General features: G+C 48.1%; 1 protein-coding gene across 2 annotated transcripts; it reads right to left on the bottom strand.

The window, feature by feature from the left end:
* Positions 1-6,313: 6,313 nt before the first annotated feature.
* PHF6 (PHD finger protein 6) lies at positions 6,314-105,488 on the bottom strand. 2 transcript variants are annotated; one of them, XM_063937472.1, is made up of 10 exons: positions 105,347-105,488; positions 89,764-89,941; positions 76,485-76,586; positions 51,561-51,694; positions 44,170-44,213; positions 40,717-40,886; positions 40,456-40,599; positions 40,229-40,333; positions 21,403-21,536; positions 6,314-9,895 (listed from the first exon to the last, which is right to left on the bottom strand). In XM_063937472.1, the coding sequence occupies exons 1-10, from the start codon at positions 105,463-105,465 to the stop codon at positions 9,766-9,768; spliced, it is 1,260 nt and encodes a 419-aa protein (XP_063793542.1). In that variant the 5' UTR covers positions 105,466-105,488; the 3' UTR covers positions 6,314-9,765. The 2 variants fall into 2 exon arrangements, with proteins under 2 accessions (XP_063793542.1, XP_063793543.1); XM_063937473.1 differs by lacking the exon at positions 105,347-105,488 and adding an exon at positions 104,068-104,176.
* Between the last annotated feature and the right edge of the window lie 38,691 nt (positions 105,489-144,179).

Genomic DNA, 144,179 nt, shown 5'->3' on the forward strand with positions numbered 1-144,179 from the left:
TTCTTATAATTTTTATCACCTTTGGAATGAGTGGAAGTGGAGGGCACACACAGTCCGACCGAAACACCCACGGTGTCACTAGGGCATCCACCGCTATTGTTTGAGGGTCCCTCGACCTGGAACAATATCTCTGAAGTTTCTTGTTGAGGCGGGACACCATCATGTCTATTTGAGGAATTCCCAAACGACTTGTCACTTCTGCAAAAACCTCTTGATGAAGACCCCACTCTCGTGGATGGAGATCGTGTCTGCTGAGGAAGTCTGCTTCCCCGTTGTCCACTCCTGGAATGAAGACTGCTGACATCGCGCTTGCATGTCTTTCCGCCCAGCGAAGAACATTCGTGGCCTCGGCCATCGCTGTTCTGCTCTTTGTTCCGCCCTGGCGGTTTATGTACGCCACTGCTGTTCTGTTGTCTGACTGAATCAAGACTGGCAGACCGCGAAGATGTTCCGCTTGCAGAATGCCGTTGTAAATGGCCCTTAACTCCAGAATGTTTATGTGCAGACAAGCTTCCTGGCTTGACCATTTTCCCTTAAAGTTTCTCCCTTGTGCGACTGCTCCCCAGCCTCGGAGACTTGCATCTGTGGTCACCAGGATCCAATCCTGAATCCCGAACCTACGTCCCTCCAGAAGGTGAGAACTGTGCAGCCACTACAGAAGGGAGATCCTGGTCCTGGAAGATAGGATTATTTTCCGGTGCATGTCCAGGTGAGACCCGGACCACTTGTCCAACAGGTCCCATTGAAAGACCCTGGCATGGAACCTGCCATACGGAATGGCCTCGTAGGCCGCCACCATCTTCCCCAGCAGCCGAGTGCATTGAAGAACTGACACCTTTGCTGGTTTCAGAATCTGTTTTACCATGTTCTGTATTTCCAGAGCCTTTTCCACTGGAAGAAAAACTCTCTTTAATTCTGTATCCAGAATCATACCCAGGAACGACAGGCGTGTCGTCGGAACCAACTGTGATTTTGGCAATTTAGGAACCAACCATGTTGTTGCAGAATAGTCAGTGAGAGTGCAACATTCTTCAGCAATTGCTCCTTGGATCTTGCCTTTATGAGATCGTCCAAGTACGGGATAATTGTGATTCCCTGCTTGCACAGGAGAACCATCATTTCCGCCATAACCTTGGTGAAAATCCGTGGTGCCGTGGACAGATCAAACGGCAACGTCTGAAATTGGTAATGACAATCCTGAGCCGCAAACCTCAGGTATGCCTGATGTGGAGGATATATGGGAACGTGTAAGTAAGCAACTGTTATGTCGACAGACACCATAAAATCCCCCTCCTCCAGACTAGAGATCACTGCTCGGAGAGATTCCATTTTGAATTTGAACTTTTTCAGAAAGGGATTTTAGGTTCAGAATCGGTCTGACTGAGCCATCCGGCTTTGGGACCACGAACAGACTCGAATAAAAACCCTCCCCCCGTTGAGACGGGGGTACCGTGACAATGACTTGATTTTGACACAGCTTTAGCATTGCTGCGCATACCATTTCCCTTTCTAGATGAGAAGCTGGCAAGGCCGATTTGAAAAATCGGTGAGGGGGCACGTCCCGAAACTCTAATTTGTACCCTTGGGTTACTATTTCTAATATCCAAGGATCAAGGTCCAAGCACATCCAGACCCGACTGAAGAGTTTGAGACGTGCCCCCACCGGTGCGGACTCCCGCAGAGGAGCCCCAGCGTCATGCAGTGGATTTGGTAGAAGCCGGAGAGGACTTCTGCTCTTGGGAACTTGCCACAGCCTGTGACCTCTTTCCCCGTCCTCTACCTCTCGCAGCAAGGAAGGAGGACCCTCGTCCTTTTTTGAATTTATTGGGCCGAAAGGACTGCATCTGATAGTGGGGCGTTTTCTTTTGTTGTGCAGGAACATAAGGTAAAAATTACGACTTACCCGCGGTAGCCGTAGATACCAGGTCAGTGAGGCCGTCACCAAACAAGAAACTACCGTTAAACGGTAGAGACTCCATAGCCTTCTTCGAGTCAGCATCAGCATTCCATTGATGAATCCACAATGCCCTTCTAGCCGAGACAGCCATGGCATTGGCCCTTGATCCCAAAAGGCCAATATCCCTTGCAGCTTCTTTTAAATACCCAGAGTCAAAAGCACGCTATCCCTGTCTAGGGTATCTATCTCAGATGACAAGTTATCTGCCCATTTTTCAATAGCGCTACTCACCCATGCCGAAGCAACGGCAGGCCTGAGTAGCGAACCTGTAGTGACATAAATGGATTTTAGTGTATTTTCCTGCTTACGATTCGCAGGATCCTTTAAGGCTGCCGTGTCCGGAGACGGAAGCGCCACCGTCTTGGACAGACGCGATAGCGCTTTGTCCACCAAGGGGGTTGATTCCCACTTTTCCCTGTCCCCAGAGGGTAACGGATATGCCACTGGAATTCTTTTGGGAACCTGTACCTTCCTGTAAGGATTTTCCCAAGCCTGTTCAAAAAGAGCATTCAGTTCATGAGAGGGAGGAAACGTTACCTCAGGTTTCTTTCCTTTAAACATACAGACCCTAGTATCAGGAACAGTAGGGTCCTCCGTGATATGTAATACGTCTTTTACATATTCTTTTTTTCGCCACAATCATGTACTGAATACTCTTGGCCAGTTTAAGTTTTAATCTGGCATCACTATAGTCGACACTGGAAACAGAGTCCGTGTCGGTATCCGTCTCTGCTATCTGGGTAAATGCACGTTTCTGTGACCACGAAGGGGTCTGAGCTTGTGACAATGCATCTTCCATGGATTTCCTCCATGTCTGGTTCTTAGACTCTGATTTGTCTAATCTCTTAGTCAACCGAGCCACATTTGCATTCAAAACACTCAACATATTTACCCACTCAGCAGTCGGCGGTGCCGACACGGTCACTCCCACAGTCTTTTCTGTCCCCACTCCGGCCTCCTCCTAGGAAGAGCACTCAGCCTCAGACATGTCGACACACACGTACCGACACCTACAAGCACACTGGGCTATAGGGGACAGACCCACAGCAAAGCCTGTTAGAAAGACACAGAAGGAGTTTGCCAGCTCACAACCCAGTACTGAGACTTTACATACAATGCCTCAGACCTGGTAGCGCTTTTATAATAAAGAGAATAGCACCAAATCTACTGTGCCCCCCCCCCCCCCTTTTTGCACCATTACTTGTACAGCAGTGTGGAGGTCAGGGTCAGCGTCTTTGCAGCTTCTGTGGAAATGGCGCTGGTTAGAGCTGTGAGGGCTAAACCACGGCCCCTCACCGGCGCGCTTCAATCCCGCTCAAATCCATATATTTATACTGGCAGGGATCTATATTTAGTGCCTAGGCACTTTTAATATATGTATTTGCCAGTTTTAAGACTTCAGTATTCATGCTGCCCAGGGCGCCCCCCCCTGCGCCCTGCAAGTGCCGCTGTGTGTGTGTGTGTGGGAGCATGGCGGTACCTCAACAGTGAAGTCTTCGTTTCTTCTTTTACTTACCCGGCTTCTTTCTTCTGGCTCTGCAAGGGGGGTGACGGCGCGGCTCCGGGAACGAGCAGCTAGGCGGACCAAGTGATCGGAGCCTCTGGAGCTAATGGTGTCCAGTAGCCTAAGAAGCAGAGCCTTTGAACTCACAGAAGTAGGTCTGCTTCTTTCCCCTCAGTCCCACGATGCAGGGAACCTGTTGCCAGCAGTGCTCCCTGAACATATATAACCTAACAAAGTCTCTTTCAGAGAAACTCAGTAGAGCTCCCTTGTGTGTGACCTATTCTCCCTGGGCACAGAATTTAACTGGAGTCTGGAGGAGGGGCATAGCGGGAGGAGCCAGTTCACACCCCTTTTTAAAGTCTTAAAGTGCCCATGTCTCCTGCGGATCCCGTCTATACCCCATGGTTCTTGAAGCATCCCCAGCATCCTCTAGGACGTATGAGAAAATCATCTACAGATTTTTTAAGGGTCTGCCTTTCCTGTCTGGCTGAAGCCAACTCTGTATTTATATTAGTAATCATTCCTTTGAATGATTCTAACCACTCAGGTTCCTGAACACTACTACCTTGTGAGGGTAGCGAACACTGGGTATATAGGAGAGAGCCCCCCGGTGAAGGGGAAAACTTAGTGTTACATGAGGGGGACACAGCCTTTTCCCCCCATTCTGTTTTTTCAGATATACAGAGTTCAGTAAAATAACACAGTGCAATGACAAACACAGAAAGAGAAATAACACAATAACCACAGACAGCCTGCATGGAGTGGCACAGAGAGGATTGGGACCAGCACACAATAACTCAGGCAAAGCAGTGCTCTGCTGGGTATAATTCAGAGCCTTAGTAAAGCAGCTTGTGTTATAATAATCTATATCTTTCCCCCCATAAAGCCCCCTGGTACCAATATAATTGGTAATTCAGCTGGGTTTGTGGAGGAGCAGCACTTGCATGCAGCAGCAGAAAATGGCACCTTTCAGCCTCCGGTCACGCTCTCTGTGAAGCCCCGCCCCCTCAATGGTGCACGGTCCTTATTAGATTATACTGGCTATATAACAATGAATACAGTGTACTATGGAGTTTAATAACCCCATTTACCTCAGTGACAGTGTGGGCATCTGCAGCGGGCACCGTAGTCAGGTGAACGCCACGCCCTTATGCCACCATGTTCACCAGGGACCCACTAACCGGGACCCCATTGTTAGTAGTCACCGCACCGTGTCTTCGGCATCTGTTAAGGGTGGCAGCATGCTGACAGCATGTGCGCACACCCAGGGGGCATGTGAAACAGTGCCTCAGGAGCTTAATATCCTGTCAGCAGGGATACGAACCATTAACCCTACAGGAGGTTGGTTCGGTCCCCCCTAAGTCCCACGACGTAGGCAGACTTGTTGTCAACCAGTGCTGCCTGAAAATAATAAACTAAATAAAAGTTTTGACAAAAACTCTGCAGCTCCAGAGGAATGCACCCAGCTCTTTGGGCACATTTTTCGAACCTGAATCTGGTGGAAGGGATGAGCCAGTACACAATAATGATTTCTTAGAGTGCCAGGCTCCAATGGACCTATCTATACCCCATGGTACTGTCATCCCAGTATCCCCTAGGAATTTAGAGAAAACTGATTTTTTTCCTTTATAGAAATTTTCTACTCCATCTCCAATTCTGCAATCTCTACACTCATTTCCCAATTGTGTCCCCTCCTATTCCTTATGGATTGAAAATTCATGTGACCAGGACCCTCACAGTTTTGTCTTCTCTATATAATCACGGTAAAAGTCAAGTTCATATTAAAAAGATTAAAATCATCTAGTCTGTAGTTCTATTTATTGCCAATTTGTGTTATTATTTTATTAATAAGTTTCTTGTATAGCGCAGCAAATTCCGCTGCACTTTATCCCTTCATAAAACACATGCAGCAACTTACAAATAAAATACAATAATGTTACATTATATTTGATATGTTGACAAAGTAATCAAATCTTTCATAAACAGAGAGAAATTGAGTAGAACCTATGCTGGTTACACACTGGCCAGTATATCGACTGTTCAATTGAATGACCAATACATCATGGGCATATCTGCGGATGTGTACCAACAATATATTTGTGAACAAAGTCATTCAGGAATATCACATCCACCCTGCAGCACAGCTGACATATCTGCATATACAGTATATTGGCATATTGTGCAGTCATACTTGCTGTGGGGGCCGATGTCACAGCCAGGCAGACAAATTCAAGTGTCGTCCGGCTGCATGACAGGGACTGACATATCAAGCGACTGATCAGTAAGTGTGTGCACTTACCTTGCTCGGCCACACTGTTAATACGACAGTGGGTCCACCAACTTATCTGTCATGTGTGTACCTAGGCTTAAATTCATGGAGTAGCTATAGCTAGCCATTGACATATTTTAATTTATAAAGCACTGAAATTACACTGCACTGTACATGGAGGGGTTCTTAAGACAAAATTGTGTGACAATGAGGGAGCTTGATCCAAGCTTGGAGATAAAGGGTCTCATTTATCAATGAGTGATGACACTTGTTGTGAATGTTGCGTATTATAAGTGGTGCTCCAGCCAATCATCTTCCACCATGTGTTCAGCTCCTAAATGTCACGTGTTTTAAAAAGGACAGTTAGAAGCTGTTTGGCAGGAACACCATTCATCACTCAAGTTTTATCACTCTTCATTGTTATCACTTGTTGATCAATGGCCTTCAAAGTTCCAACCAATCAGCTACTAAGTTGTTAAAGGCCGTTTATGAATACACGACAGTTGGGAACTGATTGGTTGGGACTTGGCTGGAGCTGGGGAGGCATTAAACTAATTATATTTTCTTCCCAATAAAACACACAATTCAGGTTAAAGATGGTGTAACCATTTTAATAATAAAAACAAAATAAGAAAAACCTAAACCACCATATAGCAGGAATGTGTAAACCTATAACTAAACCTATAACATTGCACTGGGTAGCTGTGTACAACACCACATCAGGCATTCCTGGGTTCCCATCCCTGCTGCACGGCAGTTAGAGAGAAAAGAAAAAAAAAAAAAGAAGTGACAACGTAAAATCTGCCATGAATGAGAATGTCACCATTATATCTATATTTAGCCATAAAACAAGTCTGTTACAGTATCCCAACATTTCTGTATAACAGTAAATGTGCCAGAACAGAGTAATAAAGCTTACATACTTAGTTATGAAACGATGGCAGACTTGAAATAAAATGCATGTAAATGTTACATACCTACTATAAATAAGTTCTTCATGCCTAACTAGTAAAACTACACTTACGGACAGTTACAGCAAAATACAGCGGTACATATTACTAAACATTACCAGGTCACTATCCAGAAGATGCTCGTCAAGAATATACAAATACAATTATTTACATGGTAAGGCACTTTTCAAACATTACTGAACAAATAAAAGTGTACAATATATTATATTACAAGGTTGTCCAAATCATAATCCTTTCACAGTTTTAGGATGTCAGCAATGAAGATGCAATTAAATAGCTCCTAAAGATAATCACTATACAAACATGCATTTGTCCTGAAATCCTGATTCGTGGCTGGCTGCGAAGAAAATGACTGAAAAGACCATTACACAGTTAACGCTTATAACAAAAGCAATTATCGCCGTCAGTCATTATTAGTGGGAACATACTGTAAAAATAAAGTGAAGCTAACTGCCCGAGATCACCTGGAAGCTCTGTGTGGGCAGTCGTTACAGTGCAAGGCATCTGTGCCGTCTCAAAGCTCACTCGCTTGTATTACTACACCTAGGGGACCGTGTGCTTAGATGGTGCAATATCCAAGCCAAGACAGCAACTTATGGCTCCTTACTCTACAACAAGGCCGATTGTTTTCCAATCTGGTGGAAAGCATGTACATAGCTCAGCGGGGTATGTTTTTCCATTAGTTTAAAGAATGTTCATATATTAATTGCTAGACATTTTAACAATATATGTAGTGTTGCTAAGGGTTTGTGATATTTTTTTAGAAAGCAAGTGTGGGGGCTGAAATCTAATCAGCAGAAACCCACTGAAAAAATCCAGGAAGCAATTTATTATGTAATGGTAAACGGAAAAAAAGCTGAAGTCAGTGCAGCTAGGATGACCGTCATTATGTAATCTCTATGGTAAAACAAAATGTATATATTTTATAAGCTTCAATACTTACCATAAAAAGAAGGATGCACTGAAAACAATACATGCTGCATTTCTGGCACACGTTGCCCCTTACCGTTAATTTCCATTAGTACGGTACAGCTGGATTATTATTTTTCATTTTTTTAACCTAGTATATTGGTACCTACAGGACATTCAATATATGTAGGTATGGCATGAACAGAATCAGAGCTATGAAAAACACTCTACAGACACTTTCTAATAGCGGAAAGAACCATGGAGACCCCAAAAATAAATAAAATGTTTTGTTTTATTATATATATATATATATATATATATATATATATATATATTTATTTTTTATGTGTTTTAAACTTGAGTTTTGTATTTTGTTAACTGATAAAAGGTACAAATACAGACTTTACTTTTACCACCGTAAGGTTCTGATGTATATTAAAAACCAGCCTCTCTACAGTACCCAATTAAATATCAGACATTACATAGTACCCCTAGATATATTAAATAATTAAAGCGCTGGCTCACAGCAATAATTGTTAATTATGGAGCTTTGACTGTGTGTATTGAACAGTGTCTTGGCCAACACAGGTACTTTCTTTTATTTTTTAATGGGCAAAATGTACGGTTACCTTGGAGTCACAAGAGGTTGAGATTACTTTTTATAACATGTAAGAAGTACTGGCATGTTTCATAATCAAAGGTCATGCTGATAAATCCCCTTCTATATAGAAACAATTGAAGTGTCCAAGTAGTTTCTCCCTCAAAATGAATATTCACTAATTTTCTTACAGATTTTTCAAAATTAAAAACACATTATAGACTGCCATTGTGTTCTTAAGAAAAATACATTATATGGAACATAGGGAGCCAGTTATTTATAAAGTGTACCCATAACCTCCTTATAGTGGTGGCAGCAAACAATATTGGGTATATAACCCATTAATCCATACGAACCAGTCACTTATATCTAATGAATGGGCAAATTATGCTTCGGGATACTGTTTTAGACCATGAAATCGCTCCACAAGGTGGTGATCACCAGTAAAAAGATAGAGAAATAAATAGTGTGTGGAGGGGTGCCAAGAGGAACGCTGCAAAATATCCTACACATTCAGCATCCCCCCCCTCCCCCCCCCCAAAAAAAAAAAAAAACATTAAAAATAAAAAACAAATGCACTTACATTTATATTAACAAGACTAGTTTTTGTTTAGCAATAATAAACATTAATTAATAGAAAATGCATTAGGACACGTAAGCGCTTTGAAAACAATAACAGATTCCTCAGGTAATCCTTGGTGCTATAAGTAATAGACCCTATACTTCCCTATTGCATGTTCATATTTTTTTTTTTTTTAAATCCGTAATTTTATTTTTTGTTTTTTTATGTATACACATACGCACGCATGGTAAAATAGGGTATGCACAGATTTAAAAAAAAAAAAAACACAACGGGAGAGAAAAAAACCCTAAAACAATGAGGATGTACTAATTGGCCAATAGATCCAATGTTTCCCTTCAATAGGTTTAAAGACGTGAACTGAAATTGGAGATCTGATTAGTGCTAACTGGCCGGTCCGAGGACCATGCAGACATGTAGTTTACACTCCACATTCTCTCTGCCTAAACAATTAAATTCAGACAATGTACATATGTTATGTAGTATAGACAAGCACATCATTCCTTTATCAGATAATAAAATATTACCATGCTCAATGGCTGTGCCTCAGTGTAAGGTATACATTTCAGGTTGACATAATGGGAGACAGGAAAAAAGAATAGAAGAAGAAGAAGAAAAAAATAAAAATAAAGCCTGCCTGCTTATAAAATAAGCATAAACTTTCATTTATTCCATGGCCACAAAATGCCTTGCAGTGTTTTTGGACACTTTGGCAAGTTTACTACAACTTCTTTTCATTAATTCTTTCAAAAACGTATATTTTAAAAGAAACCATCAAAATGTTAAATATATATTTATATTTTATGAGGTGGATGTGAGGAAGGAAGTCAAGGGAGAGAGGGGGGGACCTAACATCCTTTTCACAAGTGTCAATAAAATGCAACTTGGAACTTGAAAAATGTCCAGCATTCCCCAACCGCAAACGGATGGTCTGTCCCTGGGTCCAGGCATCTCATGCTTATCAAGATGTTCGAGTCTCAGTTTCCATTGACCTGCTGTGGAGTGTTATTGTCAAGTCCACCTGTTGCGTTCCCTTTGCTCCTGCTCTCACGTTCTTCATCTTCTTCATCTCTTTCATCATTACCACTATGATTTTTACAATAGAGTCTGAGGAAAACACAGGATTATAGACACAGATTATAATCACAGATAGAGATTATAGATTTAAAAAGAAACTGATGGTAGAATGAATTGCTTTTGTATGGTTAAGGTTCTTGACAAGTGTCAGTCAGGGTGCTGGAATTATTTTTAAACCCTCCACAACAGAGGTTTTATCAGATCACTTTTGTGCTTCATAACCAGAAGAGGCCAGTAGTGAACACATTTAGAGAAGGTCTGTGACATGGAATACAGAGTCCCTGCTGTGTCTCACCGACCCCATTTCCCATGAATGTTATCATCAGGAACTCCTATCAGCACAGAGGAAGGGCATTCAGGAGATGTAATTCCCACCATTCAGGTGATGGGAGTGTGGCGACTACAAAAAGAAAACATTTTTGTTTTCAGAACTAAACTAAATTCAATAAACTGTAAAGAGATTCGTAAAACAGAAGGAAGAAATCCTCTTTTACATTTAGCTGTGCACAGTCATTTACAAAGGGCACATGGTGGACCATTCCAGTGACCACAGAAGCTACACATACTCTTCAGCAAACTTTAAGAGTGTCTAGATGTTTCTAGATAGAGAAGCATACAACCTGTCCACTGCACATGTCCAACCTCTCATCACCTTTCTCATTTTATAAAGCCTTTCAGAGTCTCTTAAAACACTGTGCTATTTAGCCTAATTTATTGCTTCCACTAATGAGGACAGTGAGCAGATGAGGCTTGGGCTTCACAATGTAACATGAAAGGCATAATGTATCCCATTAAAATTCTGGGAACATAAAAGGTGCAAAATTCTAGTCCATACGCACTGTAAAGACTCTTCCTTAACCATTTATCTCATTTCAGTAATCATCAGTGACCGCAAAAACGCGCTATGGCGCATATTTTACCCAGAAACGGCTGCCCGGGACTCACATTTAGAAGATGAGCGGGTCCCACAGGACGCACTCATCTGAATATGTGTTTGCATGAGAAAGCCAGTCAGCGGAACGCAGGTGGTGACTGGCTGTTTCCTCAGCCAATCACCTCCTGTAATCTCCCGCCAGTCCGCCGGCTTTGAATCCTGCTCCCCTCTGCCCGCTGACCTGGGCTCCACTGCCAGCATATGAATCTATGCTGCAGCACTGACAGACTGGCCCCGCTCCTCCAGCTCCACCTCCTCCCCGCTGCACGCTCCGCTGCCAGCCCAGCACCAAGAGACTGTCCACGCATACCAGGCACCGCACCCTCCACTGCGACTGAGTAACGCTCCGGATCTGCCCCTACTCCTACCCCCCCCCCCCCCCCCGGGACCCGTTCAACGCCCCACCAAGACCCAACATTCGCCGTCCAGTTCCCTGAGAGGGAGGTGTAAACAGGAGCCGCCCGGGCTGCGCAGTTCCCGCTGTAGGTGAGCAGTGAGCCGCGCTGTGGCGCCCCGCTTCACCCAGAGTAGCCGCTGCAGATGATGGATGTCGGGGGGCTGCAAGCTCCGCATCGTACTCTGTGTGTGCGCAATGTGAGGCCGCCCAGACTGTCAGTGTCAGGGTCTGACCTCGGGAGCCGGGCAAACAGGCAGATAGAATGATGACCGGTACGGCTCACGTTCGCTGGGCGCGTTTGTACGGAGGGCAGGGGGTGAGCTTATTCCTGGCTGTAGTGCACTAGTGCAGTCATGTTGCAGTAATTGCGCCCATACAGCGCCTGTGTAGCCGCAGGGAGATCCTGAGTACATGGGAGCAGGTGCGTGCTAGCAGATGGCGCACAAGCTGGTGTTTTTCCTGGGGAGCTTCCACATCCTGCAGCACTTACACTTGAGTGCCTGTATGTACTATGGGGGGGGGGGGGGCTACTGCGCGCAGTTGGGGTTGGAGCAGGACTGCCACAGTGTCTGGGAAATACATGTTCTACTGATGCCCTATTACTGGCAACCTCGGCCGGTTGCTTATGCAGGCTGCTCAGTACTGGCCTGTTGGCAGCCCAAGGAGGAAGGTAGCTGTAATAGATTTGATGCATCTGTATAGTAGTTGCCGTCAGATTTTCTTTTTTTACTTTGCTATGGTTTGTGTGTGCCCGGGCTGCAGTAGGCTGCGTGTGGTCGTTGGTGAATGGTCTTGTTGAAGGTGTCACGTGACACTGGGGGGGGGGGGGGGGGGGGGGGGGGGGGGGGACTGGAGGTCATAAGTGGTTGGTGCAATGTGCCTCAGTGCTCTACCTGGCGCATTGTGTATAACGTGCTCTACCTGGCGCATTGTGTATAATAGCGCGCTCTACCTGGCGCATTGTGTATAATAGCGCGCTCTACCTGGCGCATTGTGTATAATAGCGTGCTCTACCTGGCGCAATGTGTATAATAACGTGCTCTACCTGGCGCATTGTGTATAACGTGCTCTACCTGGCGCAAGGTGTATGATAATGTGCTCTACCTGGCGCAATGTGTATGATAACGTGCTCTACCTGGCGCAATGTGAATAACGTGCTCTACCTGGCGCAATGTGCATAGGAGGTTCTACCCGGTGCAATGTGTATAAGCGGCACTACTGTGTGGTGTAATGTGAATTGACACTATTATGTGGTCACGCCCCTTCCCTATGAAGCCATGGTCCTAAAATTTTGCGCACTACCTATGCTTTGCGATCTAGGAGGTGGAACACCAATTCACTTTCTGCCTAAGGGCACAAAAATGTCTAGTTACACCTCTGGTGCAGGGTGTCCTGCATGCTACACAGCCCAGCAGCATTGTCACCCCATCCCCCCACCTTGCAACACTTTTGTAGTGTCCAAACAAGATTAAGATTAATAAGAACCTTCATTCCGATGGGACCCAGAAAAAACTGGTGGGACCCCAATTTTTAAAAGTGAAGGGTTCCTGGGACCCACTTTTTTTGGCTCAGCGCGATCACTGAATCATGAACAACCAAGTTGAGTCTACCATACTCTACAAGGAACATTCAGACTACCTAAGTGCTCTTCTACCCCTCTGATCTTCAAAAAAACCCTACCATCTCGCAACTCAAGTACTTTGGATCAGGGTTGGGGTTTACTTCCGCATGATGGACTGCATAGATACACTTTTGGCAGCTGCAAGGAAGACACTTCCCTCCCCTTTACTCCCCTTCTTCATACACACACTGCTGCATTCTTATACTCTATTGGTCAAAGCCGTGCTGTAGGTCAGTATCAGTCCGCTGTCTCAACACCAGCGATGGAGGAGATTCTCCCTCCCTGTGGCGAGCAAAGTGAGCCACTGTGCCTGCAGCACGGCGAGCGTAGCAAGCCCACAAGGGGTCTTGATGCGTTCACCCTGCTACTGGCATGCCACTGTTAGTATAGTGACAGCCGGCATCCCATACACCAGAACACCATAATGATCCCGCAAGAAGAAGGAGTACGCGATGCAGCCAACGATAGGGCCGACGTGCTGGAACATGAAAAAGACAATTGTGCAGCACAGTCCTGCTGGTGGTTCTCCACCCAAAAGGCATATGCACTGTGCGCCAGGCACCGCCCGCACAGCCGTAGTTAAGGCAATGCAAAACAAGTTCCCTTGAGTAGATTTAACTTTAGGGAAAAGAAAGTCACACAGTGCTAGGTCTGGTGAGTATGGATGGTGTTCTAGCCCTGCAATCTGCTTCTCAGCCAAAAACAGCTTCACAGAGAGCTGTGTGGACTGGTGCATTGTCCTGATGGAGGATGAAACCAGTGTTCCACACCTCTGGCCTGTTTCTTAGGATTCTTTCCTGCAAACATTTTTGTAGTAATGTTGATTCACTGTTGCGCCTTCTGATACCCAGTCTGCCAAAATAACACCCTCAGAAAATGGCTCTGAATTTGGATTTGCTTTTACATGCTTTCTTCATTCTTGGTGATGGTGTTATCAGCGCATTGGACTCGCGTTTGTCTCAAGACTGTACTGAAAGATAAACATTTCTTTACAGATAATAAAACTAACAAAATTGAGAATCTGCTTCAATTTGTTCCAAAATGTCCGTACAAATTCACTTTTCTTTCTGCTCAACAGTGAGAAGCCTTGGAACCATCTTAGCACAAATCTTTGTTATGTTAAGATCTTCATGCAAAAATAAGAATTTACTCACCGGTAATTCGATTTCTCGTAGTCCGTAGTGGATGCTGGGTACTCCGTAAGGACCATGGGGAATAGACGGGCTCCGCAGGAGACTGGGCACTCTAAAAGAAAGATTAGGTACTATCTGGTGTGCACTGGCTCCTCCAGACCTCAGTTAGGGAAACTGTGCCCGGAAGAGCTGACACTACAAGGAAAGGATTTGGAATGCCGGGTAAGACTCATACCAGCCACACCAATCACACCGTACAACTTGTGATAACTATACCCAGTTAACAGTATGAACAACAAAGAGCCTCATTAACAGATGGCTCATAACAAAACCCTTTAGTTAAGCAATAACTATATACACGTATTGCAGAGAGTCCGCACTTGGGACGGGCTCCCAGCATCCACTACGGACTACGAGAAATAGAATTACCAGTGAGTAAATTCTTATTTTCTCTGACGTCCTAGTGGATGCTGGGTACTCCGTAAGGACCATGGTGATTATACCAAAGCTCCCAAACGGGCGGGAGAGTGCGGATGACTCTGCAGCACCACATGAGCAAACTCAAGGTCCTCCTCAGCCAGGGTATCAAACTTGTATAATTTTGCAAACGTGTTTGACCCCGACCAGGTAGCAGCTCGGCAAGGTTGTAATGCCGAGACCCCTTGGGCAGGCGCCCAAGAAGAGCCCCCTTCCTCGTGGAATGGGCTTTTACTGATTTAGGATGCGGTAGTCCAGCCGCAGAATGTGCAAGTTGAATCGCGCCACAGATCCAGCGAGCAATAGTCTGCTTAGAAGCAGGAGCAACCAGCTTGTTGGGTGCATGCAGGATAATAGCAAGTCAGCATTTTTGACTCTAGCCGTCCTGGAAACATAAATTTTCAGGGCCCGGAGTACATCCAGCAACTTGGAGGCCTCCAAGTCCGGAGTAGCCGCAGGCACCACAATAGGTTGGTTCAAATGAAACGCTGATACCACCTTAGGGAGAAATTGGGGACGAATCCTCAATTCTGCCCTGTCCCTATGGAAGATCAGATAAGGGCTTTCACATGACAAAGCCGCCAATTCGGACACACGCCTAGCCGAAGATTATATATATATATATATATATATATATTCCACGTGAGATACTTCACTCCACGTTCTGCAGTGGCTCAAAACAATGTGATTTTAGGAAAACCAACACTACGTTGAGATCCCAAGGTGCCACTGGAGGCACAAAAGGGGGCTGAATATGCAGCACTCCCTTAACAACGTCTGAACTTCAGGCAGCGTCTTTCCTAGCCTTTAACAGCGTAGGAATCACTTCATCTTGAACGCCCTTTTCCGTTAGGATCCGGCGTTCAACCGCCAAACCTTCAAACGCAGCCGCGGTAAGTCTTGGAACAGACAGGGCCCCTGCAGTAACAGGTCCGTCTGAGACACAGAGGCCATGGGTCCTCAGAGATCATTTCTTGTAGTTCTGGGTACCAAGTTCTTCTTGGCCCATCCGGAACTACGAGTATAGTTCTTACTCCTCTCTTACTTACTATCCTCAGTACCTTGGGTATGAGAGGAAGAGGAGGGAACACAAACCTACCGGTACACCCACGGTGTCACTTGTGCGTCCACAGCTATCGCCTGAGGGTCTCTTGACCTGGCGCAATACTTTTGTAGCTTTTTGTTGAGGCGGGACGCCATCATGTCCACCTGTGGCCGTTCCCAACGGTTCACAATCTGCGTGAAGACTTCTGGATGAAGTCCCCACTCTCCCGGGTGGAGGTCGTGCCTGCTGAGGAAGTCTGCTTCCTAGTTTTCCACACCCGGAATTAACACTGCTGACAGTGTTAGCACGTGATACTCCGCCCATCGGAGAATCCTTGTGGCTTCTGCCAACGCCATCCTGCTTCTTGTGCCGCCTTGTCGGTTTACATGGGCGACAGCCGTGGTGTTGTCTGACTGAATCAGCACCGGCTGGTTTTGAAGCAGCAGGGGTTCTGCTTGCCTTAGGGCATTGTAACTGGCCCTTAGGTCCAGAATATTTATGTGTAGGGAAGTCTCCTGACTCTACCATTGTCCTTGGAAATTTCTTCCCTGAGTGACTGCTCCCCAACCTCGGAGGCTTGCATCCGCGGTCACCAGGACCCAGTCCTAAATGCCGAATCTGCAGCCCTCGAGAAGATGAGCACTCTGCAAACACCACAGCAAAGACACCCTGACCCCGGGGACAAGGTGATCAGCTGATGCATCTGAAGATGCGATCCTCACTTGTCTAACAGGTCCCACTGAAAGTTCCTTGCCTGGAACCTGCCGAAGGGAATTGCTTCGTAAGAAGCTACCATCTTTCCCAGGACTCGCGTGCAATGATGCACCGACACCTGTTTTGGTTTTAGGAGGTCTGACCAGAGATGACAACTCCTTGGCCTTCTCCTCCGGGAGAAACACCTTCTTCTGTTCTGTGTCCAGAAACATGCCCAATATCAGCAGACGCGTCGTAGGAACCAGCTGCGACTTTGGGATATTCTGAATCCAGCCGTGCTGTTGTAGCACTTTCTGAGATAGTGTTACTCCGATCAACGACTGCTCCTTGGACCTCGCCTTTATAAGGAGATCGTCCAAGTACGGGATAATTATAACTCCCTTCTTTCGAAGGAGTATCATCATTTTGGCCATTACCTTGGAACACACCCTCGGTGCCGTGGACAGACCAAACGGCAACGTCTGGAATTGGTAATGGCAGTTCTGTACCACAACCTTGAGGTACTCCTGGTGAGGTGGGTAAATGGGGACATGTAGGTAAGCATCCATGATGTCCAGTGATACCATGTAATCCCCCTCTTCCAGGCTTGCAATAACCGCCCTGAGCGATTCCATTTTGAACTCGAACTTCCTTATATAAGTGTTCAAGGATTTCAAATTTAGAATGGGTCTCACCGAACCGTCTGGTTTCGGTACCATAAACATTGTGGAATAGTAACCCCGTCCCTGTTGAAGGAGGGGAACTTTTATCATCACCTGCTGGAGGTACAGCTTGTGAATTGCCGCCAGTACTACCTCCCTGTCCTGTGGAGTAGTTGGCAAGGCTGATTTGAGGTAACGGCGAGGAGGAGACGCCTCGAATTCCAGCTTGTATCCCTGCGATACCACTTGTAGAACCCAGAGATCCACCTGTGAGCGAACCCACTGGTCGCTGAAGTTCCGGAGACGCGCCCCCACCGCACCTGGCTCCGTCTGTGGAGCCCCAGCGTCATGCGGTGGACTCGGTAGAAGCAGGGGAGGATTTTTGTTCCTGGGAACTGGCCGTCTGATGCAGCTTTTTCCCTCTCCCCCTGCCTCTGGGCAGAAAGGAAGCACCTTTGATCCGCTTGCCTTTCTGAGGCCAAAAGGACTGTACCTGATAGTACGGTGCTTTCGTAGGTTGTGAGGGAGCCTGAGGTAAAAATGTCGATTTCCCAGCTGTTGCTGTGGATACGAGGTCCGAGAGACCATCCCCAAACAATTCCTCACCCTTATAAGGCAAAACCTCCATGTGCCTTTTAGAATCAGCATCACCTGTCCACTGCCGGGTCCATAATACCCTCCTGGCAGAAATGGACATTGCATTAATTCTAGATGCCAGCCGGCAAATATCCCTCTATGCATCCCTCATATATAAGACGTCTTTAATATGCTCTATGGTTAGCAAAATAGTATCCCTGTCGAGGGTATCAATATTATCTGACAGGGTATCAGACCACGCTGCAGCAGCACTACACATCCATGCTGAAGCAATTGCAGTTCTTAGTATAGTACCTGAGTGTGTATATACAGGCTTCAGGATAGCCTCCTGCTTTCTATCAGCAGGCTCCTTCAAGGCGGCCGTATCCTGAGACGGCAGTGCCACCTTTTTTGACAAGCGTGTGAGCGCCTTATCCACCCTAGGAGATATCTCCCAACGTGACCTATCCTCTGGCGGGAAAGGGTACGCCATCAGTAATTTTTTTAGAAATTACCAGTTTCTTATCGGGGGAACCCCACGCTTCTTCACACACTTCATTCAACTCATCTGATGGGGGAAAAAACACTGGCTGCTTTTTCTCCCCAAACATAATACCCTTTTTAGTGGTACCTGGGTTAATGTCAGAAATGTGTAACACATTTTTCATTGCCGTAATCATGCAACGGATGCCCCTTGTGGATTGTGTATATGTCTCATCCTCGTCGACACTGGAGTCAGACTCCGTGTCGACATCTGTATCTGCCATCTGAGGTAGCGGGCGTTTGTGAGCCCCTGATGGTCTTTGAGACGCCCTGGGCAGGCACGGGCTGAGAAGCCGGCTGTCCCACGGCTGTTACGTCATCCGGCCTTTTATGTAAGGAGTTGACACTGTCGGTTAATACCTTCCACATATCCATCCACTCTGGTGTCGACCCCGCAGGGGGTGACATCACATTTATCGGCACCTGCTCCGCCTCCACATAAGCCTCCTCATCAAACATGTCGACACAGCCGTACCGACACACCACACACACAGGGAATGCTCTGACTGAGGACAGGACCCCATAAAGTCCTTTGGGGAGACAGAGAGAGTATGCCAGCACACACCACAGCGCTATATAATTAGGGATTTACACTATTACAGAAAGTGATTTTTCCCTATAGCTGCTTTACATGTATAATTTGCGCCTAAATTTAGTGCCCCCCCTCTCTTTTTAACCCTTTGAGCCTGGAAACTGCAGGGGAGAGCCTGGGGAGCCGTCTTCCAGCGGAACTGTGAAGAGAAAATGGCGCCAGTGTGCTGAGGGAGATAGCCCCGCCCCCTTCACGGCGGACTTCTCCCGCTCTTATATTAATATTATGGCAGGGGATTTTTACACATATATAGTTTATTAGACTATATTAATGTGTTTTTTGCCATTTTTAAGGTAATCTAATTGCAGCCCAGGGCGCCCCCCCCCCCAGCGCCCTGCACCCATCAGTGACCGGAGTATGTGGTGTGCATGGGGAGCAATGGCGCACAGCTGCAGTGCTGTGCGCTACCTTAATGAAGACCGGAGTCTTCAGCCGCCGATTTTCTCCTCGGAATCTTACGTCTTCTGGCTCTGCAAGGGGGACGGCGGCGCGGCTCCGGGACCGGACGACCGAGGCTGGGCCTGTGTTCGATCCCTCTGGAGCTAATGGTGTCCAGTAGCCTAGAAGCCCAAGCTAGCTGCAAGCAGGTAGGTTTGCTTCTCTCCCCTAAGTCCCTCGTAGCAGTGAGTCTGTTGCCAGCAGATCTCACTGAAAATAAAAAACCTAATAAATACTTTCTTTACTAGGAGCTCAGGAGAGCCCCTAGTGTGCAACCAGCTCGAGCCGGGCACAGATTCTAACTGAGGTCTGGAGGAGGGGCATAGAGGGAGGAGCCAGTGCACACCAGATAGTACCTAATCTTTCTTTTAGAGTGCCCAGTCTCCTGCGGAGCCCATCTATTCCCCTGCGGAGCCCATCTATTCCCCATGGTCCTTACGGAGTACCCAGCATCCACTAGGACGTCAGAGAAACTTGTCTAACAGTTTCTTTATCATATCTGCTATCATTCAGTCGATGATAAATTCAAACAAGGTTCACAATTTTCCCCCCCATTTTCATTTGCAAAGGCCTTCGAAGACATTCATTATCTTCAACATCCTCACGACCTTCACCAAGTCTTTTGAGCCACTCAAACCCAAATGCACATGACAAACATTATGCATCATAAGCCTCAGTTAACATACAGAAAGATTCAGTGGGTATTTTGCTCAATTTAACTAAGGATTTTAAGTGAACACATTGCTCTACTTTTGAACTAAGCATTTTTATGACACACAAGGTAATAACTTCTTCAAACGAAGTGTGACAGCAAGCTGTGCGGGAAAGGGGAAACTGGTCATACCATTTTGGGATAGTCCAAGGTCAGTGTTTGCAAATACGCGCTATAGCACGTATTTTACCCGGATCTGAGGGCGGGGACTCACTTAAAAAAAAATGTGAGGGTCCCCAGGGGACGCGCTCCGCTGCAGCCAACTCCTTGTAAACAGACGGCGCTTCCTGCCTGTACAGAGCGGAGGTGGAGCCTTACCACTGGCAGTCTGGCGGTGCCCCCTCCGCCTCCTGGTCACGTGCAGCGGCTTCACACGGGGGCCAGGCAGAGAGAGAAGACGGCTCTGCGGCTGCAGTACACTGCTGCGGGCGGGAGATGACTCGCCAAGACCGTGAACTGCAGCTCCCTCCCAACCAGATATCTGCCTCCCTCTCGGCTGCCTCCAGTGTACTCTCCCGCGATCTGTGTGAAGGAGAGCAGCAGTGACCGGCCAGGAACTTCACCTCCAGCCTCTGCCGTGCTCTGCCGCCATACTGGTGCCGTGGAGAAAAGCGGGCTGCACCATTGCCATCAGGTGCCCCGGCTGCTAGGGGCGCCCAGTTAGCGGGCCTGTGACAGGGGAGCCAGTTCCCGAGGTGGCCGCCTTGGGTACACCCCTCCCTCAAACTTCTTCTCACTTCTTTTACCTGACTGAAGCAGCGGTGACAGCACAGGGCCTGGTGCGGAAGGTACGTTCCCATATAGCAGGCAGCAGAGGGGGAGTGAGGTGCATGCATGATGGCTGCACGGAGTCCTATCTTTCATGTCCATGGGTATGTAACCGAGTTGATCACCTGGAGTAATCTGTGCTCTCTACAGTAGCTTTGTAGTACGTGTGCCCCATGTACAGATGCTTTAGTATATATAGCATTAAGGTATATGGTCTTCTTTACTGTGCTGCGACATACTCTACCTGGCGCAATGCGTATAACGCCGTGCTCTACCTGGCGCAATGCGTATAACGCCATGCTCTACCTGGCGCAATGCGTATAACGCCGTGCTCTACCTGGCGCAGTGTGTATAGGAGGTTCTACCTAGTGCAATGTGTATAAGCAGCACTACAGTGTGGTGTAATGTGAATTGGCACTATTATGTGGCCACGCCCCTTCCCCATGAAGCCATGCCCCTAAATTTTTGCGGTGCGCCCAGTCTGTAGTTTCGAATCTGGAAGGTGGAGGTCCAATTCACTTTCTGCCAAAGGGCACCAAAATATCTAGTTACAGCTCTGGGTCAGAGTGTCCTGCATGCTACACAACCCAGCAGCACTGTCACCCCATACCCCCACCTTGCAACACTTTTGTAGTGTCCAAATAAGATTAATATTAATAAAACCTTAATTCCGATGGGACCCAGAAAAGGACCAGTAAGACCCCAATTTTCAGAAGTGAGGGGTCCCTGGGACCCACTTTTTTTGGGGCTCAGCATGATCAGCAAGGTCAATGTTCCCCCACTCCCTTTTAGCACATGCAGGATGTTTTTTTTTTTTTTGTTTTTTTTTTAACAAGTACAGTCTCGCACATTGATGCCATACGCTTACATTTTTGGAAACTATATTAAATGATTTCTTGTAAAATCTGTACACAATTTACTTTGAAATTAAATATTCGGCTCTTACTTGTAAATCCCCCGTGACATATTCTCAATATATTTAGCTTTGTCCTCTACGCCACAGTGATAATGATATGTTTTCACACAGGCCTTAATTTCACATCCGATTGTTGCACCAAGTAGACCACATAACGTACACTTCTGCAGAGAAAAGATATCACCAGTCATCAGTTTTCACACAACATTATTAACAAGTATATGATTTCATCCAGTCACACAGCTACATCCGTTTGGAGAGCAGTCACACATTACAGAGAAAACAAATGCTAAATTTTACAGAAAATGTGTAAGGGGGGGTAGAATCATTTCCGGGAGTTAAGAAGGTGATTCGGCAAAATAGCGTGCATAAAGGGATGTGTTTTTCTTCATTACAGTTATTGCAGAAGTAGTAGCTGTGGACAGATCACTCCTACTGCGCTATACTTATTTGGGAAACAACCACTGCTGCCTGCTCCTCATAAGGATCCCCTCCCCCAAATACAATGGGCAAACTTACAATATATAGGAATCTTGGCACAGACTGAAAAAGAAAGTCTGCATGCCAACCGGCAGACTGGTAAATGTTCGGGATCCCGACGTCGGCATAGTGACCGCATTCCATTTTATTAACATATACTAAAACATCCTACAGAGGGCTCTGCCAAAGTGAAAACGCACCAGATGCAGGCGTTACAAGAGGAACTATCAGTATTCTATGCTGGCTGGTATTTGGGAATTCCTAGAGTCCCAAGCACCATCCATTTCCCCATTAATAGGGACGCATAGACACAATTGTTAGGGCCAGACCAGTGTTTGCCGAGAACAGATGCCGGGGCTCGGTGGCGAAACCCCACTCTATGGGAATAGTCCCTGCTAGCCGACATGCCGACTCTCGGGAATCTCAGTGGGCAGGGTGAAGGGAAGAAGGAAGGGGGAGGGTGTTGTGACCACCAGGCTCCTGACCGCCGGTCACATAACTACATCCCGAAAGGTGAGAAGTGGGTTTTAAATGGGTTAATTAAGTTTGCAACAGAAAGCCTGTTGACAAATATACCTATGTAACATGTATTATAAGAACTGTAATGGATCACATTGGAAAGGTTGGAATCAAAATGGAGTTATTCTGTTTTTAACAAAAAGGGTGCATGGTGCATACTGGTGACAAATCTGTTTGGTATTATATTGATTACAATAGTATCAAGTTAATATAGAGCTGGTTACATAAGAAATCCACATGTCCTGCACCTTCTGCATTATGTAGTAAGAAAGACTGAAGCAAAGGTCACCCATCAACAATTATTAGCGGACAGAAGTCACAAGAAGATAGACCTGGTATAGTATTTATGTATCAGCCATCTCCTAATTCCTAGTGCTTGGTTTACACTGCCACTTAAAGCAGATATCCCAAAGGGTTCCGGTATGAAAGATAGTGTCTAGTTAGACAGTCAATAGATAGACACCATATGTTAGACAGACATTAGGTCGACAGGGTCAAAAGGTCGACACCATGTTTTTTGTTTTTTTCATTTTTGTGGTTTGTGTGTGGATAGTTTTGTCATCTGGAACCCCCAATTGTAGAAAGACAAACCCTCGCGGGTCTAACCAACTCTAAGCCGACATGGATAGAGAAAGTATGAAATGGTCCAAAAACATGTTACATTTAAAAAAAAAAAAAGATTTTAAACCTACCAGTAAATCTTTTTCTCGTAGTCCGTAGAGGATGCTGGGGACTCCGTAAGGACCATGGGGATAGACGGGCTCCGCAGGAGACATGGGCACTTTAAGAAAGACTTTGGATCTGGGTGTGCACTGGCTCCTCCCTCTATGCCCCTCCTCCAGACCTCAGTTAGAGAAACTGTGCCCAGAGGAGACGGACAGTACGAGGAAAGGATTTTAGTTAATCTAAGGGCAAGATTCATACCAGCCACACCAATCACACCGTATAACCTGTGATATACAATCTAGTTAACAGTATGAACAACAATATATCATCCATCGGTCCATAACCGACGAAACTATAAACATAACCCTTATGAAAGCAATAACTATATACACCATCCTCTACGGACTACGAGAAAAAGATTTACCGGTAGGTTTAAAATCTTATTTTCTCTAACGTCCTAGAGGATGCTGGGACTCCGTAAGGACCATGGGGATTATACCAAAGCTCCCAAACGGGCGGGAGAGTGCGGATGACTCTGCAGCACCGATTGAGCAAACAGGAGGTCCTCCTCAGCCAAGGTATCAAACTTATAGAACTTTGCAAAGGTGTTTGACCCCGACCAAGTAGCTGCTCGGCACAGCTGTACTGCCAAGAACCCCTCGGGCAGCCGCCCAAGACGAGCCCACCTTCCTAGTGGAATGGGCCTTAACCGATTTTGGTAACGGCAATCCTGCCGTAGAATGCGCCTGCTGAATCGTGTTACAGATCCAGCGAGCAATAGTCTGCTTTGTTGGCTGCATATAGGACAAACAGTGCTTCTGTTTTTCTGATCCTAGCCGTTCTGGCCACGAAAATCTTCAAAGCCCTGACCACATCAAGGGACTCGGAATCCTCCAAGTCCCATGTAGCCACAGGCACGACAATAGGTTGGTTCATATGAAAGGATGAGACCACCTTAGGTAGGAATTGAGGACGGGTCCACAATTCCGCTCTATCCATATGGAAAACCAGATAGGGGCTTTTATGTGATAAAGCCGCCAATTCCGAAACTCGCCTAGCCGAAGCCAAGGCTAAACAACATGACCACCTTCCAAGTGAGATATTTCAACTCCACTGTTTGAAGTGGTTCAAACCAATGTGACTTAAGAAAACTTAACACCACGTTAAGGTCCCAAGGCGCCACCGGAGGCACAAAAGGAGGCTGAATATGCAGTACTCCCTTCACAAAAGTCTGTACTTCAGGCAGAGGCGCCAATTCCTTTTGAAAGAAAATGGATAAGGCCGAAAACTGAACTTTAATGGAGCCTAACTTTAGGCCCAAATTCACTCCAGTCTGTAGGAAGTGAAGAAAACGGCCTAGATGGAATTCTTCCGTAGGAGCATTCCTGGCCTCGCACCAAGAAACATATTTTCACCATATCCGGTGATAATGTTTAGATGTCACGCCCTTCCTAGCCTGTATTAGTGTAGGAATGACCTCATCCGGAATACCTTTTTCCGCTAGGATCCTGCGTTCAACCACCATGCCGTCAAACGCAGCCACGGTAAGTCTTGGAACAGACAGGGACCCTGTTGCAACAGGTCCTGTCTTAGAGGAAGAGGCCACGGATCTTCTGTGAGCATTTCCTGCAGATCCGGATACCAGGTCCTTCGTGGCCAATCCGGAACAATGAGTATTGTTCTCACTCCTTTTTTTCTTATTATTCTCAACACCTTGGGTATGAGAGGAAGAGGAGGAAATGCATAGACCGACTGGAACACCCACGGTGTCACTAGGGCGTCCACAGCTACCGCCTGAGGATCTCTTGACCTGGCGCAATACCTTTGTAGCTTTTTGTTGAGACGGGACGCCATCATGTCTATTTGGGGCAATCCCCACCGACTTGCAATCAGTGCGAAGACTTCCTGATGAAGTCCCCACTCTCCTGGATGCAGGTCGTGTCGGCGGAGGAAGTCTGCTTCCCAGTTGTCCACTCCCGGAATGAACACTGCTGATAGTGCACTTACATGATTCTCCGCCCAGCGAAGAATTCTGGTGGCTTCCGCCATCGCCACTCTGCTCCTTGTGCCGCCTTGGCGGTTTACATGAGCTACTGCGGTGACGTTGTCCGACTAAATCAGCACCGGTCGGTCGCGAAGTAAGGTCGCCGGTTGACGTAGGGCGTTGAATATGGCCCTCAGTTCCAGGATGTTGATGTGAAGACAAGTCTCTTGACTTAACCAAAGTCCTTGGAAATTTCTTCCTTGTGTGACTGCTCCCCAACCGCGGAGGCTCGCGTCCGTGGTCACCAGGATCCAATCCTGAATGCCGAACCTGCGGCCCTCTAGAAGGCGAGCACTCTGCATCCACCACAGGAGAGAAACCCTGGCCCTGGGGGACAGGGTGATCCACTGATGCATGTGCAGATGTGACCCGGACCATTTGTCCAATAGGTCCCACTGGAAAGTCCTTGCATGGAACCTGCCGAAGGGGATGGCTTTGTATGTCGCCACCATTTTTCCCAGGACTTGAGTGCAATGATGCACTGACACTTGTTTCGGCTTCAACAGGTTCTTGACTACAGTCATGAGTTCCTGCGCTTTTTCTTCCGGAAGAAAAACCCCTTTTCTGGTCTGTGTCCAGAATCATGCACAAGAAGGACAAGCGAGTCGTAGGATCCAGCTGCGACTTTGGAATATTGAGAATCCAGCCGTGTCGCTGTAATACCTTCAGTGAAAGGGATACACTGTTCAGCAACTTCTCCCGTGATCTCGCTTTTATGAGGAGGAGATCGTCCAAGTACGTGATAATTGTGACACCCTGCTTTCGCAGGAGCACCATCATTTCCGCCATTACCTTGGTGAAAATCCTCGGGGCCGTGGAAAGCCCAAATGGCAACGTCTGAAATTGGTAATGACAATCCTGTATCGCAAATCTCAGGTACGCCTGATGAGGAGGATATATGGGAACATACAGGTATGCATCCTTTATGTCCAGCGATACCATAAAATCCCCCCCCCCTTCCAGGCTGGCGATGACCGCTCTGAGCGATTCCATCTTGAACTTGAACCGTTTTAAGTAAAGGTTCAGGGATTTTAAATTCAAAATGGGTCTGACCGAACAGTCCGGTTTCGGGACCACAAACAGGGTTGAGTAGTACCCCTTCCCTCTCTGAAGCAGGGGAACCTCGGCCACCACTTGTTGAAGACACAATTTTTGAATCGCCTGTAACACTATCTCCCTTTTCAGTGGAGAAGTTGGCAGCGCCAATTTGAAAAACCAGCGAGGAGGCACCTCTTCGAATTCCAGCCTGTATCCCTGGGAAACAATTTCCATTGCCCAGGGATCCACCTGTGATTGAACCCAGATGTGGCTGAAAAGTCGAAGACGTGCCCCCACTGGAGCGGACCCCCAGCGTCATGCGGTGGATTTTGCAGAGGCCGGGGAGGACTTCTGTTCCTGGGAACTAGCTGTGTTGTGCAGCTTTTTTCCTCTGCCCTTACCCCTGGCAAGAAAGGACGATCCGCGTACTCTTTTGCTTTTATTTGAACGAAAGGACTGCATTTGATAATGAGGCGCTTTCTTAGATTGTGAGGGAACATAAAGGCAAAAAATTCGATTTACCTGCCGTAGCTGTGGAGACGAGGTCCGAGAGGCCCTCTCCAAGCAATTCCTCACCCTTGTACGGCAAAAACTCCATATGCCTCTGAGTCGGCATCCCCCGTCCACTGTCGGGGTCCATAAGACTCGCCTAGCAGAAATGGACATAGCGTTTATTCTGGAACCCAGTAAACTAATGTCTCTTTGAGCATCCCTCATATATAAGACAGCATCTTCTATATGCCCTAGGGTCATTAAAATGGTATACTTATCAAGGGTCTCAATATCCGCTGATAAAGAATCTGTCCATGCTTCTACAGCACTACAAACCCAGGCCGACGCAATTGCCGGCCTGAGCAACGTACCAGAATGAGTGTAAATGGACTTCAAGGTAACCTCCTGCTTGCGGTCAGCAGGATCCTTGAGGGTAGCCGTATCTTGGGACGGGAGCGCTATCTTTTTTGATTAGCGTGTCAAAGCTTTGTCTACCCTAGGGGAGGATTCCCACCGTATTCTGTCCTGTGACGGGAAAGGATACACTGTTAGAATCCTTTTAGGAATCTGCAGTTTTTTGTCTGAAGTTTCCCACGCTTTTTTGCATAATTCGTTCAGCTCATGTGAGGGAAAGGCGACCTCAGGTTTCTTTCCCTTATACATGTGTACCCTCGTGTCAGGGACAGGGGGTTCCTCAGTAATATGCAAAACATCTTTAATTGCGATAATCATATATCAAATACATTTAGCCACCCTTGGCTGCAATTTTGCATCATCGTAGTCGACACTGGAGTCTGAATCCGTGTCGGTATCTGTGTCAACTTATTTGGGATAGTGGGCACTTCTGAGACCCCGAAAGTCCCGGCGACATAGGGACAGACATGGGTTGACTCCCTGACTGTACCCTAGCTTCAGCTTTGTCTAATCTTGTGTGCAATAAATTAACATTAGCACTTAAAACATTCCACATATCCATCCAGTCAGGTGTCGGCGCTGCTGACGGAGACTTAATATTCATACACTCCCCCTCCTCCTTAGGTGAGCCTTCAACCTCAGACATGTCGACACACGCGTACCGACACACCACACACAGGGAAGCTTTTTTCTGAAGACAGGTTCCCCACCAGGCCCTTTGGAGAGACAGAGAGAGAGTATGCCCCAGGAAAAAAAAAAAACACAGTATGTTTACCCAGTAGCGCTCATGTATAATGTATATGCGCCAATTATGTGCCCCCCCTCTACTTTAAAACCCTCTTTCACCGTGTGTCAAGCAGGGGAGAGTCCGGGGAGCTTCCTCTCAGCGGTGCTGTGGAGAAAAAATGGCGCTGGTGAGTGCTGAGGGAGAAGCCCCGCCCCCTCGGCGGCGGGCTTCTGTCCCGCTCAAATTTACTAACAACATGGCGGGGGCTCTTTTTATACATGTACAGTGCCCAGCTGTACATGTATATATGTGTATTTGCCACCTGAGGTGTTTATTGCTGCCCAGGGCGCCCCCCCCCCCCCTGCGCCCTGCACCCTGCACCCGTACAGTGACCAAAGTGTGTGAGGTGAATTGGAGCAATGGCGCACCACTTCACTGCTGTGCGTTACCTCTTATGAAGATCAGGTCTTCTGCCGCCTCTGAAATCTTTTCCTTACTCACCCGGCTTCTTTCTTCCGGCTCTGCGAGGAGGACGGCGGCGCGGCTCTGGGACGGACGGCGAGGGTGAGACCTGCGTACCGATCCCTCTGGAGCTAATGGTGTCCAGTAGCCTAAGAAACAGAGCCCTGAAACTCAGAGAAGTGGGTCTGTTTCTCTCTCCTCAGTCCCTTGATGCAGGGAGTCTGTTGCCAGCAGGCTCCCTGAAAATAAAAAACCTAACTAAAATACTTTCTTTTACAGGAAACTCAGGAGAGCTCCCTGAAAGCACCCAGTCTCCACTGGGCACAGTATCAAACCGAGGTCTGGAGGAGGGGCATAGAGGGAGGAGCTAGTGCACACCCAGATCCAAAGTCTTTCTTAAAGTGCCCATGTCTCCTGCGGAGCCAGTCTATCCCCATGGTCCTTACGGAGTCCCCAGCATCCTCTAGGACGTTAGAGAAAATAGGATTTTGGTACTTACCAGGTAAATCCTTTTCTTTGAATCCATAGGGGGCACTGGAGTACTCTTGGGGATATGGACGGTTTCCGTAGGAACAAGGCACTGAATATTAAAATTTAGAACTCTCCTCCCCTCCATATCCCAGAGTACCTCAGTGTTTTTTACGGAGCCGAACAGGAGCGATAGAGGTTGACAATGGAGAATTACATATGACAGAACGGACAACAATAAAGTTGACACATAACGTGACTGACAACTAAACAGTTGGCACAATAACCGATAGAACTTGAAACTTGAACCAGTCGGTGAGAATGTGTTACCATACGATTCCCTGAACTTACCGCAAACTAGGTAAAACTGCTCTGGGTGGGCGTCCAGTGCCCCCTATGGATTCAAAGAAAAGGATTTACCTGGTAAGTACCAAAATCCTATTTTCTTTTTCATCCACTAGGGGTCACTGGAGTACTCTTGGGACGTACCAAAGCTTCCCCCGTGGGCGGGAGAGCAGTTTGGCACCTGTAACACTAGGCGGCCAAAGCTAGATGCTGATGCCGCAAACTTATCAAACTTGTAAAAGCGCACAAACGTGTGCACTGATGACCAGGTAGCCGCACGGCAAAGCAGCGTCGTAGAAGCCCCACGACCAGCTGCCCATGAAGTTCCCACAGAACGTGTGGAATGAGCTGTTACTGATGTAGACGGCTGTAACCTAGCATGAAGGTAAGCCTGACGTATGGTCAGTTTAATCCATCTGGATAAGGTCTGCTTAGAAGCTGGCCAACCCATTTTGGCAGCATCATACAGAACAAACAACGTATCCGTCTTACGAACTGTAGACGTTCGGGACACAAACGCGTAATGCGCGTACCACATCCAAGGTTCCAGAATTTCCTGTCAACACAGGAACTACTATTGGTTGATTGATGTGAAAGGATGACACTACCTTTGGTAGGAAAGCGGGATTCGTCCGAAGTTCCGCTCTGTCATCATGAAACACCAAATACGGTGGCTTGCATGACAAGGCACCCAAATCGGAAACACGCCTTGCCGAAGCCAAGGCTAGTAGGAAAATTGTTTTCCAAGTGAGAAACTTAATATCCACTTGGTGTAAGGGTTCAAAATATGAAGACTGTAAGAAAATCTAAAACCAGATTCAAGTCCCATGGCGCTGTAGGTGGAATGAATGGAGGCTATACTCTGAGGACACCTTGCAGAAAAGTGTGTACAGACGGCAATAGAGCCAATCGTCTTTGAAAGTAAAATTGACAAAGCAGATACCTGCACCTTTAGTGTAGATAAACGCAGTCCTCCATCTAATCCAGTCTGTAGAAATAACAAAAGACGGGATAACTTGAAAGATGTCGGAAACTTCCGATCCTCACACCAACCTATATAGGCACGCCAAATTCTGTAATAATGAGCTGCCGTAACTGGCTTCCTAGCACATAACATGGTTGGTATAACCGATTCTGGAATGCCCTCTCTCCTTAAGAGGGCGGTCTCAACAGCCACCCCGTCAAACACAGCCGCGCTAAATCGGGGTAAAGGAACGGACCCTGTTGTAACAGGTCCGGACGAAGTGGGAGCGGCCAAGGCTCGTCTGCAAGTAGTCCTCGGAGATCCGAGAACCAAGCTCTCCGAGGCCAATGAGGCGCCACTAGTATGACTGTGACGGACTCTTTTGATCCGTTTTAGCAACAGAGGGAGCAGCGGAAACAGGTACACGAGGCTGTACGGCCACGCGACGGTGAGAGCATCCACCGCCACTGCCTTTAGATCTCGCATTCTGGACACATACTGGGGCGTTTGGTGATTGTGGCGAGATGCCATCAGGTCCACTTGAGGGTAACCCCACCTCTGGGCCAACATGTGAAACACTTCTGGATGTAATGCCCATTCTCCTGGATGAAAATCCCGATGGCTGAGATAATCCGCCTCCCAGTTGTCCACTCCCGGAATGAACACTGCCGACATCACTTGGTGACGCTCGGCCCAATTGAGGATTCGAGCTACTTCTCGCATTGCCATGCGGCTTCTCGTTCCTCCTTGTTTGTTGATGTATGCGACCGCCGTCGCATTGTCCGACTGCACCTGGACAGGCTGAGACCGAAGAATGTGCACTGCTTGTTGTAGCGCATTGTAAATTGCCCGGAGTTCCAGGACATTTATAGACAGCAATCTTTCGTGAGCCGCCCAGAGACCCTGGAGCGGACAATTTTGAACTACAGCTCCCCAACCTCTGAGACTCGCGTCCGTCGTTAGAATTATCCAATTCCAGGCGCCGAACCGTTTCCCTGCGGTCAGATTGTGTACATTGAGCCACCAGAGTAGAGATACCCTGGCCCGTGGCGACAACCTCACTCTGTGGTGAATCTGCAGATGCGAGCCCGACCACTGTGCGAGCACATCCAGTTGAAAAGGACGTGAGTGAAGTCTCCCGAACTGAAGCGCTTCGAAAGCCGCCACCAATGTGCCCAAGAGGCGAATACACAAATGTATCGAGACTGTGCGTGGCTTGAGCACCAATCGAACCAGATGACGAATGATCTGTACTTTCTGTTCTGGTAGGTAAATTCTTTGATTTACCGTATCGAGAATCATACCTAGGAATTGCAGTCGTTGAGACGGAATCAGATGTGATTTCTTAAAGTTGACAATCCAACCGTGCTGAAATAGGACATCGTACGTTAGCAACGCATGTTGGAGGAGCATCTGTTGAGACTGAGCTTTGATGAGCAGATCGTCCAAGTACGGAACTATTATCACTCCCAGTGATCTGACATGAGCTATCACAGACATCACTTTGGTGAATACCAGAGGCGCTGACGAGAGGCCAAACGGTAGAGCCTGAAACCGGTAATGGTTCTGCCGGATTGCAAACAGCAAGAACCTCTGATGAGGTGGCCAAATCGGAATGTGTAAATACGCATCTTTGAGATCCAGCGCAATCATGAATTCCTGTGGCTCTAAACCTGCAATTACCGACCGCAGAGATTCCATCTTGAATCTGTAGTAAGTGACGTACCGATTGAGGCCCTTTAAGTTCAATATTGGCCTGACCGAGCCAAAAATTGCGGATCCACCCATCTGTGGACGTCTGGAACCACGCCAAATGGAACGTCTGAAGGCGTGCTCCCACAACTGGAGATCCAAGATGGGCTGGGAGTCCGTCATGCCACTGGCTTGTCGGTGACCTTAGCGTCTTGACGACTGGCGTTGGTTTGTTGGAAACCACGCCCTCGACCTCCGGCCGTGGCTGGTCCCCTACCACGGCCTCGAAAGGGCTGAGGCCGAAAGGATTTTAACGCCGGGCCCGAGTATTTCCGCCTAGGCGCCGTTGAAGGCAATGGTAAGAAAATAAGAATTTACTTACCGATAATTCTATTTCTCGGAGTCCGTAGTGGATGCTGGGGTTCCTGAAAGGACCATGGGGAATAGCGGCTCCGCAGGAGACAGGGCACAAAAGTAAAGCTTTCCGATCAGGTGGTGTGCACTGGCTCCTCCCCCTATGACCCTCCTCCAAGCCAGTTAGGTACTGTGCCCGGACGAGCGTACACAATAAGGGAGGAATTTTGAATCCCGGGTAAGACTCATACCAGCCACACCAATCACACCGTACAACTTGTGATCTAAACCCAGTTAACAGTATGATAACAGCGGAGCCTCTGAAAAGATGGCTCACAACAATAATAACCCGATTTTTGTAACTATGTACAAGTATTGCAGATAATCCGCACTTGGGATGGGCGCACAGCATCCACTACGGACTCCGAGAAATAGAATTATCGGTAAGTAAATTCTTATTTTCTCTATCGTCCTAGTGGATGCTGGGGTTCCTGAAAGGACCATGGGGATTATACCAAAGCTCCCAAACGGGCGGGAGAGTGCGGATGACTCTGCAGCGCCGAATGAGAGAACTCCAGGTCCTCCTTAGCCAGGGTATCAAATTTGTAGAATTTAGCAAACGTGTTTGCCCCTGACCAAGTAGCTGCTCGGCAAAGTTGTAAAGCCGAGACCCCTCGGGCAGCCGCCCAAGATGAGCCCACCTTCCTTGTGGAATGGGCATTTACATATTTTGGCTGTGGCAGGCCTGCCACAGAATGTGCAAGCTGAATTGTATTACACATCCAACTAGCAATAGTCTGCTTAGAAGCAAGAGCACCCAGTTTGTTGGGTGCATACAGGATAACAGCAAGTCAGTTTTCCTGACTCCAGCCGTCCTGGAACATATTTTCAGGGCCCTGACAACATCTAGCAACTTGGAGTCCTCCAAGTCCCTAGTAGGTGCAAGGCACCACAATAAGCTGGTTCAGGTGAAACACTGACACCACCTTTAGGGAGAGAACTGGGGACGAGTCCGCAGCTCTGCCCTGTCCGAATGGACAAACAGATATGGGCTTTTTTGAGAAAAAACCACCAATTTGACACTCGCCTGGTCCAGGCCAGGGCCAAGAGCATGGTCACTTTTCATGTGAGATGCTTCAAATCCACAGATTTGACTGGTTTTAAACCAATGTGATTTGAGGAATCCCAGAACTACGTTGAGATCCCACAGTGCCACTGGAGGCACAAAAGGGGGTTGTATATGCAATACTCCCTTGACAAACTTCTGGACTTCAGGACCTGAAGCCAATTCTTTCTGGAAGAAAATCGACAGGGCCGAAATTTGAACCTTAATGGACCCCAATTTGAGGCCCATAGACACTCCTGTTTGCAGGAAATGCAGGAAACGACCGAGTTGAAATTTCTTTGTGGGGCCTTCCTGGCCTCACACCACGCAACATATTTTCGCCACATGTGGTGATAATGTTGTGCGGTCACCTCCTTTCTGGCTTTGACCAGGGTAGGAATGACCTCTTCCGGAATGCCTTTTTCCCTTAGGATCCGGCTTTCCACCGCCATGCCGACAAACGCAGCTGCGGTAAGTCTTGGAACAGACATGGTACTTGCTGAAGCAAGTCCCTTCTTAGCGGCAGAGGCCATAAGACCTCTGTAAGCATCTCTTGAAGTTCCGGGTACCAAGTCCTTCTTGGCCAATCCGGAGCCATGAGTATAGTTCTTACTCCTCTACGTCTTATAATTCTCAGCACCTTAGGTATGAGAAGCAGAGGAGGGAACACATACACCGACTGGTACACCCACGGTGTTACCAGAACGTCCACAGCTATTGCCTGAGGGTCTCTTGACCTGGCGCAATACCTGTCCCGTTTTTTGTTCAGACGGGACGCCATCATGTCCACCTTTGGTATTTCCCAACGGTTTACAATCATGTGGAAAAAAACTTCCCGATGAAGTTTCCACTCTCCCGGGTGGAGGTCGTGCCTGCTGAGGAAGTCTGCTTCCCAGTTTCCATTCCCGGGATGAAACACTGCTGACAGTGCTATCACATGATTTTCCGCCCAGCGAAAAGTCCTTGCAGTTTTTGCCATTGCCCTCCTGCTTCTTGTGTCGCCCTGTCTGTTTACGTGGGCGACTGCCGTGATGTTTTTCCCACTGGATCAATACCGGCTGACCTTGAAGCAGAGGTCTTGCTAAGCTTAGAGCATTATAAATTTACCCTTAGCTCCAGTATATTTATGTGGAGAAAAGTCTCCAGACTTGATCACACTCCCTGGAAATTTTTTCCTTGTGTGACTGCTCCCCAGCCTCTCGGGCTGGGCTCCGTGGTCACCAGCATCCAATCCTGAATGCCGAATCTGCGGCCCTCTAGAAGATGAGCACTCTATAACCACCACAGGAGAGACACCCTTGTCCTTGGATATAGGGTTATCCGCTGATGCATCTGAAGATGCGATCCGGACCATTTGTCCAGCAGATCCCACTGAAAAGTTCTTGCGTGAAATCTGCCGAATGGAATTGCTTCGTAGGAAGCCACCATTTTTACCAGGACCCTTGTGCAATGATGCACTGTTTTTAGGAGGTTCCTGACTAGCTCGGATAACTCCCTGGCTTTCTCTTCCGGGAGAAACACCTTTTTCTGGACTGTGTCCAGAATCATCCCTAGGCACAGCAGACGTGTCGTCGGGATCAGCTGCGATTTTGGAATATTTAGAATCCACCCGTGCTGTTGTAGCAGTATCCGAGATAGTGCTACTCCGACCTCCAACTGTTCCCTGGACTATGCCCTTATCAGGAGATCGTCCAAGTAAGGGATAATTAAGACGCCTTTTCTTCGAAGAAGAATCATCATTTCGGCCATTACCTTGGTAAAGACCCGGGGTGCCGTGGACAATCCAAACGGCAGCGTCTGAAACTGATAGTGACAGTTCTGCACCACGAACCTGAGGTACCCTTAGTGAGAAGGGCAAATTTGGGACATAGAGGTAAGCATCCCTGATGTCCCGGGACACTATATAGTCCCCTTCTTCCTGGTTCGTTATCACTGCTCTGAGTGACTCCATCTTGATTTGAACCTTTGTAAGTGTTCAAAAATTTTTTTAGAATAAGTCTCACCTAGCCTTCTGGCTTCAGTACCACAATATAGTGTGGAATAATACCCCTTTTCTTGTAGTAGGAGGGGTAATTTAATTATCACCTGCTGGGAATACAGCTTGTGAATTTTTTTCCATACTGCCTCCTTGTCGGAGGGAGACCTTGGTAAAGCAGACTTCAGGAGCCTGCGAAGGGGAAACGTCTCGACATTCCAATCTGTACCCCTGGGATACTACTTGTAGGATCCAGGGGTCCTGTACGGTCTCAGCGCCATGCTGAGAACTTGTCAGAAGCGGTGGAACGCCTCTGTTCCTGGGAATGGGCTGCCTGCTGCAGTCTTCTTCCCTTTCCTCTATCCCTGGGTAGATATGATCTTATAGGGACGAAAGGACTGAGGCTGAAAAGACGGTGTCTTTTTCTGCAGAGATGTGACTTAGGGTAAAAACGGCGGATTTTCCAGCAGTTGCCGTGGCCACCAGGTCCGATGGACCGACCCCAAATAACTCCTCTTCCTTTATACGGCAATACACCTTTGTGCCGTTTGGAATCTGCATCACCTGACCACTGTCGTGTCCATAACATCTTCTGGCAGATATGGACATCGCATTTACTCTTGATGCCAGAGTGCAAATATCCCTCTGTGCATCTCGCATATATAGAAATGCATCCTTTAAATGCTCTATAGTCAATAAAATACTGTCCCTGTCAAGGGTATCAATATTTTTAGTCAGGGAATCCGACCAAGCCACCCCAGCTCTGCACATCCAGGCTGAGGCGATCGCTGGTCGCAGTATAACACCAGTATGTGTGTATATACTTTTTATGATATTTTCCAGCCTCCTGTCAGCTGGTCCTTGAGGACGGCCCTATCTATAGACGGTACCGCCACTTGTTTTGATAAGCGTGTGAGCGCCTTATCCACCCTAAGGGGTGTTTCCCAACGCGCCCTAACTTCTGGCGGGAAAGGGTATACCGCCCATAATTTTGTATCGGGGGGAACCCACGCATCATCACACACTTTATTTAATTTATCTGATTCAGGAAAAACTACGGTAGTTTTTTCACATCCCACATAATACCCTCTTTTGTGGTACTTGTAGTATCAGAAATATGAAACACCTCCTTCATTGCCTTTAACGTGTGGCCCTAATAAGGAATACGTTTGTTTATTCACCGTCGACACTGGATTCAGTGTCCCTGTCTGTGTCTGTGTCGACCGACTAAAGTAAACGGGCGTTTTAAAACCCCTGACGGTGTTTTTGAGACGTCTGGACCGGTACTAATTGTTTGTCGGCCGTCTCATGTCGTCAACCGACCTTGCAGCGTGTTGACATTATCACGTAATTCCCTAAATAAGCCATCCATTCCGGTGTCGACTCCCTAGAGAGTGACATCACCATTACAGGCAATTGCTCCGCCTCCTCACCAACATCGTCCTCATACATGTCGACACACACGTACCGACACACAGCACACACACAGGGAATGCTCTGATAGAGGACAGGACCCACTAGCCCTTTGGAGAGACAGAGGGAGAGTTTACCAGCACACACCAAAAACGCTATAATTATATAGGGACAACCTTATATAAGTGTTTTCCCTTATAGCATCTTTTTTATATATTTCTAACGCCAAATTAGTGCCCCCCCTCTCTGTTTTAACCCTGTTTCTGTAGTGCAGTGCAGGGGAGAGCCTGGGAGCCTTCCCTCCAGCCTTTCTGTGAGGGAAAATGGCGCTGTGTGCTGAGGAGATAGGCCCCGCCCCTTTTTCGGCGGCCTCGTCTCCCGCTCTTAACGGATTCTGGCAGGGGTTAAATATCTCCATATAGCCTCCGGAGGCTATATGTGAGGTATTTTTAGCCAAAATAGGTATTCATTTGCCTCCCAGGGCGCCCCCCTCCCAGCGCCCTGCACCCTCAGTGACTGCCGTGTGAAGTGTGCTGAGAGGAAAATGGCGCACAGCTGCAGTGCTGTGCGCTACCTTTAGAAGACTGAGGAGTCTTCTGCCGCCGATTCTGGACCTCTTCTTACTTCAGCATCTGCAAGGGGGCCGGCGGCAAGGCTCCGGTGACCATCCAGGCTGTACCTGTGATCGTCCCTCTGGAGCTGATGTCCAGTAGCCAAGAAGCCAATCCATCCTGCACGCAGGTGAGTTCACTTCTTCTCCCCTAAGTCCCTCGTTGCAGTGATCCTGTTGCCAGCAGGACTCACTGTAAAATAAAAAACCTAAGCTAAACTTTTCTAAGCAGCTCTTTAGGAGAGCCACCTAGATTGCACCCTTCTCGGCCGGGCACAAAAATCTAACTGGCTTGGAGGAGGGTCATAGGGGGAGGAGCCAGTGCACACCACCTGATCGGAAAGCTTTACTTTTGTGCCCTGTCTCCTGCGGAGCCGCTATTCCCCATGGTCCTTTCAGGAACCCCAGCATCCACTAGGACGATAGAGAAAACAGACTTACCACCCGTGGCCTCAGCAATCCATTTGTCCAATTCAGGACCAAACAACTTCTTGCCACCGTAAGGTAACGCCTCTATACCTCTTTTGACCTCCGCTTGCCAAGAGCGCAGCCAGAGTGCTCGTCGTGCTGCACTAGCGACGATGAAAGGCGAGAAGTGAGCTGACAGACGTCAGTAGAAGCTGTACATAGATAATCAGCAGCTTCCCAGATTTGATCAGCGAGAAGTATAAGGTGATAGTCATGTAGGGCAGACTGGAGTTATGTTATCCATACCATGAGCGCCTTAGTTACCCAAATGCCAACCAACCCAGGTCTAAGCAACACTCCTGCTGCTCTATACATGGATTTTAGCATAGCTTCAATTTTACGGTCTGAAGGGTCTTTAAGCGTAGTAGCCGTTTGTACTGGTATGGTTAATTTCTTTGTAAGTTTAGACACAGACGAATCCACCAATGGCGGATTCTCCCATGTAGCCGTCACAGACTCCGGAAACGGGTAACTAGACTTAAATCTGCGAGGTATAGAAAACAGTTTATCCGGATTCTTTTGTGTTTCCAGTAACATCTTATTAAGAGATTCCGAAACCGGAACACACATCGGAGTCCTCTGTCGTTTAGCAAAGACAACTTCATCATTTGTCAGAGGCTCCTCAGATTCTGTAAACCTCAGAGACTGACGCACCGCTCTGATGAGATTATCAATGCCTGGGCTGTCAAAATCTTCACTATCAGACTGCTGGTCTACTTCGCCCTCCTCACCGTCATCTTGCGCAGTGAGGTCTGGCATAGAATCATCAGACTGTAACATAGCAGAAACTGGTAAATCATAAGACAAAGTAAATTTATCCCTACTACCCAAAATGGACTTAGACTGTTGGCAAGGCTGAGACCCCTCCGGTAGTCCTAGCGGTCTCACCCTAGACTCAGATCTTGCCGCTTCCCGCTCCTGTCGAACGGCGGCCAATTCTGATTGCAATCCAGCCATGACATCTGCTAGCATAGCCCATGAAGGGTCCGGGGATGAAACCGGCTTAGACAGCGGAGCAGAGATTGTATTCGTAGCTGAATCCACAAAACATACTGCGCATGTGGTAGAACCATCCGGTAACACACTCACAGATATGGCAGTGCTTTTTTGGTTTTGCCAGTGCCTTACTCATTATGCAGACAGACAATACAACATACAAAGACAGACAACCTGCACGACTCAGTAAATAGTACTAAGATAGATAGATAGATAGATAGATAGATAGATAGATAGATAGAGATAGATATCTATCTATCTATCTATCTATCTGGCAAAGTGTAGTGCACGTGGCCAGTACTATATGAAACTGATCCCAAATTCCCACCTACACCCCTGCGCCCCCGGTGGAGTAGAGATGTAGTACAGGAACGTTCTGGAATCACAAACTGGAATACAGGAAGCAAGATTAAAATGGCCACCATGCCTCACAGTGCAGGGTATATGTAACAAGTGCAGCCAACCCTGTAATATAGGCTTAACAGCCTATTTCATCAATGTCACCCCCCTTATGCAGCCCTCCGCTAATGTCATCCCCCCCCCCCCCCCCTTCTGCTCCCTCCCCCGTGGCCCGTGCACCACTGTCTGAGCGGGAATTACCGGGGCGCGGGTATCTCACTCCCAGCGCAATCAGGGTGCAGGGAGCCAGGGAGCGCTGTAATGGAGCGCGGTCCTACAGCAAAGGCCGGCGGGTGAGCGCGGCGACCGGCAGGTGTGAGCGGCGACCGGCAGGTGTGAGCGGCGGCCGGCAGGTGTGAGCGGTGGAGGCGGCGCTGCTCGGAGCGGTTGCCGGGGCGACCTGTCAGGAGAGGCGGGTGCGGGTGCAGTGAGAGCAGCGTCAGTGACCAGTGTCCCCCCACAGCGGGGCAGCAGCGTGCGCTGACCGCCCCGTACCCCAAGCATACCTGACTCCAGAGGCGAAGGCTGTGACGGGGCTTCTATCTGTAAGCTCCGTCCAGCTGTAGCAGCAGTCAGGGAATGAGCTGCGTGTGGCTGTGAGGGTGCTCTTTGTGAGGACCGACACGCCATGTGCTGCTCCATGCAGCGGCACTATCCCGGACCCAAGTTTTTACAGAAACTGGGAAGGGATGTGCCGTGAGCAAAAAATGTAAAAGTAGAAAAAAAAAATTAAAAATAAAAATATTCAAAGTAGCGTGATTAAGCTCCACACAAGCCCTGTTGCTACGAGAAGCACAGAAAAAAACACTGAGGTACTCTGGGATATGGAGGGGAGGAGAGTTCTAAATTTTAATATTCAGTGCCTTGTTCCTACGGAAACCATCCATATCCCCAAGAGTACTCCAGTGACCCCTAGTGGATGAAAAAGAAAAAACATTTGTCTATCTTTAGGTCGACCTTTTGACCCTGTCGACCTAATGTCTGTCTAACATATGGTGTCTATCTATTGACTGTCTAACTAGACACTGTATCTATCAAACGGATACCATCCCAAAGTCTAACTTTTATTCCATGACTTAACACATGAAAGTATTTAGCACTTTTTTTTGCCATTAATTTGCATGTATTGAAATTGGCAGTAGATAAGACCATGGCTTGAATTTGTAAGCCAAACATGAATATGGCAGATCCGTCAGAGAGTATTACGCGATATACAGATATTTACCATTCGCTTGCCTCGCTTCATTTCTTGTATCACAGTTTTAATATCAAAATCTCCAACTTCAGCCCTTGATGTTGTTGTGAGCTGGACTGTACCCGAGGAGAAAAGCTAGAGAAAGAAACTAGTTATTAGTGAGCTGCAGTGATATCTTCCTATACTGTACAGTTATTGAGGCATATATCTCCCCTAATTTTGACCACGGCACTAGAGTCTCAAAGATAAACACGCACCATGCATTTGTAATGAGCAGCAGCCTTTTTTGCATTAAATACATGGAGCTTGCCTCGTGTCTCATTCTCTTCATCACCCGCATGACAGAACCCACACTTCGGTCTAGTGTCACTTGGACTGCTTCTGTGAGGTGACCTGTCTCTCTGGGGGGTGGGGGGAAAAAAAAAAAAAGTAAAGATGTTCCGTATAGACAGCCTATTTATTGCCAAAACTCTTTGAATCCAGATAATATTTTATTATATCACAGCTTTCCGACTTACGCTGGAGCTGCTTTCTGTCTCTTCTGTACAGTGTGAAGATGGGAGTCTGCTCTCCTCAGACTTCCCTCTGGAATTTGTGGTTCTTGAATTTCCACGCGATCCTCTACCTCGGCCACGTTTACGGGGCGATGGACTCAAGTCTCTGTGACCAAATCCTCCTCCTAACTCATCTAAATGGACACATGAGATTTTGTTGCAATAGAATGCAAACAACGGTGCACAATTAACTTTGCAACACAAAGTCAGGAGATGCAAACACATCAGAACAAGTATCGTGTGTTACGGAGAGGATCGTTGAGTCATTTTCAGTTTTTACCTTGTAGAGCCCAGGGTTATATTAGACTGGGCATGATTAAACAATTGTATTATTCGCATTGTCTGATGTATCAATGTATTGAAAAAATTTAAATGTCTATGTCAAATGGTATAAAGTTAATTGATCAGCTGGAATGTGTTCATACACACCTGGGGGTAAATTTACTAAGGTGGGAGATTTTTTAGAACTGGTGATGTTGCCCATGGCAACCAATCAGATTCTACTTACCATTTATCTAGCTGCTTCTAGCAGATAGATATAATCTTATTGGTTGCTATGGGCAACATCACCAGTTCTAAAAATCTCCCACCTTAGTAAATTTACCCTCAGAAGTCCAGAGACAAAATGCTAAAAGCTCAGTGGTTCTCAAACAGTTGGCCGTGGACCCTGGGGTGCCTTGGGACACTTGCAGGGGTGCCTTGGATTGGTGGTCCAGGACCAATTCAAATTATTTATAGTCCATGTAATAGGCAAAACCAGTGCTTGTGGCTGCCAATCATAAAATAGGTGGACAAACAGAAGCAAATCTTGTCCCTTACCAAATAATTGAACCCAAGGATGACATATAAAACAATTAAATATTGAATTTTACATTTCTTACTAAATAAGAAACTTCTGGCCTAGGGGTGCCGTTAGGGTGGCCAATGCCAGGCCATTTTTTCAATCCCGGGAATCAGGATTGAAAAATGATCAATCCCGGGATTGATTCCTTTGCAGTGTCCACCGCCGCTGCCCTGCCCAGTTCCACAAAACTCACCATCATCTAACTGGGTGGGCCCACCTGCTGCTGAGTTGCGGCCGGGCCGGTGCTGGCGCTGAGGACCGAGCGGCGTGTAGCTGCCTGCGCGTGACCTCTGACTCCACGTCACACTGCGCACAGCAGAGGTGAGGGGGAGCTGAGCGTGGGGAGCCGGGCAGCGTCAGCCTCTTGAGGACACTCAACGCTGCCCGGCATTGAAAAAACAAAAAGGGGTTTCCTAATCCCGAAATCCCCGGGATTAGAAACCTGAATCCAGGACCATTTTTGGACATAATCCCGAGATCCCACCGATCCTGGGATTCGCCACCCTAGGTGCCGTGAAAAAAATTCCGATACACTAGAGCGCCGTGATTCAAAAAGTTTGGGAACCACTGTAATAGCCTAAGAATCCTGAGTGATTAAAAGGTTGGAGTTTGTATGTAACACAGCAGAGGTCAAACCAACAAACCCCTCAGACACTATGGCCAGAAGAGTGTGACCGGTTCTTCCCGAGACAAGTTGTAAACACTAGTCCAGGTTGATTACAAGACCAGGTCCAGGGCTTTAAAGCAAGCCATAAAGATGAAAGTATCAGTCCTGCTAGAATGGCTGAGAAACCCCAAAGTGTAAATGGAGACTCAATCCACACTGGTTTTGGGAGGGTTAAAAGGAATCCAAAAGAGGTGGGGGCTGGGGTGGAAAATATGCAGCATGAAGGTTTAAATATGGGAAACTATCTCTGCAAATAATTGTCGTTAGGGGTCCAGTGAGAGACTGGGTCCTATAATGATAACAGGTTATGAAGAGAGGGCCTTTCTCTACAGCGCTCTTTACTGCAGGTGACTTGAACGTTGTTTTCTCCCCATTTTATTTCAATGAAACGGTTAATACTTGTGTGACTATTTACACTATTATATTCTTGTAACCGTTCTTTCTGTAACTATAAGCTTTGAAGTTTTTACTTGAATTAAAAATCTTAATTTTAGTTCTGGAATCTGTGTTTTTAAACCCAAACCTCAAAAGGTTCATGTTTTCTAATTTTTACGTATTTATTGTGTGTGCGGGTGATAGCAGGAGCTCACCCTGGGCTTGACTCAAAAGATACTTCTGCTGGTGACAATTACCACATTGATTTACTACACAAGCTGAGGTAATCAGTAACGTGTCACAGGCAGCAGTTCTCAGATTGGCTTATCTGTAGAATCACCACACCGGAATCGCGATAGACCTCTTTAGCAAGATTACCTACTAATACAACATAGCAGCCCAGGGTAAACTCACCTTCTGCAAATTGTATATGTTAATACCGCGCTTGTAAGTGAAAAAGCTGCTCCAATAAAATTTATGTGAAAAAGGAAGTATGGGAGCGCTAGTGTTAAATGTGTACAAAAAGCACCAGTCCCTTTAGAAGTCTGACCCGGAAGCATTGATCACATGACTTCTGGGAGTCATAAGCCACGATAGAGCTGATTACTGTGATAAAACTTTGCCGTTCCATGGTGGTGATCAATAATTCAGGATAAAATCAGACTGAGAAACTGTTAAATAATTAAAATGCCCTTTCAGGACAACTCGTAACTTCTTGTTTCATGGATTGTTATCCAAGGTGTGGTTTAAGCAGCAGACATTCCCTCTGAAGCATAAATCCACAATTCTGCTTGTCAGCACAGACTTCATCACCTTGATGAAGTCTGAATGACGAAACGCGTTGGACAACCTGGCAGTGACCTCATACCAAGTTAAGCAAAATCTTTATCTTTTAACTAGTATTATATTGTATTGTGTATATTGTTTTTATCCCAATTTTTTTTTTTAAGTTTTTTCTGCTCAAATTTATCTTAATTCAATTTTTCTGTTTTAAAATTGTACTTACCGGTAATACATTTTTTATATAGTTCAACCCTTTCTGATTATTCTCTTAGCACAAATAATATATTAGATATTTTTACTGCATCTCTCTTAGACACCACTGGTCGCTATACCCCCCCCCCCCCCCCCCACCTCCAGTGTGTTATTAAGTTTGCTACAGGGAACTACCATCCCTGTTTTCTGGGGGGACAGCCGACGCCCTGCATAAGCTTCTAGGGAGTGTCATTTAATTTCAGGTATATTCATACCTTCAATTATTATATTCACTATTGTTGTACACAAGTGGCGCAATATTATATATATATATATACATACATACATACATACATACATACATACATATATATATATATATATATATATATATATTTAAGCTTACGACCCCCAACACACCACCTCCCAATTAAACCCATAGAATGCATAAAGCAACTTACAAACTACCAACTGTCCGTGAAGTTTACAAACTCTCCCTTTAAAATATTCTAAAAACTTGAAATTTAACAAAAAAAGGTTCTGGTTGAATAATTACCTTCTGAGTTCTGCATCTGTTCCTTGTGTTTTCTACAATATATCCTGAAACAGCAGAAAAAAAAGTGTACTTAATGTCAAACCATGACAAATCTGTAAATATATGTAATAAAGCCTGTAAACTATTTAAACTGTTAACGTATTACAGGTGTATATCTCTGCAAAACAATAGTACTGGTACAGCAGGCCTGGTCAAAGTTAAAAAAAAATTTAATTAAGTTAGCAATTATGTGATGAAAGTGTGATGGATACATTTGATTGTCTTGGCCTTGTCCAACACATACCAACAGTGCCCAGCACATGCCAAAGGCAACCAACATATACACAATGTGGGGAATGTAATAATAAGATTTTACTCACCGGTAAATCTATTTCTCGTAGTCCGTAGTGGATGCTGGGGACTTCGTAAGGACCATGGGGAATAGACAGGCTCCGCAGGAGACTGGGCACTCTAAAGAATTAGTACTACTGGTGTGCACTGGCTCCTCCCTCTATGCCCCTCCTCCAGACCTCAGTTAGAGAAACTGTGCCCGGAAGAGCTGACAGTACAAAGAAAGGATTTTGGGAATCCAGGGTAAGACTCATACCAGCCACACCAATCACACCGTATAACTTGTGATAACTTACCCAGTTAACAGTATGAACAATAACAGAGCATCAGACAACCTGATGCAAACATAACATAACCCTTAGTTAAGCAATAACTATATACAAGTATTGCAGAAGAAGTCCGCACTTGGGACGGGCGCCCAGCATCCACTACGGACTACGAGAAATAGATTTACCGGTGAGTAAAATCTTATTTTCTCTAACGTCCTAGTGGATGCTGGGGACTCCGTAAGGACCATGGGGATTATACCAAAGCTCCCAAACGGGCGGGAGAGTGCGGATGACTCTGCAGCACCGAATGGGCAAACACAAGGTCCTCCTCAGCCAGGGTATCAAACTTATAGAACTTTGCAAAGCTGTTTGAACCCGACCAAGTAGCTGCTCGGCAAAGTTGTAGAGCCGAGACCCCTCGGGCAGCTGCCCAAGAAGAGCCCACTTTCCTTGTGGAATGGGCTTTCACTGATTTTGGATGCGGCAAACCAGCCGCAGAATGAGCCTGCTGAATCGTGTTACAGATCCAGCGAGCAATAGTCTGCTTTGAAGCAGGAGCACCCAGCTTGTTGGATGCATACAGGATAAACAGCGAGTCAGTTTTCCTGACTCCAGCCGTCCTGGCTACATAAATCTTCAAAGCCCTGACTACATCAAGCAACTTGGAGTCCTCCAAGTCACGAGTAGCCGCAGGCACCACAATAGGTTGGTTCAAATGAAAAGATGACACCACCTTCGGCAGAAATTGCGGACGAGTCCGTAATTCTGCCCTGTCCATATGGAAAACCAGATAGGGGCTTTTACATGACAAAGCCGCCAATTCTGATACACGCCTAGCCGAAGCTAAGGCCAACAGCATGACCACTTTCCACGTGAGATACTTTAGCTCCACGGTCTTAAGTGGCTCAAACCAGTGAGATTTCAGGAAACTCAACACCACGTTAAGATCCCAAGGTGCCACAAAAGGGGGCTGAATATGCAGCACTCCCTTTGCAAACGTCTGAACTTCAGGAAGCGAAGCCAGTTCCTTTTGAAAAAAAATGGATAGGGCCGAAATCTGGACCTTTATGGACCCTAATTTTAAGCCCATAGTCACTCCTGATTGTAGGAAGTGCAGGAACCAGCCCAGCTGGAATTCCTCTGTAGGGGCCTTCCTGGCCTCACACCAAGCAACATATTTTCGCCATATACGGTGATAATGTTTTGCCGTCACGTCCTTCCTAGCCTTTATCAGCGTAGGAATAACTTCATCCGGAATGCCTTTCTCCGCTAGGATCCGGCGTTCAACCGTTATGCCGTCAAACGCAGCCGCGGTAAGTCTTGGAACAGACAGGGCCCCTGTTGCAACAGATCCTGTCTAAGAGGCAGAGGCCATGGGTCCTCTGTGAGCATTTCTTGCCGTTCCGGGTACCAAGTCCTTCTTGGCCAATCCGGAACAATGAGTATTGTTCTCACTCCTCTTTTTCTTACGATTCTCAGCACCTTGGGTATGAGAGGAAGAGGAGGAAACACATAGACCGACTGGAACACCCACGGTGTTACTAGTGCCTCCACAGCTATCGCCTGAGGGTCTCTTGACCTGGCGCAATACCTTTGTAGCTTTTTGTTGAGGCGGGATGCCATCATTTCCACCTGTGGCAGTTCCCATCGATTTGTAATCTGTGTGAAGACTTCTTGATGAAGTCCCCACTCTCCCCGGTGGAGGTTGTGCCTGCTGAGGAAGTCTGCTTCCCAGTTGTCCACTCCCAGAATGAACACTGCTGACAGTGCTTGCACGCGATTCTCCGGCCAACGAAGAATCCTGGTGGCTTCCGCCATCGCTACCCTGCTTCTTGTGCCGCCCTAGCGGTTTACATGAGCCACTGTGGTGATGTTGTCTGACTGAATCAGCACCGGTTGGTTGCGAAGCAGAGGCTCCGCTTGACTCAGGGCGTTGTATATGGCCCTTAGTTCCAGGATATTGATGTGCAGACAAGCCTCCTGACTTGACCACAGCCCTTGGAAGTTTCTTCCCTGAGTGACTGCCCCCCATCCTCGGAGGCTTGCATCCGTGGTCACCAGGACCCAGTCCTGCATGCCGAACCTGCGGCCCTCGAGAAGGTGAGCACTCCGCAGCCACCACAGAAGAGACACCCTGGCCCTGAGGGATAGGGTGATCAGCCGATGCATCCGAAGATGCGATCCGGACCACTTGTCCAACAGATCCCACTGAAAGGTCCTCGCATGGAACCTGCCGAAGGGAATGGCTTTGTATGACGCCACCATCTTTCCCAGTACTCGCGTGCAGTGATGCACCGGACACCTGTTTTGGTTTTAAGAGTTCTCTGACCAGAGTCACGAGCTCCTGAGCCTTCTCCGCCGGGAGAAACACCTTTTTCTGGTCCGTGTCCAGAATCATGCCCAGAAAGGGCAGACGAGTCGTAGGGATCAGCTGCGACTTTGGAATATTCAAAATCCAGCCGTGCTGTTGCAACACTTCCTGAGAGTGTGCTACGCTGATCAGCAACTGCTCTCTGGACCTCGCCTTTATGAGGAGATCGTCCAAGTATGGGATAACTGTGACACCCTGCTTTTGGAGGAGCACCATCATTTACGCCATTACCTTGGTAAATATTCTCGGTGCCGTGGAGAGACCAAACGGCAACGTCTGGAATTGGTAATGACAGTCCTGTACCACAAAACTGAGGTACTCCTGATGAGGTGGATAAATGGGGACATGCAGGTAAGCATCCTTTATGTCCAGAGACACCATAAAATCCCCCTCTTCCAGGCTTGCAATGACCGCCCTGAGCGATTCCATCTTGAACTTGAACCTTTTCAGGTAAATGTTCAGGGATTTTAAATTCAATATGGGTCTGACCGAACCGTCCGGTTTCGGAATCACAAACATTGTGGAATAGTAACCCCTTCCCTGTTGAGGGAGGGGAACCTGTACCACCACCTGCTGGAGATATAATTTGTGAATTGCCGCTAACACTACTTCCCTTTCTATGGGGGAAGCAAGCAGGGCTGATTTTAGGTAACGGTGAGGGGACATCACTTCGAATTCCAGCTTGTATCCCTGAGACGCAATCTGTATAGCCCAGGGATCCACCTGTGAGCGAACCCACTGGTAGCTGAATTTTCGGAGACGCGCCCCCACCGCTCCCGGCTCCACCTGTGGAGCCCCAGCGTCATGCGGTGGCTTTAATGGAAGCCGGGGAGGACTTCTGTTCCTGGGAACTAGCTGTATGGTGCAGCTTCTTTCCTCTACCCCTGCCTCTGGCAAGAAAGGACGCACCTCTGACTTTCTTGCCTTTTTGTGATCGAAAGGACTGCATTTGGTAATACGGTGCTTTCTTAGGCTGTGAGGGAATATATGGCAAAAATTTTGACTTCCCAGCTGTAGCTGTGGAAACTAGGTCCGAGAGACCGTCCCGAAACAATTCCTCACCCTTGTAGGGTAAAACCTCCATGTGCTTTTTAGAGTCGGCATCGCCTGTCCATAGCCGAGTCCACAGGACCCTTCTGGCAGAAATCGACATTGCATTTATTCTAGAGCCCAGTAGGCAAATGTCCCTCTGGGCATCCCTCATATATAGGACAGCGTCTTTTATATGCCCCAGGGTCAGTAAAATAGTATCCTTGTCCGAGGTATCCAGTTTCTCAGACAGTGTATCTGTCCATGCTGCTACAGCACTACACATCCAGGCCGACGCAATTGCCGGCCGCAGTATGGTACCTGAATGTGTATAAACAGACTTCAGGATACCTTCCTGCTTCCTATCCGCAGGATCCTTTAGGGAGGCCGTATCCTGTGACGGCAGGGCCACCCTTCTTAGATAAGCGTGTCAGAGCTTTGTCTACCCTAGGGGAGGATTCCCAGCGCATCCTGTCCGTTGGCGGGAAGGGGTACGCCATAAGTAACCTTTTGGAAATCAGTACTTTCCTATCTGGAAAATCCCAAGCTTTTTCACATAACTCATTTAACTCATGTGAAGGGGGAAAAGTCACCTCTTGCTTTTTCTCCCCAAACATATAAACCCTCTTGTCAGGGACAGGGTTTACCTCTGATATGTGCAATACATCCTTCATAGCTACAATCATGTAGCGGATGGCTTTAGCCATTTTAGGCGGCAATTTTGCATCATCGCCATCGACACTGGAGTCAGAATCCGTGTCGATATCTGTGTCAACAATATGGGATAGTGGGCGCTTCTGAGACCCCGACGGCCTCTGCGCTGTAGGATCAGGCATGGGCTGAGACCCCGACTGTCCCAAGGCTTCAGCTTTATCCAACCTTTTACGCAAGGAGTTTACATTATCATTTAACACCTTCCACATATCCATCCAATCAGGTGTCGGCGCCGTCGGCGGGGACACCTCATTCATCTGCACCTGCTCTGCCTCCACATAGCCCTCCTCGTCAAACATGTCGACACAAACGTATCGACACCACACACACAGGGAATGCTCTATGAGGACAGGACCCCCACAAGGCCTTTTGGAGAGACAGAGAGAGAGTATGCCAGCACACACCCAGCGCTATATGACCCAGGAATCACACAGTAACTTAGTGTTTACCCAGTAGCTGCTGTATATATGATTATTACGCTAAATTTGTGCCCCCCCTCTCTTTTTACCCTCTTTCTACCGTGAGTCTGCAGGGGAGAGCCTGGGGAGCTTCCTCTCAGCGGAGCTGTGGAGAGAAAATGGCGCTGGTGAGTGCTGAGGAAGAAGCTCCGCCCCCTCAGCGGCGGGCTTCTGTCCCGCGATTTGGTGTAAAAAATGGCGGGGGCTCATGCATATATACAGTGCCCAGCTGTATATATGCTGCTTTTGCCAGGAGGTACTCAATTGCTGCCCAGGGCACCCCCCCCCTGCGCACTGCACCCTACAGTGACCGGAGTGTGTGGGTTAGTGTGGGCGCAATGGCGCACAGCTGCAGTGCTGTGCGCTACCTCATGTGAAGACAGGAGTCTTTTGCCGCCGATTTTGACGTCTTCTTGCTTCATCCGCCGGCTTCTGTCTTCTGGCTCCGGGAACGGACGACCAAGGTTAAGTTCCTGTGTTCGAACCCTCTGGAGCTAATGGTGTCCAGTAGCCTAAGAAGCTCAACCTAGCTGCAGTTAGTAGGTTTGCGTCTCTCCCCTCAGTCCCACGTAGCAGAGAGTATGTTGCCAGCAGAAGCTCTCTGAAAATAAAAAAAACCTAACTAAAATAAATACTTTAATAGCAAGCTCAGGAGAGCTCACTAAAATGCACCCAGCTCCTTCCGGGCACAGATTCTAACTGAGGTCTGGAGGAGGGGCATAGAGGGAGGAGCCAGTGCACACCAGTAGTACTAATTCTTTCTTAGAGTGCCCAGTCTCCTGCGGAGCCAGTCTATTCCCCATGGTCCTTATGGAGTCCCCAGCATCCACTAGGACGTTAGAGAAAAGGTGTGAGAATAAGGAAGTGATATTTTGTGAGAGGGGGATACACATGATACCCAGACAGACGGGATGCCGGCTGTCATTATACAGACAGCGGCATCCCGTCTGCCAGAATAGAGATCTCTCGTGGGCTCGCCACAGGTTCTATTCCCACTTGGTTGGTGGCGTGGACCCATCAACCGAGTGGTAATACCCGGCGTGTGTCTGTATCCTGGCTTTGGTCTCCTGAACACCGGGATCCCGAAATCCAGTATATTTACTGCATCCTGTGAGGTGTCTCCTGTTTATTTGAAGTGGCAATCTACATGCCAAAATCAACCTCGTCCTGCCACGAAAACGATTGCCACTTTAAAAAAAAAAAAAAAACAAACAGAAGTCACGTCCCGATTCTCACACTAATAAATAAATATATATATATATATATATATATATATATATATATATATATATATATATATATATACACACACACACACACACACACACACACACACACACACACACACACACATATACACACACCTCTCTCATATATGTCAAATCTCTCATCTTTTGGGTAAAGCGCATCTAGGCAAAACCACAAGCAATTAAAACCTACACAGGTCTTTCCTATACTAGGTGGCACGTGACTCGATTTGATAAGGACGTCACACCTAAAATGAGACCGATTACATATAGGAACTGTACGGTTTGGTTAAACTTCTATCTTTAGACATACTAAATACAGTACATCTCTCCATCTTGATATATGATGTAGACACATTAATGTGATCGGAACAGGTGCAAGCGCAGGCATGGAAATGCATTAAGTTCATAGGATTTGAGAATTTGCTTCCTCTCTATCATGCCAACAAATTTGATACCAGCAGTTGCAAATCCCCATTAGGGAAAATAGACCCTTCCAATGACGCCACAAAGATATAGTTTGTGACATCTTATTAACTTTAGAGCATTAGGACACTATCACGTGTGTCTAACATGCTGAATGTGTCATCTGACACATACTAGGTACAATCAGTTTAAGATATCACTTAAGATTGCATTACATTTGAGATGTAGATCTGTTTGATATTTACTCAGTTCAAGATTATGCTTCGTTCTTAGCGCTTGATGCTAATTCATATATAAATTTATGTATGCGTGTTGAATCCGTTATGATGCTTTTTAAGTTATTTAGGAGATTATGTAAAGGTTACACTAACAGATATCATACAATGTCTGCTTTATATTGATGTGCGCAGCCTATAATCTTTGAAACGTTGCATACAGAGTTGGCACTTTATAATGACATTTGAGCAATGGTGTGATACAAGTTTCTGTGAGACACAACAGTACTTCTGAACAATGGAAATTGTTACATCAGAAATTATTTTCTTACAGGTATATTCCTTGCGATGGGTTTTCCTGTGTCTGGGCTTTATCGTGCAGAGCGCAGTGATAATGATAGGTCCTGTGGCAGGTCTTCACATCACAGCCAATTGTAGCTCCAGGACAGTGGCAGAGTGTGCACATCTACACAGAACACAAACACGGTCATGGTACTACTTCCAAATGCTAGGCAAAGTACAATAGATTCCCCATCAAAACGTGTCAAACACAACTGACAATAAGGCATTTACTGAATGCTAAAAATCAGATACCCAGCATTAGTACGATTGAGTGAAACAAACACTCCGTTGCAGGAAGTGATGTATGGCCTCAAATGGAAAGATTTACACAATTTAAATGTATAATGTCATAACAAAAACCTATCACAAATCAAAGCTTTGAGCACAGCTGGAAATACACAGTCTAGTCACACTATTATGACCACCAGCTAATAGAGTAACCGCTGTGAGCAGTACCGACAGCAGCTAGACGGCTGAACGGTCAGTTTAGACACACGTCTGGTAGCTGCAGGTTCATTTTGAGGGAGAGCTGCTCCACTGTAGTGTCGGTCGGCCTCCCACACCTTCGCAGCAGACATTCACCACACATCAATAGCACGTGGTGCTCCAGTTTCCACGTCTGTTATTTGCAATGGTGTCATTTGTCCCGATACAATTTACCACAGCACCACGTGAACAGTTCACGAACTGCACTGTCAGAAATACTGCCACCCTTTGCATTCCAGACACTACTTGTGCTAGCCAGTCATCCACAGCCTTAAGGACCCAAGCGCCAGTGAGAATTGGACGTAGAGAAATACCCGATAAAGTTAACATAGATTTAAGTATTGCGTCTATCTTCCTATCTGTAGGATCTTTCAAAGTCACAGACTGTACAGAGGGAATAACCGTAGCTTTCGCTAAGTGTGTAATAGGAGCGTCTACCTTTGGGGCCTCACTAAAAGCTAAAGAGAAAAACTGTGTCTGCACTCCACAGGCACAAAACTAAACCTGAGTTGCTGGCTAGTCAGGATGGAGATGGGAGGGGTTAGAGGGGGGAGGAGTCAGTTTTAATAGGTTCTGTGCCAAACTCCACTACTACACACCTCTAACCCACAAGTAAGGGTGCAGCGTCCCCCAGATGGATGAAAGAGAAATAGCCCCTTTTACCCCTGACAGAAATGAGTTGTGTGTGCAGATGGTTTATCGCACACCATATATACCCACCAAGCCAGTAAACGACACATGGCACACTTCATGGGCTAAGCGCTGCCAACGTCAAATGTAGGAGGAGTTCATAGTAATGTGACTCTACAGTGTATATAAAAGAGGTACATTTTTAATGTAACAAGTAAGCCTGAAATGCTGCTAAAATAAGATTTAACTTACCGGTAAAACTATTTCTCGTAGTCCGTAGTGGATGCGAGGGGGACTCCGTAAGGACCATGGGGAATAGACGGGCTCCGCAGGAGACATGGGCACTTTAAGAAAGAATTTAGATTCTGGTGTGCTCTGGCTCCTCCCTCTGTGTCCCTCCTCCAGACCTCAGTTAGAGAAACTGTGCCCGGAAGAGCTGACAGTACAAGGAAAGGATTTTGGGAATCCAGGGTAAGACTCATACCAGCCACACCAATCACACCGTATAACTTGTGAAAAACTTACCCAGTTAACAGTATGAACAATCACAGAGCATCAGATAAACTCTGATGCAACTATAACATAACCCTTATTTAAGCAATAACTATATACAAGCATTACAGAAGAAGTCCGCACTTGGGAAGGGCGCCCAGCATCCACTACGGACTACGAGAAATAGAATTACCGGTGAGTAAAATCTTATTTTCTCTAACGTCCTAGTGGATGCTGGGGACTCCGTAAGGACCATGGGGATTATACCAAAGCTCCCAAACGGGCAGGAGAGTGCGGATGACTCTGCAGCACCAAATGAGTAAACACAAGGTCCTCCTCAGCCAGGGTATCAAACAGGTAGAACCTTGCAAAGGTGTTCGTACCTAACCAAGCAGCCGCTCGGCAAAGCTGTACTGCCGAGACCACTCGGGCAGCCGCCCAAGAAGAGACCACCTTCCTTGTGGAATGGGCCTTAACTGATTTAGGCAGCGGCAACCCAGCCGCAGAATGAGCCTGCTGAATCGTGTTACAGATCCAGCGAGCAATTGTTTGCTTTGAAGCAGGCGCCCCAAGCTTGTTGGAAGCATACAGGATAAACAAAGATTCTGTTTTCCTAACCTTAGCCGTTCTGGCTACATAAACCTTCAAAGCCCCGACCACATGCAGTGACTCGGAATCCTCCAAGTCAGTAGTAGCCACAGGCACCACAATAGGTTGGTTCATATGAAAGGATGAAACCACTTTTGGCAGAAATTGTGGGCGGGTCCGCAATTCTGCTCTATCCGCATGGAAAACCAGATAAGGGCTTTTATGTGACAAAGCCGCCAATTCTGACACACGCCTAGCCGAAGCCAAGGCTAATAGCATGACCACCTTCCACATGAGATATTTTACTTCCACCGTTTTGAGTGGTTCAAACCAGTGTGATTTCAGGAAACCCAATACCACGTTAAGATCCCAAGGTGCCACTGGAGGCACAAAAGGGGGCTGAATATGAAGCACTCCCTTTACAAACGTCTAAACTTCAGGCAGAGAAGCCAGTTCTTTTTGAAAGAAAATGGATAAGGCCGAAATCTGAACCTTAATGGAACCCAATGTAAGGCCCAAAGTCACTCCCGACTGTAGGAAGTGAAGGAAAAAACCCAGCTGGAATTCCACCGTAGGGGCATTCCTGGCCTCACACCAAGCCACATTTTCGCCCTATGCGGTGATAATGTTGAGCCGTCACATCCTTCCTAGCCTCTATCAGCGTAGGAATGACCTCATCCGGAATGCCTTATTCTGCTAGGATCCGGCGTTCAACCGTCATGCCGTCAAACGCAGCCGCGGTAAGTCTTGGAACAGACAGGGCCCCTGTTGCACAAGTCCTGTCCTAGAGGCAGAGACCAAGGGTCCTCTGTGAGCATTTCTTGCAGATCTGGATACCAAGTCCTTCTTGGCCAATCCGGAACAAAGTATTGTTCTCACTCCTCTTTTCCTTATGATTCCCAGCACCTTGGGTATGAGAGGAAGAGGAGGAAATACATAGACCGACGGGAACACCCACGGTGTCACCAGTGCGTCCACAGCTATCGCCTGAGGGTCTCTTGACCTGGCGCAATATCTCTGCAGCTTTTTGTTGAGGCGGGATGCCATCATGTCCACCTGTGGCAGTTCCCACCGACTTGCAATCTGCATGAAGACTTCTTGATGAAGTCCCCACTCTCCCGGTTGGAGGTCGTACCTGCTGAGGAAGTCTGCTTCCCAGTTGTCCACTCCCAGAATGAACACTGCTGACAGTGCGCTTACGTGATTCTCCGCCCAGCAAAGAATTCTGGTGGCTTCTACCATCGCCACCCTGCTCCTTTTGCCGCCTTGGCAGTTTACATGAGTTACTGCAGTGATATTGTCTGGCTGAATCAGAACCGGTTGGTCGCGAAGCAGGGACTCCGCTTGACGTAGGGCGTTGTATACGGCCCTTAGTTCCAGGATATTGATGTGAAGGCAAGTCTCCTGACTTGACCACAGCCCTTGGAAATTTCTTCCCTGTGTGACTGCCCCCCACCCTCGGAGGCTCGCATCCGTGGTCACCAGAACCCAGTCCTGAAAGCCGAATCTGCGACCTTCGAGAAGGTGAGCACTCTGCAGCCACCACAGGAGACACCCTGGCGGATAGGGTGATTAACCGATGCATCAGAAGATGTGATCCTGACCACTTGTCCAGTAAGTCCCATTGGAAGGTCCTCGCATGGAACCTGCCGAAGGGAATGGCATCGTATGATGCCACCATACTTCCCAGGACTCGAGTGCAGTGATGCACTGACACCTGTTTTGGGTTTAATAGATTCCTGACCAGTGTCACGAGCTCCTGAGCTCTCTCTATCGGGAGATAAACCCTTTTCTGGTCTGTGTCTAGGATCATGCCTAGGAGAGGCAGATGAGCTGTAGGAACCAACTGCGACTTTGGAATATATAGAATCCAGCCGTGTTGCCGTTACACTTCCAGAGAAAGTGATACGCTGTTCAGCAACTGCTCTCTTGATCTCGCTTTTATGAGGAGATCGTCCAAGTACGTGATAATAGTGACACCTTGCTTCCGCAGGAGCACCATCATTTCCGCCATTACCTTGGTGAATATTCTCGAGGCCGTGGAGAGACCAAACGGCAACGTCTGAAATTGGTAATGACAATCCCGTACCGCAATTCTGAGGTACGCCTGATGAGGTGGATAAATGGGGATATGAAGGTATGCATCCTTTATGTCCCGAGTTACCATAAAATCTCCCCCTTTCAGGCTTGCAATGACCGCTCTTAGCGATTCCATCTTGAACTTGAACCTTTTCAGGTATATGTTCAGGGATTTTAAATTTAATATAGGTCTGACCGAACAGTCTGGTTTCGGGACTACAACATGGTCAAATAATAACCCCCTCCTTGTTGAAGGAGGGGAACCTTCACCACCACCTGTTGAAGATACAATTTGTGAATTGCAGTTAACACTGTTTCCCTCTCGTGGGGGGAAGCCGGCAGGGCCGTCGGTGAGGGGGCATCTTCTCAAAGTCCAGCTTGTATCCCTGAGACACAATATCTATTGCCCAGGGATCTAACAGGGAGTGAACCCACTTGTGGCTGAACTTGGGAAGGCGTGCCCCCACAGGGCCTAGCTCCGCCTGTGGAGCCCAAGCGACATGCGGTGGATTTTTGTAGAGGCCGGGGAGGACTTCTGTTCCTGGGAACTAGCTGTGTTGTGCAGCTTCTTTCCTCTGCCCCTGCCTCTGGCAAGAAAGGACGCACCTCTGACTTTCTTGTTTCTTTGTTGGAAAGGCTGCATTTGATAATGTCGTGCTTTCCTAGGCTGTGCAGGAATATAAGGCAAAATATCAGAATTACCAGCTATAGCTGTGGAGACCAGGTCAGAGAACCCTTCTCCACACAATCCTCAGCCTTCCATATGCCTCTTAAGTCGGCATCATCTGTCCATTGCATATTCTACAGGACACGTCAAGCAGAAATCGACATAGCTTTGACTCTAGGACCCAGTATACTCATGTCTCTTTGGGCATGTTTTATATATACATATCTCTTAAAACAGCATCTATCTATATCTATATCTATATCTATATATCTATATCTATATATATATATCTATATCTATATATATATATATATATATATATATATATATATACATACACACACACACACACACACACACACACACACACACACACACTAGGGTCTCAATCTCTGCTGTTAAGGTACCTGTCCACGCTGCCACAGCGCTATAAACCCATGCCGACACAATCGCCGGTCTGAGTAGTGTACCAGAATGTGCACGCTTTCTGCAGGATCCCTGAGAATAGCTGTTACGTCAGGGCTACCTTTTGGGCAAACGTGACACCCTAGGGGAAGATTCCCATCATATCCTGGCCCTAGTGGGGAAAGGATACTGCCTGAGAATTCTTTGTGGGAAACTGCAGTCTCTTGTCTGGAGATTCCCGCTCTTTTTCATCATGAGAGGAGGGAAATTTACCTCAGCTTTCTTCCACTTAAACATGTGTACCCTTGTGTCAGGGACAGATGAGTCATCAGTGATATGCAAATCATCTTTTATTACAATAATCATATATTGAATACTTTTCTGCCATTTTGGCTGTAACTTTGCATTATCGTAGTCGACACTGGAGTCAACTTCCGTGTCGATATCAGTGTCTATTATTTTGGATAGTGAGCATTGAGAGACTCTGAAGGTCTCTGCGACATAGGGGCAGACATGGGTAGATTTTCTGTCTGTTCTCTAATCTTTTGTGCAATAAATTCACCTTAGCACTTAATTACACATATCCAAACAGGTGTCGGCGTTGTCGGCGGAGACACCCTCTCACACACATATTTGCTCCATCTCCTCCTTAGGGGAGCCTTTTACCTCAGACATGTCGACACACACGTACCGACACACCACACACTCAGGGAATGCTCATCTGTAGACAATTCCCCCATAAGGCCCTTTGGAGAGACAGAGAGAGAGTATGCCAGCACACACCCCAGCGCTATTAACCCAGGAATAACACAGTAACTTAATGTTAACCCAGTAGCTGCTGTTTATATTGATTTTTGCGCCTAATTATGTGCCCCCCCTCTCCTTTTACCCTCTTCTACCGTGTAACTGCAGGGGAGAGGCTGGGGAGCTTCCTCTCAGCGGTGCTATGGAGAAAAAAACATGGTGCTGGTGAGTGCTGAGGAAGAAGCCCCGCCCCCTCGACGGCGGGCTTCTGTCCCCCTTTCATGTACAATTTTGGCGGGGGCTCATACATATATACAGTGCCCAACTGTATATTATGCAAACTTTTGCCAAAGAGGTCTCTAATTGCTGCCCAGGGCGCCCCCCCCTGCGCCCTTACAGTGACCGGAGTATGTGGGTGTAGTGTGGGAGCAATGGCGCACAGCTGCAGTGCTGTGCGCTACCTCATATGAAGACTGGAGTGTTCTGCCGCCGATTTCGAAGTCTTCTTGCTTCTTTCACCCGGCTTCTGTCTTCCGGCTCTGCGAGGGGGACGGCGGCGCGGCTCCGGGATCGGACGACAAAGGGTGAGATCCTGTGTACGATCCCTCTGGAGCTAATGGTGTCCGGTAGCCTAAGAAGCAGGACCTAGCTTCAGAGAGTAGGGCTGCTTCTCTCCCCTCAGTTCCACGATGCAGGGAGTCTGTTGCCAGCAGAGGTCCCTGAAAATAAAAAACCTAACAAAATACTTTCTTATAGCAAGCTCAGGAGAGCTCACTAAGTAGCACCCAGCTCGTCTGGGCACAGATTCAAACTGAGGTCTGGAGGAGGGACATAGAGGGAGGAGCCAGAGCATACCAGAATCTAAATTCTTTCTTAAAGTGCCCATGTCTCCTGTGGAGCCAGTCTATTCTCCATGGTCCTTACGGAGTCCCCAGCATCCACTAGGACGTTAGAGAAAATAAAATGACATGACAAGCAGTTAATGTTTGGGGCCAGGAGTTTTTTAGTAATCAACCATAAAATATAAACATACACAAGCGTTACAGGCAATATACATACAGAGAAGAAATAAGATTTTACTCACCGGTAAATCTATTTCTCGTAGTCCGTAGTGGATGCTGGGGACTCCGTAAGGACCACGGGGAATAGACGGGCTCCGCAGGAGACTGGGCATTCTAAGAAAGATTTAGTACTACTGGTGTGCACTGGCTCCTACCTCTATGCCCCTCCTCCAGACCTCAGTTAAGGAAACTGTGCCCGGAAGAGCTGACATTACAAGGAAAGGATTTTGGAATCCAGGGTAAGACTCATACCAGCCACACCGTATAACTTGTGATAACATACCCAGTCAACAATATGAACAACAACAGAGCATCAGACAAACCTGATGCAACCATAACATAACCCTTATTTAAGCAATAACTATATACAAGTATTGCAGAAGAAGTCCGCACTTGCGACGGGCGCCCAGCATCCACTACAGACTACGAGAAATAGATTTACCAGTGAGTAAAATCCTATTTTTTCTAACGTCCTACTGGATGCTGGGGACTCCGTAAGGACCATGGGGATTATACCAAAGCTCCCAAACGGGCGGGAGAGTGCGGATGACTCTGCAGCACAGAATGAGCAAACACAAGGTCCTCCTCAGCCAGGGTATCAAACTTGTAGAACTTTGCAAAAGTGTTTGAACCCGACCAAGTAGCTGCTCGGCAAAGCTGTAATGCCGAGACCCCACGGGCAGCCGCCCAAGAAGAGCCCACCTTCCTTGTGGAATGGGCTTTTACTGATTTTGGAGGCGGCAAGCCAGCCGCAGAATGAGCCTGCTGAATCGTGTTACAGATCCAGCGAGCAATAGTTTGCTTTGAAGCAGGAGCACCCAGCTTGTTGGATGCATACAGGATAGACAGCGAGTCAGGTTTCCTGACTCCAGCCGATCTGGCTACATAAATCTTCAAAGCCCTGACTACATCTAGTAACTTGGAATCCTCCAAGTCACGAGTAGCCACAGGTACCACAATAGGTTGGTTCAAATGAAAAGATGACACCACCTTTAGCAGAAATTGCGGACGAGTCCGTAATTCTGCCCTGTCCATATGGAAAACCAGATAGAGGCTTTTACATGACAAAGCCGCCAATTCTGACACACGCCTAGCCGAGGCTAAGGCCAATAGCATGACCACTTTCCACGTGAGATATTTTAACTCCACGGTCTTAAGCGGCTCAAACCAGTGAGATTTCAGGAAACTCAACACCACGTTAACATCCCAAGGTGCCACAAAAAAGGGGCTGAATATGCAGCATTCCCTTTACAAACGTCTGAACTTCAGGCAGAGAAGCTAATTTGTTTTTTTGTTTTTTTATGAAAGAAAACGGATAGGGCCGAAATCTGGACCTTAATGGACCCCAATTCTAGGCCCAAAGTCACTCCCGACTGTAGGAAGTGAAGGAAACGGCCCAGCTGGAATTCCTCTGTAGAGGCATTCCTGGCCTCACACCCAGCAACATATTTTCGCCGTATACGGTGATAATGTTAAGCAGTCACGTCCTTCCTAGCCCTTATCAGCGTAGGAATAACCTCATCCGGAATCCCTCTTTTCTACTAGGATCCGGCGTCCAACCGCCATACGCAGCTGCGGTAAGTCTTGGAACATACAAGGTCCCTGCTGCAACAGATCCTGCCCTAGAGGCAGAGGCCATGGGTCCTCTGTGAGCATTTCTTGCAGATCTGGATACCAAGTCCTTCTTGGCCAATCCCGAACAATGAGTATTGTTCTTACTCCTCTTTTCCTTATGATTCTCAGCACCTTGGGTAAGAGAGGAAGAGGAGGAAACGCATAAACCGACTGGAACATCCACGGTGTCACCAGTGCGTCTACAGCTATCGCCTGAGAGTCTCTTGACCTGGCGCAATACCTCTGTAGCTTTTTGTTGAGGCGGGATGCAATCATGTCCACCTGTGGCAGTTCCCACCGACCTACAATCTGCGCGAAGACTTCTTGATGAAGTCCCCACTCTCCCGGGTGGAGGTCGTGCCTGCTGAGGAAGTCTGCTTCCCAGTTGTCCACTCCCGGAATGAACAATGACAGTGCGCTTACGTGATTCTCCACCCAGCGAAGAATTCTGGTGGCTTCTACCATCGCCACCCTGCTCCTTGTGCCGCCTTGGCGGTTTACATGAGCCACTGCGGTGATATTGTCTGATTGAATCAGAACCGGTTGGTCGCGAAGCAGGGTCTCCGCTTGACTTAGGGCGTTGTATATGGCCCTTAGTTCCAGGATATTGATGTGAAGGCAAGTCTCCTGCCTTGACCACAGCCCTTGGAAATTTCTTCCCTGTGTGACTGCCCCCCACCCTCGGAGGCTTGCATCCGTGGTCACCAGGACACAGTCCTGAATGCCGAATCTGCGACCTTCAAGATGGTGAGCACTCTGCAGCCACCACAGGAGAGACACCCTGGCTCTGGGTGATAGGGTGATTAACCGATGCATCGGAAGATGTGATCCGGACCACTTGTCCAGTAAGTCCCATTGGAAGGTCCTCGTATGGAACCTGCCGAAGGGAATGGCTTTGTATGACGCCACCCTCCTTCCCAGGACTCGAGTGCAGTGATGCACTGACACCTATTTTGGGTTTAATAGATTCCTGACCAGTGTCACGAGCTCCTGAGCTCTCTCTATCGGGAGATAAACCCTTTTCTTGTCTGTGTCTAGGATCATGCCTAGGAGAGGCAGATGAGCTGTAAGAATCAACTGCGACTTTGGAATATATATAATCCAGCCGTGTTGCCATTACAATTCCAGAGAAAGTGATACGCTGTTCAGCAACTGCTCTCTTGATCTTGCTTTTATGAGGAGATAGTCCAAGTACGTGATAATAGTGACACCTTGCTTCCGCAGAAGCACCATCATTTCCGCCATTACCTTGGTGAATATTCTCAAGGCCGTGGAGAGACCAAACGACAACGTCTGAAATTGGTAATGACAATCCCGTACCGCAATTCTGAGGTACGCCTGATGAGGTGGATAAATGGGGACATGAAGGTATGCATCCTTTATGTCCAGAGTCACCATTAAATCTCCCCCTTCCAGGCTTGCAATGACCGCTCTTAGCGATTCCATCTTGAACTTGAACCTTTTCAGGTATATGTTCAGGGATTTTAAATTCAATATGGGTCCGACCGAACAGTCTGGTTTCGGGACTACAACATGGTCGAATAATAACCCCCTCCTTGTTGAAGGAGGGGAACCTTGACCACCACCTGTTGAAGATACAATTTGTGAATTGCAATTAACACCGTTTCCCTCTCGTGGGGGGAAGCCGGCAGGGCCGTCGGTGAGGGGGCATCTTCTCAAAGTCCAGCTTGTATCCCTGAGACACAATATCTATTGCCCAGGGATCTAACAGGGAGTGATCCCACTTGTGGCTGAACTTACGAAGGCGTGCCCCTACCGGGCCTAGCTCCGCCTGTGGAGCCCCAGCGACATGCGGTGGATTTTTGTAGAGGCCGGGGAGGACTTCTGTTCCTGGGAACTAGCTGTGTTGTGCAGCTTCTTTCCTCTGCCCCCGCCTCTGGCAAGAAAGGACGCACCTCGGACTTTCTTGTTTCTTTATTCGAAAGGCTGCATTTGATAATGTCGTGCTTTCCTAGGCTGTGCAGGAATATAAGGCAAAATATCAGAATTACCAGCTATAGCTGTGGAGACCAGGTCCGAGAACCCTTCTCCACACAATCCTCAGCCTTCCATATGCCTCTTAAGTAGGCATCATCTGTCCATTGCATATTCTACAGGACACGTCAAGCAGAAATCGACATAGCTTTGACTCTAGGACCCAGTATACTCATGTCTCTCTGGGTGTGTGTGTGTGTGTGTGTGTGTGTGTGTGTGTGTGTGTGTATACATACACACTCACCTATCTCAACACAGCAATATATATATACATACATATATACACACTTGCAATGCAGTCAGCACTCAACAGGTTAAACAACCACAGCCAGCCTACGTGCAACGTTGAAGGTATCAATGCAGTACTCCAAAAGAAACGGCACTAGAGGCAATGAATTCAAAATTGAAGTGTATTGTGAAACGACAGCTGTTTCAGGGCAACAGCCCTTTCCTCAAGCAGACAACACCACCAAATGTTGGACAAGACAAACACACATAGAACACTTACCCCACCTAAATACCCGCTGAAGCGCTCACCACAGTCTCCTCTCCACGCATCCCTGCTTCCGGGAGTGAAGCCGCCGGGTCACTTCCGGTCAGCGCGTCACTGGTTGCCATGGCGAGCCGATGTTTGCGGCTCACCTCGTCACCGCTGCGTCTCACAGGTGGCCGGCTCAGCTTCTCCCATGGCCTGGGAGCCTGCGATCGGAGTGGGAGGGCTGTGATCTCATGCACCTCAGTCTGTGGAATAATAACAGATACTGCACATAAAAGGAGAAGGAGACCCGTCTGACACTGCAGTGCCACTCCTAGATGGGCCAGGTGTTTGTGTAGGCCACTTGTGTCGCTTAGCTTAGCCATCCAGCGACCTCGGTGCAAATTTTAGGACTAAAAATAATATTGTGAGGTGTGAGGTGTTCAGAATAGACTGGAAATGAGTGGAAATTATGGTTATTGAGGTTAATAATACTATGTGATCAAAATGACCCCCAAATTCTATGATTTAAGCTGTTTTTTGAAAAAAACACCCGAATCCGACAAAAATTTTTCGAAGAGGTTTTGCCAAAACGCGTCCGAATCCAAAACACAGCCGCGGAACCGAATCCAAAACACAAAACCCGAAAAATGTCCGGTGCACATCACTAATAATAAGAATTTACTTACCGATAATTCTATTTCTCGTAGTCCGTAGTGGATGCTGGGGACTCCGTCAGGACCATGGGGTTTAGCGGCACCGCAGAAGACAGGGCACAATAATAAAAGCTTTAGGATCAGGTGGTGTGCACTGGCTCCTCCCCCTATGACCCTCCTCCAAGCCTCAGTTAGGATACTGTGCCCGGACGAGCGTGCATAATAAGGAAGGATATTGAATCCCGGGTAAGACTCATACCAGCCACACCAATCACACCGTACAACCTGTGATCTGAACCCAGTTAACAGTATGATAACAACGAAGGAGCCTCTGAAAAGATGGCTCACAACAAGAATAACCCGATTTTTGTAACAATAACTATGTACAAGTATTGCAGACAATCCGCACTTGGGATGGGCGCCCAGCATCCACTACGGACTACGAGAAATAGAATTATCGGTAAGTAAATTCTTATTTTCTCTAACGTCCTAAGTGGATGCTGGGGACTCCGTCAGGACCATGGGGATTATACCAAAGCTCCCAAACGGGCGGGAGAGTGCGGATGACTCTGCAGCACCGAATGAGAGAACTCCAGGTCCTCCTCAGTCAGGGTGTGCCCCTGACCAAGTAGCAGCTCGGCAAAGTTGTAAAGCCGAGACCCCTCGGGCAGCCGCCCAAGATGAGCCCACTTCCTTGTGGAATGGGCTTTTACTGATTTTGGCTGTGGCAAGCCTGCCACAGAATGTGCAAGCTGAATTGTACTACAAATCCAGCGAGCAATCGTCTGCTTAGAAGCAGGAACACCCATCTTGTTGGGTGCATACAGGCTAAACAGCGAGTCAGATTTTCTGACTCCAGTCGTCCTGGAAACATATTTTCAGGGCCCTGACAACGTCAAGTAACTTGGAGTCCTCCAAGTCCCTAGTAGCCGCAGGTACCACAATAGGTTGGTTCATGTGAAAAACAGAAAACACCTTAAGGAGAAATTGAGGACGAGTCCTCAATTCTGCCCTGTCAGAATGAAAAATTAAGTAAGGGCTTTTATATGATAAAGCCGCCCATTCTGACACATGCCTGGCTGAAGCCAGGGCTAATAGAATCTTCACCTTCCATGTGAAATATTTTAATTCCACAGTGGTGAGTGGATCAAACCAATGTGACTTTAGGAAACTCAAAACAACATTGAGATCCCAAGGTGCCACTGGGGGCACAAAAGGAGGCTGTATATGCAGTACCCCTTTTACAAACGTCTGAACTTCAGGCACTGAATGAAGCCAGTTCTTTCTGGAAGAAATTTGACAGGGTCGAAATTTGAACCTTAATGGACCCTAATTTTAGGCCCATAGACAGTCCTGTTTTCAGGAAATGTAGGAAACGACCCAGTTGGAATTCCTCTGTAGGGACCTTCTTGGCCTCACACCACGCAACATATTTTCGCCAAATGCGGTGAAAATGTTTTGCGGTTACATCCTTCCTGGCTTCGACCAGGGTAGGGATGACTTCATCTGGAATGCCCTTTCAGGATCCGGCGTTCAACTGCCATGCCGTCAAACGCAGCCGCGGTAAGTCTTGGAACAGACAAGGCCCCTGCTGGAGCAGGTCCTTTCTTAAAGGTAGAGGCCACGGTTCTTCCGTGAGAATCTCTTGAAGTTCCGGGTACCAAGTCCTTCTTGACCCATCCGGAACCACGAGTATCGTTCTTACTCATCTCCTTCTTATGATTCTCAGTACTTTTGGTATGAGATGCATAGGAGGGAACACATACCAGAGCGTCCACCGCTATTGCCTGAGGGTCCCTTGACCTGGCGCAATATTTGTCTAGTTTTTTGTTCAGGCGGGACGCCATCATGTCCACCTTTGGTTTTTCCCAACGGTTTACAATCATGTGGAAGACTTCCCGCTGAAGTCCCCACTCTCCCGGGTGGAGGTTATGCCTGCTGAGGAAGTTTGCTTCCCAGTTTTCCACTCCCGGAATTAACACTGCTGAGAGTGTTATCACATGATTTTTCGCCCAGCGAAGAATCCTTGCAGTTTCTGCCATTTCCCTCCTGCTTCATGTGCCGCCCTGTCTGTTTACGTGGGCGACTGCCGTGATGTTGTCCCACTGGATCAATACCGGCTGACCTTGAAGCAGAGGTCTTGCTAAGCTTAGAGCCTTGTAAATTGCCCTTAGCTCCAGTATATTTATGTGGAGAGAAGTCTCCAGACTTGATCACACTCCCTGGAAAATGTTTTCCTTGTGTGACTGCTCCCCAGCCACTCAGGCTGGCATCCGTGGTCACCAGGACCCAGTCCTGAATGTCGAATCTGCGGCCCTTTCATAGATGAGCACTCTGCAGCCACCGCAGAAGAAAAAACCCTTGTCCTTGGAGACAGGGTTATCCGCTGATGCATCTGAAGATGCGATCCGGACCATTTTCCCAGCAGATTCCACTGAAAGGTTCTTGCGTGAAATCTACCGAATGGGATCGCTTTGTAAGAAACCACCATTTTTCACAGGACCTTTGTGCAATGATGCACTGATACTTTTCCTGGTTTTAGGAGGTTCCTGACTAGCTCGGATAACTCCCTGGCCTTCTTCTCCGGGAGAAAACATCCTTTTCTGGACTGTGTCCAGAATCATTCCTAGGAACATTAGACGTGTCGTCGGAAAAAGCTGCGATTTTGGAATATTTAGAATCCACTCGTGCTGTCGTAGAACTACTTGAGATAGTGCTACTCCGACCGCCAACTGTTCTCTGGACCTTGCCCTTATCAGGAAAGCGTCCATATTTCTTTTAGGAAGAATCATCATTTCGGCCATTACCATGGTAAAGACCCGGGGTGCCGTGGACAATCCAAACGGCAGCGTCTGAACTGATAGTGACAGTTCTGTACCACGAACCTGAGATACCCTTGGTGAGAAGGGCAAAATTTGGACATGTAGGTAAGCGTCCCTGATATCCAGTGACACCATATCGTCCTGGTTCGCTATCACTGCTCTGAGTGACTCCATCTTGATTTGAACCCTTGTATGTAATTGTTCAAATCTTTTAGATCTCACCGAGCCGTTTGGCTTCAGTACCACAATATAGTGTGGAATAATACCCCTTCCCTTGTTGTAGGAGGGGTACTTTGATTATCACCTGCTGGGAATACAGCCTGTGAATTTTTTTCCAATACTGCCTCCCTGTCGGAGGGAGACGTTGGTAAAGCAGACTTCAGGAACTTGTGAGGGGAAGACGTCTCGAATTTCCAATGTACACCTGGGATACTACGTGTAGGATCCAGGAGTCCACTTGCGAGTGAGCCCACTGTGTGCTGAAACTCTTGAGATGACCCCCCACCGCACCCGAGTCCGCTTGTATGGCCCCAGCGTCATGCTGCGGACTTGGCAGAAGCTGTGGACGACTTCTGTTCCTGGGAATGGGCTGCCTGCTGCAGTCTTCTTCCCTTTCCTCTAACCCTGGGCAGATATGACTGGCCTTTTGCCCGCCTGCCTTTATGGGTACGAAAGGACTGAGACTGAAAAGACTGTGTCCTTTTCTGCTGAGATGTGACTTGGGGTAACAAAAGTGGATTTTCCAGCTGTTGCCATGGCCACCAGGTCCGATGGACCGCCCCTTTATACGGCAATACTTCCATGTGCCGTCTGGAATCTGCATCACCTGACCACTGTCGTGTCTATAAACATCGTCTGGCAGATATGGACATCACATCTACTCTTGATGCCAGAATGCAAATATCCCTCTGTGCATCTCGCATATATAGAAATGCTTCCTTAAAATGCTCTATAGTCAATAAAATATTGTTCCTGTCAAGGGTATCAATATTTTCAGTCAGGAAATCCGACCAAGCCCCCCCAGCGCTGCACATCCAGGCTGAGGCGATTGCTGGTCGTAGTATAACACCAGTATGTGTGTATATACTTTTTAGGATATTTTTCAGCTTCCTATCAGCTGGCTCTTTGAGGGCGGCCGTATCTGGAGACGGTAACGCCACTTGTTTTTATAAGCGTGTGAGCGCCTTATCCACCCTAAGGTGTGTTTCCCAACTCGCCCTCACTTCTGGCGGGAAAGGGTATACCTCCAATAATTTTCTATCGGAGGAAACCCACGTATCATCACACACTTTAATTTATCGGATTCAGGAAAAACTACAAGTAGATTATTCCCACCCTACATAATACCCTTATTTGTGGTACTTGTAGTATCAGAAATATGTAACACCTCCTTCATTGCCCTTAACATGTAACGTGTGGCCCTAAAGGAAAATACGTTTGTTTCTTCACCGTCGACACTGAAGTCAGTGTCCGTGTCTGTCGACCAACTGAGGTAAATGGGCGTTTTTACAAGCCCCTGACGGTGTCTGAGACGCCTGGACAGGTACTAATTTGTTTGCCGGCCGTCTCATGTCGTCAACCGACCTTGCATCGTGTTGACATTATCACGTAATTCCTAAATAAGCCATCCATTCCGGTGTCGACTCACTAGAGAGTGACATCACCAATACAGGCAATTTGCTCCGCCTCCTCACCAACATCGTCCTCCTACATGTCGACACACACGTACCGACACACAGCACACACACACAGGGAATGCTCTGATAGAGGACAGGACCCCACTAGCCCTTTGGGGAGACAGAGGGAGAGTTTGCCAGCACACACCAAAAACGCTATAATTATACAGGGACAACCCCTTATACAAGTGTTTTCCCTTATAGCATTTTCACATATGTAATCATATCGCCAAATAAGTGCCCCCCCTCTCTGTTTTAACCCTGTTTCTGTAGTGCAGTGCAGGGGAGAGCCTGGGAGCCTTCCTCACAGCAGAGCTGAGCAGGAAAATGGCGCCGTGTGCTGAGGAGAATAGACCCCGCCCCCTAAAACGGCGGGCTCTTCTCCCGGAGTTTGTGAGATCTGGCAGGGGTTAAATACATCCATATAGCCTCAAGGGCTATATGTGATGTATTTTAGCCATAAAATAAGATTTTACTTACCGATAAATCTATTTCTCGGAGTCCGTAGTGGATGCTGGGGTTCCTGAAAGGACCATGGGGAATAGCGGCTCCGCAGGAGACAGGGCACAAAAAGTAAAGCTTTTCCGATCAGGTGGTGTGCACTGGCTCCTCCCCCTATGACCCTCCTCCAGACTCCAGTTAGGTACTGTGCCCGGACGAGCGTACACAATAAGGGAGGATTTTGAATCCCGGGTAAGACTCATACCAGCCACACCAATCACACCGTACAACTTGTGATCTAAACCCAGTTAACAGTATGATAACAGCGGAGCCTCTGAAAGATGGCTTCCTTCAACAATAACCCGAATTAGTTAACAATAACTATGTACAACTTATGCAGATAATCCGCACTTGGGATGGGCGCCCAGCATCCACTACGGACTCCGAGAAATAGATTTATCGGTAAGTAAAATCTTATTTTCTCTATCGTCCTAGTGGATGCTGGGGTTCCTGAAAGGACCATGGGGATTATACCAAAGCTCCCAAACGGGCGGGAGAGTGCGGATGACTCTGCAGCACCGAATGAGAGAATTCCAAGTCCTCTTTTGCCAGGGTATCAAATTTGTAGAATTTTACAAACGTGTTTTCCCCCGACCACGTAGCTGCTCGACAGAATTGTAATGCCGAGACCCCTCGGGCAGCCGCCCAAGATGAGCCCACCTTCCTTGTGGAATGGGCCTTAACAGATTTAGGCTGTGGCAGGCCTGCCACAGAATGAGCAAGTTGAATTGTGTTACAAATCCAACGAGCAATCGTCTGCTTAGAAGCAGGGGCACCCAACTTGTTGGGTGCATATAGTATCAACAGCGAGTCAGATTTTCTGACTTCAGCCGTCCTTGAAATGTATATTTTTAAGGCTCTGACAACGTCCAACAACTTGGAGTCCTCCAAGTCGCCAGTGGCCGCAGGCACCACAATAGGTTGGTTCAGGTGAAACGCTGATACCACCTTAGGGAGAAAATGCGGACGAGTCCTCAGTTCTGCCCTATCCGAATGGAAGATTAGATAAGGGCTTTTATAAGATAAAGCCGCCAATTTAGATACTCTCCTGGCGGAAGCCAGGGCCAGTAACATAGTCACTTTCCATGTGAGATATTTAAAATCCACCTTTTTCAATGGTTCAAACCAATGGGATTTGAGGAAATCTAAAACTACATTTAGATCCCACGGTGCCACCGGAGGCACCACAGGAGGCTGTATATGCAGTACTCCTTTAACAAAAGTCTGTACCTCAGGAACTGAGGCCAATTCTTTTTGGAAGAATATTGACAGGGCCGAAATTTGAACCTTAATAGATCTCAATTTGAGACCCATAGACAATCCTGATTGTAGGAAATGTAGGAAACGACCCAGTTGAAATTCCTCCGTCGGAACACTCCGATCCTCGCACCACGCGACATATTTTCGCCAAATGCGGTGATAATGTTTCGCGGTGACTTCCTTCCTTGCCTTAATCAAGGTAGGAATGACTTCTTCTGGAATGCCTTTCCCTTTTAGGATCTGGCGTTCAACCGCCATGCCGTCAAACGCAGCCGCGGTAAGTCTTGAAAGAGACAGGGACCCTGTTGTAGCAGGTCCCTTCTCAGAAGTAGAGGGCACGGGTCGTCCGTGACCAACTCTTGAAGTTCCGGGTACCAAGTCCTTCTTGGCCAATCCGGAGCCACTAGTATTGTTCTTACTCCTCCTCACCGTATAATCTTCAATACCTTTGGTATGAGAGGCAGAGGAGGAAACACATATACTGATTTGTACACCCAAGGTGTTACCAGTGCGTCCACAGCTATTGCCTGTGGATCTCTTGACCTGGCGCAATACTTGTCCAGTTTCTTGTTGAGGCGAGACGCCATCATGTCTACCATTGGTCTTTCCCAACAGTTTATTAGCATGTGGAAGACTTCTGGATGAAGACCCCCCCTCTCCCGGGTGAATATCGTGTCTGCTGAGGAAGTCTGCTTCCCAGTTGTCCACGCCCGGGAAGAACACTGCTGACAGTGCTATTACGTGATTCTCCGCCCAGCGAAGAATCTTGGCAGCTTCTGCCATTGCCCTCCTGCTTCTTGTGCCGCCCTGTCTGTTCACATGGGCGACTGCCGTGATGTTGTCCGACTGGATCAATACCGGTTTTCCCTGAAGCAGAGGTTCTGCCTGGTTTAGAGCATTGTATATTGCTCTTAGTTCCAGAATGTTTATGTGAAGAGACGTTTCCAGGCTCGTCCATACTCCCTGGAAGTTTCTTCCTTGTGTGACTGCTCCCCAGCCTCTCAGGCTGGCGTCCGTGGTCACCAGGATCCAATCCTGTATGCCGAATCTGCGGCCCTCCAATAGATGAGCACTCTGCAACCACCACAGAAGAGACACCCTTGTCCTTGGAGACAGGGTTATCCGTAGGTGCATCTGAAGATGCGACCCTGACCATTTGTCCAACAGATCCCTTTGGAAAATTCTTGCGTGGAATCTGCCGAATGGAATCGCTTCGTAAGAAGCCACCATTTTTCCCAGGACTCTTGTGCATTGATGTACAGACACCTTTCCTGGTTTTAGGAGGTTCCTGACAAGCTCGGATAACTCCTTGGCTTTTTCCTCCGGGAGAAAAACCTTTTTCTGAACCGTGTCCAGAATCATCCCTAGGAACAGCAGACGAGTTGTCGGCATTAACTGGGATTTTGGAATATTCAGAATCCACCCGTGCTGTTTTAGCACTTCTTGAGACAGTGCTAATCCCATCTCTAGCTGTTCTCTGGACCTCGCCCTTATTAGGAGATCGTCCAAGTATGGGATAATTAATACGCCTTTTCTTCGAAGAAGAATCATCATCTCGGCCATTACCTTTGTAAAGATCCGAGGTGCCGTGGACAATCCGAACGGCAGCGTCTGAAACTGATAGTGACAGTTTTGTACAACGAACCTGAGGTACCCCTGGTGTGAGGGGTAAATTGGAACGTGGAGATACGCATCCTTGATGTCCAAGGATACCATAAAGTCCCCCTCTTCCAGGTTCGCTATCACTGCTCTGAGTGACTCCATTTTGAACTTGAACTTCTTTATGTACAGGTTCAAGGACTTCAGATTTAGAATAGGCCTTACCGAGCCATCCGGCTTCGGTACCACAAAAAGAGTGGAATAATACCCCTTCCCTTGTTGCAGAAGAGGTACCTTGACTATCACCTGCTGAGAGTACAGCTTGTGAATGGCTTCCAACACCGTCTCCCTTTCGGAGGGGGACGTTGGTAAAGCAGACCTCAGGAAACGGCGAGGTGGATCTGTCTCTAATTCCAACCTGTATCCCTGAGATATTATCTGCAGGATCCAGGGATCTACTTGCGAGTGAGCCCACTGCGCGCTGTAATTTTTGAGACGACCGCCCACCGTCCCCGAGTCCGCTTGAGAAGCCCCAGCGTCATGCTGAGGCTTTTGTAGAAGCCGGGGAGGGCTTCTGATCCTGGGAAGGAGCTGCGTGTTGCTGTCTCTTCCCTCGACCTTTGCCTCGTGGCAAATATGAATAGCCCTTTGCTCTCTTATTTTTAAAGGAACGAAAGGGCTGCGGTTGAAAAGTCGGTGCCTTTTTCTGTTGGGGAGTGACTTGAGGTAGAAAGGTGGATTTCCCGGCTGTAGCCGTGGCCACCAAATCTGATAGACCGACTCCAAATAACTCCTCCCCCTTATACGGCAAAACTTCCATATGCCGTTTTGAATCCGCATCGCCTGTCCACTGTCGCGTCCATAAAGCTCTTCTGGCCGAAATGGACATAGCACTTACCCGTGATGCCAGTGTGCATATATCCCTCTGTGCATCACGCATATAAAGAAATGCATCCTTTATTTTTTCTAACGACAGTAAAATATTGTCCCTGTCCAGGGTATCAATATTTTCAATCAGGGATTCTGACCAAACTACCCCCGCACTGCCCATCCAGGCAGTTGCTACAGCTGGTCGTAGTATAACACCTGCATGTGTGTATATACTTTTTTGGATATTTTCCATCCTCCTATCTGATGGATCTTTAAGTGCGGCCGTCTCAGGAGAGGGTAACGCCACTTGTTTAGATAAGCGTGTTAGCGCCTTGTCCACCCTAGGAGGTGTTTCCCAGCGCTCCCTAACCTCTGGCGGGAAAGGGTATAATGCCAATAATTTCTTTGAAATTATCAGCTTTTTATCAGGGGCAACCCACGCTTCATTACACACGTCATTTAGTTCTTCTGATTCAGGAAAAACTATAGGTAGTTTTTTCATACCCCACATAATACCCTGTTTAGTGGTACCTGTAGTATCAGCTAAATGTAACGCCTCCTTCATTGCCAAAATCATGTAACGTGTGGCCCTACTGGAAAATACGGTTGATTCGTCACCGTCACCACTGGAGTCATCGCCTGTGTCTGGGTCTGTGTCGACCGACTGAGGCAAAGGGCGTTTCACAGCCCCTGACGGTGTTTGAGTCGCCTGGACAGGCACTAATTGATTGTCCGGCCGTCTCATGTCGTCAAACGACTGCTTTAGCGTGTTGACACTATCCCGTAGTTCCATAAATAAAGGCATCCATTCTGGTGTCGACCCCCTAGGAGGTGACATCCCCATATTTGGCAATTGCTCCGCCTCCACACCAATATCGTCCTCATACATGTCGACACACACGTACCGACACACAGCAGACACACAGGGAATGCTCCTAATGAAGACAGGACCCACTAGCCCTTTGGGGAGACAGAGGGAGAGTTTGCCAGCACACACCAAAAGCGCTATATATATATCAGGGATAGCCTTATAATAAGTGCTCCCCTATAGCTGCTTTGTTATATAAAAATATCGCCATAAATTTGCCCCCCCTCTCTGTTTTACCCTGTTTCTGTAGTGCAGTGCAGGGGAGAGACCTGGGAGCCGTCCTGACCAGCGGAGCTGTGAGAGGAAATGGCGCCGTGTGCTGAGGAGATAGGCCCCGCCCCTTTTCCGGCGGGCTCGTCTCCCGCTATTTTGAGAAATCAGGCAGGGGTTAAATATCTCCATATAGCCTCTAGGGCTATATGTGAGGTATTTTTAGCCTTTATAGGTACTCATTTTGCCTCCCAGGGCGCCCCCCTCCCAGCGCCCTGCACCCTCAGTGACTGCCGTGTGAAGTGTGCTGAGAGGAAAATGGCGCACAGCTGCAGTGCTGTGCGCTACCTTTAGAAGACTGCAGGAGTCTTCAGCCGCCGATTCTGGACCTCTTCTGTCTTCAGCATCTGCAAGGGGGCCGGCGGCGCGGCTCCGGTGACCATCCAGGCTGTACCTGTGATCGTCCCTCTGGAGCTTGATGTCCAGTAGCCAAGAAGCCAATCCATCCTGCACGCAGGTGAGTTGACTCCTTCTCCCCTCAGTCCCTCGCTGCAGTGATCCTGTTGCCAGCAGGAATCACTGTAACATAAAAAACCTAGCTAAACTTTCTCTAAGCAGCTCTTTAGGAGAGCCACCTAGATTGCACCCTTCTCGGCCGGGCACAAAAATCTAACTGGAGTCTGGAGGAGGGTCATAGGGGGAGGAGCCAGTGCACACCACCTGATCGGAAAAGCTTTACTTTTTGTGCCCTGTCTCCTGCGGAGCCGCTATTCCCCATGGTCCTTTCAGGAACCCCAGCATCCACTAGGACGATAGAGAAAAAAGGTATAATACATTGCTGCCCAGGGCGCCCTGCACCCTCAGTGACCGCTGGTATGAAGTGTGCTGACAACAATGGCGCACAGCTGCAGTGCTGTGCGCTACCTTATGAAGACTGAAAGTCTTCTGCCGCCTGTTTCTGGACCTCTTCAACTTCGGCATCTGCAAGGGGGTCGGCGGCACGGCTCCGGGACGAACCCCAGGGTGAGACCTGTGTTCCGACTCCCTCTGGAGCTAATGGTGTCCAGTAGCCTAAGAAGCAAATCCATCCTGCACGCAGGTGAGTTTTCTTCTCTCCCCTAAGTCCCTCGTAGCAGTGAGCCTGTTGCCAGCAGGACTCACTGAAAATAAAAAACCCAACTTAAACTTTTATTCTAAGCAGCTCAGGAGAGCCACCTAGATTGCACCCTTCTCGGCCGGGCACAAAAATCTAACTGAGGCTTGGAGGAGGGTCATAGGGGGAGGAGCCAGTGCACACCACCTGATCCTAAAGCTTTTATTATTGTGCCCTGTCTCCTGCGGAGCCGCTAAACCCCATGGTCCTGACGGAGTCCCCAGCATCCACTTAGGACGTTAGAGAAATCTATATGCATACTAGAGTCTCAATCTCTGCTGATAAGGTACCTGTCCACACTGCCACAGCGCTATAAACCCATGCCGACACAATCGCCGGTCTGAGTAGTGTACCAGAATGTGCACGCTATCTGCAGGATCCCTGAGAATAGCTGTTACGTCAGGGCTACCTTTTGGGCAAACGTGACACCCTAGGGGAAGATTCCCATCACATCCTGGCCCTAGTGGGGAAAGGATACTGCCGGAGAATTTTTTGTGGGAAGCTGCAGTCTCTTGTCTGGAGATTCCCGCTCTTTCCTCATGAGAGGAGGGAAATTTACCTCAGCTTTCTTCCCCTTAACATGTGTACCCTTGTGTCAGGGACAAATGAGTCAGTGATATGCAAATCATCTTTTATTACAATAATCATATATTGAATACCTTTCTGCCATTTTGGCTGTAACTTTGCATTATCGTAGTCGACACTGGAGTCAAACTCCGTGTCGATATCAGTGCTTATTATTTTGGATAGTGAGCATTGTGAGACTCTGAAGGTCTCTGTGACATAGGGACAGACATGGGTAGATTTCCTGTCTGTTCTCTAATCTTTTGTGCAATAAATTCACCTTAGCACTTAATTACACATATCCAAACAGGTGTCGGCGTTGTCGACGGAGACACCCTCTCACACACATATTTGCTCCATCTCCTCCTTAGGGGAGCCTTTTACCTCAGACATGTCGACACACACGTACCGACACACCACACACACACAGGGGATGCTCTATTTGAAGACAGTTCCCCCACAAGGCCCTTTGGAGAGACAGAGAGAGAGAGAGAGTATGCCAGCACACACCCCATCGCTATATGACCCATGAATCACACAGTAACAGCGTTAACCCAGTAGCTGCTGTATATATTGTTTTTACGCCAAATTTATGTGCCGCCCCCCCCCCCCCCCCTCTTTTTCACCCTCTCTATCGTGCTTCTGCAGGGGAGAGCCTGGGGAGCTTCCTCTCAGCTGAGCTGTGGAGAGAAAATGGCGCTGGTGAGTGCTGAGGAAGAAGGCCCCGCCCCCTCAGCGGCAGGCTTCTCTCCCGCGATTTTGTGTAAAAATAATGGCGGGGGCTCATGCATATTACAGTGCCCTGCTGTATATATGCTGCTTTTTGCCAGGAGGTACTCAATTGCTGCCCAGGGCGCCCCCCCCCCCCCCTGCGCCCTACAGTGACCGGAGTGTGTGGGTTAGTGTGGGAGCAATGGCGCACATCTGCAGTGCTGTGCGCTACCTCATATGAAGACAGGAGTCTTCTGCCGCCGATTTTGAAGTCTTCTTGCTTCAACCCGCCGGCTTCTGTCTTCTGGCTCTGCGAGGGGGACGGCGGCGCGGCTCCGGGAATGGACGACCAAGGTTAGGTTCCTGTGTTCGATCCCTCTGGAGCTAATGGTGTCCAGTAGCCTAAGAAGCGCAACCTAGCCGCAGTTAGTAGGTTTGCTTCTCTCCCCTCAGTCCCACGTCGCAGAGAGTCTGTTGCCAGCAGAAGCTCTCTTTAAATAAAAAACCTAACTAAAATACTTTTATTAGCAAGCTCAGGAGAGCTCACTAAAATGCACCCAGCTCTGTCCGGGCACAGATTCTAACTGAGGTCTGGAGGAGGGGCATAGAGGGAGGAGCCAGTGCACACCAGTAGTACTAAATCTTTCTTAGAGTGCCCAGTCTCCTGCGGAGCCCGTCTATTCCCCATGGTCCTTACGGAGTCCCCAGCATCCACTAGGACGTTAGAGAATGATCAGTAATTTATGCAACTGCTAGATATTTTACTTTAATTGTGAGTACAGACATACCAGTTTTTTCCCCCTTCTCAGTTCCTTCTGTATATCTTCTATGGAAAACCCACCAATATTTTCACTGTCTGATTGTGTAGATACAAGTGCTGAAGAAAACAGCTAAGGAAATAAAATAGAGTACTTGTAGTCCAACTGTGTAACATCACCAGTAAATGTACATAATAACTATAAACCACAAAGCTTTGGCTCATTCCACATTCTTAATACATTAAAACACAAAACAAACATGAACTTATAAATAAGAAATCATAGCAATATTTAACAATACAAGAGAGACTAATAACCCTTTCACACCGCACAAATAACCCGGTATCAACCCGGCAGAATGCAGTCTCGACACCGTAGCCATGTCGGAAATCCAGGGTCGCCTGACCCGGCAATTCAACATGGGAATAAAGCAGTGTTATTCCCGGGTCAATGGCAGCGTAAACGGGCTCTCTGGTCGATGCGACCCGGGATCCGTTCACTACAACAGGGAGAGGCGGCGCGGAGATCTTATCTCCCAGCGCAGCCCCCGCTGCCGGCTCCGCTGCTATGGCAACCCGCCCGGCATATTGCCGGGTTGGGGAAGCAAGCAGCAGCAACCAATGCCGGATCCCACCCGGGAAGGACCAGTTTCCAATTCCCGGGAGGGATCCGGCATTGGCAGTGTGAAAGGGGGTATTATCGGATACGGAATACAAGGACACAATTATTCAAGGTTCAGTGAAAAAGATTTATGGTAAGAACTTACCTTTTTGTTAAATCTTTCTGCGAGGTACACTGGATTCCACAGGGAATTACATCGGGGTGTAGAGTTGGAACTTGATCCGAGGCACCAACAGGCTAAAAGATTCGACTCCCAAAGGAGCCACAGGAGGAACATAGGGAGGTTGAATCCATAAAGCACCCTGAGTTAATGTATGAACATCAAGCAGAGTCGCAATTTTTCTCTGAAACCATATCGACAAGGCAGATATATGAACCTTGAGAGAGGCCAGACGAAGGCCTAAGTCCAGGTCCTGTTGCAGGAAAGCCAAGAGTTTGGCAGTACTGAACTTGTATGCATCATAATTCTTAGCCGCACACCAGGTGTAGTAAGAATTCCAGACCCTATGATAAATCCGAGCAGAAGCCGGCTTACGGGCCTTCAACATAGTTTGAATGACCGCCTCAGAAAATCCTTTGGCCCTCAGAACGGAAGCTTCAAGAGTCACGCCGTCAAAGACAGTCGGGTCAGATCCTGGTAGACAAGAGGGCCCTGAACGAGGTCTGGGCGTTGCGGAAGTAGAAGAGGGCGCTCTAACGAGAGACCCTGAAGGTCTGAGAACCAATGCCGTCTGGGCCACGCTGGAGCGATCAGAAGTAGCATTCCTCCTTCTTGCTTGAACTTCCTTATTACCCTGGGCAGGAGTGACACCGGAGGGAACACGTACGGCAGCCGAAATTTCCATGGAATTGCCAGTGCATCCACGAACGCTGCTTGAAGATCCCTTGTCCTTGCTCCGAAGACCGGAACCTTGTGATTGTGTCGAGACACCATCGGGTCTACATCTGGTTAGGCCCCACTTGTCCACTAGGAGTTGAAAGACTTCTGGATGAAGGCTCCACTCTCCGGCGTGCACGTCCTGACGACTGAGGATGTCCGCTTCCCAGTTGAGGACCCCCGGAACGAGCACTGCCAATATCGCTGGCAGATGGCGTTCCGCCCAACAAAGAATATTTGACAATTCCAACATTGCCATGCGGCTCCGGGTGTCGCCTTGATTTATGTACGCCACCATGGTGGCTTTGTCAGACTGTACTTGAACAGGCCTGTTCTGTACCAGAGGCTGGGTCAGTTTCAAAGCATTGGACACTGCCCGCAACTTCAGAATGTTTATCAGGAGGAGGTTCCTCCCTGGTCCACAGACCCTGAAGAGAGTGCTGCTCGAACACTGCGTCCCAACCCCGCAGACTGGCATCAGTCGTTAGAAGGACCCAGTTGGAGATCCAGAAGGGATGACCCCTGCTCAATTGCTGGTCCTGTAGCCACCAGGTCAGTGACAAGACAGACCTCCGGAGTCAAGGAGATCATGCGAGTCCTGATCCGGTGAGGCAGGCCATCCCATTTGGAAAGGATTAATCTCTGCAGAGGGCGGGAATGAAATTGAGCGTACTCTACCATGTCGAAAGCCGACACCATGAGGCCTAGTACTTGCATCGCCGAGTGTATCGACATACATGGGCAAGATAGGAAGCATCTTATCCTGTCCTGAAGTTTCAGGACCTTCTCCAGAGACAAGAACAACCGTTGGTTGTGTGTGTGTGTCCAGTAATGCCCCCAGGTGCACCATGCTCTGAGAAGGAACCAGTGAGGATTTCTTCAAATTGATGAGCCACCCGTGGGCTTGCAGGAATTGGACCTTTAGTTCCAGATGACGGAGGAGAACATCTGGGGAGTTCGCCAGGATCAACAAGTCATCTAGATACGGCAGGATCCTGATACCCTGAAGGAGGAGAAGGACCGTCATGACATCCATGCAGATCTTCTCTAAATCTGTCATGTTTTGGGACTGTCGCCAGGCAACAAGGACTTTCAACTCCCTCCACAGATTTTCTATTGGGTTGAGGTCTGGAGACTGGCTAGGCCACTCCAGGACCTTAAAATGCTACTTACGGAGCCACTCCTTAGTTGCCCGGGGGGGGTGTTTGGGGTCATTGTCATGCTGGAAGACCCAGCCACGTTCCATCTTCAATGCTCTTACTGAGGGAAGGAGGTTTTTGCCCAAAATCTCACGATACATGGCCCCATTCATCCTCTCCTTAATACGGATCAGTCGTCCTGTCCCCTTTGCAGAAAAGCAGCCCCAAATCATGATTTATACACTCCCATGCTTCCTAGTGGGTATGGTGTTCTTGGGATGCCATTCATCTTCTCCCTCCAAACATGGCAAGTGGAGTTTATACCAAAAAGCCTATTGTCGAGTAGCTCATCCCAACCTTGTCCAGCTCTACAATTTTGGCCCTGGTGTCCTTAGACAGCTCTCTGGTCTTGACCATAGCGGAGAGGTAGCAGTCCGACTGTTTGAGGGTGTGGACAGGTGTCTTTTATACAGTTAACCAGTTCAAACAGGTGCCATTAATTCAGGTAACGAGTGGAGGACATCAGAGCTCCTTAAAGAAGAAGGAAGTAACAGGTCTGTGAGAGCCAGAAATCTTGCTGCTTGGTAGGTGTCCAAATATTTATTTTCCACAAGAATACACAAAATCATACAATGTGATTTCCTGGGGGGTTTTGTTTTCAGATTCTGTCTCTCACAGTTGAAGTGTACCTATGATGGAAATTACAAAAATAAGAATTTACTCACCGGTAATTCTATTTCTCGTAGTCCGTAGTGGATGCTGGGAACTCCGTAAGGACCATGGGGAATAGCGGGCTCCGAGGGAGGCTGGGCACTCTAGAAAGATCTTAGACTACCTGGTGTGCACTGGCTCCTCCCACTATGACCCTCCTCCAAGCCTCAGTTAGGTACTGTGCCCGGACGAGCGTACACAATAAGGAAGGATTTTGAATCCCGGGTAAGACTCATACCAGCCACACCAATCACACCGTACAACTCGTGATATGAAACACAGTTAACAGTATGAAACAATAGAGCCTCTCAACAGATGGCTCAACAATAACCCGATTTAGTTAACAATAACTATGTACAAGCATTGCAGATAAACCGCACTTGGGATGGGCGCCCAGCATCCACTACGGACTACGAGAAATAGAATTACCGGTGAGTAAATTCTTATTTTCTCTGACGTCCTAGTGGATGCTGGGAACTCCGTAAGGACCATGGGGATTATACCAAAGCTCCCAAACGGGCGGGAGAGTGCGGATGACTCTGCAACACCGAATGAGAGAACTCCAGGTCCTCCTCAGCCAGGGTATCAAATTTATAGAATTTTGCAAACGTGTTTGCCCCTGACCAAGTAGCAGCTCGGCAAAGTTGTAAAGCCGAGACCCCTCGGGCAGCCGCCCAAGATGAGCCCACCTTCCTTGTGGAATGGGCATTGACAGATTTTGGCTGTGGCAGGCCTGCCACAGAATGTGCAAGCTGAATTGTACTACAAATCCAACGAGCAATAGTCTGCTTAGAAGCAGGAGCACCCAGCTTGTTGGGTGCATATAGGATAAACAGCGAGTCAGATTTTCTGACTCCAGCCGTCCTGGAAAACATATTTTCAGGGCCTGACCACGTCTAACAACTTGGAGTCCTCCAAGTCCCCAGTAGCCGCAGGCACCACAATAGGCTGGTTCAGGTGAAACGCTGACACCACCTTAGGGAGAAACTGGGAACAAGTCCTCAATTCTGCCCTATCCATATGGAAAATCAGATAAGGGCTTTTACAGGACAAAGCCGCCAATTCTGATACTCGCCTGGCCGAAGCCAAGGCCAACAACACGACCACCTTCCACGTGAGATATTTCAGATCCACGGTTTTAGTGGTTCAAACCAATGTGATTTTAAGAAACTCAACACCACGTTGAGATCCCAAGGTGCCACAGGGGGCACAAACGGGGGCTGAATATGCAGCACTCCCTTTACAAATGTCTGAACTTCAGGTACTGAAGCTAGTTCTTTTTGAAAGAAAATCGACAGAGCCGAGATCTGTACCTTAATGGAGCCCAGTTTTAGGCCCATATTCACTCCTGCTTGCAGGAAATGCAGAAATCGACCTAGTTGAAATTCCTCTGTTGGGGCCTTTTCGGCCTCACACCATGCAACATACTTCCGCCATATGCGGTGATAATGATTTGCTGTAACCTCTTTCCTAGCTTTAATAAGCGTAGGAATGACTTCCTCCGGAATGCCCTTTTCCTTCAGGATCCGGCGTTCAACCGCCATGCCGTCAAACGCAGCCGCGGTAAGTTTTGGAACAGACAGGGCCCCTGCTGCCGCAGGTCCTGTCTGAGCGGCAGAGGCCATGGGTCCTCTGATATAATTTCTTGAAGTTCTGGGTACCAAGCTCTTCTTGGCCAATCCGGAACCACGAGTATCGTTCTTACTCCTCGCCTTCTTATTATTATTATTCTCAATACCTTTGGTATGAGGGGCAGAGGAGGGAACACATAAACCGACTGGTACAACCACGGTGTTACCAGAGCGTCCACAACTATCGCCTGAGGGTCCCTTGACCTGGCGCAATATCTTTTATAGCTTTTTGTTGATGCGGGACGCCATCATGTCCACCTGTGGCCTTTCCCAAAGGTGTACAATCCTTTGGAAGACTTCTGGATGAAATCCCCACTCTCCCGGGTGGAGGTCGTGCCTGCTGAGAAGATCTGCTTCCCAGTTGTCCACTCCGGGAATGAACACTGCTGACAGTGCTAACACATGATTTTCCGCCCATCGGAGAATCCCTGTGGCTTCTGCCATCGCCATCCTGCTTCTTGTGTCGCCCTGTTGGTTTACATGGGCGACCGCCGTGATGTTGTCTGATTGGATCAGTACCGGCTGGTTTTGAAGCAGAGGCCTTGCCTGACCCAGGGCATTGTAACTGGCCCTCAGTTCCAGAATATTTTGTGTAGAGAAGTCACCTGACTTGACCAAAGTCCTTGGAAGTTTCTTCCCTGTGTGACTGCCCCCAGCCTCAAAGGCTGGCCTCCATGGTCACTAGGACCTAGTCCAGTATGTCGAACCTGCGGCCCTCCTTAAGATGGGCACTCTGCAGCCACCATTTTAGAGATACCCTGGTCTTTGGAGACAGGGTTATCAGCCGATGCATTTGAAGATGCGATCCGGACCACATGTCCAACAGGTCCCACTGAAAAGTTCCTGCATGGAACCTGCCGAATGGGATTGCTTCGTAGGAAGCTACCATTTTTCCCAGGATTCGCGTGCAATGATGCACCGATACCTGTTTTGGCTTCAGGAGGTCTCTGACTAGAGATGACAGCTCCTTGGCTTTCTCCTCCCGGAGAAACACCTATTTCTGGTCTGTGTCCAGAACCATTCCCAGGAACAGTAGACGTGTCATAGGAACCAGCTGTGACTTTGGACTGTTTAGAATCCAACCCTGCTGTTGTAGCACTTTCCAAAATAGTGCTACCCCGACTAGCAACTGCTCCTTGGACCTCGCCCTTATAAGGAGATTGTCCAAGTACGGGATAATTAAAACTCCCTTTTTTCGAAGGAGTATCATCATTTCGGCCATTACCCCGGTAAACACCCTCGGTGCCTTGTACAGTCCTGTCTGGACTTGGTAATGGTAATCCTGTACCACAAATCTGAGGTACTCCTGGCGAGGATGGTAAATGGGGACATGCAGGTAAGCATCCTTGATGTCCCGGGATACCATGTAATCCCCCTCGTCCAGGCTTGCAATAACCGCCCCGAGCGATTCCATCTTGAACTTTAATTTTTTTATGTATGTGTTCAAGGATTTTAATATAAATGGGTCACACCGAACCATGCGGTTTCGGTACCCCAACCCGTGTAGAATAGTAACCCCGTCCTTGTTGAAGTAGGGGCACTTGAGTATTACCTTTGGGAATACTGCTTATTAATTGCCTCTAGTACAGCCTCCCTGCCTGAGGGAGTTGTCGGCAAGCCATAATCTAGGAAACGGCTGGGGGGAGATATCTCGAATTCCAGCTTGTACCCCTGACATACTATTTGAAAGAAACAGGGATCCACCTGTGAGCGAGCCCACTGATCGCTGAAATTGTGGAGACGGCCCCCCACCGTACCTGGCTACACCTGTGGAGCCCCCGCGTCATGCTGTGGGCTCCGAGGAAGCGAGAGTAGAATGTTGATTCTGGGAGCAGGCTGACAGGTGCAGCTTTTTCTCTCTTCCCTTGTCTCTGTACAGAAGGGAAACGCCTTTGACCCGCTTGCTTTTCTGAAGCCGAAAGGACTGTACCTGATAATACAGTGCTTTCTGAGTCCGTGAGGAAACCGGAGGTAAAAATATTTCTTCCCAGCTGTGGCTGTGGATACGAGGTCCCAGAGACCATCCCCAAATAATTCCTCACCCTTATAAGGCAGAATCTTTTTAAAGTCAGCATCACCTGTCCCGTGACAGGTCTCTAATACCCTCCTGACAGAATGGACATTACATTCATTTTGGATGCCAGCCGGCAAAATATCCCTCTGTGCATCCCTCATAAATAAGACGACGTCTTTAATATGTTCTCATGTTTGACAGGGTCACCGACCACGCTGCAGCAGCACGATCTGCAGGTCTCCGTCTAGTACCTGAGTGTGTAAATACAGACTTCAGGATAGCCTCCTGCTTTTTATCAACAGGTACCTTCAAAGTGGCCGTTCCTAAAACGGCAGTGCCACCTTTTTTGACAACCGTGTAAGCGCCTTATCCACCCTAGGGGATATCTCCCAGCGTAACTTATCCTCCTGGCGGGAAAGGGTACGCCATCAGTAACTCTTTAGAAATTACCAGTTTCTAAACGGGGGAACCCACGCTTTTCACACACTTCATTTATTCATCTAATGGGGGAACAAAACACTGCCTGTTTTTTCTCCCCAACCTAAAAACCCATTTTTAGAGGTGCTTGGGTTAATGTCAGAAATGTGTAACACATTTTTTATTGCCGGGATCAAGTCACGGATGTTCCTAGTGGATTGTGTATATGTCTCAACCTTAGCGACACTGGAGTCAGACTCCGTGTCGACATCTGTGTCTGCCATCTGAGAGAGCGGGCGTTTTTGAGCCCCTGATGGCCTTTGAGACGCCTGGGCAGGCGCGGGCTGAGAAGCCGGCTGTCCCACAGCTGTTACGTCATCCACCCTTTTATGTAAGGAGTTGACACTGTCGGTTAATACCTTTCACCTATCCATCCACTCTGGTGTCGGCCCCACAGGGGGCTACATCACATATATCGGCCTCTGCTCCGTCACCATATAAGCCTCCTCATTCAACATGTCGACACAGCCGTACCGACACACCGCAGACACACAGGGAATGCTCTAAACGAGGACAGGACCCACAAAAGCCCTTTGGGGGGACAGAGTGAGAGTATGCCAGCACACACCAGAGCGCGATATATATATATATATATATATATATATATATATATATATATATATATATATATATATATATGTATATATACATACATACATACATACATACATACATACACATATACATACATACAGGGACTAACTGAGTTATGTCCCTAATAGCTGCTTTTCATATAATATATATATTGCCAAATTTAATGCCCCCCCTCTCTTTTCCCCTCTTACTGTACTGTAGATTGCAGGGAAGAGCCAGGGAGCTTCCTTCCAGCCGAGCTGTGAGGGAAAAATGGCGCCAGTGTGCTGAGGAGATAGGCCGCGAAAAAGGGGCGGAGCCTATTCTCCCGGTTTTTATGGAATTCTGGCAGGGGTATTTTCCTCATATATAGCCCCTGGGGCTATATATTGAGGTATTTTAGCCAGCCAAGGTGTTTTTATTGCTGCCTCAGGGCGACCCCCCCCAGCGCCCTGCACCCTCAGTGACCGGAGTGTGAAGTGTGTATGAGGAGCAATGGCGCACAGCTGCAGTGCTGTGCGCTACCTTGGTGAAGACAGGATGTCTTCATGCCGCCGATTTTCCGGACCATCTTCTTGCTTCTGGCTCTGTAAGGGGGACGGCGGCGCGGCTCCGGGACCGAACATCAAGGCTGGGCCTGCGGTCGATCCCTCTGGAGCTAATGGTGTCCAGTAGCCTAAGAAGCCCAATCCGGCTGCAAGCAGGCGAGTTCGCTTCTTCTCCCCTTAGTCCCTCGCTGCAGTGAGCCTGTTGCCAGCAGGTCTCACTGAAAATAACAAATTCTAAGACTATAACTTTCTAAGAGCTCAGGAGAGCCCCTAGTGTGCATCCAACCTCGGCCGGGCACGAAATCTAACTGAGGCTTGGAGGAGGGTCATAGTGGGAGGAGCCAGTGCACACCAGGTAGTCTAAGATCTTTCTAGAGTGCCCAGCCTCCTTCGGAGCCCGCTATTCCCCATGGTCCTTACGGAGTTCCCAGCATCCACTAGGACGTCAGAAAAACTATAATCTTTAAGTTGGTCAACTTGCACAATCGGTGGCTGTCCAAATACTTTTTTGCCCCACTGTAAGTAAGAATCCTGTAGTCCTTGGGCTCCAAGGCCAAAACAATAGCGCGAAGAGTTTCCATACGGAATTTGGAAACCTTCACAAATTTGTTGAAAGACTTGAGGTTGAGAATGGGCCGGGAAGATCCATTTGGTTTCGGAACTAGGAACAGCGTTGAACAGTACCCCCTGCCTCTGAGCCAGATGCACCGGCACTATCACTCCTGTGTCCAGGAGGGATTGTACCACTAAATGTAGGGTTCTTGCTTTCAACGGATCCGAAGGGATATTTGTCGAGCAAAACTGGCGAGGACGACGTTTCATGAAAGAGATGGCGTATCCATGAGCAACGACTTCCCTCACCCAGGCATCTGAAGTGGTCTGTAACCATACCTGGGCGAACCGCAGAAGTCAGCCTCCCACCCTGGGGTTCCCCAGGGGGGAGGCCCGCCCCGTCCCGTCATGCAGCAGGCTTGTCTGCTTTGGAAGCAGGCTGACGGGCAGCCCGTGAGCATTTATGTTTGGGCTTAGAGGTTTTGGAAGTGCAAGCCTGTTTTGGGTACGCCTGACCCTTTGCTATACTTGGAAGCCGAAAGGAACAAAAGGTGGTACTCTTAGCCTTCGGAGCCGAAGGATTAGTACTCGGCAGACATGCAGTTTTAGCAGACGCTAGGTCAGCAACAGTCTTGTTCAGGTCTTCCCCAAAAAGGATGTTTCCCTTAAAAGGGATTACCTACAAGGTCTTTTTGGAGTCCAGATCCACAGACCAGGACTGCAACCACAGAATCCAGCAAGCCGGAATGGACGTAGTAGACGCTTTGGCTGCCAGCACACCGGCATCAGAGGCGGCCTACTGAATGTAAATGAGAGGCTGTGGTAATATATGAAAGACACTGTCTGGCATTATCATAAAAATGCAGAGGTAGCGCCGCTTTAACTTCTTGAACCCAGGCTTCAATAGCTTTTGCAGCCCAAGAAGTAGGTCTATGTACAGCACCCGCAAGAGTGTAAATAGACTTCAAGCAATGCTCCACACGCTTATCAGTCGGTTCCTTCAGCGAGGTGACGGTAGTGACGGGCAGAGTAGAAGACACCACCAGACGTGCAATATGAGAGTCCACCGGCGGCAGTGTTTCCCAATTTTTACTTAACTCTGCAGCAAGGGGATAACGAGCTAGCATCTTTTTAGACAGGGAGAATCTCTTTCCTGGAAACTGCCAGGATTCTGACATATGTCAAATAAATGGTCAGAATGTGGCAAAACTAATTTAGTAACCTTCGGCTTCTTAGACGTATCTGGAAGTTCAGGTTCATCATCAATCTGAAGAATCAGTTGGATAGCCTCCAAGAGGTCAGGTACATCCACCTGTGTTGTAGATTCCCCATCAGAAGCATCAGTGTCTGATGGGTCAGTATATATGCCATCTTCATCAGATGAAGTATCTGAAACATGTATGGATTGGGAGGAAGAAATGGCCCGCTTAGATGAACCTTTGGTCCTAGGAGGGCGAGAATCAGGCTTTTGTTTAACCAAAGACTGATTTAACTGCTGTAACTGAGTTGACAGAGTATCCGCTTATGGCGAATTAGCTACAGGGACAATATGTGGCTGTAATGGCACGGGAGGTCCCACAGGGGGCGCAAGTCTCATTACTAGCGTAGTCAGTAAATTAGAAAAAGCAGCCCAAGGTGGGTTTTGGTGCCACCGGTGCTGCAGGCTGACCGAGGGGTACAGAATCCCCAATACCTGGACCCTCAGCTGGAAAATTTTCCTCAGATAATCAGCGGCGTCAGCACTGCATGACGCAGGATCAGCCACAGATCTCCTGCCCTGTGACGCAGACATTATTGGAGAATGTAGCTCTAGAGCTACATATATAGCCCAGAGGTTCTCAAACTCGGTCCTCGGGGGCACACACAGTGCATGTTTTGCAGGTAACCCAGCAGGTGTACAGGTGTATTAATTACTCACTGACACATTTTAAAAGGTCCACAGGTGGAGCTAATTATTTCATTTGCGATTCTGTGAGGAGACCTGCAAAACATGCACTGTGTGTGCCCCCGAGGACCGAGTTTGAGAACCTCCGATATAGCCAGACACAGTACCTGACAAAAAACCCCTGTGGAGTGTGAATGCAATGCAGATCACAAACAGAGGATTTAAGGAGGTATAAGGTGACTGAAATACACACACCGTTTGGTATTTTTCTCTGTGTATCTCTCTCTCTCTTTCTAGCTATTGGCACACACAGTCACATGTACAATGCAGAAATTATTACAAACAAAATTGCACTGGACTAGCAATACTACATAAAGCTATGTATATATACAGATATAACAATGCACAGTAAATACTGGATGTATATCATAGAATACTTGTACTATATATTCTGTCAATGGTGCACTTGTTCTTAACTAATGCTGTCTAAACGACATGTAGAATACTTATGTGTCCTGTAAATGCACAGCGCTGATGAAGCAGGCGGCTTTACAGAGGAGACCGTGCCCAGCAGTCCCAGGATCAGCGCAGCTGTGTGTAATGGCGCCCAATCGGGGGGGGGGGGGGGGGGGGAGAGAGAGATTTACTAAGATGGGAGTTCTATTTCAGATGGGATGTTGCCCGTAACAACCAGATACCAGGTGTTATCTTCTAGAAGGTGCTATATAAATGAGAAGTAGGATCTGATTGGTTGCTATGGGCAACATCCCATCTGAAATAGAACTCCCATCTTAGTAAATTTACCCCAGGGAGAGGGAAGCAGCTCAAGCGGGAACTTCTGCTGTAGATGGCGCCTGGGGGAGGGGCTACAGGTCAGCACCTTATCCCCTATGCTGGACTTCACCACCGGGTACTGTGGAAACTGTACTAAATGGATTTTAGTAAAGCCGACCTGTGCTCCTTGCCCTGGTGGTTATAGTGGGGTCCCTGCACAGCCACAGCGTCCACGCCAGCAGTGTGGTCCGTCTCCGGAGACCGTGACCAGATCGCGATTTCGGCGGGTCCCACCTGGGGGGACCCTCTTACCTCCTCCCTATCGTGCGGCCACGTGATCCAAGAGAGCGGGGGTGGTATGTGTGCCCGATGAGACCGGCGCGCCTCTGCTGTAAGTACCCAGCAACCAGGGTGCGGGAGTATACAGCGTCGCAGCACGATATGTCAGTATGACATATAGCACCAAGTGCCTATGCTGCAGCCCTTGAAGTCTTCTTTCTTGTCAGATAAGCTCTTTTCAGGGCTGCCTAGCACAGCCCTCCCTATTAACTGCCTGCACTGCAGGCACCAACTTACAAACTGAGCTCCAGTTCCTGGAGGCGGGAATATAGAGGAGGCGGTGCAGTGCATCCTGGGAACAGTCAAAGCTTTAGCCTGTTGGTGCCTCGGATAAAGATCCAACTCTACACCCCAATGTTATTCCCTGTGGAATACCAGTGTACCCCGCTGCAGAAATATGCTTTAAATGCAGCCTGTGGTTTTATGGTGGGCTGCCGCAAGCTCTAACTAAACAGCCCCGACCGACCATATAGCCCGCAATTAATTACTGCAGCTAATTGAATGTGGCCCTAAATAATCTGATGTCAATTGCTCTAGAGCAGAGGTTCTCAATCTCGGTCCTCGGGGGCACCTGCTGGGTTACCTGCAAAACATGCACTGTGTGTGCCCCCGAGGATCGAGTTTGAGAACCTCTGCTCTAGAGGGACCAGATCCTACAGTCAGATTATGAAATCGCTGCTGACAACTGGACCTCTAAGAAGAGGAGTAGAGATGTATAAATGTTAATCTAGAGTTTAGATCAATATAAGGTCAGGATTTAGATTTCAACATTTCATTATTGTAAAGGCCTCCACCCAGCGAATTTTGATGCCATCAAACTGGCCAATTTTTCTGGGGAGAACACTGGCATCTGTGCACACACTTTCTGACAAGTGTTAAAATTTACTCTAAAAAGCATTAAAGCTCCATAAGATAAAACCGAGTTCTGTGGTAACATACACTACGCTGCAAGGACAGTACTCAAATAATCTCAAGGAGTCCAGTGAATTGAAATAGAAAATGATCACAAGGATATAGATATTCTATCTGTATAGTTTCAGACTTTATGCAGATATCCAAGTAAATCAAAAATAATAAAATAAATATTTTAAATAACAATTACCACGGATAAAGCATCTTATGACAAGAACAAGTAATTGCTACCTTTGTGTGCGCGCTTCATACCTACCAGACATTTACGATGCGCTGTCACCTTCTGGTTACTGGACATAAGCAACTTCCCGCATTCCTTGTCTCTGTTTGACCTACAGAAACCACATTTATGTTGCTGCAAAGATCCTTTTTTCTGCCTGGCAGAGCCCGACATGTTTTGAAACTCACTCGAAAACAAGTTTGATAAAGAAGATCTAAAAAAAAGAAAAAGAAAAAAAAGAAAGAAGTGGGGGAGAGAAAAAAAAAAAAAAAAAAAAAAAAGGGATGAACAATACAATATATTCAAATATTTGAAATCAATATCATACGATATATTTTAAAAAAATTATTTTTGTCCAAATTTACACAGGACCTTACATAAACGTCAGTCTATAAATTCTGTAAATACACTTAATGGTGTTTAACAATTAATATAAATGTGATCAACAACAAGCAGACACAAAAGAAAAAAACACCACACACCAAAAAAAAAAAAATATATTAAATGGTAAAAACAAAGCCACAAAAGATATCCTTTCAACATAAACATAACATTAAGCTTAAAAGGTGCTTCAACTACAATAGTGTACTTGCTTAATTATAGTTAGCACTAGGAAATGTATTTCAAACATGGTCAAGTTCCAAAAAACTCAAGACAAAATAAACAAATACTCTTTCCAAAATACTTGAACAGAAAGAAGTTTCTAAAGACTACATTTAAAAAGTTGCAAAGATCAACCAAGAAGCTTTTAGCTCACAACACACAGTCACCAAACTGGAAGTAATCTGGTTATTTGTGTCAAGTATCTGGACCACTTCTTAACCCATTCTTACCTACAATGTTTTTTTGTTTTGTTTTTAGTTACTGGTTTAAAATGCAGAGAGAGATCAACGTAATTAGCTGGCATGTGCAGCAATCTTCTGATCATATTTTCTATTCTGTGCCATCATAATTCTATTGCTTTTAATCAGCTGAAGTTTCAGTCCCCACACTGCAATTTTGAGAGGTCTATCCAATTCCCTTTTATCGAAGCAACGTGATATGGTCATTAAAATCAACAGTCATTAGGTTGACCACTGTTGGTGGAAATGCATTAGCTCGACATGGGCATGAAGTCGACAGTTCAAAAGGTTGACGTGAGATTTTCACTTTAAAACTTTTTGGACTTTTTCATACTTTACGATCCACATGGACTACGACTGGGAATGGTAACCTTGCCCGAAGCATGGCGAGCGAAGAGAGCCATGCGAGGGGACACTATGTACTAATTGGGGTTCCCCGTCACTTTACGAAGAAAACACCAAAAAGTCGACCTAATGCATGTCAACCTAATGACTCATACCCAAAGCAACTTACTGGCTAAGTGTGCTACACCAAAACAGCTGTTGGTCCCTCTATTCCAGTAATTTGCTGTAATATATCAGGATACACTAACAATTTGGCTATGCATATGTAGAGCTAAATCAAATTGGTCTGACCAGGATCAGACCACATGAAATAGATTATACTTGAGGCTAATGAACATGTGCACGCACAATCCGACTCCTCCGCAAATCAAATACAGTAATGACATAAACTTACTCCATCAACCAGTTAAAATGTCTACTAGTCTCCCCAGCTTTAAATGCACCATAAAAATGTCGATTTTTACAAAATTTTGCCAGCTGCCCTCTTAACATGTCTGTTATCTTCTCTACCCATTAACCTGGTTTTCTCCAAAGTTCTCTTCATCCCCTTGTATGTAAGCACTTACAGGCAGTACTCTCCTGCCTTAGCACTATCCATGTTACCAGTGCTCTGCACTAGAGATGAGCGGGTTCGGTTCCTCGGAATCCGAACTTCTTTTTTTTTTTTTTTTTACACGGGGCCGAGCGACTCGGATCTTCCCGCCTTGCTCGGTTAACCCGAGCGCGCCCGAACGTCATCATCCCGCTGTCGGATTCTCGCGAGACTCGGATTCTATATAAGGAGCCGCGCGTCGCCGCCATTTTCACACGTGCATTGAGATTCATAGGGAGAGGACGTGGCTGGCGTCCTCTCCGTTTATAGAGAAGAGAGTGAGACTAGAGTAGAGAGAGACAGTAGTAATTTTGGGGAGCATTAGGAGGAGTACTACTACTTGCTGAAGTGATAGATAGATAGTGTGACTGTATAATGTATATCTGACTTGTGGGGGAGACACTGACAGTGGGGAGCAGTTAGAGTCTGAGAGCAGGACTCAGGAGTACATATAACGTACAGTGCACACTTTTGCTGCCAGAGTGCCACACTGCCATTGTGACCACACTGACCACCAGTATAATATATATTGTGATTGTCTGCTTAGGAGTACTACTTGCAAGTTGCTGATAGTGTGACCAGTGACCTGGCCACCAGTTTAATAATCACCACCAGTTTAATTATATATATATATATATATATATATATATATATATATATATATATATATATATATATATATATATATATATATATATATATATTATACCACCTACCCGTTTTTTTTTTTTTTTTTTCTTTCTTCTTCTTTATACATACTACTATAGTAGCTTACTGTAGCAGTCTGCGGTGCTGCTGAGCTGACAGTGTCCAGCAGGTCCGTCATCAGTCATTACATAATAAATATATATACCTGTCCGGCTGCAGTACTAGTGATATTATATATATATATATATTGTGACAAGAACACTGGGATAGTGTTTGAGGGCAGGTATATTTGTCCCAGGTTCTTGTCTTACATGTTTTAGAAAATGTTAACTTCTAGGAAAAATGCTTTTTTGTTTTGTCTGAACCTTTTCAGTTTGCTGTAAAAGCTGGGTAAAGGCTCTGAGAGAGAGATAAGGCGAGTTCTAGACGTTGGGCCCAGTTCGGGTCTTTGGCCTCACAGAGGGCTAATCAGGGTTTCAGCTGTGTAAGAGTGATATAGTGCTTCTAACCTGATTAGTATGGGCAGACTGCCTGGGAAGGCTGCAGGATCTGTGTGTGAGAGACACGCTTTCTGATGCAAGTAAGCTATACAGTATGTACTGAAGAACTCTGTGTTTTGTTTAGTGACAGTTAGGAACATCTTATGTTTAGTTAGTGCCGGACAGGCAAGGTATTTTTATTTTGGGGTTTGTTTTATTTTCTGTTTCAATAAAACTGGCCGGGGTCAGTTGTACCAGAAACTGGACTTGTGTTGTTCCTCAACTGCTGCGTGCTGCCATATTCCCCAGGAAAAGGCACCTTGCACCCCTACAGTGTTACAACTTGGTGGAGAATGCGAGCAGGCCGTTCTGCGCATAAGTGAAAGCAGCAGCTTTGTGAGGCCTGCAGAAAACGGTGGTTTATGTAGATACAGCCCAGTGTGAAGTTACTGAGACTCACCCCTGAGGGTTTGATAGATGTCCTGGGTGAAAGCAGCTGCAAAGCCGCCTGAAAAATCTGTTGACATGGAGGATCTGCTTAAAGCCTTGCTGCAAGCTACAGCGGCTCAGCAGGAGGCCAACCGACAGCAGCAGGTGGCAATGGAGGAAAATTGGAGACTACAGCAGGAGGCCAACAGACAGCAGCAGGTGGCAATGGAGGAAAATATAAGACAGCAGCAGGTGGCAATGGAGGAAAATAAGAGACAACAGCAGGCAGTTGTTGATGAACTTTACAGGCAACAGCGTCAGGATAGAGAGGCCTTAGCAGAAGTGGTGCAGAGACTTGCAGCTCGGGTTGGAGATGTGGCCGTCAGTGCTCCAACCAGCTCTAGTTCTATACGAGCCAGTCACTTCCTGCAGAAAATGACAGAGGCTGATGATGTGGAGGCCTATCTGACCACGTTTGAAAGGACTGCCGAGCGTGAGAACTGGCCGAAAGCACAGTGGGCCAGTCTGCTGGCACCTTTCCTGTCAGGTGAGCCCCAAAAAGCTTACTTTGATTTAAGCCCTGCTGAGGCTCGGGACTATGATAAACTAAAGACTGAGATCCTGACCCGCCTGGGAGTCACGCTGTCAGTACGAGCACAACGGGTGCACCGTTGGCTGTACGCCATGGAGAAGCCTCCGCGCTCCCAGATGCACGACCTTATTCAGCTAACAAAAAAATGGCTGCAGCCAGAGACATTAACTGGTCCCCAGATGGTGGAAAGAGTCGTCATGGACCGCTACTTGAGATCTTTGCCCATGGTCCTGCGCAAGTGGGTGAGCCATGGAAACCCGGGTACTGCTGACCAATTAGTGGACATGGTAGAGAGGTATTTGGCAGCAGAGGAACTACTGATGACCACCCAGCAACCCATAGATCCTCGACAGCGCCCTTCAGTAAAGACTGGTAAGACTGTTCCGTGGGAAAACGTTGCTGGGCGGTTAAGAGAACGCAAGGCTGGAGAGACTGTAAACACTGGCCCTGGAAACGGGCCAATGGGGCTAGAACGGTCTATGCTGCCCAAATGGGTTGATAATCGTGTGGTTAAATGTTTTAGGTGCGGTATGCCAGGTCATGTTATTGCCAATTGCCCAGTCACGCAAGAACCCATGCAATGTGATGCTGCCTTTGAATGTCGCAGAATGTCTTTCTTTGCTAGGTTAGCCTGTACTGTGGTACCTTCACCTGAGCTGGAAAAACAAATGTGTGATGTGTTCTTAGAAGGTAACCGGGTAGAGGCCTTGCTAGATTCAGGAAGTTTAGTTACCCTCGTGAAAGCTGGGTTAGTGAACCCCTTAAAGGTCCAGCAAATACCTATTGGGGTAACTTGCATACATGGGGATACCCAATATTATGCCACTGCTGAGGTGAATATAGAAACTTGTTGTGGGTCAGCAATGGTTAAAGTGGGACTGGTCCCTACCTTGGTGCATGAGGCCATAATAGGGAGGGATTTTCCTCATTTTTGGAAACTGTGGGAATCACGGTTATCAGATGTGAGAAGTAAAAAAGCCAGTTGATGATAATACCGGTGATTTTATGGATGTACGTGGGTCTTCGGAACTTTCTGGCCCTTTGCCTTTTGCTAGTTTGGCTGGGGAAGTGACAGATGGGGAGTCCAGTGAGGACCCTCTTGCCGGGAACAGAGACATAGTAGTTAGAACTGAAAGCGTGCCTGACCTGGAGGTAAAGAAGGATCTGTTTGCGTCTGAACAGTTAAAGGATCCTACCTTAATAAAGGCTAGAGAGAATGTTAAGATTGTTAATGGGGAACCTGTGGTACCAGGTGACAGGGTTACGTATCCCCACATGGCCATCTGTAATGAGCTCTTGTACCACATTGTCAAAAGGGGTGAGGATGCGGTGGAACAGCTGGTAGTTCCCCAGCCTTATCGGAGAACGGTACTAGATTTAGCTCATAGTCACGTTACCGCAGGACATTTAGGGGCAGAAAAAACCACTGAAAGAGTTTTACAAAGGTTCTTTTGGCCAGGGGTTTATAAAGAAGTGTCTGAATATTGTTCTTCCTGTCCTGAATGCCAGTATCATGCCCCTAGACCCCATTTCAGGAGCCCACTAGTTCCCATGCCTATTATAGAGGTCCCGTTTGACAGAATAGCCATGGATCTCGTGGGGCCCTTGTTAAAGTCTGCTCGGGGCCATCAGTATATCCTGGTAATTATGGACTATGCCACTCGATATCCTGAGGCTGTCCCTTTACACACTATCACAACCAAGGCGATAGCTAGGGAGCTGGTGCAGGTATTTAGTAGAGTGGGAATACCAAAAGAAATTTTGACTGACCAAGGTACTCCATTTATGTCAAGGATCATGAAAGAATTGTGCAAGTTATTTAAGGTCACTCACCTCAGGACGTCCATCTACCATCCCCAAACTGACGGGTTGGTGGAAAGGTTTAATAAAACATTAAAAAGTATGTTAAAAAAGGTTGTTGAGAGAGATGGGAAAAACTGGGATTGTTTGTTGCCCTACTTGTTAATGGCCATCAGAGAAGTTCCTCAGTCCTCTACGGGGTTTTCTCCATTTGATTTGTTGTATGGTAGACACCCCAGAGGGCTGTTGGATGTTGCCAAAGAGACGTGGGAAGGACAGCCCACTCCTTATAGAAGCGTTATTGAGCATGTAACACAAATGCAGGATAGGATTGCAGCCGTGGTACCTGTTGTCAGAGAGCACATGGAACAGGCCCAAAGTGCTCAACAGAGGGTCTATAACCGGAGTGCCAAGATACGGGAATTTGTTCCTGGAGATAGAGTTCTTGTTTTGGTACCCACTGTGGAAAGCAAATTCCTAGCTAAATGGCAGGGTCCATTTGAGATTAGGGAAAAAGTGAATGAGGTTAATTACAAAGTATACCAGCCGGGAAAGAGAAAACCCGAACAGATCTACCATGTTAACTTAATCAAACCCTGGAAAGATAGGTTGTCTCTGTCAGCGGAGCCTTGCCCTTCGGTGTCTTCACCCCGGTTGCTTCCCGCAGTGAAAGTGTCAGAGACATTATCAGCTGATCAGAACAATCAGGTTAAAGAATTTCTCATCCAAAATAGGGAGGTATTTTCAGAGCTGCCTGGCCGAACTACCATAATAAAACATGACATTGTCACAGAACCAGGGGTCAGGGTTCATTTAAAGCCATATAGGATTCCTGAAGCTCAGCGAGAAGCTATTTCTAAGGAAGTTAAAACCATGTTAGAACTTGGAGTCATAGAGGAGTCTAACAGTGAGTGGTCCAGTTCCATAGTGCTCATCCCGAAGCCCGACGGTAGCATACGCTTCTGTAATGACTTTCGTAAGTTAAATGAGGTGTCCAAGTTTGACGCATACCCCATGCCCCGTGTGGATGAGCTTGTAGAAAGGCTGGGAACAGCCAGGTTTCTCACCACATTGGACCTGACCAAAGGTTACTGGCAAATACCTTTATCTGATAGCGCCAAAGAAAAAACAGCCTTTTCGGTTCCGGAGGGGCTGTACCAGTATAAGATGTTACCCTTTGGGTTGCATGGGGCTCCAGCAACCTTTCAACGGGCGATGGATAAAATTTTGAGGCCCCATAGAAAATATGCAGCTGCCTATTTGGATGATGTGGTAATTCACAGTACAGACTGGGGGTCACATTTGGTTAAAGTACAAGCAGTACTGGACTCAGAGAGGCAGGGTTAACTGCTAACCCAAAGAAGTGCTGCCTCGCAATGGAGGAGGTCAAATACTTGGGCTTCACCATAGGCAGAGGTCTGATTAGGCCCCAATTGAATAAAGTTGATGCTATTCAAAACTGGCCTCGTCCAGTGAATAAAAAACAGGTAAGGGCTTTTTTGGGAATTACTGGGTACTATAGACGGTTTATTCCTAATTTTGCGACCACAGCGGTGCCGTTGTCAGACCTTACCAAAGGGAAGCAGTCAAATGTGGTGAAATGGAACCCTGATGCAGAAAAGGCGTTCCAAGCGTTAAAAGTGGCTTTGTGTTCACAACCGGTGTTGATAACACCAGATTTTTCAAAAGAATTTGTGGTACAGACAGATGCCTCAGAGGTAGGGATAGGTGCTGTGCTGTCCCAAACCAGAGATGGGGACGAACACCCTATCATTTATTTGAGTAGGAAACTCAATGAGCATGAAAAAAGGTATGCCATTGTGGAAAAGGAGGCTTTGGCCATTAAGTGGGCACTAGATACCTTGAGATATTACCTCTTGGGTAGACAATTCAGACTAGTGACAGACCATGCCCCTTTAAAATGGATGTATGTAAATAGAGGCAAGAATGCTCGTGTAACTAGATGGTTTCTAGCGTTGCAGGACTTTAAGTTTACTGTCGAACATAGACCGGGAACACAATTGGCCAACGCAGATGCATTGTCTCGCATCTTCTGTTTGGGGGCTACAAGTGTTCCGGCCCCTAGGTCGAAACAGGGGAGGGGGATATGCGACAAGAACACTGGGATAGTGTTTGAGGGCAGGTATATTTGTCCCAGGTTCTTGTCTTACATGTTTTAGAAAATGTTAGCTTCTAGGAAAAATGCTTTTTTGTTTTGTCTGAACCTTTTCAGTTTGCTGTAAAAGCTGGGTAAAGGCTCTGAGAGAGAGATAAGGCGAGTTCTAGACGTTGGGCCCAGTTCGGGTCTTTGGCCTCACAGAGGGCTAATCAGGGTTTCAGCTGTGTAAGAGTGATATAGTGCTTCTAACCTGATTAGTATGGGCAGACTGCCTGGGAAGGCTGCAGGATCTGTGTGTGAGAGACACGCTTTCTGATGCAAGTAAGCTATACAGTATGTACTGAAGAACTCTGTGTTTTGTTTAGTGACAGTTAGGAACATCTTATGTTTAGTTAGTGCCGGACAGGCAAGGTATTTTTATTTTGGGGTTTGTTTTATTTTCTGTTTCAATAAAACTGGCCGGGGTCAGTTGTACCAGAAACTGGACTTGTGTTCCTCAACTGCTGCGTGCTGCCATATTCCCCAGGAAAAGGCACCTTGCACCCCTACAGTGTTACAATATATATATTGATTTCATCTCATTATCATCCAGTCTATATTAGCAGCAGACACAGTACGGTAGTCCACGGCTGTAGCTACCTCTGTGTCGGCAGTCGCTCTTCCATCCATAAGTATACTAGTATCCATCCATCTCCATTGTTTACCTGAGGTGCCTTTTAGTTGTGCCTATTAAAATATGGAGAACAAAAATTTTTAGGTTCCAAAATTAGGGAAAGATCAAGATCCACTTCCACCTCGTGCTGAAGCTGCTGCCACTAGTCATGGCCGAGACGATGAAATGCCAGCAACGTCATCTGCCAAGGCCGATGCCCAATGTCATAGTACAGAGCATGTCAAATCCAAAACACCAAATATCAGTAAAAAAAGGACTCCAAAATCTAAAATAAAATTGTCGGAGGAGAAGCGTAAACTTGCCAATATGCCATTTACCACACGGAGTGGCAAGGAACGGCTGAGGCCCTGGCCTATGTTCATGGCTAGTGGTTCAGCTTCACATGAGGATGGAAGCACTCAGCCTCTCGCTAGAAAAATGAAAAGACTCAAGCTGGCAAAAGCACCGCAAAGAACTGTGCGTTCTTCGAAATCCCAAATCCACAAGGAGAGTCCAATTGTGTCGGTTGCGATGCCTGACCTTCCCAACACTGGACGTGAAGAGCATGCGCCTTCCACCATTTGCACGCCCCCTGCAAGTGCTGGAAGGAGCACCCGCAGTCCAGTTCCTGATAGTCAGATTGAAGATGTCAGTGTTGAAGTACACCAGGATGAGGAGGATATGGGTGTTGCTGGCGCTGGGGAGGAAATTGACAAGGAGGATTCTGATGGTGAGGTGGTTTGTTTAAGTCAGGCACCCGGGGAGACACATGTTGTCCGTGGGAGGAATATGGCCGTTGACATGCCTGGTGAAAATACCAAAAATATCAGCTCTTCGGTGTGGAAGTATTTCAACAGAAATGCGGACAACATTTGTCAAGCCGTGTGTTGCCTTTGTCAAGCTGTAATAAGTAGGGGTAAGGACGTTAACCACCTCGGAACATCCTCCCTTATACGTCACCTGCAGCGCATTCATAATAAGTCAGTGACAAGTTCAAAAACTTTGGGCGACAGCGGAAGCAGTCCACTGACCAGTAAATCCCTTCCTCTTGTAACCAAGCTCACGCAAACCACCCCACCAACTCCCTCAGTGTCAATTTCCTCCTTCCCCAGGAATGCCAATAGTCCTGCAGGCCATGTCACTGGCAATTCTGACGATTCCTCTCCTGCCTGGGATTCCTCCGATGCATCCTTGCGTGTAACGCCTACTGCTGCTAGCGCTGCTGTTGTTGCTGCTGGGAGTCGATGGTCATCCCAGAGGGGAAATCGTAAGACCACTTTTACTACTTCCACCAAGCAATTGACTGTCCAACAGTCCTTTGCGAGGAAGATGAAATATCACAGCAGTCAACCTGCTGCAAAGCGGATAACTGAGGCCTTGGCATCCTGGGTGGTGAGAAACGTGGTTCCGGTATCCATCATTACTGCAGAGCCAACTAGAGACTTGTTGGAGGTACTGTGTCCCCGGTACCAAATACCATCTAGGTTCCATTTCTCTAGGCAGGCGATACCGAAAATGTACACAGACCTCAGAAAAAGAGTCACCAGTGTCCTAAAAAATGCAGCTGTACCCAATGTCCACTTAACCACGGACATGTGGACAAGTGGAGCAGGGCAGGGTCAGGACTATATGACTGTGACAGCCCACTGGGTAGATGTATGGACTCCCGCCGCAAGAACAGCAGCGGCGGCACCAGTAGCAGCATCTCGCAAACGCCAACTCTTTCCTAGGCAGGCTACGCTTTGTATCACCGCTTTCCAGAATACGCACACAGCTGAAAATCTCTTACGGCAACTGAGGAAGATCATCGCGGAATGGCTTACCCCAATTGGACTCTCCTGTGGATTTGTGGCATCGGACAACGCCAGCAATATTGTGTGTGCATTAAATCTGGACAAATTCCAGCACGTCCCATGTTTTGCACATACCTTGAATTTGGTGGTGCAGAATTTTTAAAAAAACGACAGGGGCGTGCAAGAGATGCTGTCGGTGGCCAGAAGAATTGCGGGACACTTTCGGCGTACAGGCACCACGTACAGAAGACTGGAGCAACACCAAAAACGCCTGAACCTGCCCTGCCATCATCTGAAGCAAGAAGTGGTAACGAGGTGGAATTCAACCCTATATATGCTTCAGAGGTTGGAGGAGCAGCAAAAGGCCATTCAAGCCTATACAATTCAGCACGATATAGGAGGTGGAATGCACCTGTCTCAAGCGCAGTGGAGAATGATTTCAACGTTGTGCAAGGTTCTGCTGCCCTTTGAACTTGCCACACGTGAAGTCAGTTCAGACACTGCCAGCCTGAGTCAGGTCATTCCCCTCATCAGGCTTTTGCAGAAGAAGCTGGAGACATTGAAGGAGGAGCTAACACGGAGCGATTCCGCTAGGCATGTGGGACTTGTGGATGGAGCCCTTAATTCGCTTAACAAGGATTCACGGGTGGTCAATCTGTTGAAATCAGAGCACTACATTTTGGCCACCGTGCTCGATCCTAGATTTAAAACCTACCTTGGATCTCTCTTTCCGGCAGACACAAGTCTGCTGGGGTTCAAAGACCTGCTGGTGAGAAAATTGTCAAGTCAAGCGGAACGCGACCTGTCAACATCTCCTCCTTCACATTCTCCCGCAACTGGGGGTGCGAGGAAAAGGCTCAGAATTCCGAGCCCACCCGCTGGCGGTGATGCAGGGCAGTCTGGAGCGACTGCTGATGCTGACATCTGGTCCGGACTGAAGGACCTGACAACGATTACGGACATGTCGTCTACTGTCACTGCATATGATTCTCTCCCCATTGAAAGAATGGTGGAGGATTATATGAGTGACCGCATCCAAGTAGGCACGTCACACAGTCCGTACTTATACTGGCAGGAAAAAGAGGCAATTTGGAGGCCCTTGCACAAACTGGCTTTATTCTACCTAAGTTGCCCTCCCACAAGTGTGTACTCCGAAAGAGTGTTTAGTGCCGCCGCTCACCTTGTCAGCAATCGGCGTACGAGGTTACTTCCAGAAAATGTGGAGAAGATGATGTTCATTAAAATGAATTATAAATCAATTCCTCCGTGGAGACATTGACCAGCAGCAATTGCCTCCACAAAGTACACAGGGAGCTGAGATGGTGGATTCCAGTGGGGACGAATTGATAATCTGTGAGGAGGGGGATGTACACGGTGATATATCGGAGGATGATGATGAGGTGGACATCTTGCCTCTGTAGAGCCAGTTTGTGCAAGGAGAGATTAATTGCTTCTTTTTTGGTGGGGGTCCAAACCAACCCGTCATTTCAGTCACAGTCGTGTGGCAGACCCTGTCACTGAAATGATGGGTTGGTTAAAGTGTGCATGTCCTGTTTATACAACATAAGGGTGGGTGGAAGGGCCCAAGGACAATTCCATCTTGCACCTCTTTTTTCTTTAATTTTTCTTTGCGTCATGTGCTGTTTGGGGAGTGTTTTTTGGAAGGGCCATCCTGCGTGACACTGCAGTGCCACTCCTAGATGGGCCAGGTGTTTGTGTCGGCCACTAGGGTCGCTTATCTTACTCACACAGCTACCTCATTGCGCCTCTTTTTTTCTTTGCGTCATGTGCTGTTTGGGGAGTGTTTTTTGGAAGGGCCATCCTGCGTGACACTGCAGTGCCACTCCTAGATGGGCCCGGTGTTTGTGTCGGCCACTAGGGTCGCTTATCTTACTCACACAGCTACCTCATTGCGCCTTTTTTTTTCTTTGCGTCATGTGCTGTTTGGGGAGTGTTTTTTGGAAGGGCCATCCTGCGTGACACTGCAGTGCCACTCCTAGATGGGCCAGGCGTTTGTGTCGGCCACTAGGGTCGCTTATCTTACTCACACAGCTACCTCATTGCGCCTCTTTTTTTCTTTGCGTCATGTGCTGTTTGGGGAGTGTTTTTTGGAAGGGCCATCCTGCGTGACACTGCAGTGCCACTCCTAGATGGGCCCGGTGTTTGTGTCGGCCACTAGGGTCGCTTATCTTACTCACACAGCTACCTCATTGCGCCTCTTTTTTTCTTTGCGTCATGTGCTGTTTGGGGAGTGTTTTTTGGAAGGGCCATCCTGCGTGACACTGCAGTGCCACTCCTAGATGGGCCAGGTGTTTGTGTCGGCCACTAGGGTCGCTTAGCTTAGTCATCCAGCGACCTCGGTGCAAATTTTAGGACTAAAAATAATATTGTGAGGTGTGAGGTATTCAGAATAGACTGAAAATGAGTGGAAATTATGGTTTTTGAGGTTAATAATACTTTGGGATCAAAATGACCCCCAAATTCTATGATTTAAGCTGTTTTTTAGTGTTTTTTGAAAAAAACACCCGAATCCAAAACACACCCGAATCCGACAAAAAAAATTCGGTGAGGTTTTGCCAAAACGCGGTCGAACCCAAAACCCGAAAAATTTCAAGTGCACATCTCTACTCTGCACTCACGTCTCCTTCTCCCGTTCACTGACTGACACAGTTTGTCCAACCATATGTTGGGTATAGGATCATTAAGTATCGAACTCACTGCCCTCCTGCAATCTACAAGTTGATCAACCCTTGCCCCGTTACTTGTGCTACCAGCCAGATGTTATAGTGATGTTTCTACCTATGCTACATACTTATGATATGGTTACTTGTGTGTTGCACTGGTGCTTGTATACGCTGATATTTTGTATAGTTTTTAGGTTTACCCCATGTACAGCTCTGCAGAAATTTTGTGATGCTTTATACATTTAATATTAATATTTAAAAGGGAAGAAAACAATTCAGGGCAAAATGTCAAATCTGCCCCTACACCACCGCCCGCAGCCTAACTCACCCCCTAGTGCCTAACCCTAACCCCCTGCAATTTACCATCAGGATTCTGACAGTCAGTAAATCAGCCCCTACATGTAATAGACAGGGGTAAGAAGACATGGGTAGGCTTACCATACCTTTAAACGGGATGGTATATGGATCCTGGCGCTTGGGATGCCAGAAGTCAAAACACCGACAGCGGCATCCTGAAGTTCAGGATCCTGATACCAAGGGGGTAAGAACACTGGCACTAATCCCCCAATCCCACCCGCACTGAACCCAACACTTCTAGGTGGTGCCTAACCCCAACAACCCCTCCATGCAATCTAAACCAAACCTAACCTTCCCTACCTCCTCCGCGCAGCCTAATTCTAACCTTCCTCGCACAGCCTACCTCTCGAAGGGGCCCGTGAAATCCTTGTTCAGGATCCCAGTGCCGGGATAGGGATCAATGACAGTATCCCAGCGCCAGCATTCCAAGTAGTGTCGGGATTACGCCATCGGTGTTTCCACTGCCAGTATACCGACCGGATAGCCTTTATACTGGGACACTCATGAATTACACAGGTTCTCTGGCTGGCTGATTACAAGCCTGAATGTTACCTGGTTTTAATCAGCCACAGAACCTGTATAATTCATGTGTGTCCCAGTTTAAAGGGATAGTATAGTAAGGCTAGACATGGGTGTACCTACCTGGTATAATGACATGTATACCCACTAACGTGTACTTACCAAACATGTGACATACATACAGCGATTATACCAGTGGGTGCGCAGCCTTACCCGGCACTAGAACACCCTAATAGTAATACTGAGCCCCAATATTCCGCCAGCATCCATGGCAAACAGCACAGACCCATCTCTGTAACCCCCACACCGGCTCATACATCACCCTGGCTGACGGCTTCCTACCACCGAGCCCCCAGCACCTCTATGCCACAATGGGCCCCAGCGAGGGGCACGGGGGGATTGCTCGGCCTTGGCGGAAGGCGGGGCCGAACACCCTTATACCGCGTCCCTCAGCTCCCACCCGCTCCGTGCTCATCACTCAGTACTCACCCGCTGCCCCCGATCACCTCCCGACGCCGCTGTCACCCGTCCGCTACAGACAGCTCTGTAATCTCCGGGGTTTGTTTCCTTTCATTCGGCTACGCACGGCGTGCTGACGTCACGTAACGGCGGGAACAACCTCCCACCCCCCGCGCGTACGCTGTGTGCTGCTGCTTGTCGTGGCCGGGTTATACAAAGACAGTCACCATCCCTGTGAACTATAGCGGGCCCCGGCCCCAGTGGCTCACCCAGCTGTACGTGCTGGGAGCTGAAGCAGCTGCGCACCACTGCTATACCCATCTAGCCGGCCACACACACACATATACATACATATATATATATATATATATATATATATTTTGTTAGCTAGTTCTAGTTTCATTTATGGAAGATTTACAATAGGAAGAGTACGGGCAGGGCTGTCCAACCAGCCAAACACTGCTGAAGGGGTCTATTCATCAATGTCATCCCTGTAGTTGTGGTACTTACCATTCTGCTAGGCCAGGCATCACACAGATACAGAACGATGTACTTGGGAAGGAAATCAAAGAAAATCGCATGTTCTAATATTGCAGCCATCAGAACACAAAAGCCATATTTCTAAAACACCCAGTCATGATAGTTCAATAAAACCAATGGTTCATTGTGCGATTCTCTTCCCTAGGGAATGTATCATGAAAGATCCCTTTGCAATAAATATTCCATCCTGAGCCCATCTGCAGTGCAACCTCACCAGTGGTATAATTATATCACAAAAGGATTTACAGCAGTTCGTTTACCCATACGGAGCATTTGCGTGGATTGTGGAAACGACCCACATGCATAACAAGTACAGCTGAGAGTCACCAGATGTGCTGTTGCTCTGGTCTGCTGGGCCACAAGGCCTCCATTGGTCCCATGCTGGTACATACCTCCCAACATTACCCTCTCCAGGAGGGACACTCCTGGTGTTCTCCCTTAATGTAGGATTGCCATCACCTGTGGTGAAACACCTTTCTTATCAAGTAACTAGTTCAACACAGGTGAGAGCAATTCTACATTAAGAGGAAAGTCCAAGAACAGCGTTTTGTCCCTCCTGGAGAGGGACATGTTGGGAGGTATGCTGGTATCTTGTATTATGGTTCACCTCCCCTCATTTAAATGGACAGCATTGTAATGCCAAGCTCACCTATATACCTATTTCCCACATGTCCCTTTCATGGCCAACTTACTGCTGTAAACCCCAACATGCTAGCAGACATTCCGAATAAGCCTCCATCCACAAATGTTCTCTTTCTCTACCACTTACCTTATCCACTGGAACCAGCATTGGGAGCAACACACATCTCCTTTCCAGATAGGATGTGCAAAACCTGGCATTGTGTAGGTTAGATCACATGATGCGGATGCAGGTATTGGTCGACCCATCCTTCCCACAGTCACTTTTGCCATGGCAAGATCGTCCTGATCCTTGCCAAGAGCATTAAGTTGCAAGTTGAAAATGAACAGTTAAAAAACAGTTGAACAACATAAAGAAAGCATTCAGGAACATTATGTTTACTCACCAAACCTCTGCAATGAAATCACCAGGACCAGGCTTACTAACCCTCTGGCAGAGAGAACATCAGTAGTGCCTTACAGGCTTACCCCTCAAGGTGAGCAGGGAGCACTGGGGGGAGGGGAACACCAAGGCCAGGCCCAGCAGGGTCATTTTCTTTGGATTTTAATGTGTTCCCCACATTCTCATACCCCCATACTGCTCCTATTAGACCAGGATAATTTCCCTCCTTTCGTTGTTTACCTGCAAAGGTGATCTTACCATGTGCTTACGTCCTAGAGGATGCTGGGGACTCCAAAAGGACCATGGGGTATAGACGGGATCCACAGGAGACATGGGCACACTTAAAGACTGACTGGGTGTGAACTGACTCCTCCCTCTATGCCCCTCCTCCAGACCTCAGATTCTGTGCCCAGGAGAGACTGGACACACACTAGGGGAGCTCTACTGAGTTTCTATGGAAAGACTTTATGTAAGGCTTTTTATTTTCAGGGAGACCTGCTGGCTACAGGCTCCCTGCTTCGTGGGACTGAGGGGAGAGAAGTCAGACCTACTTTTTCTGAGTTAAGGGCTCTGCTTCTTAGGCTACTGGACACCATTAGCTCCAGAGGATTCGATCACTTGGTGCGCCTAGCTGCTTGTTCCCGGAGCCGCGCCGTCACCCCCTTCACAGAAGCCAGAAGTAAGAAGCCAGGTGAGTATTAGAAGAACAGAAGACTTCAGTATTGGAGGTACAGCGCAGCGGTCGCGATGCGCTCCATGCTGCCAGTTACTGAGGGTCAGCAAGTTACTGAGGGTCTTTTGACTGGCAAGAGATGCATATTCGTTTCCCGGGCACCGTGTACGATACCCCGCCAGTATAAAAAATTCAAATTTGAGCGGGACTACAGCTCGCAGGGAAGGGGCGGGTCTTAGCCGCACAGCTTACCAGCGCCATTTTATCTCTTCACAGCCGCTGCAGAGACGCTGGCCCGGACCTCCACTCTCCTTACAAGTACAAGGGAGCAAAACGGGGAGGGGGCACAGGCAATTTGGTGCTATATATGTATAACAGCGCAGCCATCATATATTATTTATTTAGTAGTATATGGGCGCAGGGGTGTGAGCTGGCATACTCCCTCTGTGTTCTCTCTGCAGGCTTCCCTGTGGGTCTGTCCCCTTTTGGCCGGTGTGAGTGTGGGTGTGTCTGTACTGTGTGTCGACATGTCTGAGGCTGAGTGTTCCTCCCCGGAGGAAGTTACTGGGGGCGCGGAGAAAGATTTGGGAATGACTCTGTCGGCACAGCCGACTGCTGATTGGGTAAACATGTTGAGTACATTGAATGCAAACGTGGCATTGTTGTCTAAGAGGCTAGATAAATCTGATTCTCAGACACAAACATGGAGAAAATCCATGGAGGACGCTTTGTCTCAGGTACAGACCCCCTCAGGGTCACAAAAACGTTCATTTACCCAGATGGCAGATACAGATACCGACACAGACTCTGATTCCAGTGTCGACTTCAATGAGGCCAGTTTACATCCGAAAGTGGTAAAGAGTATTCAGTACATGATTGTGGCTATTAAAGATGTTTTACATATTTCTGAGGAACCTCCTGTTCCAGATACGAGGGTTTGTTTATTTAAAGGGACAAAGCCTGAGGTGAAGTTTCCCCCTCTCATGAACTGAACGCTCTTTGTGAGAAGGCTTGGGAGTCGCCTGACAAAAGGTGGCAGATTCCCAAGAGAATTTTTATGGCATATCCTTTCCCCTCTGACGACAGGGAGAAATGGGAGTCGTTTCCCAATGTGGACAAGGCTCTGTCCCGACTGTCCAAAAAGGTGGCGCTTTCGTCTCCTGACACGGCTGCCCTCAAGGATCCGGCGGATCGCAAGCAGAAGACGACATTGAAGGCCATTTTCGTTACTACTGGTGCACTACTCAGGCCTGCTGTGGCGTCGGCGTGGGTGAGTAGTGCTATTGCTAAGTGGGCTGATAATTTAGCTTCTGACATGGATACCCTTGATAAGGATAACATTCTTTTGACTCTTGGTTATATCAAGGACGCTGCAGATTACCTAAAGAATGCGGCGAGGGATATTGGCCTCTTGGGATCAAGGGCCAATGCCATGGCGGTCTCGGCCATGAGGGCGCTGTGGATTCATCAATGGAATGCTGATGCTGACTCCAAGAAAGCTATGGAAGCTTTCCCTTTAAAGGGAGTGTCTTGTTTGGTGACGGCCTTGCTGACCTGGTGACTACCGCTATCGCGGGTAAGTCATCTTTTCTTCCTTATGTTCCCACACAACAGAAAAAGGCGCCCCATTATCAGATGCAGTCCTTTCGGCCTAATAAATACAAAAATGGAAAGGGCTCGTCCTTCCTCGCTTCAAAGGGTAGAGGAAGGGGATAAAGGTCGCCTGCTGTGTCTGGCGCCCAGGCCCAAAAGTCCTCCCCCGCCTCTACCAAGTTCACCGCATGACGCTGGGGCTCCCCTGCAGGAGTCCGTGCCGGTGGGGGGCCGTCTCCGGATCTTCAGTCAGGTCTGGTTTCAATCGGCACTGGATCCTTGAGTCTTAGACATAGTGTCCCAAGGGTACAAACTGGAGTTTCAGGAGATGCCCCCCCACCGCTTTTTCAAATCGGCCTTGCCAGTTTCTGTTCCAGAAAGAGAAGTGGTAAATGCTGCGATACAAAAGCTGTGTCAACAGAGGGTCATTGTCCCGGTTCCCCCGTCCCAAAGGGGGGAAGGGTTCTATTCGAGCCTCTTTGTCGTGCCGAAGCCGGACGGATCGGTCAGACCGATTCTGAATCTAAAATCTCTCAATCCATACTTGAAAACTTTCAAGTTCAAGGTGGAATCTCAGGGTGACAGGTACCTTATGGGACATATTTTGATTGCCACTAAGGCCTCCATAGCTCTATTGTGGAAATCTCCTTTAGTTCCCACATCTGCTGTTATTTTAGATAAAGTCCACAGGCACTACCTATTTGAAACGGCGGAGACGGCATTTTCCTCCTCTGCCTCTTCTAGTCATATGAAGTGGTTTAAGTGGAGTGAGTTCCGTGAGCGCATGGGTCATTCTGTTATCTACAGTTCACCCATAGACTTTACTGTTCTCGATTCCCCTGCTGAAAATCCCTGAGTTAAAATCAATTCTTCTGATTAGGTATTAGACATTTTGTTTTCGTATACCCTGACTCCGTGATTGTGATGCGGCTTTGCCCGCCTTTGCTTTTACTGCTGTTGATTGTGTCGGCAGGTTCCCTCCCCCCTTCCTCCTCTTTTCCTCTATTTTTTATTACTTCTTTTTACTATCTTTGTATTCATGTTTGATTGTATTTGATTTGTTATATGCTACTGACAATATATTGACAAAACCCAATAAAAATTATTATAAAAAAAAAAAAAATTGCACGCTGGATTTGTAATACGATTCAGCATGCTCACTCTTCGGCTGGGTTGCCATTGCCGAAGTCAGTAAAGGTCCATTCTACCAGGAAGGTGGGCTCGTCTTGGACGGCTGCCCGAGGGGTCTCGGCACTTCAACTTTGCCGAGCAGCTACGTGGTCGGGTTCAAACACTTTTGCGAAGTTCTATAAGTTTGATACCCTGGCTGAGGAGGACCTCATGTTTGCCCAATCGGTGCTGCAGAGTCGTCCGCACTCTTCTGCCCGGTCTGGAGCTTTGATATAGACCCCATGGTCCTTTTGGAGTCTCCAGCATCCTCTAGGACGTAAGAGAAAATAGGATTTTAATACCTACCGGTTGTGTATCGGTTATGTTCAGCTTGCTGCTGTTTTTCGTTTATACTGTTATCTGGTATTCCTGCTAATCCAGTTGTACGGTGTGTTTGTGGTGTGAGCTGGTATCTATCTCACCCTTGGTTTAACAAAAATCCTTTTCCTCGAAATGTCAGTCTCCCCTGGGCACAGTTCCTATAACTGAGGTCTGGAGGAAGGGCATAGAGGGAGGAGCCAGTTCACACCCAAAGTCTTTTAGTGTGCCCATGTCTCCTGCGGATCCCGTCTATACCCCATGGTCCTTTTGGAGTCCCCAGCATCCTCTACGGACTAGGAGAAAAGGATTTACCGGTAGGTATAAAAATCCTATTTCTCTGAAGTCCTAAGTGGATGCTGGGACTCCGTAAGGACCATGGGGAATAGCGGCTCCGCAGGAGACTGGGCACAACAAAAGAAAGCTTTAGGACTACCTGGTGTGCACTGGCTCCTCCCACTATGACCCTCCTCCAGACTTCAGTTAGAATCTTGTGCCCGGCTGAGCTGGATGCACATTAGGGGCTCTCCTGAGCTCCTAGAAAGAAAGTATATTTTAGGTTTTTTATTTTACAGTGAGATCTGCTGGCAACAGACTCACTGCAGCGAGGGACTAAGGGGAGAAGAAGCGAACCTACCTAACTGGTGGTAGCTTGGGCTTCTTAGGCTACTGGACACCATTAGCTCCAGAGGGATCGACCACAGGACCCGACCTCGATGTTCGGTCCCGGAGCCGCGCCGCCGGCCCCCTTACAGAGCCAGAAACAAGAAGTGTTCCGGAAAATCGGCGGCAGAAGACTTCTGTCTTCAACAAGGTAGCGCACAGCACTGCAGCTGTGCGCCATTGCTCCTCATGCACACCTCACACTCCGGTCACTGATGGGTGCAGGGCGCTGGGGGGGGGGGGCGCCCTGAGGGCAATATAATATACCTTGGCTGGCAAATCATCACAATATATAGTCCCAGGGCTATATATGTGATAAATTACCCCTGCCAGAATCCATGAAAAAAGCGGGAGAAAAGTCAGCCGAAAAAGGGGTGGGGCTATCTCCCTCAGCACACTGGCGCCATTTTTTCTTCACAGTGCAGCTGGAAGACAGCTCCCTAGGCTCTCCCCTGTAGTTTTCAGGCTCAAAGGGTTAAAAAGAGAGGGGGGGGCACTAAATTTAGCGCAATATGTGTATACAAGCAGCTATTGGGGGAAAAATCACTCAGTTATAGTGTTAATCCCTGCATTATATAGCGCTCTGGTGTGTGCTGGCATACTCTCTCTGTGTCTCCCCAAAGGACTTTGTGGGGTCCTGTCCTCAGTCAGAGCATTCCCTGTGTGTGTGCGGTGTGTCGGTACGGCTGTGTCGACATGTTGGATGAGGAAGGTTACGTGGAGGCGGAGCAGAGGCCGATAAATGGGATGTCGCCCCCTGTGGGGCCGACACCAGAGTGGATGGATAGGTGGAAGGTATTAACCGACAATGTCAACTCCTTACATAAAAGGCTGGATGACGTAACAGCTGTGGGACAGCCGGCTTCTCAGCCCGCGCCTGCCCAGGCATCTCAAAGGCCATCAGGGGCTCAAAAAAACGCCCGTTACCTCAGATGGCAGACACAGATGTCGGCACGGAGTCTGACTCCAGTGTCGACGAGGTTGAGACATATACACAATCCACTAGGAACATCCGTTGCATGATCTCGGCAATGAAAAATGTGTTACACATTTCTGACATGAGCCCAAGTACCACATAAAAGGGGTTTTATGTTTGGGGAGAAAAAGCAGCTAATGTTTTGTTCCCCCATCAGATGAGTGAATGAAGTGTGTAAAGAAGCGTGGGTTCCCCCGATAAGAAACTGGTAATTTCTAAAAAGTTACTGATGGTGTACCCTTTCCCGCCAGAGGATAGGGCACGTTGGGAGATATCCCCTAGGGTGGATAAGGCGCTCACACGTTTGTAAAAAAAAAGGTGGCACTGCTGTCTTGGGATACGGCCACTTTGAAGGAGCCTGCTGATAAAAAGCAGGAGTCTATCCTGAAGTCTGTATATACACACTCAGGTACTATACTGAGACCTGCATTTGCCTCAGCATAAATAGTGCTGCTGCAGCGTGGTCTGATACCCTGTCAGATAATATTAATACCCTAGACAGGGATAATATTTTGCTAACATAGAGCATATTAAAGACGTTGTCTTATATATGAAGGATGCACAGAGGGATATTTGCCGGCTGGCATCCAGAATTAATGCAATGTCCATTCTGCCAGGAGGGTATTAGAGACCCGGCAGTGGACAGGTGATGCTGCCTTTAAAAGGCACATGGAGATTCTGCCTTATAAGGGTGAGGAATTGTTTGGGGATGGTCTCTGGGACCTCGTATCCACAGCAACAGCTGGGAAGAAAAATTTTTACCTCAGGTTTCCTCACAGCCTAAGAAAGCACCATATTTTCAGGTACAGTTCTTTCGGCTTCAGAAAAGCAAGCGGGTCAAAGGCGCTTCCTTTCTGCACAGAGACAAGGGAAGAAGGGAAAAGCTGCACCAGACAGCCAGTTCCCAGGATCAAAAATCTTCCCCCGCTTCCTCTGAGTCCACCGCATGACGCTGGGGATCCACAGGTGAATAAAGGTGCGGTGGGGGCGCATCTCGGGAACTTCAGGGACCAGTGGGCTTGCCCACAGGTGGATCCCTAGGTTCTGCAAGTAGTATCACAAGGGATACAGGCTGGAGTTCGAGGCGACTCCCCCTCGCCATTGCCTCACATCAGCCTTGCCTGCTGCCCTCGGAGAAAGGGAGGTAGTACTGGCGGCAATTCACAAGCTGTACTTCCAGCAGGTGAAATCAAGGTACCCCTCCTTCAACAAGGCCGGGGTTACTATTCCAAAATGTTGTGGTACCGAAACCAGACGGTTCGGTGAGACCCATTCTAAAATTGAAATCCTTGAACACTTATATACGAAGGTTCAAGTTCAAAATGGAATCGCTCAGGGCGATTATTGCAAGCCTGGAGAATTTCATGGTATCACTGGATATCAAGGATGCTTACCTGCATGTCCCTATTTACCCTCTTCACCAGGAGTACCTCAAAATTGTGGTACAGGATGGTCATTACCAATTCCAGACGTTGCCGTTGGTCTGTCCCCGGCACGAGGGTATTTACCAAGGTAATGGCCGAAATAATTATCCCGTGCTTGGACGATCTCCTTATAAAGGCGAGGTCCAGGGAGCAGTTGTTCGTCGGAGTAGCACTATCTCGGGAAGTGCTACAACAGCACGGCTGGATTCTGAATATTCCAAAGTCGCAGCTGGTTCCTACGACGCGTCTACTGTTCCTGGGTATGATTCTGGACACAGAACAGGATAAAAAGGGTTTCTCCCGGAGGAGAAGTCCTAGGAGTTGTCGTCTCTAGACAGAGACCTCCTAATACAAATACAGGTGTCGGTGCATCAATGCACGCGAGCCCTGGGAAAGATGGTAGCTTCTTACGAAGAAATTCCATTCGCCAGGTCCCATGCAAGGATCTTCCAGTGGGATCTGTTGGACAAGTGGTCCGGGTTGCATCTTCAGATGCATCGGCGGATAACCCTGTCTCCAAGGGCCAGGGTGTCGCTGTTGTGGTGGCTGCAGAATGCTCATCTTCTAGGGGGCCGCAGATTCGGCATACAGGACTGGGTCCTGGTGACCACGGATGCCAGCCTTCGAGGCTGGGGGGCAGTCACACAGGGAAGAAACTTCCAAGGACTATGGAAAAGTCAGGAGACTTCCCTACACATAAATATTCTGGAACTAAGGGCCATTTACAATGCCCTAAGTCAGGCTAGACCCCTGCTTCAACACCAGCCGGTGCTGATCTAGTCAGACAACATCACGGTGGTCGCTCATGTAAACCGACAGGGCGGCACAAGAAGCAGGATGGCGATGGCAGAAGCCACAAGGATTCTCCGATGGGCGGAAAATCATGTGTTAGCACTGTCAGCAGTGTTCATTCCCGGAGTGGACAACTGGGAAGCAGACTTTCTCAGCAGACACGACCTCCACCCGGGAGAGTGGGGACTTCATCCAGAAGTCTTCCAAATGATTGTACACCGTTGGGAAAGGCCACAGGTGGACATGATGGCGTCCCGCCTCAACAAAAAGCTACAAAGATATTGCGCCAGGTCAAGGGACCCTCAGGCGATAGCTGTGGACGCTCTGGTAACACCGTGGGTGTACCAGTCGGTGTATGTGTTCCCTTCTCTGCCTCTCTTACCCAGGGTAATGAGAATAATAAGAAGGAGAGGAGTAAGAACTATACTCATTGTTCCGGATTGGCCAAGAAGAGCTTGGTACCCAGAACTCCAAGAAATGATCTCAGAGGACCCATGGCCTCTGCCGCTCAGACAGGACCTGCTGCAGCAGGGGGCCTGTCTGTTCCAAGACGTAAAGCGGCTGCGTTTGACGGCATGGCGGTTGAACGCCGGATCCTGAAGGAAAAGGGCATTCCGGAGGAAGTTATCCCTACGCTAATTAAAGCTAGGAAAGAAGTGAACGCAAACCATTATCACCGCATATGGCAGAAATATGTTGCGTGCTGTGAGGCCAGGAAGGCCCCAAAGGAGGAATTTCAGCTAGGTCGATTTCTGCACTTCCTACAGTCAGGGTGACTATGGGCCTAAAATTGGGTTCCATTAAGGTCCAGATTTCGGCTCTATCGATTTTCTTCCAAAATAGAACTGGCTTCACTGCCTGAAGTTCAGACTTTTGTTAAGGGAGTGCTGCATAGTCAGCCCCCGTTTGTGCCTCCAGTGGCACCGTGGGATCTCAACGTGGTGTTGGATTTCCTGAAGTCGCATTGGGTTGAGCCACTTAAATCCGTGGAGCTACAATACCTCACGTGGAAAGTGGTCATGCTGTTGGCCTTGGCGTCGGCCAGGCGTGTATCAGAATTGGCGGCTTTGTCATGCAAAAGCCCTTATCTGATTTTTTATATGGATAAGGCGGAATTGAGGACTCGTTCCCAATTCCTTCCTAAGGTGGTATCAGTTTTTCATGTGAACCAACCTATTGTGGGGCCTGCAGCTACTTGGGACTTGGAGGATTCCAAGTTACTGGACGTAGTCAGGGCCCTGAAAAGTATATGTTTCCAGGACGGCTGGAGTCAGGAAAACTGACTCGCTATTTATCCTGTATGCACCCAACAAGCTGGGTGCTACTGCTTCTAAGCAGACTATTGCTCGCTGGATCTGTAGCACGATTCAACTTGCACATTCTGCGGCTGGACTGCCGCACCCTAAATCTGTACAAGCTCATTCCACAAGGAAAGTGGGCTCTTCTTGGGCGGCTGCCCGAGGGGTCTCGGCTTTACAACTTTGCCGAGCTGTTACTTGGTCGGGTTCAAACATTTTTGCAAGAGTCTACAAGTTTGATACCCTGGCTGAGGAGGACCTAGAGTTTGCTCATTCGGTGCTGCAGAGTCATCCGCACTCTCCCGCCCGTTTGGGAGCTTTGGTATAATCCCCATGGTCCTTACGGAGTCCCAGCATCCACTTAGGACGTCAGAGAAAATAAAATTTTACTCACCGGTAAATCTATTTCTCGTAGTCCGTAGTGGATGCTGGGCGCCCATCCCAAGTGCGGATTGTCTGCAATACTTGTTTATAGTTATTGCCTAACTAAAGGGTTATTGTTGAGCCATCTGTTGAGAGGCTCAGTTATATTTCATACTGTTAACTGGGTATAGTATCACGAGTTATACGATGTGATTGGTGTGGCTGGTATGAGTCTTACCCGGGATTCAAAATCCTTCCTTATTGTGTCAGCTCTTCCGGGCACAGTATCCTAACTGAGGTCTGGAGGAGGGTCATAGTGGGAGGAGCCAGTGCACACCAGGTAGTCCTAAAGCTTTCTTTAGTTGTGCCCAGTCTCCTGCGGAGCCGCTATTCCCCATGGTCCTTACGGAGTCCCAGCATCCACTACGGACTACGAGAAATAGATTTACCGGTGAGTAAAATCTTATTTTTCTGCTGCAGGGTACACTGGGCTCCACAGGGAATGACATCGGGGTGGAGAGTAGGATCTTGATCCAAGGCACCAACAGGCTCAAAGCTTTGACTGTTCCCAGAATGCCTAGCGCCGCCTCCTCTATAACCCCGCCTCCTTGCACAGGAGCTCAGTTTTGTAGTTGGTGCCATGCAGTAAGCAGGCATACAACAGGGGGGCTGCTCCTGCAGCCCTGAGAAGCTTTTAAAGAAAAATGAAGACTTCAAGGGCTGCAGCAGACACTGACTGTGTTAGATGTCAGTCAGACATCTCCTGCTGCAGCTCCATCACCTCCCCCAGCGGCGCTGTACACTCCCGCGCCCTGGTTGCCGGGTACCTACAGCGGAGGCTCCGGTTTTCTTCCAATTAGTCACACACACACGACCGCTGTTCTCCTGGATTGGGTGGCCGCACTCAGGGAGGAGGTAAGTGGGTTCCCTCGGCGGAACCCGCTGTAAATCGCGAGGCCGGTGGGAGGCGGGCCGCGCGCGCTGGCGTGAACACTGTGGCAGTACAGGGACCCCACTAGACCACCAGGGCATGGGCACAGGTCGGTTTTCTCTCATGAAACCGTTTATTTAAGCCCCCAGTACCCGGTGGTGAAGTCCAGCAGGGGGATAAGGCTTTGACCTGTAGCCCCTCCGCCAGCCCCAGGGCGCCATTTAGAGTAAATGTTCCCGACCTGGAGCTGCATATCTCTCTCTCCCTCACTCCCTGTCAGCATTTGGGCACCATTAGGACAAGCTGAGCTGATCCTGGGACTGTTTGGGCAAATCCTCCTCTGTAAAGCCGCCTGCCTGTCAGCGCTGTGCATTTTACAGGACACTTCTACATGTCTGCTGACAGTGTTAGTTAAGAAAAAGTGCATTTAGTAAGGGTTATTTAGTACAAGTACCCTCTGATATACAGCCAGTCTTTACTGTGCATTGTTATATCTATTAAGTGTATAGCTATACTTAGTACTACAATGTATTGCTAGTCCAGTGCAGTTTTATTGCATGTCATAATTTCTGCATTGTACAAACTGTGACTCTGTGTGTGTGCATATAGCTGTTGTGTGACCTCCATTTCGTGTATCTCACTCAGATTGCTATCCCTATATTCTATAACCTGAGGGGTCTAGGTGCGTCAGGTTTATCATAATATAGGTAGTTCACAGGATATACTCAGTGGAGGTAATTCCAAGTTGATTGCAGCAGGAAATTTTTTAGCAGTTGGGCAAAACCATGTGCACTGCAGGTGAGGCAGATATAACATGTGCAGAGAGAGATAGATTTGGGTGTGGTGTGTTCAATCTGCAATCTAAATTGCAGTGTAAAAATAAAGCAGCCAGTATTTACCCTGCACAGAAACAAAATATCCCACCCAAATCTAACTCTGCAAATGTTATATCTGCCCCCCCTGCAGTGCACATGGTTTTGCCCAACTGCTAAAAAATTTCCTGCTGCGATCAACTTGGAATTACCCCCAGTGTGTATTTTTCTCTGTGATTTTTAGTCACCATATACCTCTAGAATTCCCTGTTTGTGCTGAAATACGCTGCACAGGGGGTTCTTGTCAGGTACTGTGCTGCTGATATTGGTGGTCATTCAGAGTTGTTCGCTAGCTGTTTTCGTTCGCATCGCAGTGATTAGGCAAAAAAAGGCACTTCTGTGCATGCTTATGCGGCGCAATGTGCATGCGCTACGTACTTTCACAACATCCGATGGTTTTTTACACAAGGTCTAGCGAAGTTTTTCAGTCGCATTGCTGGCCGCAGAGTGATTGACAGGAAGAGGGTGTTTCTGGGTGTCAGCTGACCATTTTCAGGGAGAGTTCGAAAAAACGCAGGCGTGCTTGAAAAAATGCAGGCGTGGCTGGGCGAACGCAGGGCGTGTTTGTGACGTCAAAACAGGAACTGAATGGTCTGAAGTGATCGCAAGCGATGAGTAGGTCTGAAACTACTCAAAAATATTTTGGAGCCGCTCTGCGATCCTTTCGTTCGCACTTCTGCTAAGCTAAGATACACTCCCAAAGGGCGGCATCTTAGCTTTTGCACGGCTGCTAAAAGCAGCTAGCGAGCGAACAACTCGGAATGAGGGCCATTGTGCTGTGTTGCCTTGCATTGAGCTTTTGATTATGTCAGCTACAAAGGGCAACGATGCTGGGGCTGATCCAACATTGCGTGGTGTTGACGCTGCAGACACATTTGAGTATAACATAGCAGCTGAGGGTTCAGGTTCTGGGGGTTCCCCCCCCCCATGGGACTGTATGAACGGGGGTTCAAAATGACCCACCTATACCCCATGGTACTAATGTGGACCCCAGCATCCTCTAGGACGTAAGAGAAAACAGGATTTTGGTTAGCTACCGGTAAATCCTTTTCTCTGACGTCCTAGTGGATGCTGGGACTCCGTAAGGACCATGGGGAATAGCGGCTCCGCAGGAGACAGGGCACAAAATAAAAGCTTAAGGATCAGGTGGTGTGCACTGGCTCCTCCCCCTATGACCCTCCTCCAAGCCTCAGTTAGATTTTTGTGCCCGGCCGAGAAGGGTGCAATCTAGGTGGCTCTCCTGAGCTGCTTAGAATAAAAGTTTAGTTTAGGATTTTTTATTTTCAGTGAGTCCTGCTGGCAACAGGCTCACTGCATCGTGGGACTAAGGGGAGAAGAAACGGACTCACCTGAGTGCAGAGTGGATCGGGTTTCTTAGGCTACTGGACATTAGCTCCAGAGGGACGATCACAGGTTCAGCCTGGATGGGTCACCGGAGCCGCGCCGCCGTCCCCCTTACAGAGCCAGAAGAGACGAAGAGGTCCGGTGAAATCGGCGGCAGAAGACGATCCTGTCTTCAGACTAAGGTAGCGCACAGCACCGCAGCTGTGCGCCATTGCTCTCAGCACACTTCACACTCCGGTCACTGAGGGTGCAGGACGCTGGGGGGGGAGCGCCCTGAGACGCAATATTACAGTATATACCTTAGGTGGCTAAAAAGAATACATCACATATAGCTCCTGGGCTATATGGATGTATTTTACCCCTGCCATTTTACACAGAAAAAGCGGGAGATAAGGACGTCGTGAAGGGGCGGAGCCTATCTCCTCAGCACACAAGCGCCATTTTCCCTCACAGCTCCGCTGGAAGGACGGCTCCCTGACTCTCCCCTGCAGTCCTGCTTCAGAATCAGGGTAAAAAAGAGAAGGGGGGGCACGTTTGGCAGCAAATAAATATATTAACAGCAGCTATAAGGGAGTAACACTTATATAAGGTTATCCCTGTATATATATAGCGCTGGGTGTGTGCTGGCAGACTCTCCCTCTGTCTCTCCAAAGGGCTAAGTGGGTCCTGTCCTCTATCAGAGCATTCCCGGTGTGTGTGCTGTGTGTCGGTACGCGTGTGTCGACATGTATGAGGAGGAAAATGATGTGGAGGCGGAGCAGTTGCCTGTGTTGGTGATGTCACCCCCTAGGGAGTCGACACCTGACTGGATGATTGTATTTAAACAATTAAGTGATAATGTCAGCAATTTGCAAAAAACTGTTGACGACATGAGACAGCCGGCAAATCAATTAGTGCCTGTCCAGGCGTCTCAGACACCGTCAGGGGCGCTAAAACGCCCGTTACCTCAGTGGGTCGACACAGACCCTGACACAGATACTGAGTCTAGTGTCGACGGTGACGAGACAAACGTAATGTCCAGTAGGGCCACACGTTACATGATCACGGCAATGAAAGAGGCATTGAACCTTTCTGACACTACAAGTACCACAAAGAAGGGTATTATGTGGGGTGAGAAAAAACTACCAATAGTTTTTCCTGAGTCAGAGGAAATAAATGAGGTGTGTGAAAAAGCGTGGGTTTCCCCCGATAAAAAACAGCTAATTTCTAAAAAATTATTAGCATTATATCCTTTCCCGCCAGAGGTTAGGGCGCGTTGGGAAACACCCCCTAGGGTAGATAAGGCGCTCACACGTTTATCTAAACAAGTAGCGTTACCGTCTCCTGATACGGCCACCCTCAAAGAACCAGCTGATAGAAGGCTGGAAAATATCCTAAAAAGTATATACACACATACTGGTGTTATACTGCGACCAGCAATCGCCTCAGCCTGGATGTGCAGTGCTGGAGTCGCATGGTCGGATTCCCTGACTGAGAATATTGATACCCTGGATAGGGACAATATTTTGTTAACTATAGAACATTTAAAGGATGCATTACTATATATGCGTGATGCACAGAGGGATATTTGCACCCTGGCATCAAGAGTAAGTGCTATGTCCATCTCTGCCAGAAGAGCGTTATGGACGCGACAGTGGTCAGGGGATGCGGATTCCAAACGGCACATGGAAGTATTGCCGTATAAAGGGGAGGAGTTATTTGGGGCTGGTCTATCGGACCTGGTGGCCACGGCAACGGCTGGAAAATCCACCTTTTTACCCCAGGTCACTCCACATCAGCAGAAAAAGACACCGTCTTTTCAAACTCAGTCCTTTCGTTCCCATAAGTACAAGCGAGCAAAAGGCCACTCTTTTCTGCCCCGGGGCAGAGGAAGAGGAAAAAGACTGCACCATGCAGCCGCTTCCCAGGAGCAGAAGCCCTCCCCTGCTTCTGCCAAGTCTTCAGCATGACGCTGGGGCTTTACAAGCAGACTCAGATATGGTGGGGGCCCGTCTCAAGAATTTCAACGCGCAGTGGGCTCACTCGCAAGTGGATCCCTGGATTCTACAGGTAGTATCGCAGGGGTACAAACTGGAATTCGAGGCGTTTCCCCCTCGTCGGTTCCTGAAGTCTGCTTTACCAAAGTCTCCCTCCGACAGGGAGGCAGTTTTGGAAGCCATTCACAAGCTGTATTCCCAGCAGGTGATAATCAAGGTACCCCTCCTGCAACAAGGAAAGGGGTATTATTCCACGCTGTTTGTGGTACCGAAGCCGGACGGCTCGGTGAGACCAATTTTAAATCTGAAATCCTTGAACACTTACATAAAAAGGTTCAAATTCAAGATGGAGTCACTCAGAGCAGTGATAGCGAACCTGGAAGAAGGGGACTATATGGTGTCTCTGGACATCAAAGATGCTTATCTCCACGTCCCAATATACCCTTCTCACCAAGGGTACCTCAGGTTTGTAGTACAAAACTGTCATTATCAGTTTCAGACGCTGCCATTTGGATTGTCCACGGCACCTCGGGTCTTTACCAAGGTAATGGCCGAAATGATGATTCTTCTACGAAGAAAAGGCATTTTAATTTTCCCTTACTTGGACGATCTCCTGATAAGGGCAAGATCCAGGGAACAGTTAGAAGTCGGAGTAGCACTATCTCAGGTAGTGTTACGTCAGCACGGGTGGATTCTAAATATTCCAAAATCGCAGCTGATTCCAACGACACGTCTACTGTTCCTAGGAATGATTCTGGACACAGTCCAGAAGAAGGTGTTTCTCCCGGAGGAGAAGGCCAGGGAGTTATCCGAGCTAGTCAGGAACCTCCTAAAACCGGGCCAGGTCTCAGTGCATCAGTGCACGAGGGTCCTGGGAAAAATGGTGGCTTCTTACGAAGCGATTCCATTCGGAAGATTCCATGCAAGAACATTTCAGTGGGATCTACTGGACAAATGGTCCGGATCGCATCTGCAGATGCATCAGCGGATAACCCTGTCGCCAAGGACAAGGGTGTCTCTCCTGTGGTGGCTGCAGAGTGCTCATCTACTAGAGGGCCGCAGATTTGGCATTCAGGATTGGATCCTGGTAACCACGGATGCCAGCCTGAGAGGCTGGGGAGCAGTCACACAGGGAAGGAATTTCCAGGGCCTGTGGTCAAGCATGGAAACATCTCTTCATATAAACATTCTGGAACTAAGGGCCATTTACAATGCCCTAAGTCAAGCAAAACCTCTGCTTCAGGGTCAGGCGGTGTTGATCCAATCGGACAACATCACGTCAGTCGCCCACGTAAACAGACAGGGCGGCACGAGAAGCAGGAGGGCAATGGCAGAAGCTGCAAGGATTCTTCGCTGGGCGGAAAATCATGTGATAGCACTGTCAGCAGTTTTCATTCCGGGAGTGGACAACTGGGAAGCAGACTTCCTCAGCAGACACGACCTTCACCCGGGAGAGTGGGGACTTCACCCAGAAGTCTTCCACCTGATTGTAAACCGTTGGGAAAAACCAAAGGTGGACATGATGGCGTCACGTCTAAACAAAAAACTGGACAGATATTGCGCCAGGTCAAGGGACCCTCAGGCAATAGCAGTGGACGCTCTGGTAACGCCGTGGGTGTACCAGTCAGTGTATGTGTTCCCTCCTCTGCCTCTCATACCAAAAGTACTGAGAATCATAAGAAGGAGAGGAGTAAGAACTATACTCGTGGTCCCGGATTGGCCAAGAAGGACTTGGTACCCGGAACTTCAAGAGATGCTCACGGACGAACCGTGGCCTCTACCTCTAAGAAAGGACCTGCTACTGCAGGGGCCTTGTCTGTTCCAAGACTTACCGCGGCTGCGTTTGACGGCATGGCGGTTGAACGCCGGATCCTGAGGGAAAAAGGCATTCCAGAAGAAGTCATTCCTACTCTGGTCAAAGCCAGGAAGGACGTAACCGCAAAACATTATCACCGCATTTGGCGTAAATATGTTGCGTGGTGTGAGGCCAAGAGGGCCCCTACAGAGGAATTTCAACTGGGTCGTTTCCTTCATTTCCTGCAAACAGGACTGTCTATGGGCCTAAAATTAGGGTCCATTAAGGTTCAAATTTCGGCCCTGTCGATTTTCTTCCAGAAAGAACTGGCTTCAGTACCTGAAGTTCAGACATTTGTAAAAGGGGTGCTGCACATACAGCCTCCTTTTGTGCCTCCAGTGGCACCTTGGGATCTCAACGTGGTGTTGAGTTTTCTAAAGTCACATTGGTTTGAACCACTTTCCACTGTGGACTTGAAATATCTCACATGGAAGGTGTCGATGCTGTTAGCCTTGGCTTCAGCCAGGCGTGTGTCAGAATTGGCGGCTTTATCATATAAAAGCCCTTACTTAATTTTTCATTCTGACAGGGCGGAATTGAGGACTCGTCCTCAATTTCTACCTAAGGTGGTTTCTGCATTTCACATGAACCAACCTATTGTGGTACCTGCGGCTACCAGGGACTTAGAGGACTCTAAGTTGCTTGACGTTGTCAGGGCCTTAAAAATATATGTTTCCAGGACGGCTGGAGTCAGAAAATCTGACTCGCTGTTTATCCTGTATGCACCCAACAAGCTGGGTGCCCCTGCTTCTAAGCAGACGATTGCTCGTTGGATTTGTAGTACAATTCAGCTTGCACATTCTGTGGCAGGCCTGCCACAGCCAAAATCAATAAAAGCCCATTCCACAAGGAAAGTGGGCTCATCTTGGGCGGCTGCCCGAGGGGTCTCGGCTTTACAACTTTGCCGAGCAGCTACTTGGTCAGGGGCAAACACGTTTGCTAAATTCTACAAATTTGATACCCTGGCTGAGGAGGACCTGGAGTTCTCTCATTCGGTGCTGCAGAGTCATCCGCACTCTCCCGCCCGTTTGGGAGCTTTGGTATAATCCCCATGGTCCTTACGGAGTCCCAGCATCCACTAGGACGTCAGAGAAAATAAGATTTTACTTACCGATAAATCTATTTCTCGTAGTCCGTAGTGGATGCTGGGCGCCCATCCCTAGTGCGGATTGTCTGCAATACTTGTATATAGTTATTGTTACAAAAATTCGGGTTATTATTGTTGTGAGCCATCTTTTCAGAGGCTCCCTTGCGTTTATCATACTGTTAACTGGGTTCAGATCACAAGTTGTACGGTGTGATTGGTGTGGCTGGTATGAGTCTTACCCGGGATTCAATATCCTTCCTTATTATGTACGCTCGTCCGGGCACAGTATCCTAACTGAGGCTTGGAGGAGGGTCATAGGGGGAGGAGCCAGTGCACACCACCTGATCCTTAAGCTTTTATTTTGTGCCCTGTCTATTCCCCATGGTCCTTACGGAGTCCCAGCATCCACTACGGACTACGAGAAATAGATTTATCGGTAAGTAAAATCTTATTTTCTCGTAGTCCTTAGAGGATGCTGGGTTCCACATTAGTACCATGGGGTATAACCGGGTCCACCAGGAGCCATTGGCACTTTAAGAATTTGAGAGTGTGGGCTGGGTCCTCCCTCTATGCCCCTCCTACCAGACTCAGTTTAGAAAATGTGCCCGAGGAGATGACATACTTCAAGAGAAGGATTATACAGATAGTGGTGAGATTCATACCAGCTCACACATACAAGGCACTTCAAGCCAACTAGCTTGAACTACTCAGCAACAGCTGAAACATTACTTACCAAGTAACAATGCAGTACTCAACTAAACAAAGTTTTACTTAACCAAAAAACATTTGCAAGAAACGAAGCGCTGGGCTGGCGCTCAGCATCCTCTACGGACTACGAGAAAAGGATTTACCGGTAGGTACCAAAATCCTATTTTCTCTTAAATCCTAGAGGATGCTGGGATCCACATTAGTACCATGGGGATGTACCAAAGCTCCCAGAACGGGAGGGAGAGCACGGAGGCTCCTGCAGAACTGATTGACTGAACTTCAGATCATCAGAGGCCAAAGTATTGAACTTGTAAAACTTTGCAAATGTGTTCGACCCAGACCAAGTTGCAGCTCGGCAAAGTTGTACTGCCGAGACACCCCGGGCAGCCGCCCAGGAAGATCCCACCTTACGAGTAGAGTGGGCCTTAACAGATTTTGGACACGGCAGTCCTGCTGTAGAATAAGCGTGCTGGATAGTGAACCTGATTCAGCGAGAAATCGTCTGTTTAGAAGCAGGACACCCAATTTTCTTGGGATCGTATAGGACAAATAGAGAGTCCGACTTTCTGTGATGAGAAGTTCTCTTCACATATATCTTCAGAGCCTTTACGACATCCAAGGACTTTGATGTAATTGAGGAGTCAGTAGCCACTGGCACCACAATAGGTTGGTTGATATGAAATGCCGACACAACCTTCGGAAGAAACTGCTGACGAGTCCGGAGCTCAGCTCTATCTTCATGGAAGATCAAATAAAGGCTTTTACAGGATAAAGCCCCCAGCTCGGACACACGTCTAGCAGAAGCTAAGGCGAACAACGTGACCGCCTTCCACGTAAGAAATTTGACCTCTACCTCCTGTAGAGGTTCAAACCAATCCGACTGGAGGAACTGCAACACCACGTTAATGTCCCAAGGCGCCGTAGGCGGTACAAAGGGAGGTTGGATATGCAGAACTCCTTTCAAAAAGGTCTGAACCTCAGGGAGGGCAGCCAATTGTTTCTGAAAGAAAATGGATAGGGCTGAAATCTTGACCTTTACAGATCCCAAACGCAGACCCATATCCACTCCTGCTTGCAGGAAGAGGAGGAAACGTCCGAGTTGAAACTCCACCATATGGAAACTTCTTGTACTACCACCAAGAGACATATTTCTTCCAAATACGATGGTAATGTTTAGACATTACCCCTTTCCTAGCCTGTATGAGGGTAGGAATAACCTTTTTCGGAATGCCCTTCCGAGCAAGAATCAGGTGCTCAACTTCCATGCCGTCAAACGTAGCCGCAGTAAGTCTTTATAGGCGAACGGCCCCTGCTGCAGCAGGTCCTCCCGAAGAGGAAGAGGCCTCGGCTCTTCTTGCAGTAGATTCAGAAGGTCAGCGTACCAAGCCCTTCTTGGCCAGACTCGGGCAACGAGGATCGCTTGAACCGTTGTTCTCCTTATGAGCTTTAGGATTCTTGGGATGAGTGGGAGTGGGGGAAACACGTACACTGACTGGAACACCCACGGGCATCCACTGCCACTGCCTGTGGGTCCCTCGACCTGGAACAATAACACCGAAGCTTCTTGTTGAGGCGAGGGGCCATCATGTCTATTTGGGGTAAACCCCAAAGATCTGTTATTTCCTTGACCACCTCCGGATGGAGTCCCACTCTCCCGGATGGAGATCGTGTCTACTGAGGAAGTCTGCTTCCCAGTTGTCTACTCTCGAAATGAAGATGGCTGACAGCGCTAATGCGTGTTTTTCTGTCCAGAGGAGTATTCTTGTGACCTCCGACATTGCCGCTCTGCTCTTCGTTCCGCCTTGTCGGTTTATGTAAGCCACTGTTGTTACGTTGTCCGACTGCACTTGAATGGCCCGATTTCTCAGAATAGGGGCCGCCTGAAGAAGACCGTTGTAGACGGCTCTTAGTTCCAGGATGTCGATGGGCAGGCCGGCTTCCAGGCTTGACCACCATCCTTGGAAGGTTACTCCTTGAGTGACTGCTCCCCAGCCCCGAAGGGTCGCATCCGTGGTTAGAAGGACCCAGTCCTGAATCCCGAACCTGCGGCCCTCCAGAAGGTGAGGTAACTGGAGCCACCAGAGGAGTGAAATCCTTGCCTTTGGTGACAGACGAATTCTCTGGTGCATGTGGAGGTGAGATCCCGACCACTTGTCCAGGAGATCCAGTTGGAAGGTCCGAGCATGGAACCTTCCGTACTGGAGAGCCACGTAAGAGGCCACCATCTTTCCCAATAGGTGAATGCATTGATGAACCGACACCCAGGGTGGCTTTAGGACATCCCGGACCATAGCTTGTATCACCAACGCCTTTTCCTGCGGAAGAAACACCCTCTGCACTTCCGTATCCAGGATCATTCCCAGAAATGACAACCTCTGGGTTGGTTCCAAGTGTGACTTTGGAAGATTCAGAATCCAACCGTGACTCTGGAGCAGTCGTGTTGTGAGAATGGACTGCAGAAGCTTCTGCTTGGACGATACCTTTATCAGCAGATCGTTCAGATATGGAATGATGTTCACCCCCTGCTTGCAGAGGAGAATCATCATTTCCACCATCACCTTGGTAAACACCCTCTGTGCTGTTGAGAGGCCGAATGGCAGGGCCTGGAACTGGAAATTACAGTCCTGCAGTGCGAAGCAGAGATAAGCCTGATGCGGCAGCCAGATCGGAATGTGGAGGTACGCATCCTTGCTATCCAGTGATACCAGGAATTCCCACTCTTCCAGAACTGATATCACTGCCCTGAGAGACTCCATCTTGAACTTGAACTCCTTTAGAAAGGGGTTCAATGATTTTAAGTTCAAAATGGGCCTGACCGAACCCCTCCGGTTTTGGTACCACGAAAAGGTTTGAATAGTAACCTTTTATCAGCATGTGAGGTGGCACTGGCACAATGATCTGTGCTTCCACCAGCTTTTGGACAGTGATGTAGTACCGTGTTGTCCTCCAACAGAGTTGGTAAGCCTGACTTGAAAAAGCGATGAGGAGGGAGACTTTGAAATTCCAGCCTGTATCCCTGAGACATAATATCTACCACCCAGGGATCCAGGCCGGACGATACCCAGACATGACTGAAGAGTCTGAGTCTCGCTCCCACTGGCTCCACCACCGGGGCGTGCAGTCCACCATCATGCGGAGGACTTTGGCGTACTCGAAGCAGGCTTTTGTTCCTGGGAACCTGCAGCGGCAGGTTTCTTGGACTTAATCCGACCTCCCCTAAAGAAGGTATTGGATGTTCTGGCCTTTCTAGGCTTGTTAGGCTGAAAGGACTGCGGTGCAGCTGAAGAGAAGGATTTCTTCGGAGCAGGTGCTGCTGAGGGAAGAAACTGAGACTTACCAGCTGTAGCGGTGGATATCCACGCGTCTAGAGCTTCCCAAAAGAGAGCCTGACCTGTATAGGGTAGGGACTCCACACTCCTTCTGTATTCCGCGTCGGCCGACCACTGGCGCAGCCACAGTCCCTGACGAGCTGAAACAGACATGGAAGAAATTCCCGCAGCCATGGAACCCAGGTCTTTCATGGATTCTAGTACACTAGTAATAGTGGGACGTAATATGGTCCCCAGAAGCTGTGTATATTGATTTAAGCGTGTTATCAATCTTTCTATCTGCCGGCTCCTTTAAGGCGGTAGATCCTGGAACAGGCAAAACCACCTTCTTTGAGAGTCTGGACACAGATGCGTCAACAATCAGAGGGTTTTCCCACTTTTTCCTATCCTCCTCAGGGAAGGGAAAAGCCACCTGGACCCTTTAAGGGATCTGGAACTTTTTCTCAGGATTTACCCATGCTTTTTCAAATATAGCATTCAACTCCTTTGACGCAGGGAAAGTTAGCGAGGCTTTCTTATTTTCAGTGAAAAAAGCCTCATCTATCATTAGCATTTAACACATCCCTGATAGAGGCTATCAATAATTGCACCCCCCTTGCAACACATCCCCATCACCGTCTGTAGTGTCAGAATCGGTATGTGTCATCTTGTGTGACATGCACAAGTGCACTTTAAGGGGGTATATAGCGGGGTGTCCTGAGGTACCAGATGCAGGCCATACAGCCATAGAGCTCTGTAATACCTGGGTTGCAGATTCATTACTAGCAACCCTGTCAGAAATTTGAGAAATCCAAGTTTTGATAGAGGAAAACCACTCTGGTTCCCTTGCTTGGAATCTGTGCTAAACTAGTGCTAACCTGATTACATGGAATGGGATCATCACAGTGTCCCTGGACATAGCTAAAGGAGACCACCAACACTCCACACACACACAGGTGGGGGCAGACAGAGTTTCCCCCCCAAGAAAGGCAAGAGAGACACAGAGATCGGAGCCAACCCACAATACAACGCTTTTAGTAAAAGGCAACCCCTTACCAGCGCAGACTGTGTCCCTTAATAGGAGACACAGCCGTTTTACAGCCTCCCCTCCCTTCTACAACCCCCTGGTACCGTGTACAGTCAGATGGAGCTGCTGTGGAGGGACCTGATCTTCCATCCAGCGCTGTGCAGGCAGGAAAATGGTGCTGGAACGCTGCTGGGTCCGCTCTGAGAAGCTCCGCACCCTTAATGGCGCTGTCTTCTCGCTCTTCAAGTTTTTATACTGGCCTGAGGAAACTTGCTGGCTGAGATCCGCGGACCCTGACAGCGCCGCACTATGTGCCTCTGGACCTTCCCAGGAGCGTAGTTAGTTCTGCGCTCCCTCCATGTTGCTGCCATCTTCACACCGGCCCCCCGCTTGCTAGGGGGGTCGGTGACTAACTCACCACTTCTTCAGCGTCTGTAAGGGGTTGGCAGCATGCTGCTGGGGCGAACGGTCCCCTGTGGCAGAGACCGATCCGACCCCTCTGGAGCTCAGTGTCCAGTCAGCGGAGTCAGTGGCTCAGACCCGCAGGGCAGACACTGCTCCCCACCCCTTCCCTTAGTCCCACGCTGCAGGGAGGCTGTTGCCAACAGCCTCCTGCAAAAAAAAACATACTCTAAAAAATAACTTTTACTAGAAAAGCTCAGGAGAGCTCCCCTAGCTGTGGCCGGCTCCTCCGCGCACATTTTCTAAACTGAGTCTGGTAGGAGGGGCATAGAGGGAGGACCCAGCCCACACTCTCAAACTCTTAAAGTGCCAATGGCTCCTGGTGGACCTGTCTATACTCCATGGTACTAATGTGGACCCCAGCACCCTCAAGGACGTAAGAGAAATATCTGTGGACAGATCGGGCAGTGTGCTGTGCATACACACTGCCCGATCCGTCGGGGACTGACGTCATGAACTGGGCGCGCAGCATGTGTACGTGCCGCGGGCTGGTCGCCTGTAGATATATTGGCAGTCGGCTGTGTCGTCTGTGAACATATAGACATATCGCCCGTACACACTGGCCGACGGACCCGCGATATATCTGCCAGTGTGTACCCACCTTTATTTATCTAGTAGAAACCCTACAAGGTATGGCCGAAGAGATATATGATGGTTACTCCCTGTTCTTTATTCCTGCCTTGTTGTAGTTGTATTAACTGTATAGTTGGATTGAGACCGTGTAGATACGGAAAATAAACAGTATCACATGCGATGAAACATTGTATCGGTGAATGTTAGTACTAAGCACAGTTTTCTGATGCATTTGTTCAGCTTATCATGTTGCCCGATGATTATATATTTTTTCATAAAATTAAAAACAAACATAAAAATTATAAATATTATTAGAATATAAGAACCTGAAAAAAATAGGATTTTAATACCTACCCGTAAATCCTTTTCTCTTAGTCCGTAGAGGATGCTGGGGACTCCAAAAGGACCATGGCGTATAGACGGGATCCGTAGGAGACATGGGCACTTTAAGACTTTGAATGGGCGTGAACTGGCTCCTCCCTCTATGCCCCTCCTCCAGACCTCAGTTATAGGAACTGTGCCCAGGGAGACGGACATTTCGAGGAAAGGATTTTTGTTAACCAAGGGTGAGACACATACCAGTCCACACCACAACACACCGTACAGCATGACATTCAACTAACCAGTTAACAGCATGAACCAAAAAAATCAGCAACAGGCTGATTGAACCAAAACACAACCTTTGTGTAACCAAAGTAATAACTAATAACAAGTACTGCAGATAGAGTCCACACTGGGACGGGCGCCCAGCATCCTCTACAGACTAAGAGAAAAGGATTTACCGGTAGGTATTAAAATCCTATTTTCTCATTCGTCCTAGAGGATGCTGGGGACTCCAAAAGGACCATGGGGTCTATACCAAAGCTCCAGACCAGGCGGGAGAGTGCGGATGACTCTGCAGCACCGATTGAGCAAACATGAGGTCCTCATCAGCCAGGGTATCAAACTTGTAAAATTTTGCAAAAGTGTTTAAACCCGACCAAGTAGCTGCTCGGCAAAGTTGTAACGCCGAGTCACCCCTGGCTGCCGCCCAAGACGAGTCCACCTTCCTAGTGGAATGGGCCTTTACCGATTTCGGTAACGGCAAACCAGTCGTAGAATGAGCATGCTGAATCGTATTACAAATCCAGCGTGCAATAGTCTGTTTAGAAGCAGGAGCCCCAATCTTGTTGGAAGCATACAGGACAAACAGCGCCTCAGTTTTCCTGATACGAGCTCTGGCTACATAAATCTTAAAAGCTCTGACCACATCGAGAGACTTTGACTCACCCAAGGCTTCAGAAGCCACAGGAACTACAATAGGTTGGTTCATGTGAAATGAAGAAACCACCTTAGGGCGGAATTGTTGATGAGTCCTCAACTCCTCTCTATCCACATGGAAAACCAAATAGGGGCTTTTGTGAGACAAATCCGCCAATTCCGACACCCGCCTCGCGGATGCCAAGGCCAATAGCATGACCACTTTCCAAGTGAGAAATTTCAGCTCAACCTTTTGTAAAGGTTCAAACCAATGTGACGTAAGGAACTGTAACACCACGTTAAGGTCCCATGGTGCCACTGGAGGCACAAATGGAGGTTGGATGTGCAGCACGCCCTTCACGAAAGTCTGTACTTCCGGAAGCGAGGCCAATTCCCTTTGAAAGAAAATTGATAAGGCCGAAATCTGCACTTTAATAGATCCTAACTTTAGGCCCGCCTCCAGACCAGCTTGCAAAAAATGGTGTGGGAGCACGTCTTGAAACTCCAGTTTGTATCCTTGGGTCACAATTTCCAGCACCCAAAGATCTAGGCCCGAGTGAACCCAGACCTGACTGAAGAGCTGAAGACGCGCCGCCACCAGTGCGGACTCCCACATGGGAGCCCCATCGTCATGCGGTGGATTTAGCAGAAGCCGGCGACCTTTTTCCCCTCCCCTTGCCTCTAGCAGCAAGGAAGGAGGACCCTCGTCCTTTCTTGAATTTATTAGACCGAAAGGACTGCATCTGATAGTGAGGCGTTTTCTTCTGCTGTGTAGGGACAAAAGGCAGAAATGAAGACTTACCCGCGGTAGCTGTAGAAACTAGGTCCGCGAGACCTTCTCCAAACAAAACTCCATCTTTATAGGGCAGAGCCTCCATAGCCTTTTTAGAATCAGCATCACCATTCCATTGATGAGTCCACAACGCCCTCCTAGCCGAGATTGCCATGGCATTGGCCCTTGATCCCAAGAGGCCAATATCTCTCGCAGCCTCCCTTAGCTAGACTGCAGCGTCCTTGATATGACCCAGCGTCAAAAGCACGCTATCCCTATCCAGGGTGTCTATGTCAGATGACAAGTTATCTTTAAGGGCTGCCGTGTCAGGGGACGGTAGCGCCACCTTCTTGGACAATCGCGCCAGAGCTTTGTCCACCATGGGAGATGACTCCCACCCTAACCTATCCTCAGAGGGAAACGGGTATGCCATAGAAATTCTCCTGGGAATCTGCCACTTTTTGTCAGGAGCTTCCCAAACCTTTTCAAAAAGAGCGTTAAGTTCATGAGAGGGAAGAACCGTTACCTCAGGTTTCTTTCCTTTAAACATACAGACCCTCGTCTCAGGGACAGCGGGGTCCTCAGTGATATGTAACACATCCTTTATAGCCACAATCATGTACTGAATGCACTTAGCCAGTTTGGGATTCAACTTGGCATCATTATAGTCGACACTGGAGTCTGAATCCGTGTCGGTATCTGTATCTGCTATCTGGGTAAACGTACGCTTCTGTGACCCTGAAGTCTGAGTTTGTGACAAAACATCTTCTATGGATTGTCTCCATGCTTGGTTCTGAGACTCAGATTTGTCTAATCTCTTATGCAACAAAGCCACACTTGCATTTAAAACATTCCACATATCCACCCAATCAGCAGTCGGCGGTGCCGACGGAGTCACTCCCACAGTCACTCCCAGCCTCCTCCTGGGAAGAGCATCCAGCCTCAGACATGTCGACACGGGATGCGGTCAAGATGCCGCCGGACGGAATCCCGGCGGTCGAAATACCGACGCCGGAATCCCGACCGCCACAGTCCCGACATATTCTCCCTCCGTGGGTGTCCACAACACCCATAGAGGGAGAATATAATAGTGTGCCGAGCGTGGCGAGCGAAGCGAGCCCGCAAGGGGCTGCGTTCAGCTCACCACCCCTGTCGGGATTGTGTGGTCGGGATTCCGGCGTCGGTATTTCGACCGGCAGCATTTAGTACTGATCGCGTCGACACACGTGTACCGACACCCACAATCACACTGAGCTATAGGGGACAGACCCACAGTAAGGCCCTTCAGAGAGACAGAAAGGGAGTTTGCCAGCTCACACCCAGCGCCGCACCCGGTCTGAAAGAATTTACAAACCCCAGACCTAGCAGCGCTTTTATATGTAAATCAATACAAGACCAAATATGCTGTGCCCCTCCCCCTGCTTTTGCACCCTGTTACTTGATACAGAAGTGAAGGGCCAGGACCAGCTCCTGCAGCTTGCTGTGGAAAGAAAATGGCGCTGATTAGAGCTGGAGGACGAAGCCCCGCCTCCTACATGGCGCGCTTCTGTCCCGCGTTTATTTATACTGGCGGGGGTCTGTATACAGTGCCTATGCACTGTATACTGTCATGCCAGTGCCCAAAATGAGGTTTAATTGCTGCCCAGGGCGCCCCCCCCCTGTGCCCTGCACCCATATAGTGTCGTTGGTGTGTGGGAGCAATGGCGTGTAGCGCGACCGCTGCGCGGTACCTCCGAAGATCAGAAGTCTTCTGCCGCCTCTGAAGTCTTCTTGCTTCTGCAACTCACCCGGCTTCTCTCTTCAGGCTCTGTGATGGGGACGGCGGCGCGGCTCCGGGAACGAACAGCTAGGCGCACCAAGTGATCGGACCCTCTGGAGCTAATGGTGTCCAGTAGCCTAAGAAGCAGAGCCTTTAACTCACAGAAGTAGGTCTGCTTCTCTCCCCTCAGTCCCACGATGCAGGGAACCTGTTGCCAGCAGTGCTCCCTGAAAATAATAAACCTAACAAAAGTATTTTCTAGAGAAACTCAGTAGAGCTCCCCTAGTGTGTGTCCAGTCTCTCTGGGCACAGAATCTAACTGAGGTCTGGAAGAGGGGCATAGAGGAAGGAGCCAGTTCACACCCATTTAAAGTCTTAAGTGCCCATGTCTCCTGCGGATCCCGTCTATACCCCATGGTCCTTTTGGAGTCCCCAGCATCCTCTAGGACGAATGAGAAATATATTTGTTATGGAGTCATAGTTTTAGCGTTTCTTCTATTTCTTAAATTGAGAGTTATATCTCTATAAATATTTAAACATACCATTCAGTTTGTTCCCTGATTGAACATGACATTTACCGGTGTATTGAAGATTCTGTCCCTTTAATTAACAAATAGGATGGGAGTAACACTTTTTTGTGCATTTTCTTGTGTGATTTTACCAGTTGAGTTGTTCTGTCCGCATGATGTGTATCCTCATCTATTTATATTTATACTTTCTTTTTTTTTAAATTCAATATTTTTTATTAAGATTTTCAATTTTGCTTTAACACTTCACACATACAACACACAAACAATATCCACACCCAACATGTGTGGAGACAACAGTACATGTATACAGTCTATAGTATATTTAGTAAACATTATTACCCATAGAGCATATATTCACATAGCAACGGTGTCTTAGTTCAACACATCCTAAACATAACAGTTCCCTTAAGCTCATAAACACAGCAGAATTGTCACATTATGTTACAAATATCATAGCAAGGCAAGACCGGCCGCGGGGACTCCCCTCTCACACAACACCCCATACTGACACCCTGGGAAGAACCCGGGCTTAGCTATATCTCTCTTTGTAATATTTAGAGTCCATCCATCTACCCCATATTGTGGACCATTTCTTCTCCACCTTCCTAGCCAGAAACACAAATTTTTCATGCGCAATTGTTTCATTGACCAAGGATATCCACGCCCCAGATGTCGGGGCCTCACTGGCCAGCCATAGCCGGGCAATACAGACCCTAGCTAAAGCGCATAGGTTAATAACATATCGCCTACTAGGTGGGTCTAAGGCTTCCTCGTCCACAATCAACAGTGTACAGAGCGCAGGAGTACACACGAAGGAGGGAATACCTGTGTCGCACAAGATCCGTATAACCGCCGTCCAAAACACAGACACGCCAGGACACACCCACAGTAAGTGCCAGAAGTCTGCATCCACGACTCCACATCTAGGGCATTGCGAGTTGTGAGCACCCCCGATATGTGCTAATCTCACCGGGGTCATATACACCCTGTGTAGAATGTATAGTTGTATTTGCTGATATCTAACAGAGGAAGTGGAGATCCGATGGGCCCCTATGGCAGTATTCCATGCATCATCCGATAGCATGCCCACATCTGATTCCCACCTACCCCGAAGGGCCGTGAGAGGGTCACTGTGGTGCATTAGCAGGATACGACCATATATCCTAGAGACTAAGTGTCCCGAGTCTAGCGTTTGCAACATTGTTTTAACCGGGGAGTCAACTAAGACTGGAGGGCCATTTGGGAACTGGGCTGCCAGTGCATGTCTCAACCGTAGGAATTGAAAAAAAGAACCTTGAGGGAATGTTGTGTGCGTGTTGAAGTTGTTGGAAAGAATTAAGAATCCCATCACTATATATATGGCCCATAGATGATACTCCCCATCTTCCCCAAACCTCTCGGACCTGAAGATGACACAGTTCGGGTAACCCATATATGTTATCCAGAGGGGTGTCAGGGTCGACGCCATGGCCCCGCATCACCGAGTGCACCATTTTCCACACCAGGATGGCTTGCTTAATAAGCGGTATTGTGGACATTTTAACGCTGCCACAGAGAAGTAGCTGTAATGGGGAGCCCCCCGGGTAGTCGTGATGCAGCATCAGTGAATGCAAAGCCAGGGGATTGAGATCATTAACCCACTCCCAGACATGTATCAGTTGCGCCGCGTAGTAGTAGAAACGGAAGTTGGGGAGGGCCAGACCCCCCATTTCACGTGTTCTGGTCATGGTATCTAGTTTTAAGCGTGCATGTTTACTGGCCCACACCAGGGAGGAAAGCAACCCGTCTATTTGTTTAAAAATCTTCTGTGGAATATAGACGGGTGATTGCTGCAGGACATAGAGAAGCTTGGGCAGGAAGACCATTTTAACCATATTAACCCTCCCCGTGACTGTTAAGGGCAACTTACCCCATGTCTGCACCCGGCCGCGGAGATATACTATTTGAGGAGTAATATTGAGAGAAGAGAATTTTTGAGGGTCATTAGACACCCAAACACCCAAATATTTGAATGATTCCACCCACTTCAATGGAAGAACCATCAACGGGGAGGCAGGGACTTCGCCCTTAAGTGGGATGATAGAGGATTTCTCCCAGTTTATCAGTAAACCAGAGTATCGCCCGAACCCATCAATAATTTCCAAGATCCTAGGCATAGACTCAGCATAGCGATCCACAAACATCAGGATGTCATCAGCGTATAGGGCCACTCTGTCCTCCCGAGCACCCACTTTAAGTCCACAAATACCCGCATCTGTTCTCAGAAGACATGCAAGGGGTTCAACGGCCATAGCAAACAGGGTAGGGGACAAGGGACAACCCTGTCGCGTGCCTCTAGATAAGGGAAAGGAGTGAGATACGAAACCATTGACCGCCACCCTTGCCGAGGGAGAGGAGTACATCAGTCGGACATATTTAATAAATTTCGGGCCGATGCCAAATCTACGCATAACTTCCCATAAATATTCCCACTCCACAGAGTCAAAAGCCTTAGCGGCATCCAGCGAAACAACAATGGAGGAGGAAGGGTCCGCCCGGGGGATTTGTAGGTGGGTAAACAAACGTCTGAGATTAATGGAGGTCGATTTATTAGGCATAAATCCCGTCTGATCTGGGTGTATAATGTGGTAAATAACTGTATTTAGTCTAACAGCCAATATCTTAGCCAAAATTTTAATGTCAGTGGGTAGGAGGGATATAGGACGGTAGGACTCCACTTTCTTAGGATCCTTGTCAGGTTTAGGGAGAACCACAATCACTGCCTCCGCCATAGACGGGGGAAGAGAATCCTGTGTAAACATCTGGCCATATAACTCAAGTAGGTGGGTGACAAAAAAATCCAAGTTATGCTTATAAACCTTAAGATGGTATTCCATCCAAGCCCGGGGCTTTACCACTAGGAGAGGCCTCAATCGCTGCTCTAACTTCATCGGGGGAAATAGGCGCCTCCAAAAGGTCGCAAGCCTCCCCGGACAAGGTGGGGAAGCAGACACCGTCTAAGTAATCATTTAATTGTGATGAGGTACAATCTAATTTAGATTCATATAAGCGACTATAGAAGGATACAAATTCAGCCGTCATCTGTGGAGTCTGGGTCAGGTGGACACCTTCAGCGCTCACAATCTCTACCACCACACTAGTAGGTCTGTCTCCCCGAGCCAGAGAGGCCAGATATGTCCCCGGCCTGTCCTCCGTTGCGTAAAAGGTATGGGATGAGAAAAGGAGTCTATGCTGAGTCTTTTCCATTAGGTAGTCTCTCCATTCCCTCTGAGCCGACAACCAGGCTGACTTGGAACTGATCAAGGAATCCTGCAAATATTGTAGTTCTGCAGCGACACTCCGGGCCTCCAACTCAACCTCCCTTTTCCTATAGAAGGATTTTAGTTCAGACACCCGTTTAATCAAACTCCCCCGTAGAAAGGCCTTAAATGTGTCCCATAGGTTAGAGATAGACTGGTCGGTACTATTCAGCTCGAAGAACTCCCGCCATGCGGCTACCATTTCAGATCCGTCTCCCATGTGAACGAGCCAAAATGGGTTAAATTTCCACACAGTTTGACCTCTATCACAATTAAAGTCTAAATTAAAGGTCAAGGGGGAGTGGTCTGATATACCTCTAGTCTCATATCTAATGTTACCGACGCGAGGAACCATGTCATTCGAGAGGAGGGCCAGGTCGATCCTAGAGAACGAAGAATGGGAGTGTGAGAAACACGAGTATTGTTTAAGAGAAGGGTGTCTCAGTCTCCATGGATCGACCAGGCCCAATCCCGACACCACATTTGCAAACCCAGACCCCCCAGGACCTGCAGCAGACGGAGACATGGATAGCCTATCCACGACCACGTCCAGCACATTATTGAAATCCCCCAAGCAAATAACAGATACCCCGGGGGATAAGGCCATGAACCCAGCAACCCTCTTAAGTACATCGGGAGAGTATGGAGGGGGCACATAGACTGCCAGCAGGAGGACAGGAACATAAAATAACCTACATTTCAAAAAATAAGAATTTACTTACCGATAATTCTATTTCTCGTAGTCCGTAGTGGATGCTGGGAACTCCGTAAGGACCATGGGGAATAGCGGCTCCGCAGGAGACTGGGCACAAAAGTAAAGCTTTAGGACTACCTGGTGTGCACTGGCTCCTCCCCCTATGACCCTCCTCCAAGCCTCAGTTAGGATACTGTGCCCGGACGAGCGTACACAATAAGGAAGGATTTTGAATCCCGGGTAAGACTCATACCAGCCACACCAATCACACCGTACAACCTGTGATCTGAACCCAGTTAACAGCATGATAACAGAGGAGCCTCTGAAAAGATGGCTCACAACAATAATAACCCGATTTTTGTAACAATAACTATGTACAAGTATTGCAGACAATCCGCACTTGGGATGGGCGCCCAGCATCCACTACGGACTACGAGAGAAATAGAATTATCGGTAAGTAAATTCTTATTTTCTCTGACGTCCTAGTGGATGCTGGGAACTCCGTAAGGACCATGGGGATTATACCAAAGCTCCCAAACGGGCGGGAGAGTGCGGATGACTCTGCAGCACCGAATGAGAGAACTCCAGGTCCTCCTCAGCCAGGGTATCAAATTTGTAGAATTTAGCAAACGTGTTTGCCCCTGACCAAGTAGCAAAGTTGTAACGCCGAGACCCCTCGGGCAGCCGCCCAAGATGAGCCCACCTTCCTTGTGGAATGGGCTTTTACAGATTTTGGCTGTGGCAGGCCTGCCACAGAATGTGCAAGCTGAATTGTACTACAAATCCAACGAGCAATAGTCTGCTTAGAAGCAGGAGCACCCAGCTTGTTGGGTGCACACAGGATAAACAGCGAGACAGATTTCCTGACTCCAGCCGTCCTGGAAACATATATTTTCAAGGCCCTGACTACGTCCAACAACTTGGAGTCCTCCAAGTCACTAGTAGCCGCAGGTACCACAATAGGTTGGTTCAGATGAAACACTGAAACCACCTTAGGGAGAAAATGAGGACGAGTCCTCAATTCCGCCCTGTCTGAATGGAAGATCAGATAAGGGCTTTTACAGGATAAAGCCCGCCAATTCTGACACGTGCCTGGCCGAGGCCAGGGCCAACAACATGACCACTTTCCATGTGAGATATTTTAACTCCACAGATTCAAGTGGTTCAAACCAATGTGACTTTAGGAACCCCAAAACTACATTGAGATCCCAAGGTGCCACTGGAGGCACAAAAGGAGGCTGTATATGCAGTACCCCTTTTACAGACGTCTGAACTTCAGGTAGTGAAGCTAGTTCTTTCTGGAAGAAAATTGACAGGGCCGAAATTTGAACCTTAATGGACCCCAATTTTAGGCCCATAGACACTCCTGTTTACAGGAAATGCAGGAATCGACCTAGTTGAAATTCCTCCATCGGGGCCTTACTGGCCTCGCACCACGCAACATATTTTCGCCAAATGCGGTGATAATGCTTTGCGGTTACATCCTTCCTGGCTTGACCAGGGTAGGGATGACTTCATCCGGAATGCCTTTTTCCTTCAGGATCCGGCGTTCAACCGCCCTGCCGTCAAACGCAGCCGCGGTAAGTCTTGGAATAGACAGGGTCCTTGCTGGAGCAGGTCCCTTCTTAGAGGTTGAGGCCACGGGTCATCCGTGAGCATCTCTTGAAGTTCCGGGTACCAAGTCCTTCTTGGCCAATCCGGAGCCACGAGTATAGTTCTTACTCCCCTCCGTCTTATAATTCTCAGTACTTTTGGTATGAGAGGAAGAGGAGGGAACACATACACTGACTGGTACACCCACGGTGTTACCAGAGCGTCCACAGCTATTGCCTGAGGGTCCCTTGACCTGGCGCAATACCTGTCCAATTTTTAGTTGAGGCGGGACGCCATCATGTCCACCTTTGGTTTTTCCCAATGGTTTACAATCATGTGGAAGACTTCTGGGTGAAGTCCCCACTCTCCCGGGTGGAGGTCGTGCCTGCTGAGGAAGTCTGCTTCCCAGTTGTCCACTCCCGGAATGAACACTGCTGACAATGCTATCACATGATTTTCCGCCCAGCGAAAAATCCTTGCAGCTTCTGCCATTGCCCTCCTGCTTCTTGTGCCGCCCTGTCTGTTTACGCGGGCGACTGCCGTGATGTTGTCCGACTGGATCAGCACCGGCTGACCTTGAAGCAGAGGTCTTGCTTGGCTTAGGGCATTGTAAATGGCCCTTAGCTCAAAAATATTTATGTGAAGTGATGTCTCCAGGCTTGACCACAAGCCCTGGAAATTTCTTCCCTGTGCGACTGCTCCCCAGCCTCGCAGGCTGGCATCCGTGGTCACCAGGACCCAGTCCTGAATGCCGAATCTGCGGCCCTCTAGAAGATGAGCACTCTGCAACCACCACAGGAGAGACACCCTTGTCTTTGGTGACAGGGTTATCCGCTGATGCATCTGAAGATGCAATCCGGACCATTTGTCCAGCAGGTCCCACTGGAAAGTTCTTGCGTGGAATCTGCCGAATGGAATTGCTTCGTAGGAAGCCACCATTTTTCCCAGGACCCTTGTGCACTGATGCACTGACACTTGGCCTGGTTTTAGGAGGTTTCTGACCAGTTCGGATAACTCCCTGGCTTTCTCCTCCGGGAGAAAACACCTTTTTCTGGACTGTGTCCAGGATCATCCCTAGGAATAGAAGGCGTGTCGTCGGGATCAGCTGCGATTTTGGAATATTGAGAATCCAACCGTGCTGCCGCAGCACTATCTGAGATAGTGCTACCCCGACTTCCAACTGTTCTCTGAATCTTGCCCTTATCAGGAGATCGTCCAAGTAAGGGATAACTAAAACTCCCTTCTTTCGAAGGAGTATCATCATTTCGGCCATTACCTTGGTAAAGACCCGGGGTGCCGTGGACAATCCAAACGGCAGCGTCTGAAACTGATAGTGACAGTTCTGTACCACAAACCTGAGGTACCCTTGGAGAAGGGTAAATTGGGACATGTAGGTAAGCATCTTTGATGTCCAGAGAGACCATATAGTCCCCTTCTTCCAGGTTTGCAATCACTGCTCTGAGTGACTCCATCTTGAATTTGAACCTTTGTATGTAAGTGTTCAAGGATTTTAGATTTAAAATTGGTCTCACCGAGCCGTCCGGCTTCGGTACCACAAATAGTGTGGAATAGTACCCCTTTCCCTGTTGCAGGAGGGGTACCTTGATTATCACCTGCTGGGAATACAGCCTGTGAATGGCTTGCAATACTGTCTCCCTGTCTGAGGGAGACGTCGGTAAAGCAGACTTTATGAAACGGCGAGGGGGAGACGTCTCGAATTTCTTGAGACGGGCCCCCACCGTGCCTGAGTCCGCTTGTAAAGCCCCAGCGTCATGCTGAGGACTTTGCGGAGGCGGGAGAGGGCTTTTGCTGCATCATTCTTTTGTAAAGAGCTGACACTGTCACATAATTCCTTCCATAAGCTCATCCACTCAGGTGTCGACTCCCTAGGGGGTGACATCTCTGTTACAGGCAATTGCTCCGCCTCCACCTCATTTTCCTCCTCATCCATGTCGACACAACGTACCGACACACAGCACACACACAGGGAATGCTCTGATAGAGGACAGGACCCCACTAGCCCTTTGGGGAGACAGAGGGAGAGTATGCCAGCACACACCAGAGCGCTATATATATATACAGGGATAACCTTATATAAGTGTTTTTCTCTGACGTCCTAGTGGATGCTGGGACTCCGTCAGGACCATGGGGAATAGCGGCTCCGCAGGAGACAGGGCACAAAATTTTAAAGTTTGACCACTAGGTGGTGTGTACTGGCTCCTCCCCCTATGACCCTCCTCCAAGCCTCAGTTAGGTTTTTGTGCCCGTCCGAGCAGGGTGCAATCTAGGTGGCTCTCCTAAAGAGCTGCTTAGAAAAAGTTTGTTAGGTTTTTTATTTTCAGTGAGTCCTGCTGGCAACAGGCTCACTGCAACGAGGGACTTAGGGGAGAAGAAGTGAACTCACCTGCGTGCAGGATGGATTTGCTTCTTAGGCTACTGGACACTAGCTCCAGAGGGACGATCACAGGTACAGCCTGGATGGGTCACCGGAGCCGCGCCGCCGACCCCCTTGCAGATGCCGAATAGAGAAGAGGTCCAGAAACCGGCGGCAGAAGACGTCTCAGTCTTCATGAGGTAGCGCACAGCACTGCAGCTGTGCGCCATTGCTCTCCGCACACTTCACACCAGCGGTCACTGAGGGTGCAGGGCGCTGGGGGGGGCGCCCTGGGCAGCAATGTAATATACCTATTCTGGCTAAAATATATCACATATAGCCCCTGGGGCTATATGGATGTATTTAACCCCTGCCAGGTTCCAAAAAAACCGGGAGAAGAAGCCCGCCGAAAAGGGGGCGGGGCCTATTCTCCTCAGCACACAGCGCCATTTTCCTGCCCAGCTCCGCTGCGAGGAAGGCTCCCAGGACTCTCCCCTGCACTGCACTACAGAAACAGGGTAAAAACAGAGAGGGGGGGCACTTATTGGCGATATTTATAATATTTGAGCTGCTATAAAGGGAACACACTTATTAAGGTTGTCCCTATATATATTTATAGCGCTTGGGTGTGTGCTGGCAAACTCTCCCTCTGTCTCCCCAAAGGGCTAGTGGGGTCCTGTCTTCTATCAGAGCATTCCCTGTGTGTCTGCTGTGTGTCGGTACGTGTGTGTCGACATGTATGAGGACGATGTTGGCGTGGAGGCGGAGCAATTGCCTGTAATGGTGATGTCACCCCCTAGGGAGTCGACACCAGAATGGATGGCTTTGTTTATGGAATTACGGGATAGTGTCAGCACGCTACAAAAGTCGGTTGACGACATGAGACAGCCGGCAAACCAGTTAGTACCTGTCCAGGCGTCTCAGACACCGTCAGGGGCTGTAAAACGCCCTTTACCTCAGTCGGTCGACACAGACCCAGACACTGACACTGAATCCAGTGTCGACGGTGAAGAAACAAACGTATTTTCCAGTAGGGCCACACGTTATATGATCACGGCAATGAAGGAGGCTTTGCATATCTCTGATACTGCAAGTACCACAAAAAGGGGTATTATGTGGGGTGTGAAAAAACTACCGATAGTTTTTCCTGAATCAGAGGAACTGAATGAAGTGTGTGATGAAGCGTGGGTTACCCCAGATAGAAAACTGCTAATTTCAAAGAAGTTATTGGCATTATACCCTTTCCCGCCAGAGGTTAGGGCGCGCTGGGAAACACCTCCTAGGGTGGATAAGGCGCTCACACGCTTATCAAGTTAAAGGATGCATTTCTTTATATGCGAGATGCACAGAGAGATATTTGCACTCTGGCATCAAGAGTAAGTGCGATGTCCATATCTGCCAGAAGAAGTTTATGGACGCGCCAGTGGTCAGGTGATGCGGATTCCAAACGACATATGGAAGTATTGCCGTATAAGGGGGAGGAATTATTTGGGGTCGGTCTATCGGATCTGGTGGCCACGGCAACGGCCGGAAAATCCACCTTTTTACCCCAGGTCACCTCCCAGCAGAAAAAGCCGCAGGCTTTTCAGCCGCAGTCCTTTCGTTCCTATAAGAACAAACGAGCAAAAGGACATTCCTATTTGCCCCGAGGCAAAGGAAAGGGTAAGAGACTGCAACAAGCAGCTCCTTCCCAGGAGCAGAAGCCCTCCCCGGCTTCTACAAAGGCGTCAGCATGACGCTGGGACCTTACAAGCAGACTCAGGGGTGGTGGGGGGTCGCCTCAAACATTTCAGCGCACAGTGGGCTCACTCGCAGGTGGACCCCTGGATCCTGCAGGTAGTATCTCAGGGTTACAGGTTGGAATTCGAGAAGTCCCCTCCTCGCCGTTTCCTAAAGTCTGCTTTGCCAACGTCTCCCTCCGACAGGGCGACGGTATTGGAGGCCATTCACAAGCTGTATTCTCAGCAGGTGATAGTCAAGGTACCCCTCCTACAACAGGGACAGGGGTATTACTCCACGCTATTTGTGGTACCGAAGCCGGACGGCTCGGTAAGACCGATTCTAAATCTAAAAAATCTGAACCTGTACATACAAAAATTCAAGTTCAAGATGGAGTCACTCAGAGCAGTGATAGCGAATCTGGAAGAAGGGGATTTTATGGTGTCCTTGGACATCAAGGATGCTTACCTTCATGTTCCAATTTGTCCTTCAGACCAAGGGTACCTCAGGTTCGTGGTCCAAAACTGTCATTATCAGTTTCAGATGCTGCCGTTTGGATTGTCCACGGCACCCCGGGTCTTTACCAAGGTAATGGCCGAAATGATGATCCTTCTTCGAAGAGAAGGCGTCTTAATTATCCCTTACTTGGACGATCTCCTGATAAGGGCAAGATCCAGAGAACAGCTGGAGGTCGGAGTAACACTAACCCAAGTAGTGCTCCAACAACACGGGTGGATTCTGAATTTTCCAAAATCCCAACTGATCCCGACGACACGTCTGTTGTTCCTAGGGATGATTCTGGACACTGTTCAGAAAAAGGTATTTCTTCCGGAGGAGAAAGCCAGGGAGTTATCCGATCTAGTCAGGAACCTCCTAAAACCAGGAAAAGTATCTGTGCATCAATGCACAAGAGTCCTGGGAAAAATGGTAGCTTCTTACGAAGCGATTCCATTCGGCAGATTCCATGCACGAACTTTTCAGTGGGATCTGCTGGACAAATGGTCCGGATCGCATCTGCAGATGCATCAGCGGATAAAATTGTCCACAAGGACAAGAGTGTCTCTGCTATGGTGGTTGCAGAGTGCTCATCTGTTAGAGGGCCGCAGATTCGGCATACAGAACTGGGTCCTAGTGACCACGGATGCCAGCCTGAGAGGCTGGGGAGCGGTCACACAGGGAAGAAACTTCC

The sequence above is a fragment of the Pseudophryne corroboree genome, chromosome 8 (assembly GCF_028390025.1).
Source record: "Pseudophryne corroboree isolate aPseCor3 chromosome 8, aPseCor3.hap2, whole genome shotgun sequence".
Lineage (NCBI taxonomy): Eukaryota > Metazoa > Chordata > Amphibia > Anura > Myobatrachidae > Pseudophryne > Pseudophryne corroboree.

Bases quoted from the DNA above. Each gene is read 5' to 3' on its own strand.
- PHF6 (XM_063937472.1), bottom strand. From the start codon at position 105,465: ATGGGTCGACCAATACCTGCATCCGCATCATGTGATCTAACCTACACA. The intron at 40,887-44,169 runs GTAATTATTCAA...GTGTCCATTTAG, and splicing joins ACAGATGCAGAACTCAGAAG to ATGAGTTAGGAGGAGGATTT. The intron at 9,896-21,402 runs GTAAGAGCCGAA...TGTTTTCCTCAG, and splicing joins ATGTCACGGGGGATTTACAA to ACTCTATTGTAAAAATCATA.